Source organism: Pholis gunnellus (assembly GCF_910591455.1).
Source record: "Pholis gunnellus genome assembly, chromosome: 14".
NCBI classification, from domain to species: Eukaryota; Metazoa; Chordata; class Actinopteri; order Perciformes; family Pholidae; genus Pholis; species Pholis gunnellus.
The window spans coordinates 1,289,188-1,417,962 of NC_136541.1; the positions used below are offsets into that span (position 1 = coordinate 1,289,188).

Genomic DNA, 128,775 nt, shown 5'->3' on the forward strand with positions numbered 1-128,775 from the left:
ATAGAAGTCTGTGTTCAGTGCATAATGTGCATGGCATGGGAGAAGATACATTCATCACCAGGTTGACCACAGCTGGCCGCTTCACTCCTATGTGTCGGAGCTGTCTGCTGCGTCGGTGTTGTGGGTCAGCATGTAGTTGTCGATGGAGGGGCAGTTGTGGATGGAGTAACGCAGACGCTCAGCGAGGATGACCTGGCTCGTGTAAGGGGGCAGGCGAAACAGGAAGAAGCAGGTCTGTGCAGTAGGGAGGCCGTTGACGGGCTGTAGGACATGATTGGGGGAAAAAGTTTAGTAGTTTGTACTATTGATATGTTTGCCCTCGTCAACAGGCTCGTTATTTCCGTTAGCGATGACCTCACCCTATCAACCTTGATGATTTGGAACTTCTGCGTGATATCAGCTGGGTTGGAAGGCAACCTGGACCGGCCAGAGACGAAACGGAGGAAAAGCACTCGCTCCTCATTGGTGAACTCCTCCAGGCTACCTAATGTTCATCAGGCCTTATCCCGCCTTTCTGTCCTGCTGTAAAACTGTCACCTTACTCTCCTGATATCAAAGCCTTTTTGTACTACTGCACCTGACCTGCATATAGTTTGATTTATTTTAGGTACTGAAGTTGTAAAAGTTCCTTTTAAAAGAAAATGCCTTTTGTAAATAGTAATTACTGCAATTTAAATATTTTCCTTTATTGTTTTTATATTATGCATATAAGAACATGAAAGTGTATTTTATTACAGACGTATTGTTTTTACCTTGTTTTCATCGGTCAGTTTATGTATTGGATGCTTCTGGACTTCTGTGTGTTCAGTGAATTATGTGCAAATGCAGTAAAGAAAAGAATTTAATGATGAAACCCAATTGTGTTTTTTCAGTTTGTTCTACTGGGGTTAAAGTCGAAAAACAGTCAAAAAAGTCATTCAATCAGGAGAGACTTCATTAGAATTTCACAATAATTTATTACACATTGTACAAATGTGAATAGTGCAACGTCTTTGGCGATTGGACTCCATCCTGAAGGAAGACAATCGATGTTGATGAAGGGAGTTGCTGCGGAGTTATAAACAGCATAGTATAGGATATCGAAAAAAGTCATGAAAAAGTCAGTGTACCATGTCTAAAAGTCATAACTTTACTTAAGTTACTTTATTTTTAAAGTTGCTTTTTTAGTTACTTTACTTTTAAAGTTACTTTTTTAGTTACTTTACTTTTTTAGTTACTTTTAAAGTTACTTTACTTTTAAAGTTACTTTTTTAGTTACTTTACTTTTAAAGTTACTTTTTAGTTACTTTACTTTTAAAGTTACTTTTTTAGTTACTTTACTTTTTTAGTTACTTTTTTAGTTACTTTACTTTTTTAGTTACTTTTATAGTTACTTTACTTTTAAAGTTACTTTTTTAGTTACTTTACTTTTTTAGTTACTTTTTTAGTTACTTTACTTTTTTAGTTACTTTTTTAGTTACTTTACTTTTAAAGTTACTTTTTTAGTTACTTTACTTTTAAAGTTACTTTTTTAGTTACTTTACCTTTAAAGTTATTTTACTTTTAAAGTTACTTTTTTAGTTACTTTGTTTTTATTTGAAATACTCTTATTCCGTATCCCTGTAGTGTTGATTCAGAGTAAGCACTGCATTAATTACAACACCTTGCACATTTGGAAAACCAAAACTACACATATCTTTAATTTCAACCAACATATAAACAGTACAGTACACTGCCTTACAGGTTTGGCGAATAGAAGTCTGTGTTCAGTGCATAATGTGCATGGCATGGGAGATGCCCTCGTCAACAGGCTCGTTATTTCCGTTAGCGATGACCTCACCCTATCAACCTTGATGATTTGGAACTTCTGCGTGATATCAGCTGGGTTGGAAGGCAACCTGGACCGGCCAGAGACGAAACGGAGGAAAAGCACTCGCTCCTCATTGGTGAACTCCTCCAGGCTACCTAATGTTCATCAGGCCTTATCCCGCCTTTCTGTCCTGCTGTAAAACTGTCACCTTACTCTCCTGATATCAAAGCCTTTTTGTACTACTGCACCTGACCTGCATATAGTTTGATTTATTTTAGGTACTGAAGTTGTAAAAGTTCCTTTTAAAAGAAAATGCCTTTTGTAAATAGTAATTACTGCAATTTAAATATTTTCCTTTATTGTTTTTATATTATGCATATAAGAACATGAAAGTGTATTTTATTACAGACGTATTGTTTTTACCTTGTTTTCATCGGTCAGTGTATGTATTGGATGCTTCTGGACTTCTGTGTGTTCAGTGAATTATGTGCAAATGCAGTAAAGAAAAGAATTTAATGATGAAACTCAATTGTGTTTTTTCAGTTTGTTCTACTGGGGTTAAAGTCGAAAAACAGTCGAAAAAGTCATTCAATCAGGAGAGACTTCATTAGAATTTCACAATAATTTATTACACATTGTACAAATGTGAATAGTGCAACGTCTTTGGCGATTGGACTCCATCCTGAAGGAAGACAATCGATGTTGATGAAGGGAGTTGCTGCGGAGTTATAAACAGCATAGTATAGGATGTCGAAAAAAGTCATGAAAAAGTCAGTGTACCATGTCGAAAAGTCATAACTTTACTTAAGTTACTTTATTTTTAAAGTTGCTTCTTTAGTTACTTTACTTTTTTAGTTACTTTTAAAGTTACTTTACTTTTAGAGTTACTTTTTTAGTTACTTTACTTTTAAAATTACTTTACTTTTAAAGTTACTTTTTTAGTTACTTTATTTTTATTTGAAAAACTTTTATTCCGTATCCCTGTAGTGTTGATTCAGAGTAAGCACTGCATTAATTACACCTTCCACATTTGGAAAACCAAAACTACACATATCTTTAATTTCAACCAACATATAAACAGTACAGTACACTGCCTTACAGGTTTGGCGAATAGAAGTCTGTGTTCGGTGCATAATGTGCATGGCATGGGAGATGCCCTCGTCAACAGGCTCGTTATTTCCGTTAGCGATGACCTCACCCTATCAACCTTGATGATTTGGAACTTCTGCGTGATATCAGCTGGGTTGGAAGGCAACCTGGACCGGCCAGAGACGAAACGGAGGAAAAGCACTCGCTCCTCATTGGTGAACTCCTCCAGGCTACCTAATGTTCATCAGGCCTTATCCCGCCTTTCTGTCCTGCTGTAAAACTGTCACCTTACTCTCCTGATATCAAAGCCTTTTTGTACTACTGCACCTGACCTGCATATAGTTTGATTTATTTTAGGTACTGAAGTTGTAAAAGTTCCTTTTAAAAGAAAATGCCTTTTGTAAATAGTAATTACTGCAATTTAAATATTTTCCTTTATTGTTTTTATATTATGCATATAAGAACATGAAAGTGTATTTTATTACAGACGTATTGTTTTTACCTTGTTTTCATCGGTCAGTGTATGTATTGGATGCTTCTGGACTTCTGTGTGTTCAGTGAATTATGTGCAAATGCAGTAAAGAAAAGAATTTAATGATGAAACTCAATTGTGTTTTTTCAGTTTGTTCTACTCGGGTTAAAGTCGAAAAACAGTCGAAAAAGTCATTCAATCAGGAGAGACTTCATTAGAATTTCACAATAATTTATTACACATTGTACAAATGTGAATAGTGCAACGTCTTTGGCGATTGGACTCCATCCTGAAGGAAGACAATCGATGTTGATGAAGGGAGTTGCTGCGGAGTTATAAACAGCATAGTATAGGATGTCGAAAAAAGTCATGAAAAAGTCAGTGTACCATGTCGAAAAGTCATAACTTTACTTAAGTTACTTTATTTTTAAAGTTGCTTCTTTAGTTACTTTACTTTTAAAGTTACTTTTTTAGTTACTTTACTTTTAAAGTTACTTTTTTAGTTACTTTACTTTTAAAGTTACTTTTTTAGTTACTTTACTTTTTTAGTTACTTTTAAAGTTACTTTACTTTTAATGTTACTTTTTTAGTTACTTTACTTTTTTAGTTACTTTTTTAGTTACTTTACTTTTAAAGTTACTTTTTTAGTTACTTTACTTTTTTAGTTACTTTTAAAGTTACTTTACTTTTAAAGTTACTTTTTTAGTTACTTTACTTTTTTAGTTACTTTTTTAGTTACTTTACTTTTAAAGTTACTTTTTTAGTTACTTTACTTTTTTAGTTACTTTTAAAGTTACTTTACTTTTTTAGTTACTTTTTTAGTTACTTTACTTTTAAAGTTACTTTTTTAGTTACTTTACTTTTAAAGTTACTTTTTTAGTTACTTTATTTCTATTTGAAAAACTCTTATTCCGTATCCCTGTAGTGTTGATTCAGAGTAAGCTTTCATCGGTCAGTTTATGTATTGGATGCTTCTGGACTTCTGTGTGTTCAGTGAATTATGTGCAAATGCAGTAAAGAAAAGAATTTAATGATGAAACCCAATTGTGTTTTTTCAGTTTGTTCTACTGGGGTTAAAGTCGAAAAACAGTCAAAAAAGTCATTCAATCAGGAGAGACTTCATTAGAATTTCACAATAATTTATTACACATTGTACAAATGTGAATAGTGCAACGTCTTTGGCGATTGGACTCCATCCTGAAGGAAGACAATCGATGTTGATGAAGGGAGTTGCTGTGGAGTTATAAACAGCATAGTATAGGATGTCGAAAAAAGTCACTTTACTTTTAAAGTTACTCTTTTAGTTACTTTATTTTTATTTGAAAAACTTTTATTCCGTATCCCTGTAGTGTTGATTCAGAGTAAGCACTGCATTAATTACACCTTCCACATTTGGAAAACCAAAACTACACATATCTTTAATTTCAACCAACATATAAACAGTACAGTACACTGCCTTACAGGTTTGGCGAATAGAAGTCTGTGTTCAGTGCATAATGTGCATGGCATGGGAGATGCCCTCGTCAACAGGCTCGTTATTTCCATTAGCGATGACCTCACCCTATCAACCTTGATGATTTGGAACTTCTGCGTGATATCAGCTGGGTTGGAAGGCAACCTGGACCGGCCAGAGACGAAACGGAGGAAAAGCACTCGCTCCTCATTGGTGAACTCCTCCAGGCTACCTAATGTTCATCAGGCCTTATCCCGCCTTTCTGTCCTGCTGTAAAACTGTCACCTTACTCTCCTGATATCAAAGCCTTTTTGTACTACTGCACCTGACCTGCATATAGTTTGATTTATTTTAGGTACTGAAGTTGTAAAAGTTCCTTTTAAAAGAAAATGCCTTTTGTAAATAGTAATTACTGCAATTTAAATATTTTCCTTTATTGTTTTTATATTATGCATATAAGAACATGAAAGTGTATTTTATTACAGACGTATTGTTTTTACCTTGTTTTCATCGGTCAGTTTATGTATTGGATGCTTCTGGACTTCTGTGTGTTCAGTGAATTATGTGCAAATGCAGTAAAGAAAAGAATTTAATGATGAAACCCAATTGTGTTTTTACAGTTTGTTCTACTCGGGTTAAAGTCGAAAAACAGTCGAAAAAGTCATTCAATCAGGAGAGACTTCATTAGAATTTCACAATAATTTATTACACATTGTACAAATGTGAATAGTGCAACGTCTTTGGCGATTGGACTCCATCCTGAAGGAAGACAATCGATGTTGATGAAGGGAGTTGCTGCGGAGTTATAAACAGCATAGTATAGGATGTCGAAAAAAGTCATGAAAAAGTCAGTGTATCATGTCGAAAAGTCATAACTTTACTTAAGTTACTTTATTTTTAAAGTTGCTTCTTTAGTTACTTTACTTTTAAAGTTACTTTTATAGTTACTTTACTTTTAAAGTTACTTTTTTAGTTACTTTACTTTTTTAGTTACTTTTAAAGTTACTTTACTTTTAAAGTTACTTTTTAGTTACTTTACTTTTTTAGTTACTTTTTTAGTTACTTTACTTTTAAAGTTACTTTTTAGTTACTTTACTTTTTTAGTTACTTTTTTAGTTACTTTACTTTTTTAGTTACTTTACTTTTTTAGTTACTTTTTTAGTTACTTTACTTTTTTAGTTACTTTTTTAGTTACTTTACTTTTAAAGTTACTTTTTTAGTTACTTTACTTTTTTAGTTACTTTTAAAGTTACTTTACTTTTTTAGTTACTTTTTTAGTTACTTTACTTTTAAAGTTACTTTTTTAGTTACTTTACTTTTTTAGTTACTTTTAAAGTTACTTTACTTTTTTAGTTACTTTTTTAGTTACTTTACTTTTAAAGTTACTTTTTTAGTTTCTTTACTTTTAAAGTTACTTTTTTAGTTACTTTACTTTTAAAGTTACTTTTTTAGTTACTTCATTTCTATTTGAAAAACTCTTATTCCGTATCCCTGTAGTGTTGATTCAGAGTAAGCTTTCATCGGTCAGTTTATGTATTGGATGCTTCTGGACTTCTGTGTGTTCAGTGAATTATGTGCAAATGCAGTAAAGAAAAGAATTTAATGATGAAACCCAATTGTGTTTTTTCAGTTTGTTCTACTGGGGTTAAAGTCGAAAAACAGTCAAAAAAGTCATTCAATCAGGAGAGACTTCATTAGAATTTCACAATAATTTATTACACATTGTACAAATGTGAATAGTGCAACGTCTTTGGCGATTGGACTCCATCCTGAAGGAAGACAATCGATGTTGATGAAGGGAGTTGCTGCGGAGTTATAAACAGCATAGTATAGGATGTCAAAAAGTCATGAAAAAGTCAGTGTACCATGTCGAAAAGTCATAGCTTTACTTAAGTTACTTTATTTTTAAAGTTGCTTCTTTAGTTACTTTACTTTTAAAGTTACTTTTTTAGTTACTTTACTTTTAAAGTTACTTTTTTAGTTACTTTACTTTTTTAGTTACTTTTAAAGTTACTTTACTTTTAAAGTTACTTTTTTAGTTACTTTACTTTTTTAGTTACTTTACTTTTAAAGTTACTTTTTTAGTTACTTTACTTTTAAAGTTACTTTACGTTTTTAGTTACTTTTTTAGTTACTTTTTTAGTTACTTTACTTTTAAAGTTACTTTACTTTTTTAGTTACTTTTAAAGTTACTTTACTTTTAAAGTTACTTTTTTAGTTACTTTACTTTTAAAGTTACTTTTTTAGTTACTTTACTTTTAAAGTTACTTTTTTAGTTACTTTACTTTTTTAGTTACTTTACTTTTAAAGTTACTTTTTTAGTTACTTTACTTTTTTAGTTACTTTTAAAGTTACTTTACTTTTTTAGTTACTTTTTTAGCTACTTTACTTTTAAAGTTACTTTTTTAGTTACTGTACTTTTAAAGTTACTTTTTTAGTTACTTTACCTTTAAAGTTATTTTACTTTTAACGTTACTTTTTTAGTTACTTTATTTTTATTTGAAAAACTCTTATTCCGTATCCCTGTAGTGTTGATTCAGAGTAAGCACTGCATTAATTACAACACCTTGCATATTTGGAAAACCAAAACTACACATATCTTTAATTTCAACCAACATATAAACAGTACAGTACACTACCTTACAGGTTTGGCGAATAGAAGTCTGTGTTCAGTGCATAATGTGCATGGCATGGGAGATGCCCTCGTCAACAAGCTCGTTATTTCCGTTAGCGATGACCTCACCCTATCAACCTTGATGATTTGGAACTTCTGCGTGATATCAGCTGGGTTGGAAGTCAACCTGGACCGGCCAGAGACGAAACGGAGGAAAAGCACTCGCTCCTCATTGGTGAACTCCTCCAGGCTACCTAATGTTCATCAGGCCTCATCCCGCCTTTCTGTCCTGCTGTAAAACTGTCACCTTACTCTCCTGATATCAAAGCCTTCTTGTACTACTGCACCTGACCTGCATATAGTTTGATTTATTTTAGGTACTGAAGTTGTAAAAGTTCCTTTTAAAAGAAAATGCCTTTTGTAAATAGTAATTACTGCAATTTAAATATTTTCCTTTATTGTTTTTATATTATGCATATAAGAACATGAAAGTGTATTTTATTACAGACGTATTGTTTTTACCTTGTTTTCATCGGTCAGTTTATGTATTGGATGCTTCTGGACTTCCGTGTGTTTAGTGAATTATGTGCAAATGCAGTAAAGAAAAGAATTTAATGATGAAACCCAATTGTGTTTTTTCAGTTTGTTCTACTGGGGTTAAAGTCGAAAAACAGTCAAAAAAGTCATTCAATCAGGAGAGACTTCATTAGAATTTCACAATAATTTATTACACATTGTACAAATGTGAATAGTGCAACGTCTTTGGCGATTGGACTCCATCCTGAAGGAAGACAATCGATGTTGATGAAGGGAGTTGCTGCGGAGTTATAAACAGCATAGTATAGGATGTCAAAAAAAGTCATGAAAAAGTCAGTGTACCATGTCGAAAAGTCATAACTTTACTTAAGTTACTTTATTTTTAAAGTTGCTTCTTTAGTTACTTTACTTTTAAAGTTACTTTTTTAGTTACTTTACTTTTTTAGTTACTTTTAAAGTTACTTTACTTTTAAAGTTACTTTTAAAGTTACTTTACTTTTTTAGTTACTTTTTTAGTTACTTTACTTTTAAAGTAACTTTTTTAGTTACTTTACTTTTTTAGTTACTTTTAAAGTTACTTTACTTTTGTAGTTACTTTTTTGTTACTTTACTTTAAAGTTACTTTTAAAGTTACTTTACTTTTAAAGTTACTTTTTTAGTTACTTTACTTTTAAAGTTACTTTTTTAGTTACTTTTAAAGTTACTTTACTTTTTTAGTTACTTTTTTAGTTACTTTACTTTTAAAGTTACTTTTTAGTTACTTTACTTTTTAGTTACTTTTTTAGTTACTTTACTTTTTTAGTTACTTTTAAAGTTACTTTACTTTTAAAGTTACTTTTTTAGTTACTTTACTTTTTAGTTACTTTTCTTTTTTAGTTACTTTTAAAGTTACTTTACTTTTAAAGTTACTTTTTTAGTTACTTTACTTTTTTAGTTATGTCATGTGTCGTTATGTGACACACTGAATTGGATTTACACGATGTGGTCTATACTTGATATAGAGCAACATAATGCATGTTTGCGCGTGTTCTTTAGCGCCACATAGTGGATACAGGAACTGGTGAAATATTTGCACTACATAATTTCCAGTGTCACACAGTCCAATCATTAAAAATAAGTCTAACTTGTGGGCTCGCTGTCTGATGGTCGCAGATATTTATGGCCACTTCTGCCGGCATCCCGCCAGTACCTCCGACGTGCGGGAGGATACGAGGGCCCGTACATCGCTGCTTCCAGCTTTAATTCTTCTTCTTATTCTCTCCAATGAAAAACCGTTTAAGGGTATCTGACATGTCCCCAACCTCCCCATATTTGGCGAGCATATCAGGACTGCGGAAAATTTTGATATTTTATGGGTCCAATGCTCGAGCATGACAAAATGACTCACTAGCACCCCCTAGATGCTAGAAAGGCAAGCCCCGACAGCATGTATGTCCAAATTACTTACAATTTTACAAACATGAGCAACTGAATGAGTTCTACAAAAAATCCTCTTGGGACCCTAAGCTCCGCCTACCAAAATGTTCCACCATTTTGAATTTTGTAAAAAAATAAATAATATTACTTCTGCTAGACCCTGGGTCTGATTGGTACCAAACGTGCTGTGAATCATTATTGGATATATATCATCAACAGTTATGAAAAGTTTGTTGATATCTTATTGCATTACGAATATATGGACCAATGAATTTCATGAGGAATTGGCCTTTTACAGCAATATATATAACTTCAAAACCATGCGGCTTATCATCACGAAATCTTTAGCATATGTTCACATTGTGTCCTGTAACATACCCTCAAATTTTTATTCCATACAACCTCTAGGGGGCGATGCAGTAATACTCCCATTTTGAGGCATTTTGAAGCATTTTTCATTGTTTTCAGGCATTGTACTTTAACAAACTCCTCCCACAGAATTTATACAATCAACTTCAAATTTGGTCAAGATGATCTAAAGACATTCATGATGAAAAGTTACTGAAATGGTGTACTGACATTGAACGACCTTCGTTTTATGTGGCGCCCATGTCAGGCTTTCAATGGAACTTTCAATGGAACTCATGATATTAGTTTGTGTCTAATAATGCAGGTTATGTTTGCCACTATGACAGTGAGTGTGATATTTCTTGCAGTGGAGCTGGTGGGTTAGGGATCAGTGCACCATGATTTGTTGTGTGTTTGGGGGGGGGGGGGGGGGGGGGGGGGGGGGTTGTTCAGAGGGGGAGGGGTGGGGGAGGGGGGGGGGGGCCGCGCTTCACCCTCCTCTGGGCGTAGAGGTGTGTGTGAAACACGGACCGGGGGTTTGATGCTGCCGGGGCTCGGCTGCACTGTTTACGGGAGGATTCCACGAGCTGGTGAGTTGTGTTTGTTGGATTTCTTTCAAGAGGTCAAAGGGTTAAAAAGAAGAAAGAAGTTAAAGCATGTTAGACAACAGAGTGTGTGATAAACCTCGGGTTCACATGTGTGACAGCCACAACTCATGAATGAGTGAACTCAAGACGTCACGGTTCAGTCCGTGTTGGTGCTCTCTGTGTCGATTGTTGAATTTAATATCTGACTTTGTGTTTACTTCATGATGTCATCGGCTTCCCTTCAGATTTCTATTGGACAACAAATAGTTTTCTTCTTTAAATGTTGATGATTCTGCAGAAACAACACTGAACTGAAACATGAGATGATTTAAAGTCTGTTTATCTTCCAGAACTCGTCTTCTTTCAGACGAGAGGAAGAAAACACGGCTTCATCCGATGCTCTGATTTCTGTTCTGGAAATATATGAAAATATGCACATAATTACCTCATTTGCATATTTAAACATAGATTTCCCAAAAAGTTGTAATAGAAAACGTGTATTGTCTGAATGTCAGAGATCAACTGTGTGATGTCTATTAGTTCATTTCTTAACGTCTCACATTCATCATTTAAATCATTTAAAGACGTTTTTTATTTGGAGGAATTCATTCAGTTGGTTTATTCAACATCTTTTACATGCGAGTCAATTACTGGCGAAGAAAATGTATTTGTTGTTGGTAATTTAACCTCGAGGGTCGGTCTCTGTTTCCAGTTCTGTTGTATACGTGAGTCCACCAGGGAGACCAGGGAGACCAGGGAGACCAGGGAGACCCGGGTCCACTGGTGTGAGCGCTGTGGACTAAAAACCTGATGACGTCATTGTGTAGAGCCCAGAAAAAAAAAATGCTTTTCAAAAACTCAAAACCCTTTTTCACCTGAGACCTGTTCACCTGAGACCTGTTCACCTGAGACCTGTTCACCTGAAACCTGTTCACCTGAGACCTGTTCACCTGAGACCTGTTCACCTGAGACCTGAGGATACGGGGCCACACTGAAGCGGTAGAGTCTTTGATCCGGTCCTGTGGTTCTTGTGGTTCTTGTGGTTCCAGCGGTTCCTCGGCTCGGTCATGGCCGGCTCTCGGAGAACCTCGCAGCATCACCGCCTCTGTCTTCTGATCGGCGTCTCCACCGCTCTACTCCTCGTCCTCTTCAGCCGAGGTAGGTCTGCAGAGCGCCGCGGCTCTACGGGTCACTGCAGGTCTGAGGATTCTGATTTTGTGCTTTTTTAGATGTTTTATTGTAATATTCTCATCGAGATGTTCGGAGAAGTAAAACTATTTGAGTTTAATTAAATCCAATTCAGTTTTCTTCACAACGCTGTGATGCAGCTTCTCATCGTATGAAGGTTACAGCGTTTAAGGATTATTAATTATTAACAGTAATAAAGATAATTACTGGTGTGGTGATACTCCGGCATTAACGACTGATGTTGTGTAAATAATGCGTTGCCTCTTCTATCGTTGTACACAGTTACTACAGACTCTCTCCGTCTAAACTACTCATTTAAATGTGTAATTCATTCCTCAAAAACACATTAAATACATTTAAAAATGAATTTGACGAATGTCTTCATAATTATTATAGTTTTTTATTTTCTAATATCATGAAATCTTTTGGCCATGATAATCATTTTATGAAAATCTGATATTCTGACATCCATAATAATAACAATAATAACATAAAAAACAATAAGAAGAATAATTTAATGAAATCAGAATCATGTTGGTGACTCCTGACTAGATCTGAACTCCACACATGAATTTCATGTTTGTTCATATTTACTTTGAAACAACTTTTCAAACGATGTAACAAAATGCCTTTCAATAACAAAAACGAAGAAAATAAACCATATATATAAAAAATGATACAAATTAGAAGCTAAAAGTGAGACGGCACAGAAAAATAATTCAAAACAGAACAAACTGATGTTAAACCAATAAAGGAGTGAAACATGTCAACGTGTTTCTCTTTGTTCGATTGTTTCACAGCGTTAAGAGACGGACGGCAGGAAGAGAGACACAGAAGAGACGTCGTCCTGAACTCCACAGGTCATCCTCATCATCATCATCCTCATCCTCATCCTCATCATCTTCATCCTCATCATCCTCATCATCATCCTCATCACTCCACTCTGTTTGTCTGCATGCTTTCATGTTATATGTAAAAGAGAGTAAATAATATCAGAAACTAGAACTACATCTGTTCATTTAAATTAAATATTTCAATAAAATAAATGAGTGAGTTTCTTTCTTGCCAGACTCATTTTATTTGTGTTAACCTATAATTACACCCTCATACTCCATAGATTCATCCTGATTTGGATTTTCCTCAAAAAGACGAATAACTGCAAAATTATTGACAGATTTTTCTATTTCATATTTGAAGAAAGTAGAATAGATAATGATAAGAAGTATTAGTTCACCCCAAAATCAAAAATATATATTTTTTCTTACCTGAAGAGCTATTTATCAAGACTGTTTTATTTGCAGAGATATCTGAGAGCAACCTCTGCGCTGCGCCCGGGTTATTTTAATAACCATCACCTCGGGGACTCACTCCTCTGATTGTTTTAGGACATCTTGCAATTATACGGCCACATTTTGCTGATGCGGCTAATTCCATAACAGAGATTAAAACCAGAATAAGCTCCCATTGACTTTGCTGTCTGTCTTTTATTTCCCAGAAATCCCAGCAGAGCACATCGACCCGGCTGCCATCGACCTCACGCCGCTGGTCAATACTTTAGTGAACACGAGCCAATCGGGTACGTCGTCATAATTTCATTCACGTGGAGATCGATTCTGAGCTGTAACTCTCATGTACGTCGTGATTAAACCTTTAAAGCGTCTCTTTTTCCCACAGAGGTCAAGCTGCAGGCAGGACTGCTTCTCTTCTTACGATGTCCGATTTAAAGGACCAGTTCACTCAACTCACACACCTGTCCGTCTCCCTGTTAGAGGAACGGGGTTCATGCTGCTCAAAGCAACGAAACGGGACATTTTAGAAATACTTCAGTGTAAAAAGAAAACATGTAGTTCCAGTAAAACAGAGAATGTAGACTATGACCCACGAGCAGTCGATGGTCTTAAGATGTCGTTGAATACTGAGAGCAGCACGAACTGAATCCAGAGTCTCAGACTGTAAAAACCAGAAGGTGATTTTAGTGAAACATCACAATGTTTTCTGCATGTTGTGGTGACGTTCAGACGATGTTCAGTATAATTTGATGACTCTTAATGGCTGCTTCACGGCTCTATAGATCAACCTGCTGCAGCTCAGTCTGGTTCACATTTATTTCTGTTCTCGTGTCGAGAAATTGACACGAAAAAAACGCACAAAAAAATAGGTTTTTCCTAAGACTTCATACAAACCATTGCTTTGCTGCCTGAACATTGTGCTCAGTGACTTTTAGGCCAATTTCGACCCAAATCGTTTGACTTAAAGAAACGTGTTCATGATTTAAAGTGGGCAATCCTTAAGATGTCCGCCCTGATCATTTGGTGTCACCTTGTTTTCTGGTGGTCCCAGAATGCTGAGGGGCAACAACCTGTTGTCATAAAGAGGTCAGGCAATGATTGGTCCTTTTCTAATACTTCTGTGATCAACATGTGATCTGATTTCATGTCTCTTAAAGGGACAGTAACAAAAGAACAACCGATATCTTGTGTTGTAGATGCATTTATGATAAACGATGGCAACACTTCCTGTGATGCTTCCTAATAAAAAGTATAATATAACTTGTTTCGACCAACTGAATGCTTGTAATGTGCAGCAGGAGATGTTGCGTTTGCTTTCATCAGTGGGTCGTAGGTTCAATCACCGCACTGTGTCGGTAGATTAACATTCATTCATTTCAATAGAAAGCTTCCAGGTTGCCTCTATTAACATGCTCTCATGCATATGCATCATATAACACGACTGTTCCTGTGGTGTGTTGTCCTTCAGGCTCCCGGCAGCTCTTCTCCCTCCTCAGTGTGACGTCCTACAGCTCTCTGGCTCTGCATAAACTCACCCTGCTGGTCTACAACAGTAAATATAAAACTCTCTCTCTACATATACATAACAAGAGATAACTGCTGTATTCTGTGCTGGATCTCAACATGATGTTAGTGACGGTGTAGTGGGAGAAGCATTACTGGGTCCATGATAAATATAACTTAGTCAGTAGAGCCATCTAGTGGTTTGGAGCTGTCTGCTGTGAGCTGTGTAGAATCCAGTGTTAAAGGTCCTCACATGTTTGGATGTTATTTAGATGAGATGTACAGTATGAAAACAGGACAAACATGACGTTGATTTGGATTCATACACACTGCAGTTTCCAATTCATAGACGAGGCTTTAAACCTGAACGAGCTGTTCATGAATGAACGTGTTATTTGCAGTCAGCAGAGTGAATCTAGAGAAGGTCGAGGGAATCACTGGGTGAATTCTGTAACTCTGTTCTTATGTATTCTTACGGAGTCCTTACGGTAGATGTGGGCGTTTGTTATATATACTTTTGCGGGAAATATTTTGAGTGGAAAAAAAGTACATCTGGTGAAAAACGATCGACTATTTATCAGAAGTGGACGTAGTCGTTGGCTTTGAAGCCTTGAGTTTGTCATTTTGTCCGTCGCCATCTTGGATTACGGCCGTCCTCATCTTGTTTTTTTTGCAACCAGTGAACAGGAAGTGACCATATCTGGACTGAGGAGGAGTGACGTAGAGACGCCGTATACGTCTCTGGTAGCGACCTGTCAATCACCGTGTAGTCCCGCCCCTAAAGCATCCCCTGCTTTATGGTCTGTGTGACTCTAAATGGACCATCATTTACTAAATGAACATCATGCTGTATTGAAGACTTGAAACTAGAGATTGAGACCATAAACTCATGTTTACAATGTTTACTGAGGTAATAAATCAAGAGAGAAGTAGAGTCATTTTCTCATAGACTTCTATACAACCAGAGGAGTCGCCCCCTGGTGGACATTAGAGAGAATGCAGCTTTAAGACATGAAGCATCGGCTTCACTCTTCAGAGCTGGAAGGTTTCCGTCTGGATAAAACACAAGGGAGGAATAAAAAGAGCACAAACCAGCGTTAACGCGGGCAGAGATGCTCTATAACGGACCTTGAAGCTACAACTTGAACAGTTTTCCGATCCTGAACCGCCCCGGCTCCCTGCCGGATCAGAAAGCTCTCCGTTGCTGCCGTCACACAGCTTAGAGCCAGCAGGAATATTATGAATCCCGCTGAATAGAAAGCCTAATCAATCTCACTTCTCATGCCTAAACCTAACCAATCCAACTCACGGAGGCAACGAGCACCAGCCAATCAGAGGCAGAGTAGGCGGGACATTCGCTGCAGCAGGAGAACTAAAGGTCTTTAAAGCTGGCGTCCACTCGACTCCAGACCACTGCAGGGTGTCTTTATATTTGATGCCGAAATAAAAAGATCTCAACATATAAATCTGTGAAACCTGTAATCGTCACATCTGTGAACTGCCGTCTGTGTCGTTTCTTCAGTTTCCAGCATTAAAAGTGTAGAAAGCAACAAGTTCAGGAGAAGATTCTGCTACTGTGTCACAAACGAGACCAACGACCTCACAGGTGAGCTGCTTCTTCTTAAATATATTTCATTTGAGTTCTCAGTATTTCAGTCAATGACTCCCCCGTTCACTGTGTTTGTCTTCAGACTTCACGGCCGTCCTGCTGGACGTGATGGGGAACTCCACCACCTATCTTCATGAGCTCTTCAAATCTGCCTCCATCTTATCAGGTGGGTGTGAATTAATAAACCCACAGCACGTGTTTCCTGTTGTCTCTGAGCCGCTCTTCATCATGTGATATATATAATTATATTTATGTGTGTTTGTGTGTCTCAGTAAGCCAGAGGAACAACTCTGACTGTATTTACATCTGTGTGATGGCGGGTAAGACGGGTAAGTAGAGCTCACTGCATCCGTGCTGCTGAGTTCTCTTTAAAACTGTGATTGTGTGTGAACGTGATGTGTGTGTCTGTGTGTGTGTGTGTGTGTGTGTGAACGTGATGTATGTGTGTGTGTGTGTTGTCCAGGCAGAGAGGTGCCGGAGCTGTGGGAGGTCGGCTCCATCACGCCGCTCTTCAACCAGACCATCGTGGAGGGACGACCCCACAGAGGTTTATCTTTACTCTGATGCACCGTCTCTGTTGTTCCCTGACGATGAGCAACACGACCACCAGGCGGCAGCGTCCGCTCAGTATAGAAGCTCAACCTGTTAACTCAGACGTCCTCTCTCATGTTTGAACCCAGGCTGCACCATTTATGGGGATTTCCTCTAAACCAACTGAGCCAGACACTCCTGCAGATAATTGAAATTAAAAACGTAACACGACACAGGAAGTGTATCTTTAAATCACCGCTAACTTAACCTGTTAGAAAGCTTTCCGTGTACTTTGCTGCTCTCGGTCTGCTCTTGCACTTTATCAACACCAGATAAAGTGTAACATATTTAACATATTTATATAATAGAAACACGGACTAGAGACAACGTTACGCTGCATCGTTGGACACTAAACATGAAAGCATGCAGAGTGTAAAGTCTATAAATCAGCCTGACGCAGCAGAACAATAACAGAAATACATGAGTTTACAGCTGCTGCAACACAATCCTGTATTAGAGAATTAGATGTTAACCTTCTTCTTTGAAAAGGTTTCTCTTCGTCCTTCCTCTCTTTTTCCTGAACCTTTCTTCTCTCTTTTGGAGCAGGTAACGTCTCCTCCTTCAGACTGCCTGTCGGTGAGTAACTCGGCGCTTTAAAAAGAAAAAAAGAAAGAAGCCCATTCAAGCATCTGTTGTCCTCTTCAGGACGCTTCAAGAGCCGCTCACATCTTGTTTCCAATCATCTATTTTAAACCCCAGAATGGCACCAACTGCCCATGAATCTGAGTCACGTCTCTCCATCTGGGATGAGCTCGGCGTTAACCAGCAGAGTCCACTCCACCGATCACGGTGAGTCTCCGCAGGAGGCCAGCGCTTCATCTTCAGACTCATTCTGTCAAACCTGCAGACTGGGAATTAGCTTCTAACAGTCCTCAGAATAACTTTTAAAAGCTGTGAACAGGAATAAGCTGCTGGTTTATTCACGCTGCTGAATGTCATAGAAATGTGTATATATATATAATGTCCAGTTATAAACAATGTGAGCTGAGTCACTGCAAAGATCAGGATTCATAAATTATGGGATCTAAAGTTCCATTGTTGACGTTGTTCAGAGAAACGTAGTGAAATCTGTGCTCATCAATCTAGAACGGTGATCATAGATCGAGACAAACTTTTGGTGAAAAAATAAATGCCTGAAAACATCAAAAATAAAGCGACACTGATCCTTTTATTAAAGACAGACTGAAGAAAGCTTAAACCCATAAAGAGTTCCTTTACTCACTCCTCAGCTGAGAACATGTTTGTTTTTCACGTGATTGCAAATGATTCATAGTTTCATAATAATATTAGAGAGTTTTTTGGAAAGTTAACTATGTAATTTGGTAAAAAATAAAAATGTTCTTGCTAAAATAATAATACATTTTCCTTCATTATTGTATTCATTATTTACTTGTTGTAACATTATTCTTCCAATATGTTGAATTGTGTACTTTCCAGGTTTATATGTTTTACAGTTGTGCTGTCTGCTGAAGCTTATTTTAGTTTAGCAATTGATCGTCATTAATTAGAAATGAGAAATTCTATGTTTTTTTTAAATGCATGATTCTTTCCAGGAAAATTCATAAACAATTATTGTGAAATTATTAGGAAATCATGGACATGTTATAAAAATTAAAATTAAACTAAAGATTTCCAAGAATATCTTTAACAAACAATCATTTTTTTGTGTAATTATTATGATTCCCAAAAATTATTTTATTAAAATGCAGAAACATGTTCTGGTATGCGGTGAGATTTCAACTTCTACAACAGCTAAATGTATCCATTTGATTTAATGTTCACTTTATTCCCAAATGAAATTAATTTAAAATGTATAATTCTACTTCTGACACAATGTGTAACTTGTAGAGCTACAGCTAATATCACTAACATTACTCTCTCAATCATATTTTCAATTAACTGTTTATTCCAAAACAAGAAGTGTTCCGAAATAGTAAAAAAATATTCATCATCACAATTTGACTTATCAAATAATTGACACATTGTTTCATTAATTAAATCAGTCAGTGTTGTTGATTTGTCTCTCTGAGTTCTTCTTCTCGTTTGTCTTTGAATCATTAGTTTCACCAGCAGCTATAGATGAACCAGCTGCTACAACAGTGAAGATGACCACTTCCCAGCCACCGGTAACAGCTGGACAACCTGCAACCGTCACACCGCAAAGTCAAACTACAGCGGGCCGACCAGAGACGACACAAAGAGGGACAACACAGAAAGCAACAACACAAGCAGTGATGACAGCTCAGACAACAGCTACAGAAAGAGGAACAAGCTTACAGCCAATCACGTCAACGTCAACGCAACCAACCACCACCCTGAGAGTCACCACTGCCTCTGTCGCAACAGCTGCAGCTCCAACCACAATAAGAGCTCAACAAACCACAGTAGAAGCTCCATCAATAACAGTAGGAGCTCCATCAACCACAATAAGAGCTCTATCAACCACAGTAGGAGTTCTATCATTCACATCAACCACAGTAAGAGCTCCTTCAGCAACAGTAGAAGCTCCATCAACCACAGTAGCAGCTCCATCAATAACAGTAGGAGCTCCATCAACCACAGTAGGAGCTCCATCAACCACATCAACTACAGTAGGAGATCCATCAACAGTAGGAGCTCCATCAACCACTGTAGGAGTTCCATCAACCACATCAACCACAGTAGGAGCTCCATCAACCACATCAACTACAGTAGGAGATCCATCAAGAGTAGGAGCTCCATCAACCACTGTAGGAGTTCCATCAACCACATCAACCACAGTAGGAGCTCCATCAATAACAGTAGGAGCTCCATCAACCACAGTAGGAGCTCCATCAACCACATCAACCACAGCAGGAGATCCACCAATAACAGTAGGAACTTCATCAACCACATCAACCACAGTAAGAGTTCCATCAACCACATTGACCACAGTAGGAGTTCCATCAACCATAGCAGGAGCTCCATCAACTACAATAACATCTCAATCTACCACAGCGGGAGCTCAATCAACCATAGTGGGAGCTCTTTCAACCACATCAACCATAGTAGGAGCGTCATCAACCACATCAGCCACAGTAAGAGCTCCATCAACCATAGTAAGAGCTCCATCTACCACAGTAAGAGCTCCATCAACCACAGTGGGAGCTCAATTAACTACAGTAAGAGATTCGTCAACCACACTGAGAGCTCCATCTACCATATCTACCACAGTAACAGAACCATTAACCTTAGAAGAAGCTCCATCAACCATATCAACAACAGAAGAAGCTCCATCAACCAAAGCACAAGCTCCATCAACCAAAGCACAAGCTCCATCAACCACAAATAGAGCACCATCAATGATAAGAGCTCGACTAACCACAGTAGGAGGTCCATCAATCACAGTAGGAACCCCATCAACCACAGACGCAGCTCCGTTTACCATAAGGGCTCGACCAACCACAGCACACGCTCCATCAACCACAGCACGAGCTCCATCAACCACAATATCAGCTCCATCAACCATAAGAGCTCGACCAACCACAGTACGAGCTCCACCAACCACTGTACGAGCTCCACCAACCACAGTACGAGCTCCACCAACCACAATATCAGCTCCATCAACCATAAGAGCTCAACCAACCACTGTACGAGCTCCACCAACCACAGTACGAGCTCCACCAACCACAATACCAGCTACAGCAACCACAAGAGCTCGACCAACCACAGTACGAGCTCAACTAACCACAAGCACAACCGAACTGACCACAGCTTCAACCAAACTCACAACATTCTTACCAGTTATTAGTCTGACCCGGTTAATCACAGCAACACACCAGCAAAGCACAACGACCCAGCTCACAACTTCTACAGGTCATCCTACGAGACTTTCAACTGTCCGTCCCACAGCAGAATCTACGGTGGATCGAAGGACTACAGGGCCCCAAAGCAGGAGAACTACAACACCCAGCAAGTCTGTGGAAACAGAAAAGCCAGGTAAATCAATATTATTTATTAATTCATTTTTAACTCGAGGATTGACCACAGCAATATCGTTCAGAGAGTTACAGACAGGCTTAGAGAAAATAGTCGCTATAACAAGTCTATCAGCTACTTCAGCACCACGGACAGCGCCTTCATCAACGCACAGCACAGTTACACAAACCAGATGAAGGGTCGATGACTCAGGCAGACCAGATCGAGATATTCAACTAAAGAACTGCTCTCCTCCCTCTGACGGATGTTTAGTGAGGTACACAACTTAAAGGGGAAGTTACCCCAAGATACCAAAACAGGACACGCTACTGTGGTGGTATGAATGTCGGTGTTCCTCTCGGGGATCTTTTCTCCTCTCTTCAGTTTTTATGCAGCAGGTCAGTCTTAGCCGGTGCAACTTGTGTCTCCAAAGCTTGAAATTCCCTTTTAAATATATATATATAACTGTATTTACCGCCAACAGACATTAGATCAATATTCAATGACGCATTTCATTTGTTGTCTTCACGTGCAAATAGCAAAACTCTCCTGAAATTATAACGACATTTCTACCGTTTTCCTTCTGCTAATCTGCTCTAATCAGCACACGGGACCTAAATTACATTTATTTATTTTTTATGACTGTTGGACGGAGACGAGATATGGAGCGACTCTTTGTGCCCAACCGACGCCACGGTGAAGGGCGCCTGAGAGAATATAAAGCACAATGGTCACAAGACTCTTAAGATATATATTTGAAATGCCGTTTGAAAGACATCAAACACAGGCTGAAGGTATTTGTGACAGATAATAACTGGTTTGGCTGCTCTGCTGTTTGACTCTGAGTGCTGAAGCTGCTCTCAGAAAAACATCAGATACATTCACTGTCACTTCTGGACACACCGACGGAAACTGATTCAATTTCAGCCCGGGGAAGTGTGTGTGTGTGTGTGTGTGTGTGTGTGTGTGTGTGTGTGTGTGTGTGTGTGTGTGTGTGTGTGTGTGTGTGTGTGTGTGTTAGAGCATGAGAAGGAGAGAGGGAGCTGTGCAGGAGGCTAAGATAGTCACTATGGTAACGCAGCCCTCCCCCCCCCCCCCCCCTCCTCCTTTTGTGTGAAAGCTTTGATGGTTTTTAGCCGCAAAGGTTAAAAGCAAATTAAGTCCAAAATATTCAGCGTCTGTCCGTCTGCTGCTCCGTCAGTTCGGAGGGAAAAGAGATAAAAAATGGAACCGAGGATAAAAACAAACAATCAATACATGCTGCGTTCACAATCAAGTGAATTATTATGTTATATAACACGTAGAATAAAGAACAGCATGAACCGGAGGACTTCAGAAACACCAAGAGGATATCAGTGACGATGGGGAGTCCAATAAATGCTATTTAGAAACAAGTCAATCAATAATACACAAAAACACAGTTAACATGAATTTATTACATTTATTTAGTTTCTTTATTACAGTTTCTCGGAAATGCTGAGAATCATAATTCACATATGAAAAAAGTAATATTTCAATATTTTTCTTAAATGATATTTCAATATTTTTCATAATTGATTATCAATATTAAGTGGAGAGAGAGAGAGAGAGACGCATGTCTCGGCTACGAAGGAGCTCCGAATGTCTTCCTCATTTAGTCCGACTTGCGTCTCTTTCCGTGGCTCATGACGTCTGCTGGGGATTTATAAAAACATCAAAATGATCTCAAATAAAATCTCATAAAAGAAAAAACAAGTTAACTATGATTTTATTCTAAAATAAACTCTTTATCGTCATCAGAATGATGTATTTAAGATCATGTAGCAGACAGTAAACACTGAGGAAACACTACATTCTGTTAGTTCCCAGCAGAGCCACCAGGTGGCACTAACATCTCACTGCAGAGGCACAAGCTGCTCCCCACTGACTTCTGCCTAGCAACAGACAGAAGGCCGGAGCGCCATTTGTCACAGAGTCGTTAGTGTCGAGTAAAAATGACCGTTTGTGGCCGCGCTCCGTGTGTCCGTGACTCTGTGGCCGTGTCATGGAAGTCAATGTGTCTGTGACACACACACACACACACACACACACACACACACACACACACACACCAGTGATAAGAGGCTTTGGCTCATTGTGGCTGATGTGTGTCGGCTGTGTGACCACTGCAGGATCATCTCATGCCAGCGCTTTGCTGCTTTTGTGTTGTGAAGAATGGAGATGGCTGCAGGGGAAACACAGCCGGTTGCCTCTGGAATAACAGGCCTGCGTTGATCCAGACTGAAATATCTCAACTATGTTGATGGATTGCGATACATTTGAAGTGCAGACATTCATGTTCACCAGAGGATGTATCCTCAGGACTTTGGTCATGCTAACATCGTCCAGATTCACATTCTTATGTTGGTTACGAGTACTTTGCACTCATCCGTTACATTTCTGTGTAATTCCCCTAAAGTTTGATACGTAGTAGCTTTTCAAAAAAAATCCACATTTTCAAATGCTATTTAGGAATCAAAACCGCTAAATCCCGCCCCCCTCATACACAGTCTGGCCAATCACAGCGTAGCATCATCCGGCTACCACCGGCGTCCGACAACCACCCGGCTCTGCTCCATAGACCAATGATCAAAGATCAGTGGTTCCAGATGTTCTTCATGTTGTGTCATCGTGACACTCGTTACCCAGAGAGATATACGTTTCCAAAACGTTACGTTTCTACGAAAAAACTTGTGCAGCTAACATTAGCAGAGTGAGTTAGCATCATGAACTAGCGTTAGCACTTCTTTGTTACGCTAGCTACTGAAGCTACTGACTGTAGTTTAATGATTGTTGTTCCTTCATTTCATTCTCTTCTGTCTCGATCACCAGGTGATGTGGAGGTTCACTTTTACACTTTAGCTTCTATCTTTATCTTTTTAATCCTTCAAACACATATTCTAGACCTGTCTGTCAGTTTCTCTCCAAAATCGCATTTTCCCAAAATTTAGACATTTGTTCAGTTAGTGCAGTGAGTGACAGTGTGGGCTCCATGGAGTAGCAACGGGGGGCGGGGCTTAGGGTTGCACTTTAATCTCTTTTTGTTTCTTCTATGTTGCGTTGCGATGATGCGATATGTCATAAAATGGAGGTTTACCTGTGCGTTCTTGTCGGGGAGAAAACATTTGACTTGTAAATTTAATTTTCATGTAAAATTTTGTGTCTTCACTCGTGAAAAAGAGCCGAGGCGACACTAATGGATGTAGAAAGGGAAGGAATAAACAAATGAGGCATCGAGGATGCAGACTAACTTCTTACAAACCTGATTTGTAAAACATTGCCGCTCTACATATCGCTCTGGATTGCACGATGAGCAAATAACTGCAGAATATGGAGAAGTATCTAATTAACATTCACATTTGAATATGTATGTTTATGGTAATTAGGAGCCTGTGTACCTGCGATGCATTCATTATGGTTCGAACGCATCGCCACCAGTGAGTCCTGTAATGGGAATTTAAGTACTGAAACGGCATTATGCAAAAAAACCAACACAATGAGAGAATGTGAAGGATGGGTGTGAGGATGATTTATTCTGCACATAAAATCTCCAAATCACCACTTTCAGAGGTTAATTATAATGTCTTTGTTTTATTATTTTACGTGACTGTGTGATCGTCTCTTTTCTCTGTAATTAAGTTCCTAATTTTGGTTTGGTTTGGCCGAGCAGACAAAGTCATTAAGCGGCAGGTTTTTCTACGAGCTGGGCTCGGCTTAAAGGAGCTGCTCACTAGCTCGTGACTGACGTGACCTCTGACCTCTCGCTCTGTCTGTTGAGAGGTTGTCCGTGGAGGAGGCCCGAGCTGACCGACGTCTCGCCCTCCGGCGGCAGCGCAACGACCGTTGGCGCTCACAAGCTGCAGCCCTGCGTCCTGGAGCTCTGCAAGTTCTTCTCCCAGTGCCTCTGCAGACCCTCCGGCTACAAGACGCGCATGAAAAGGTTTTTTTCACGCCGTCGACGCCCAGATGACTCCTCCGCAGATCGTTTGTTTTAATTATCTAGATGTTTGAAGAGCCAGAACACTGGAGGAGACGAGAGAGAAAGAAGTAAAAATAGTCATGAAGAGAGAAGCTGATTAACAGATTTACCTCGAATCTTCAGAAGGTTTTGGGAAACAACAGAGCACGACGGAGGAAAATAGAACATTTCTAGAACATCATCTACATGCTGGATGAGGGTGGAGATAGGCAGACAAGCATATTAATCAATAAGTCCCAATAAATGTAAACTAAGTAAACGTTTACTGAGGTGAATCAAAGCGGTTTTGTTCTTCCATGACTCACTTTAAGGAATAATATCGCGTGTCATGGTGGAGACGTTTCATGCCACAAAACCAAACGATCAGGTTCATCAGATCATTGAGGGAAACCATGAAAGACCTCACGGGCAACACGTGTTCACACACATCACTCAGTCGGATGCAATCTGGTCTAAAAGTAAAACTCTTGTTTAAGTCTAACGTGCAGGATCTCCTTTACACTGAAACATTAGACTCCAAATGTCCAAATATCCACGTTGACATATATTAATGTAACAACAATTCTATCTATGTCCCAGAGATATTTAAAGAACTTTATTTAAAATACTTTTGCAACGTTTCTATCATCGTTTTCCAGACTTGAAGAGTTCTTTGCACATATTTAAAGAAATAACACAAAAATCATCCAAAACTAAATGAATCAAGAAGAAACAAACAAACAGAATATTTAGTTTTATGCTCTCTGATTTTAAAGGTTCATTTTTCCTTGTCCAGCTTTAACCATGACGACTTCTTTTGACCCGCAAATTACCAAATAATTGTCATCACTTTGAGACGATAACTGTCGTATATCACCTCTTACCTCTCGGCAGCTGCTGATGAACCCGGGTTGTGTTGGTGTGGAGGTCAGCTGCTAACAGTCGTCTTCTTGTCTCTCAGATACTGTGACGACAGCCACCTCTGGTATGAGCAGCACACGTCTGAGGTGTGTCGGCGGGTCAGGAGAGTCTCCTTCTCCAGAAGTAAGTGGTCCGATCGATCGGCAGCAGCTCCGCCAACTTAGCGGCTCTGAGGTCCCGGTCAGGCTCTTTACACGCCACAGATCACAGAGCGTCAGGTCAGAAGATATATCACGTCCTCTATCCACAGATTTAATCCTGCTTATTTTTAATGCCAAACAATAAGCCAAACGGACTTTGTCTTGTGAAACCAAAAGTTCATGAAACAAAAATACTTATTTTAACACAAATCTTTCCTTAAACCAAACACAATAGTTTAGTTTTCTAAACCTAAAGTTGATTTTGTTTAAATTCACAACGTGGGAGCTGCAGGTTGGCCCGGATTCAGCATTCAGACACTTTCAGTTAGCGGGTAACATTCAAAATGTGTGTTTTTTAGAGATATTCTGCAAACTAACAGACACGTTAATGGGACAGAAGTCCTAACCTCAGGTGAGATACGTACCTGTGGAGCAGGTGATGCGTGAGATGTTCAAACCACAGGCCGAGGTGTTCGATGCTCTAAAAATAGAACTCGGAGTGGCGACAATTTCTGCACGTATAGAAGTCATGATGTGTGTTTTTTAAAACGCAGTTGTGAGTGTGTGAATGAGAAATAATTGGGGCGCACACTTCATGCCTCACCTGTGCTGATGGGCGCGTGTCAGCCGTGTTACCGGGAGTCGGTATCACAGCTCATTAGAGCGACAGCTCTGCAGGAACCGCCAATCCTCCGAGCTGATGGGCTCAAGAGGTCGCGTGGAGAGACGCCTCTCTCACAGCTTCTGACACGCCGATCATCCGGAGCTGATCCCGCCGCCGGGCCAGAGACGGGCCTCACACGGTGTCACGTCGGTCCTCCCTCCGGCTCCAATTAGTCCTCAGTGTGTATTTTTAGACTCGGGTTTTTTACCAGGCTTTGATTTTAAATGCAGCATTGAGTGAGATGAAGTTGAAACAACTTGAAAGCAGTCCGAGGCCACGAACGCATGTGTTGCAGCACTTCATCTGCTTCAGGATGCACAACATACAGACACTCACACCAGAGAAGAACTGGGTTTTGTGTGAAATCTCAAGCAAGTCAGATTCCAACGTTCCAATCCCTAAACGACATTCGTGACTGATGCGGTTGTGAAGCAGTCGCGTGGCGGGAGCTTTAAACGTGTTACCTCTAATAAATGTGATGTTTGGTTGTGTTCCGGACCCTCGGGGGTTCACATGTGAACCGCAGATTAAATACACAGTTTAACCCATAATTGCATCACGGACAGAAAGGTTTCCTTGTATCAGAAAATAAAGGACAAACTGTTTACATTGGAGCTCCTCACACTGGAGGTCATTGTCTGTTCTGTCCGCTGACCAAAGCAACAAAGGCTGTGTGTTAAATCCTCCATGTTTGTAGTCACTTTAGCATCAGTTAACTGCAAACAGAGCCTGAACACCTTCACCGTTCAAGTGGTTCTGCAGGTGCGTCCTTCTGCAGCAGATGTTATACAACTTGAAAATGTGCGTGATTTTGTAATCCTCGGTGGCTGCTGATCTTCTGGGTTCTACTATAAAACCTTTGTCCCACGTATTTCAAAGATGACCTCATTAAAGCGGACAGAAGAAGAGTGTGTCTCCGGTTACCTGCTCGTAACGCTGCTCTCCTCCCCCACAGATCTGAAACAGAGATGCCTGACAAAGATGTGCAACAAACTGTGACCAGAGAGGAAACAAAGAGCTGTTTATCATCACAGGAAGTGACTGAAACTACAAACGTTCAGCTGAGGACACTTCTGGAACATCTGGAGAACGTAGGAAACAGAATCTGGTTTCTGAATCTGGACGGTTTGGAAATTGTTCACCGTGAAAGTTTTCATACGTTTACACGTCACGTCAATATTTTTGACATTTATCACTATAATCTCCACAGTGATGTGATGTTAGTCTTTAGGGCCGAGAGGACTGAATGTACGACTCATAGCGGACACACAACCCTGGAATCCTGAAACTGAAACTCTGCAAACACTCTATTAATACAACTCCTATTTAAAACCAAACTTTTCAAATCAACTGAAGGTGTCTTTTTTCAGTTTAATAAAAGTCTTTCCCAGCTGCTCTCTCTCATGCTGCTTTTCATTGAGATGAAATACATCGACAGTGTTCCAGGTGAACACCATTGGAGAGAAGAATTTAAACATTGCAGCGTTTCTTTGTTAAATTCACAACATTTAAAAGTGCGACCGTTATCCGTGAGAACAGACGTTTCCCTTGAAACGTCTTTAAAGATGCAGTTTAGTTTTATGGGAACGTAACAAATGTCTCAGCACTCGTTGCTTCTTGTTGAAGGCTGTCGAGGGTTCTGATCTGACTCGGCATCGTTCTGTTCTTTTACTTCTTCTCTTTGAAGTTTTGCTGAAGATAATAAACTCTCACCGTTCACTGACTGAGCGGTGAATGAATGCGGCTCAGACGTAGAGCGGGTTTGTTTTACAACCGGAAGGTCGGCGGTTCGAGCCGCGGCTCCTTCGGTACATGTCAGCGTGTCCTCGGGCAAGACACCTGACCTCCCGAAGCACACGTATCACAACGCCGACCTGTTAGAGACGGCGGAGGAAGGAACGGAAGATGGAGGCTGCACGTCAACTGGAATGTTGGTGGAATATTCATTTACCTCATAAACGGTCTGGTAGGAATGTTTCTGTGAGTATTTGGTGCATGTGAACCATAGATTACATATAAGTGGACGTAGTCATGGTGACGTCACTCTGTTAGAGGAGACCTGTCAATCACTGTGTAGCCCCGCCCCTAAAGCATACTCTGCTTTATGGTCTGTGTGACTCTAAATGGACCATCATTTACTAAATGAACATCATGCTGTATTGAAGAAGACTTGAAACTAGAGATTGAGACCATAAACTCATGTTTACAATGTTTACTGAGGTAATAAATCAAGAGAGAAGTAGAGTCATTTTCTCATAGACTTCTATACAACCAGAGGAGTCGCCCCCTGGTGGACACCAGAGAGAAGTAAAGTCATCAAGCGCTTTACAAATGCAGCATTTACCATGAAATGCAGCTCACAAAGCTTAGATTCTCTTCGTCATGTACAGATAACTGCTATTAACCCTTAAAATAAAGCCTATGAAATGTATTTGCATGCTCCTTCACCCTAACGTCTTTCATGTTACGCCCGTCTTCATGCACGTGCACCCTGGTGTGCTGGAGACGTGACAGCTTTAGGAATAATAATAATGATTATCACCAAACTGGTCATAACGTGCGTCTGTGATTTCATCGTCTTCCTGCACGGAACATGACATTTTGACATAAACATCTGTACCACTCTCCCCCACTGATGCACCTGTCTCACACAATGCCCCACTATCAGCCCCCCCCCCCTCCACCTGTTATTAAACCCACAGCCCCCCCCCCCCCTCCTATTCATTGACCTGAACCCCTGGGAGGATCAGATAAGACCAGGTCGAGCCCTGGGTCACAAATCCAGCCCCCATTGCGGCACAAAGACCACTCTGTGGGTCCCTCCGTCAGGACCCCCACCTCCGTCAAAGCCTCAAATACCTGCACAGGAACCAGAACCACGATAAGCTCCTGCTCAGGTGTCACCCGACAGCCAATGAGACTTGAACTGAAGGGGCTCGCCTCCTCGGTTGGACAGTTAGTGGAGCTGAGAGTTCATTCTTTTGGAAAACTAAGACAACAAAAGCACATCTTTACTCAATGAGGAGACCACAACGTCTGCAGCCGCCAACACAAAGATAAGGTGAGGTTTCCTTCACCGCTCATCAGTTCGTTTTGTTCGGCTGACTGTTGTTGATTCATGATCACAGGTCTTAGGTTTGTGGTGGTGTCGCTGTGTAGTTTTTGTATTATACAGTATCTGATTTAAATGAAAGTGGACGGAGCTTTTCAGCTTCTCTTAGCTTTCTAGTTGTGGTTTTTGCAGCTCATTCTCTGTCTGGTTCAGTCTCCATGTTTCCAGCTGCAGCACGCATCAAACCCCACGGTACACGACAGAGACCAGCTGGTGAACACAGCGCAGCTTTTAGCAGCTAAAGAGACTGATATTTTCTTAGGTTTTTAAGAATGATGGAGCTGTTTGAGACCAAAACAGAGCTAAAGTTGGACTTACATTCCTCAGGTGGACACAAACACGTCTGTAACGGGATGGTCATGTTGTTCTCTGTGTGCTGAAGGTGGAATTGGGCAGCTGTTTTCATCTCATTAAGAACTTTGAGGCATTTATAGCGTAAACTTTGTGTCTGGGTGTCACAGTAGCTTGTTGTAGCTGTAAACTAATTAATGCAACTCGACTGAGCTCAAATCCTTAAAGAATCGTAGTTTCCTTTCTTTTACAATAACTTATAACTTCATAACTTACAATTTAAGTAGCTAGAATGCAAATATGTATAAGTGCCTTCTATTGTAGACGTTGTTGTACAACTTGTTGGATAAATTGGAGTCAATCATAGAAATGGTCATGTGAGGTACAAAAGAAGTGACAACACACGTCAGCGGGGCCGTTAAGTGGCTAGTTAGCTAGTTAGCTTTTCCGGAGGCGGAGGAACCATTATAGACACAGACTGTATACGAGAAGTGGACGTAGATGTCATAACATCTCTCATTGGTGTGGGCACTTTGTTTTTTTTAGCCTCAAGTTCGGCATTTTGGCCGTCGCCATCTTGGATTTTTGCAACCAGTGATCAGGAAGTGACCATATGTGGACTGAGGAGGAGTGACGTAGAGACGCCGTATACGTCTCTGGTAGAGACCTGTCAATCACCGTGTAGCCCCGCCCCTAAAGCATCCCCTGCTTTATGGTCTGTGTGACTCTAAATGGACCATCATTTACTAAATGAACATCATGCTGTATTGAAGAAGACTTGAGACTAGAGACTGAGACCATAAACTCATGTTTACAATGTTTACTGAGGTAATAAATCAAGAGAGAAGTAGAGTCATTTTCTCATAGACTTCTATACAACCAGAGGAGTCGCCCCCTGGTGGACACTAGAGAGAATGCAGCTTTACCACATGAGGTTGCCGCCTGCATTAGACCCACCAGCCTTCTGCTCGGCTCATTTTCTGGAACCAGTGTAGCATGGCCGAATTTGCTAGCCAGCTAGCTAACCAGCTGTACGCTAGTTAGCTACCTAGATTACTAACTTTGGCTCATTACTTTGCTAATGAGGGGGGAAAAGTGATAAAACAAAAAGAAAAGAGAAAACTATTAGCTATGACAAACATATATATTATCATTTATTTTTTGTGATAAATTATTTTAGATTAAACACAATGATCAAGGGATGGGTTACGGGTTTGTTAAACCTCCAGAGAAAACAATGCACGTGTTAATCTGAAACGTCCATCATTAACCAAAAGAAAAGTTGCAGCACGTACACAGCAACAATGGATGGCTCCTTCCATTCCTCCTTCACATATTAACCAGATTGTGACTCCACTCTTATAAACAAATACGCAGTTTAATAAAATGGTCTTTTTGCTCTTTAGATGTAAACCTCCAAAGATCTAAACGACTCTTTGTTGTCAGGTGGATGCTTTAACGTGCAGAGTTGATCGCTTCAGCTTTGAGGTGACATTAAAGATGAAATATATGAATATATATATTTATATATATATATATAATTTATATGTATAACTGCATTAAGGAGACAGCTGACCTCCTCTGAGAACTCCAGAAGTGCTGATAACTCTGCTCTTATTGAAATGTGCTCTGGGCCCTGAATAACAACTGTAATGATACACTTCGTCACCTCGCCGACGCGGAGCCACAGGTGGGCCGAGCTGTTTGAAGCCATTAAAGATGCTGAAAACCGGCGAGCGGAGAAGGTCGTCCGTCTCTTCTGGCGCGGCTGTAATCAGCGCTGTAATGAAGGGGGTAATTTATGGAGCCGGGAGATGTCGGGGTGAATTCAGGTCTCTATTACACCGTGAAAAGGAATAAAAGGTGATATTTCTGGCCCACTGTGATGAGCATGTACGTATGATTGGGTATGAGGTCCTCACATCACCTGGGCAGACGGGCAGACACACACACACACACACACACACACACACACACACACACACACACACACACACACACACACACACACACACACACACACACACACACACACACACACACACACACACACACACACACACACACACACACACACAGAGTCTGAGCCGAGGTTTTGAAGTAATAATAACGTGAAGCTCATTCGCACCTTTTGTGCCGTTGGTATTATTTTGCACCTCCTTTGATTTACGGTCACTGCAGCGGTGCTTCATGCTCAGGTGCAGGATCTGCGCTCAGTGCTGCCGCCTGTGGTTGTGCAGAGAATTAACATCAGCGTTCAAAGCTGAAAACAAATCTTTCAAATGGCGCTTCGGCCAATCCTGGGAGAGGGATGCTCGGTTCTTATACTGTGTTTCTCCGAGAGAGTTTCTTTGGGGGAGCTTTTACTTTTGTGATGCGAGGGTCTGTTTGGTAAAAGATGTAAAATAAAACAGGAACGGGATCTTCTGACAGCCGTGAAGCTGTTCCACGTTCTGACTTCCTGTCTGTGTCTCTCAGACCGTTGGTTCAGACTGAAGATGTAAATCTTTAAAAGACACCTCGTGCCTTCTTTTAAAGAATCAGTAATTTCCTTAAACACCTGGTCGCTGTAGTTTTTAATCAAACAAACATTGTGTGCTTCAGTGTGGGATCGAGTCAGAATAAACTACAGTGTGTTCATGATGAGAAAGCTGTGGCTCAGTGATGTTATTTTTATAGTTTTTGGACGAGCTGTCCAGCAAACAAAGCAAATATTTTACTATAAAACAAACTGCAACAAGTTGAAGCTTTGCAGTAATGATGCTCAGAGCACCATTGGTGTCTTTCTGTGGTTATAATGGGAGCTCTGAGATTTTTCCCCCTTTTGCACCTAATTGAAAAGTTCATCATTAAACACAAGATTTCTCCCTCTGAACGCAGGTACGAGTCATGTTTCTGATCTGGATTTTCATTCTATCTGCTGCTCCAAACGGTGAGTTCCTTTAAAAACACGTTCCAGACGCATCTGTACTGAGATAAGAAAATCTCACCAACATCATATTTAGAATAAACAATATACTTTTAGCAGAGGAGAGTGGAACAGTGAGCTGAATATTAGCGTTGTGTAGACGAACATAAAGCAGAGACTGACTGTGTTTTGTGTAATGACGTGTTAAATGTTATTCAAATCACTGTATTTTAATAATGACTCATCTTTCAGCGCTCTCTGCCAGCTCCATCTTCTGCCGGGACCCGGAGGCCGGCGACCAAAACACAGATCACATGACTGGTGAGGATGAAACATCAACATGAGACACATGAGACATGTGGCGCTGCGTAATATCAATCAATGAAGCAGCTCATTTAAAGTTGTTGCTTCACGGAGTTCAAAAAAGATCAGCCACCAGCATTTCATATGAGAAAGAACGGTCAGAGTGCTGATGGGGGTTCAGTGTGTTCACTATATGCTGCTAAAAATATCCAGACCAACCATCAGCTGATATCTTAATTGTCTACTAATCTGACCTTCTTTAAAACATGACGTGGATCAGTCCAACAAACAGGACTTTCAACCTGAAGACACCGTGTTTTATTCTAGTGGTGTTGTTGTCTAAAGCTAACTGTTGGTTTTGTTGTCTAAACCTAACTGTTGGTGTTGTTGTCTAAAGCTAACCGTTGGAGTTGTTGTCTGAACCTAACTGTTGGTGTTGTTGTCTAAAGCTAACTGTTGGTGTTGTTGTCTAAAGCTAACTGTTGGTTTTGTTGTCTAAAGCTAACTGTTGGTTTTGTTGTCTAAAGCTAACTGTTGGTTTTGTTGTCTAAAGCTAACTGTTGGTGTTGTTGTCTAAAGCTAACTGTTGGTGTTGTTGTCTAAACCTAACTGTTGGTGTTGTTGTCTAAAGCTAACTGTTGGTGTTGTTGTCTAAAGCTAACTGTTGGTGTTGTTGTCTAAAGCTAACTGTTGGTGTTGTTGTCTAAAGCTAACTGTTGGTTTTGTTGTCTAAACCTAACTGTTGGTGTTGTTGTCTAAAGCTAACCGTTGGAGTTGTTGTCTGAACCTAACTGTTGGTGTTGTTGTCTAAAGCTAACTGTTGGTGTTGTTGTCTAAAGCTAACTGTTGGTTTTGTTGTCTAAAGCTAACTGTTGGTTTTGTTGTCTAAAGCTAACTGTTGGTTTTGTTGTCTAAAGCTAACTGTTGGTGTTGTTGTCTAAAGCTAACTGTTGGTGTTGTTGTCTAAACCTAACTGTTGGTGTTGTTGTCTAAAGCTAACTGTTGGTGTTGTTGTCTAAAGCTAACTGTTGGTGTTGTTGTCTAAAGCTAACTGTTGGTGTTGTTGTCTAAAGCTAACTGTTGGTGTTGTTGTCTAAAGCTAACTGTTGGTGTTGTTGTCTAAAGCTAACTGTTGGTTTTGTTGTCTAAAGCTAACTGTTGGTGTTGTTGTCTAAAGCTAACTGTTGGTGTTGTTGTCTAAAGCTAACTGTTGGTTTAGTTGCTTGAACTTAACTGTTGGAGTTGTTGGTTTGTCGTCGTCCTGACCGTGTCCTTTGTACACAAAACCAATAGAATGCTTTCGTGAGACTGTTGCGTAATCGCTCTCCATGATGCAGCCGGTTGTCTTTGTTGTCTTCTAGTCTCTAGAGGTGTTTGATAAGAGACGTTGATTCTGGATTTAGCATCTCCTAAAACCTCACAGGTAGAAATGTTTGATTGGTTTTACCAGACGGTTCATCTTCTCTTGGCTTTTGGAGCAACATAACATCCGAGTGTTCAATAAATAAATTGTTGTTTTCTTGCTCAGTGTTTCTCATTCGGCTCAGACGGTAAATGTTCAGACTGACATCTTGTCTCCCCGACAAACGTCCAGCTGCTTCTGCTCCGCCTGTTATTTTTGTGATATCTTCTGATGTTGTTGACATCAAGGTCGACTGACTCACGAGCCGTGAGGTTCTGGGACGCCTGTAGTCCTGATCAGCGCCGTGGGTTCAGCCGGCATGTGCGGAGCATGCGGCCTCAATCATTTTCTGCCCTGCATGCTTCTCTGGACTCCGGTTACCTGCCGACAGGATTATCTATGATTAAATCCTTCTGCTCCCCCCCCCCCTCACATCCTCTGTGATGTCTCTTCCTGTCTCCCGTCTCCTCGTGCAGATTGTCTCGGCCTGCGCTTCACCTGGCTCCACTCGCTCTTCGATAACTTCCCCTCGCTGCTGACGTTTGCTCTGAAGCTGCGCTGTGCGACGGGGCTTTGTCCACGCGACCTGGAGGACTACGGCTGCTCCTGCAGATATGTGGCCTCTGGAAACCCTGTGGATCCTCTGGACATGTGAGTAAGGCCCAATCTCAATGCCCCCCCCCCCCATAAGGCCTTTAAACCCTGAACCGTCAGGGACTTCACTGACTTCACCTGGTCGATGGTTTCAGTGTGAGAGGCTTAAAGGGATTGAAATGCTGTCGATACCAATGTGACAGCACTTTGCTGCGACCATGGCGATTGTGGGTATTTATTTGATATTTCTTTATATATTTGAACGACTTCCTTTTTGTCAAATTCGGCAGTTCATGAATAAACCAGGTGTGTAATAATTACTCTTTTGACATTCCTCTGATTTCATTTGTTCCATCTTTAACCTTTAATGTTTCTGTGTACATTTAATATTTACCCCCATGTTTCACATCACAACACTATGAATTGTGGGTAATTCCCTTCGGCAAAGTCTGCAGAAATGCGGACTTACGGAAAGGGTTCAACAAAGGGCTCAACGCGTCTGAACTCTGTCTGTGACGGCAGGATCTGACAGAATAAACCCTCACAGGCTTTACGGGGAACAAGCCTCAGAGTCCGTGAGTGTGAACAGGGAGGATTTAAACTACGCTGGAGAGTCCGATTGGTTCTGATAAACCAAACCCACCAAGAGGTCTTTCATTCATTTAATGAGGCGAGGGAGCACACGGTTTACCGGTTGTCCCTGTGGACCAACGCCCGATCCCGACCTCCACACTCGCAGACACTCTGAGCCCTTTATGAACACATTACCCACAATTCATAGCAATGAGACATTACACACGGGGTTACCAGTGTCCTGGTATCGTTTTTTACACTATTTCAGCCCCAACAGTCTCTCACACTCAACCATTTAACAGGTGACGTCGGTGAAGTCCCTGAGGGTTCAGGGTTTAAGGCCTTAAGGGGGGGCACTGGGACTGGGTCTGGGCCCCGGCAGTCCTCAAGGGACGGCCCCAGGAGTTGGTCCCCAGATGACCCAGAAGCAGACTTCCATGTCGAAACGTTCACTAAGTTATGAAATATTCCAGATAAATTACAGGATTGGAAAGAACAAAAATCATATTTCTGCCAAATTAAACACTTTTTTTTAGCTTTTCTTATGTCTTCTTGTGAATATCGGATCAAATGAGAAGAACGAACGATCTTTGGGTCACGACCGACAACAATCCCTAAATAATGACGTAACGTTCTGACGCCCCTCTGCTGGCTAGAGGTGAAGGACTTCCGTCTTTTCTTCAGACCTCTGATTCTACAAGTCGTCTCTCGTTTCTTCTTTCTTCAGCTGCTGTGAGGCTCACAGGTGGTGTTATCAGAGCGCTGCCCCCTGCAGGCCGGAGCTGCCTCCTCTTCCCGACAACTTCACCTGTTCAGCTGCAAACACCAGCTGTGGTAAGACGTCCACGTTAAAGGGGACACCGCGGGAGAAGTGGTGCTCGTGTCTTTATGTTTATTACATGACAGACCTGTTCAGGGACATTAACGAACGGTCTTTTCTTGATCTCTGAGATGCTGGTGATTGGTGTCGGCAGAGTCTCTGTGAATGTGACCAGGCCGCCATCGACTGCATGACTCAGAGCTCCTACAACTCGACACTGAGAGGCCTCGCCGAGTCATCCTGCTCCGCCTCAAACCAGACGGGTAACTACGTCACAGCTAACACACTGAACTACACCGTTTATTCCAGCCAGAGGCTGTAAAAACCCGTCATTATCTTCAGATGTTCATCTTTCCGACGGTCTTTGAACATATCAAAGGTGAAGCAGCCAAAACAAAGCTTCAAACTTGTGATTTTATTCTACGTCATTAAAAATGTTGCCTCAAATAAACTGTTTGTAGAAACCAGATTCTGTAAAAAACATTAAATTCTGAGCTCCTCAGCTCAACTAATAGTAAAGTTGGATTTATAGATTCACTTGTTTTCCAATTTTTGTAAAATAAATTATCAAAGAAATACAACTTGAGTTTTCTTTTCTTGTTTTATGATCGATGTCATCATAACTGTGTTATTCTGTACAATCACTAATATCACAATGAATACTGGTCGATTTCTAATCTTAAAATACAATCTCTCGTCTCTAAATGCTCTTTAAACTGAATCTGAGCCATGCGTTTAAGCATTAAAGAGGAACGAACACTCCTCCTGGTGGATCAGAGACCCAGCATCAGCGCGAGTCTCTCATCAGTGCTTCTGTGTTTCAGACGGGCTCAGCGGCAGCGTGGAGACCGGCGGAGCCTCCGGAGGAGCAGGTGAGCCCGAGTGACGTCAGCACACTTCAGCTGATGGAATGACGTGGAGTCAGGGAGCTCACGGAGGACACAGCCTCCCCCCCAAAAAAAAATGTCCGCGTCAGCTCTCTCTCCAGACGGTGCGTCAGTCGGGGCGACGTCAGCTTCCCAGAGCTGGTCGGCCAAATGTGGGATCAGAAGGGAAGCGATTGATTGGGTAGCAGCGCAGATGAGTCACACCTCTGCGGCTCTCAGCCAATTAAAACCAGGATGACCTCTTGGGGTTAAATCCTGCAGCTTCCGGCCCACGCACCGCTGGAGGAGAACATGAATCAAGGCTACAGAGTTCCTTTGATCTGTCTCTCTGTCTTAGAGAACCAGGAGGAGTTTATCATAGAAGACTTCAGAGGAAGACTTGTGTAAAGTCTGCTTCACTCCCGTCACACAGCTCAACGCCACTTTCTCCGTATTTTACAGTTTGAACAGGTGTGACGTTCGTCAGATGTTCTCCAGGACAAATAATCAAAGAGCTGAAGAGAAGCTACTAAGTCCCTTTAATGAACCCTAGTGGACCAGTTAGAGATCTGGATCTCTTATGGGTCAAAGGATCTGCTGCACCGTCTATTAGAAGTACTGTAAAGTACAAATAGTGGGTTTTTCTGAGTGACAGCATCTTTATTTTGCACGTCTCAAGAAAAAACGCTGCTGCACCGTTATTATGTTGGTGAGCTTGTATATATAAGAGTATATATATATATATATTGTATATTTCAGACTTTACAGAAAAGCGTCTGTGACGTCACTGTAGAAAAAGGAGGCGGAGCTTGATTTTGTTCACGTCTTTATCTTTCTGACAGACGGCGTCATAAGAAAGACAGATAAACGCCCGTTTAGTGCTCTTATTGCTGAAGTCGTCCTCGTTGCTCTACGGTGCTCTGGCTCCAACAAGAAGCCAGACAGGCTCAGACCATCAGGCTCATACCAGAGTATTCGCCATCAAAATGTACAGAAAGTACAGAAAGTAAAAGTACAAATTTTGCTAAATTTCAAATGAACAAAAACAATCCTGTGACTGAATTATAATGATTGATGCATTCATGTGTTCTCATGTTATTACTTTATATTCTGCCGGGTAGCGATCTATAATAACACAGCGTCATCTATCTGTTGAGCATAAATAGATGCGTTCATGTGTTTCTGCACGTAAAGGTTAAATAATGTATAACTTTGTAAATGTAATCTGATTACTCTGGTGCAGTTACAGGAATGTTCTTTTAACAAACACCCAAACACAACTACATGCGTCTGCAAAGCTGTCAGATACTTGTAGGAGTTAAAAGTACAGACGAAGTAAAGTGTGACACAGACGTGTTGATCGGACTCTGAACATCTGTGGACCGAGGATCCTGACGTTGTGCTGGTCTCATCCTGTTCTCGTCTTCTTCATCTGCAGACTTCCTCTCTGCAGGAAACCAGTCTGTGAGCCAGCAGCTCTCCAACGCGTCCTTCCTGTCAGCAGGTGAGCAGCGGTGTGTGTGGTGCAGCTCCTCTGCTGAGAGTTTAGAGCGATACGCACACCGTGACCGCGGTCGCTAATCGAGTTCCCATCAGCCTCGGCTGCAGTCTGCACGCTAACGCGCTAGTGAACGAATCTCTACATATTTAAATCACAAGCTGTGTTGTAGAGATGCACAGCCGTCCGTGTGTGTTAAGAGGTGTTTGATGAAGGTGAAGGTGGTGCAGAAGAGGAAGAAGGCTCCTAATGTGTCGCCGCTTCTTACAGATTTGAATGAAGTCGTGACGGAAGAAGCAGAAATAAACGCGCGTCAGACGACCCACAATCCTCCAGCGATCAGCCGCGGTGAGCAGACGCTGCGGTCCGTCTCCGTCAGTTCACAACAGAACTTCATCTACGCTGATGATGTCATAGCGCTCACACTGAGCAGGAGTTCACCTGATGTCCTGTTTGTTTGTTTGTTTGTTTGTCAAACAGGAAGTGATGCTTTTCTATCTTTGCTTTTTTAAATTGTAAAAAAAGTGAGAAAGAAAGAAAAATATGATGAAAAATGAACTTCAGTCATTCTGGTTTTGCGTGATTTTTTAGGGAAAATAAACTTTAATAAAATCAATTTAAAAAACTGAATTTAAAGCGAGACGACAGAAAGAACACAAAGTTCCTACAAACTAAAAACAGTCGTTTGGTCCGTTGTTGGAGGCTAGTTAGCTATAGCACAGTCGATGCTAACGGGTGATATTTTCTCACACACACACACACACACACACACACACACACACACACACACACACACACACACACACACACACACACACACACACACACACACACACACACACACACACACACACACACACTCTCTCATTCAGTACTTCCTCTGATGCAGATTCAGTTCTGTTCGTCGTCGACAGAGAAGCGCTGAGCGAAGCGGAATCAAAGTCGAGCAGTCGGCCTCCACCGAGCGGAGACACAAGGACGACTTCAGCGCCAGCGACTTCCGGTCTGACTACAACTCTCCTCAGGACTACAACTCCCAGAGAGACGCCCGCTGGTCTGGAGGAGGCCTCTGAGGAAGGTGGTTAAACATGACGGCGGTTTGTCTTTTGTTAACTTTTACACCAACTTGTTTAGATTTATTCATTTAGATTATTTAACATTCGACGTCACAAAACAGAAACTAACTAAAAATAATAAAATGATTGGAAAGAATACTATAATATATAATAAATAACATAAAAATCCATTTAGGAAAATGTTAACAAGACTAAAGTAACAATGTACATTAAATGCATCTTTATGTTTAATTATATTTATTTTCTCGTTTCTCTGATGCTCAGTCATCGTCACGACGTCATCGCTGACATCAGCAAAACCACAAATCAGTCCGTCTGAGGAAAAAAGATCATCTGAAGAAGAGGAAGACGATGATGAAGATGATGATGAAGATAAAGGGGAGCAGGAAGCTTCAGATGAGCATGGTGAGGTTAAACTAAGCAAACCACCAGATCTCCATTTTAAAATGATTCAGTTTAGTTTTAGTTCATTTGATCGTTTTATTCCCACAGACTCAGATCTGAGTCCAAACATCAGGACTCGAGACTGAACGAATGAATTTAGTCTTCAAGTCAAGATCAGAGCGAACATACGAGACGCCTGCAGAGAGGTCGATTACCGTCATGATTCAGATCGACATGGACGTATATTATTATATATTATTATATATTATTATCACCGTGTGTTGACCTCGTGCAGCGTGAACTCACAGAAACAAACACTCTTCAGTCGGCGACTGTTTCTGTTTTCAGTTTGTGTTTTTAGTAAAAACAGAAACAATCAGCAGACTTGTTCTTCAAGTGAAAGAAGAGATTTAAAGGTTTATAATTGACTTCATTTAGATTTATGTCAGTTAGTGAGAGCACACACACACACACACACACACACACACACTAAATCATTAGATTAAAGTGTCCCTGCTGTGAAGTAAAGAACATGTAACTGTTTAAAGTGCTTATTTTCCTCTTAATGTAATTACACAGCGAGGCTCCGAGGAGAAACTACATATAAATATTCTATAAGGTCTGATTCTATCAAGAGGAGCGTCTGAGGGACAACCTGTACATTTACACCTTCAGAGGAGGGAGGAGAGGAGGAGAGAGGGAGGAGAGGGAGGAGATCAAGGAGAGGGAGGAGAGGGAGAGGGAGGAGAGCGAGGCGAGCGTGGAGAGTGAGGAGAGGGAGGAGAGGGAGGAGAGTTTGGAGTGTGGAGAGGGAGGAGAGTGTGGAGAGTGAGGAGAGCAGGGAGAGCGAGGAGAGGGAGGAGAGGGAGGAGAGGGAGGAGAGGGAGGAGAGCGAGAGGGAGGAGATCGAGGAGAGGGAGGAGAGTGTAGAGAGGGAGGAGAGGGAGGAGAGCGAGGAGAGGGAGGAGAGGGAGGAGAGCGAGGACAACACAAGTAGTGCTACTGAAGGTCAGACCGCTGGTTTGTTCCAGAAAGTTCTCCTGTGACGGCCTCGTGTGGTACAAACAGTCTAGTTGTGTCACTTTGTTGTTCTCCCCTCACCCAGTCATGTGTGTGTGATTACAGTCGTGTGTGTGTGTGTGATTGCAGTGATGTGTGTGTGTTTGCAGTGATGTGTGTGTGATTACAGTGATGTGTGTGTGTTTGCAGCCTCTCTCTCGGGCCCCACAGTGAGTCTCAGAGAGACCAGAAGACTCTCAGCAACGAGCTCACCGCCAGAAACCAGCCCGGGGAGAAGAGCGGCCGCCTCACCCGCGACTCCCGCTTCATGGGAGGAAGCCTCGAGGCCGCTCACCCTCTCTGCTGCTGCTGCTGTCGCTCTGCGTCCGCTGAGCCGAGGTGAGGCAGCTCGTACAGCAGGAGAAACGTCCTGAAATAAATTAGCGCTTCGTTAACGCGGCGGCTGAGTGGAATCAGTTCAAGTTCAGCACCGTCTTGGAAATTTGCATCTGTTGCAGAAAGTGTCAAGAATCGCTTCAATCTGCACGTTTGCACGAGTTCATCCATCTGCTCGTGTGGCTTTAACGCTTAAAAACACACAAACTGTACAAAAAAGTGAAAAAGTGACTTCTCAGTAGATTTGGATGGTTTGAACATATTGGGAGCGACATACATTTAGGAGAGAGATTCCACTAGAGGGCGCACCAGAGACCTCGACTTCTGTTCCTCTGAACTTTATTCACATTAAATTTGAACTACATTGAAAATAATGTGGCTCAACATTCATCCTCTTGAGCCAGAAGTCACATTGAGCAGAAACGTACAGAAATACAAATGAACGTCGATCCACGACTGAAACTGGATATTTAACTACGAGTGGTTTTCAATAATCTCTGACCTTCCTGCTTCAGCACAGGAAGCTCAACGCTCCACCTCCTCACCGTGGACTTCAGCGAGCAGCGTCTCTCAGGACACACCGAGGTCAGAGGTCAACGCCTCCCCCCGGACCACTACGGTGACCTCGCTCACGGCGACGGCCGAGGTCGGAGCCGAAGAGGAGCCGCACGGAAAGACTGAAACGACAGAGGAAGCTCCTCAAGAGGAGGAGGAGGAGGAGGAAGACGAGGAGGAGGAGGAAGAGGAGGAGGAGGAGGAGGAGGAGCAGCTGGCAGACAGTTCGCAGGAGAAAGACGCTGATGGTTCGCAGTTCAAATATACAAACAAACGCTCGCTGTGTGTCTTTCTTTCCTCTTTTCTTCTAATCGCCCTCCAGCGTCTTCACCGGGTTCAATGAAATCTAAATGAATGAATGAATGAAGCCGGTTCCTCTCGTGGGTTCAATAAAGTCCTTTATATTTAAAAAGGTCACAGACGTTAAAGGAAGTGATCGACTGACAGGTGATCGGCCCGTTATGGGCATTAACAGTGAATGCACATCTTCCCAACAGAGAGGATTAACTGGATGTTTAAGGCACGGCTCTAGTTTCTCCTCTCAGCCAACGAGTGAGGACGTTCATACGTCCTTCAGCTCAGAGCTCAGGTCCTAAAGGAGAGGTTTCAATCAGCCTTCAAACTGTGACGCTAACAGCGTAATGAGAGGTCTCCCCGTGTCGTAGGACCTCCTCCCACGTCGAGCTGGTGTCAGAGTGCGTTTCCCTTCGGTGAATCTAAACCGACCCTTTAGAACGGTCGTCCAGCTCCTCCTGTCCTGAGCGGTATCATCTCTGTTTCTGTGAATGGAGTCTGGAGAGAGCAGAGATAACGGCTTCAGTTCCCAAAACGCTCCGTCTGACAGCAGAGTGAAGAGGTGAAAGTATTCTAAACACGGCGTTCACTTTACCGTCACTCACAAACTAAACCCAGAGATATCTCGGCTGCTTTTACTCAAACCGAAGCGGACGCTCCACCGTTTTCTGAAGAGCCCCCTTCAGGTCTCATTAGCCGACAGCTCTCTCGTCTCTCAGCTGCTTCACAATAAAAGCCCGAGGCTTTGACGAGCACACCGACAGCATTTAACACATCAGAGTTTCTTTCTAACACCATCTAGTCCCTGCAGACGTGCAGCGTTAATGTCCTGTAGCGTCAGAACAGCACACATCTTTAGAGGACCGGTGTGAAGCGTTCAGGGGGATCGACTGTCCGCTGTGGTGAGGTGAAGGATACTCCAACCAGTCTCGTCACTGTACGTCCAATACAATATTTACAAAGAGTCAAAAGCCAACATTTTATCAATAGATCTGTGAACACGTAAACAAAAGTGAAACCTAATTTACACGAGCGCAGCACGAACCATCGTCCGAAACTTTGTTTTTGTAAACTTCTCTCTGCTCGCTGAGACAAAGGAGGGTATTTTTAAAATCATATTCTATATTTAGTTGGTTGCGATCTGCCACAAACCGCTAGACGGCACTAAAACGAACACGCTGCTCCTTTAACCCGATGTGAACTCGAGCTCTGTGAACGTTTTGTTTTGTCCGTTGGCAGACCGGGAGGCGGCTCAGAAGAGGACGGTGCCGTTCTTCGCCTGGTCGCTGCTGGAGTCTGTCGGGTTGAGCGACATACAAGTTCATCCAGACAGCAAAGGTGAGACGCTGTAACTCGATCTATTCGCCTCTTTCATTATTTAGCTTTAAACCACATTTTGAAGGCGTCTGAATCCCGTTTTTGCGTCTCTTTCCTCCAATAGAGTGCAGTCGCTCCTTCACCCTGTACGGCAGCGACGGGCGAGCCCGGCGGGAGATGCCGGCTCTGGGGGAGATGCTCCACTGCCTGACGGGTCGATGCCCCCACGAGTACGAGATGTACGGCTGCTACTGCGGACAGGAGGGCCGGGGTCGACCCCAGGACCAGCTGGACAGGTCAGCGGGAGCGATGACGCGTTAACATGCTGATGCACGTAATGTTAGCGCTGACGTGATAAACAGAACGCTTAAAGCTGCAGTGTGTGGGATTCAGCAGCATCTAGTGGTGAGGTTGCAGATTGCAACCAATCGAAACTTCCCTCCTGTGTGCAACACTTTCACATAAAACATTCACAAAGTTGTTCTTTCACTGACAGAAACAGAGTCTAATAGAATATGTTGAAGTGTTCTTTGAGGGAGCTGCCGGGTTCACGGGCCACCGATGAATGTTTCTCCTCCGTGTCCCGTTAACGTTGAGCCGATTTGTCCACACCGTGAGGCTGACGAGGAACTCTGATTCTCCACCAGGTGCTGCTTCTTCCACCAGTGCTGCCTGAAGCAGATCAGCTCCATGGGCTGCCGGCCGGAGAGGAAGCTCAGCGCTCACGTCTCCTGCGAAAGCGGGAAACCACGATGTGAGTCCACCGGGGGGGTCGGCCGGGAAACACGGTGACGCTAATGTTTGTTACACCGCAGGAGCACAGCGAGGAGAACCCGTTCTGGGGTTCTGAAGGGAGGATGGAGATCTTCTGTAACTGAAGCTGCTGAAGACAATGTGGAAACGCTTTGAGTTCCAGCTGTTTCTATGAATTTATGACTTTATAATCTCAGAATATGAATTATTTAGAGTTTTCTCATTAATATGGTGTCATAATAACGTGCCGTAGTATAAACCAGATCCACCAGATGAACGGTGTGACCTTTAACCCCTCGTTCACCAGGTCAGGGCGTCGCCGTGTGCGATAAGCTGCAGTGCGTGTGCGACAAAGCCACCGCGGAGTGCATGGCAGCGGCCCACTTCAACCACAGCCTGCAGCAGCGGCGGTGCCGTGGCCCCGCGCCCCCCTGCCGCCGGGCCAGCCGGCCCCCCAAACCACCACAGCTCTCCCCTCAGTCCAGCGAGGAGAGCGAGGAGGCGCAGGGAGGAAACTCTGACGTGAACGTGGGGGAGGAGCAGACGCAGACCGACGCACCTCCTCCTCCTCCTCCTCCTCTCCAAGTCCACGACAGGTGAGAGGAGATAATAATATGAGCATTTACACGTCATGTGATCCCACAAACCCTTCATCTTCATCTTCATCTTCACTGGATAATAATCAGGCTCAGAGGAAAGTAACACATCACTACTAACAGATAGTATTTTATATTTTCTACTTTTACTAAAGTAACATTTAGCACATGAGACTTTTACTTGTAACAAAGTATCCGAGTACTTCTTCTCTGCTCGTGATTGAATTAATTAAATTCATTTTATGTCTGTTCAAAACAGACAAATCTGCTTTTAATCTCGTTCCTTTAAGTTTATTTTAAATAATTAGTTTTAGAAGCTTTTTGCACATTTTGACAGAATTGAAGTTCAGTTCAACACAAACACACAAACGTCTGTTCTGCAGTGATGAAAGCTCCGCCCTGAAGGACCACGAGAACTCAAGGGATCCTCCAGCTGGATCGTCTGGCAGCTCCACGCCTCCTCCTCCTCCTCCTCCTCCTCCTCCTCCTCCTCCCTCCAGTGAGGAGGGCAGAGATCCACCGACACACAGCGGGGTTCAAACCCACAACCACAGGCCGAGTGCAGGGCAGAGACCAGCAGAGAGACCAGCAGAGAGACCAGGAGAGAGACCAGGAGAGAGACCAGCAGAGAGACCAGCAGAGAGACCAGGAGAGAGACCAGGAGAGAGACCAGCAGAGAGACCAGGAGAGAGACCAGCAGAGAGACCAGCAGAGAGACCAGGAGGGAGCGGGGTGAAAGAGGAAGAGGAAGAGGAGGAGGAAGGGGGAGGAGAAGAAGAAGAAGAGGAGGAAGAGGAGGGAAACTAGAAGCGAATGAGGCAGCTTTTATTGTCAGATCATTTTGTTCCTGATGAATAAAGTTGTAATTTTAAAGAAATTATCAAATGTTTACTTTGATTTCTTCACACATTTCTTCATCAATCAAACATTCTTCTGAAAGAAGCACTGAAGACGTCACAGCTCAGGACCGATAGAAACATTTGACTTTATTGTGGAACATCGAACACGTTACTGAAGCGCTGAGGTTCCGTCTGAACAGCTGAGCTCACGTGTTGGTTCCACGTTAACGTTTTCTAAGTTTACCCGGACGACTCGTGAAGGATTAAAGGTGAACACGTTCACACGGTCGGTTAATCGATGAGTAAATGTTTTACATAAATACAGATTGAACGTCTTTATAGATTTCTTGGACGTTGAGCTTTAGATTTGTTTCTTATCGTCACATTTTATTGATTAGTTGCAAAAACAAAGTATTAATTGTGACGATATATTATAATATAATGTATAATATAATGTATAATATAGGGCCAGTAAGTGGAGCTTTGGGTTGAGATTAACTGATGAAGCTCATCAATACATTCATCGGTTAGACTTCAGTTTTGGCTCAACTCGTTTGCTGGTTTTGTAATTAACGATTAAAACACGGATGAAATGAAGCGAGTGATTAAAACAAATGAACGTTAAAGTGGAACCGTTGAGAGAACCAGACGTCAACGCAGAACCTCGGCGCTGTCGAGTGGTTAAAGAGCTTCAGCGGTCCGTCTCTGTGGAGGCTGAACAGACAACTCGAATCTCTAAAACTGGCACAAAAATACAAACAGTTGCATCACAAACATAAGAAAACGTCTTCAGAAGCTCTTCCCCCTCTTTTATCCAGAACTCAGCCGGTAAACTGAAGAAAGTCCGTCTTGAACGGTGAAGAAAAGCTTTTTTTTGTGTCCAGCGTTCTGAAGTAAGGCAGGTCAGCACGAGATGACGCCATCCCATAATCTCTGGTCTCAAAGACTCGATGCGGACTCTGATCACCGGGCAGGAGGGACTTTCCACAGTTTCACACAACGTCATTCTTGATCACAACGTTCCACAAACTGAAGATCGGGGAAAAGCTCTGAAGACCGGGTCGTACCGCTAACCTCCGTCGCTATAGTAACGGGTACACAGTGGTCAAAGTGCAAACATTTCATCAACAGCATTTCATTTTAATACATCTGCTGCCACTATTCAAAGGACTGATGGAGATAGATCGGTGAAATGAACTCCATCAGAAGTCAGCGATGGTGATTCAGAGTGATTTCTGATTTAAACGTTACCGGTCGGCTCTGACTCTTGACAGGAAGCTGCAGCTTCAGGTCCAGACTCCCTGAACCAGAACTCTCACACGTCTACAGCACATGAGGATTACCTTCTGATCGGGGGGAGCTGGCCAACGGATAGATTGGGCTTTTTATTAAATTGTCGTTTGCAATAATTAAAAATCTTTCCAAGAGAAAGCGCCTCGCTGTCCGGCAGCTTCACGGAGAGATTAAAGGGGCAACATGATGTCAAAGGGTTCTTATTATTATTATTTATCGTATTTCTATTTAAACTGTACTCTTAGAAATAAGGGTTCTGAACAGGTTCCTCCAACTGGTCTTGGTAGAACCTCCTTGTGGGTTCTAGAGGAGACTCTTGGTATATAAAAGGTTTTCACAGATGGTTCTAGGTACAACCCTTTATGTTGGGTTCAAGCTAGAACCCTCAGACAGGGTTCCTAGTAGAACTTTTATAAAAGGTTCTACCAGGAACCATAAAGGGTTCTCCTATGTGGACCAGCCGTAGCATGTGGTTCTAGTCAGCGCCGTTATTTCTGAGCGTGTACCCTGGCCCTGGTCTCTGGATTGGGACTCGGAGGAGAACCTGTTCCGTGGCTGATTTGTAAAGAACCTGAACTGAATTAAAGGAACATTAAACTGTAAACTGAGTGAATCCGGAGCGTTTGGAAGGATTTTAATCCTGAAACCGAAGCTGCAACTTCCTGAAGGAAGAGTTCAACCTCGATGCTAAAATGATCAGATAAGTTCATCTATGCAAAAATAACTTTAGATATAATAATTCATTTCTCAGCATATTTGAAATGACATAATGGATTCTATAACAAACTAATAATCAAGTAACATTTCCATAAATGAGACCATTCCTCCCGTATTGATAAGAACCGCACGATCCCATTGAAACCCTGAACCGACTTCATCGTAAACAACAAAAGTTTGAAAATGAAAATAAATCAGCGTTTCGTCTTCGTCTCGATAAACGTGATCGACGAGTAATCTCCTAATCTCTACCAGGCAACAATGTATCAACACATGATGCATAAAATGTACAAAAATATATGATATACTGCTATAATGACACATTCATAAAGGAAGTGATCATGTTCTCCAGACAGCTGCTGTTCTAGAATCGTACCGTAGATCAGAGACGCGTTCACTTTCACATCAGACTGAAGACAAATTCAGATTTTGTGAAACATTTTTTGATTCTGAACGTGTTGTTAAGATATCATGCAGTTAGTTCATCTGATGCATGTTTCTAATACAGCTATGATATGAAATCAGAAGAGTTTGCATGTAAAGCTGAGACGTTCACGCAGCGTCGATGTGCACAGAAGATAGAAGCGCTTTCAGTGGAGGACATCGGGCTTTATACGGAGGAACATGTCAAAGGGATCTGTATTTCTTTGAGGCTCAGAGTCAACTAATCAGCCAATCAGGTCGTGTGACGCCGACATTCGCACGCTGCATCGTTGAGACTTGCGACGTGGCCTCTGCGACCTCGTTACCCATAATACCCTTCTTGTCATGGGTTTGCAGAGACGGAGCCGAAATGTCCACGACTTCTGGTTAAAGTCCATCTGCTGAAAACTCCAGAAAAGCTACTAAATGAATCTTGTGATTTGTTGCTAACTCGGCTAACGTTACTTGTACTTTAAGAGGACAGCACCAATGCTAACCAATGCTAACCCTACTGATTACATGACCCCTTGACTCGCATGTTGCTTCAGACCCGAAGCGATGCAAGTGAACGGGCTCCACTTATCTTCCCCTAAACTGTACAGACGTTATTTACAGCGGCTGAGACTCTCCGTCTCCACGCGATCAAACAGAGTTCTGCTGCATCGACGTGCATTCTTTACTGATTCAGGTCCAACCGCCCGACGGTTACAGAACGTGTGATTCAAAGCCGGGAGAGAAAAACGGCTTCTGACGAAGACCAATTAACCAGCCAGATGTACCGGCGCTCACGCTGGTGATTTCAAAAACCAAAGAACACTCGGCCGACCTTCCTCGTTCGGGAACACCAACCTTTAACATACAAAAACCATCTGAAACACAAACATCCCTTCTTCCCCGTCTCTTTCATCCACTTTTCAATCTCATGTCTCCATCGTTCACCATCTGACTCTGCACAGCACGTCGTGAGGACACACTCGCAAACAAACCGATCGTCTGTGAGCGAAAAGGGAAACACCGGCCTTCAACCTGAACCAGCTGCTCAGACCCGACGACGGCAGCAGGCGTCCGCCTCCGACTGCAGGGATGTTTTCTTGCGTCACTGAGCTCTGATCAGAGGACGCACTGATAACCATCTGTTATTACAGATCACAGCTGCAGCTCTGCAGCAGATGTGCGACGCCTCCTCTAACCCCATTTTGAAAACGACTCGCGGTGACTAATAAGCAAAGATGATTCGATCCTCCAAAATGTCTCCGCTTGGTGTCCGAGTGTCTGAAGGCGGATTGGGTGGGGAGGTTTGACTTTGATGAGCTGCTGCTGGTCTCTTTATTTTGCTCTGAAACTCCCCCATAGAGCCGCTCGCCGTGCGGCGTCTCCGATAACGTTCGGTATTTTTAGATTTTGAATTCGTGGAACCGGAGCGGAACAAGGTCAGTTTGTTTGTTTAGAAGCTGCCGACGAAGCCGAGAGGAGCTGAGAGCTGCAGGTGGAAATGGAGACGCACCGCGGCGGACGTACCGACAAAATCTAATCCACAGAAATATATATTGTGTTAACGCTGCTGGTAGAGTTCTGCAGCCAAACAGCTACATTATCATGACATTCAATAGAAGCGCTTAAATACTCGATTTTATCAACACGTATGCTGCTTTTTTCATATACTTTGCTGAGTTTATGTGTACATGGGGAGATTTAAAAGTACATCCACTCTGGGGCAGATCAGACCTGAATCGCTGCTCACGTCTCTGGGGTCTGGCGTAGCGCCCCCCGGTGGTCATTTCAGCCGTTTGTAGACATAATCAACCAATCAGAGGTTAGTTTGGGGGGTTAAGCATGGGGGGGACGTCATCTTCCATCCATGAAAAGTGGTGATGCAAAAAATAGCAACAAGTGCAACACAGATACTGCTTTTTGTTTTTGTGGATTTTTAAATTTCTATACTTTCTCGTTAAAAAACGCAAATACGAATTCTATCTCGACGAGAACACACAGATACGTCCCCCGCTGTCACAGACGTCAGCTAACGCTAAGCTATCAGGAAGTAAATAAGTGCTGTAACATGTTGAGCTCAAAGTGCAACAAACCATAGATTATTATCCCTCGATGGAACTTTTCAGTATATTGCAGTTTAAGTTTTGTGCTCATTTATTTTCACAACACGACGGATTTCTTTTCAAGACATTGGAAGTCAAATATTCTGTCCAATGCAAGAAAGTCTGTCTGAAAACAAACACTAAAAAACATCAGGCTGGTGATGAACATTATCTACAAGTTCCTGACACTATATATGTGCATGTCGTTGATCTCTCCCGTCTGTTGACCGGTTCATTGTGAGGAAGAACTGACGACAGCGCGGCTTAAAACCAACAGACGAGAGCAAGAAATGGAACAGATTGAAGATGCTGGTGAACAGAACTGGACCACGAACCGACCGTACCGTCATGTTCCTGAAGGTCTCACACAGAATGAATATTTGACATTTTCGATTTCTCTGGAACGCAACATTCTGGATCAGAACCAGCGACCACGAGCGAGACGTTTCTACTGAAATGAGTGTTGAGAAGGAAAAACTCTCTTTGGCCGAATAAGCTTTCATTTCCCCACACAGAACGTAGCTGCTCGTTGATCATCGATCATAACGGGACAGAACCGGACTGAACAGGCTGGACCGGCCGTGAAGCAGCGAGCCCCGAATCTACCAGCTGTGACGTGATTCCAGAGTTCCTCTCCGACACCAATATATTCTACATTTCTACATTCTGACACCGACACCTACTGAAGATAAGAGCAGACGCTCGTTAAGAAGAAGAAGCAGCATCGCAACTTAAGACCAGACGCAACTTTTAAGCCTAGAACTGGTTTTAGCCGTTTGCAACCAGAGTTTAATTTCAGACTTGCGGCGTTATGTACACGGTTTGTTCTCGGTGACTCGTGGGTTTAGTTTAGTTCCAGCCGGTTTGAGTCGGGAAATAAAGTGCAGAAAATGAGTTTGTGTAGAGCTGGAGGGGCTGAAGCTCCGCCTCTAAAGAGAAGAGAGAAGAAGAAGTCACGTGTATCGTGGTGAATTACATTTGGGGGATTTAGAAGTACCGGTTTCAGCCCGTGGCCGATGTTTTACGTGAGATTAAGGAAGTTACGTTTTGACATTTCGTCTTCATATCAGATCTCAAATATCTGTTCTGCTGTGTGACGCCTCAGTGCTGGTCTGAATCCAGCACTGACAGGTTGTGAGTGAGTGAGTGGTTGTTTTCTGATCATTGTGAATTGTTTCTGTGGAGGTGGGATCAGTAGACACACAGGTCTGGGAACTTCATCTCGTAGACGGGGACGGACTGGTGCTGAGTGTGACCCGATGAGATGGAGACCACTCCGGACGGGCTGGGTGGAGGCCTGGGGGGGGGGGGGGGGGGGGGGGGAGAACATTAGATGTAGAAACTGATGGATGCTGACTTACGTAGTTTGTGTTATTGTGAGACTTTGGTGAAATAATAACACTGACTGACTAACGAACCGATGGAGGCGGCAGGAAACTGGAAACTTTTGGGGTTTTAGGTTAAATAACGAGTCTGGTGTGTTTGAAGAGAGAAAGAGAACACACACAGTAATACACTATGGAGCAGCGCGTCACACAGCTACACCGACCAAAGGTCAGACTCTATCCTCATCAGGCTGAAGTGGACTGATGAGTGTTCGTTAACGTCATCTCAACACGTTAACTGAAGCTGAATGAAGCTCAAACTCAATACAAGAAGAACACAGTTAACAGATAAACACCAGCTGAAAACACACACGATGATCTTACATGTAGACGATTAGCATATTAGCTTCATTAACATGATGACGTTTAGTACTTCTTAATGTTTGGCCTGTTAGCATGCTATGTTAGCATTCATCACGATGTGTCCCGTGCAGCACAGCAGCCCAATGAAGTAAAGAAAGCTTCACTTCAGTCACAACGAGATATAAACCAGAAGAGGACTCACCGAATCGTAAGCTCGAAGATCTGAGCCAGCCGGTCGTGCAACATGTTCGCCTGCAGAAACAAACAATAATCAGAGTTTATTAAACATGAATAGTGTTATAAACGGAGGGTTTATTGCCTCATTGAGTTGGTTTTTTCTCTACCTTGGACTCGCAGTGAGCAGCGATCTCCTCAAACGGAGCTTTCTGGAACTTCTCCATCACCTGACGCCTCTTCTCCCTCTCCTGCTCCTCCAGACCGGTGGTGTCTGGAACACAGGAGGAGCAAAGCTTTACTCCACCTTCTCATAAAAGAGCATTCGATATGTAATAAAAAGAGTTTTAACTTGAAGTCAGTGGACTTTACTGTCAACGTTCTTGGCTACTAGCTCCTGACAAGAAGCCAACATTTAGTTTGTGTTGACGGAGACTCTTCAGCGAGTCCACAAGAAAAGATGAAGCTGAAAGAAAAGAGTCTCTTGAACTTCTGTCTGATCTCACCGATGGCCTTCTTCAGGGTCTCGAAGGTGATCTCCTCAGCGAGCTGGGACTGAGAACACAAGAGGGATCAAAAAAGAAGACTTAACGACACGTGAAGCTGCTCAACCACCTCCTCTAAATGACACGAGAGACCGAGACCATGAACTCATGTTTACAATGTTTACTGAGGTAATAAATCAAGAGAGAAGTAGAGTCATTTTCTCATAGACTTCTATACAACCAGAGGAGTCGCCCCCTGGTGGTCACTAGAGAGAATGCAGCTTTAACACGTGAAGCTTTGACTTCACTCAGCAGAACCGGAGGTTGCCGCCTGAAGCTAAGCTAACCGAACGAGGACCGAAGGCTGCTCCACTACCCAGCATGCCTCTGGGGATCGATGACCACATTTCTGCTCAGTGTGTGTTTCTGCATAAAACCCACCTTGTCTGGAAGGCTGCTGGACACGATGTCCACCTGAAGGGAGATTGTGTCCACGATGCTCTTCCTCCTAGACAGACGGTCTAGATCTGCAGGACGAGAGACGAGTCAACCAGGGATTCACATCTTATTCATATTTATTATGTGTTTGTACAGTCGACTGCTTCAAGCTGCAGCACTGAGTTAAAATAGAATCCGTGTTTTTATCAAATGTTTTTGGCCCCGCCGGCCGTCTGAGCTTCATGGTGCTGTTGAGTATACATGTGCTGTTAGCTGATGTGTTTTTAATGAAGTCATTATTTGTTCTTGTTCCTGGAAAGCAGCATAGACACAACAAACTCAGAACAACTTGGCGTCCATTTTTGTTTCAAGTGACTCCCGTCACAAGAACAATGACTCCGTGATGAACACATGAACTCTGAAGATACATGAGGAGCTAGAAGGCCACTCAGAGAGCAGAGACCTGTTAGAGGAAGTCAATAATAATGTGTATTCAACGCCCGGTGAGTAATGTGATGTTCCTGTAGGTTTCCCATCGTCCTGCAGTCAGACAGACGAACAGCAAACAGTTCAAACTCAGTTCTGTGTCGGTCAGAACTCAAAAAGTTTGTCCGACAACAAAATCAAGAGACTTCTCCAGCGGACCAGAAGAGCTCACCAGATGTTTTAATCACGACGACAGAACAACATCTGTCCAATCAGAGACGAGACACTGAACGTACATCAGCAGCCGTCACAGAGCAGCATGACGGATCTCCTCAGTCAGCTGCTGCTGTTCTGCATAAATCTGCATAACGTCAACACAGCCTGCTGAGTTCTGATAGTTCTGTTCTAGATTAAAATGACCAGCGAGGATGAAGTGCTGCACTGTGACACCACAGACCTCCGCTCACCTCTCACAGCTTCTTTAAACCATGAAGACGCTCTTTCTTCACCTTTAACCGACTAGTTTGACTAAACTTTGGTCTCCTTGTCCAGTAAAACACAGACGTAGCAGCCGTCCAGTCTGTTAGATACGAGGACTTGTTGATTTGTTAATAACACCAAACTGCATTTTACACATTTGGACTATTTCAATGTGTTAGTGAATGAGGAACACATCCATCTGATCCCGCGGGGCGATGCACTCCTCAGGTAGCTCCTGATTTAACACGTCAGCCTGGAGCGTGGTCTGTATTTACCCACAATGCACCGGTGAAACATGGAGTATAAGGCAGCAGCGTGTAGGTCATCTGATCATCAGGCCAACGAGGTGTGAAACATTAGGACCGTTGTCGGTGAGTCACAGTGAGCCGTGGTGTGAGCTCTGAACAGACGTGACTCGGCCGCCGGCCGGAGGAAACGGATCCGTTTGATCCGTTTTGCATTATGAGAGTTTTAGCTTTAAGCTCACGTTGTTATCTACGATACAGAACCACACGCGGAGCATCTCTAACTCTGAGATCACCGACACGAGAAGGAAGCAGCAGTGAGGATCTCTGCAAAGAGAAGGAAACTCTTCAGGCTTCAGATGAAAGGAGAGTCTGGCATCAACATGCTACGCTGGTTAAACTTTACTCTCAGATGCAGTATTGAAACGATCTGTTCGGAGAGAAAAGCAGCACACGAACGTTTAAACACGCAGTGGAAGTGGAAGAGGTTCCATAGCCCGTTCTTTATTTGTGATGCTTCACAGATTGCTGTTTCTGTAAATGAAATTAAAGTCAATTTTGAGTTATTATCAGCGAGCGTCATCAGAAACACAGCACAGCCGAGCAGAGACTGGTGTTTGGACCCGAGAGTGAAACCGGTTCATCCTCTGAACCTCCATCAACAAACAAACACACAACTACTCTGATGTTTACGGCCTACGGACGCACATCTACACGTAGCTCACGTACTCACCGTGACGTCCCAGATGTGATGCAAAACAAGAGAGTTTTAAAAATGATCAAACCGCTGCGTCTTTGTACAGAGTGATGCTACAGCTACACACAGCTACACAGCTACACACAGCTACACTCAGCTACACACAGCAGCTACACACAGCTACACTCAGCTACACACAGCTACACAGCTACACAGCTACACAGCTACACACAGCAGCTACACTCAGCTACACACAGCAGCTACGACAGGAAACAACTCAGTGAAGTTTTGTGTGAAGTGTATTTTCTCACAGACTTGGGTCGCACTGTTCAACACTGTTCAACAGTGTTCAACAGTGTTTAACAGTGTTTAACAGTGTTAGACCGTTTTAGACTTGTGGTTATTGGTGTAAATTAAGACAAAACTGAAAACCTAACTACTAGGTTGGGTTTAGTAAAGGACGGTTTGTGCTGCTGGTACCACACCGGACCGCCTCCCTGTCCAGACTGTCCTCATAAACATATTACTTCGAGCAGTTTGCATGTCTGTGGTTGTGTCTTTAGGAGACCGGGCTGCAGTAGTTAAGTCCACTGACCAACACGGGACACATTCTATCAGCTGGACGACTACTTGCTGCTGCAGTAGACTCTTTATCTGCTGTAGCAGCAGTTCACCACATCAGGACGTCTCTCGTTCAGCTCACGTTTAAAGGTCTCAGAAACAGGAGAATATGAAGTCCCCTCAGATCAGAAGGGGCTCTGCTTGTCGTTACTTCAGTGTGCAGAGCGCACAAACACTGACGGACAGCAGGAGAGATCTTTAAGCTTTACACGACGTAATAAAACACATCAGACAGAAACTACTCAGAGCAGAGTATATCATGTAGCATGTCTGAAAACACAGTGTGGAGGAGATCTTTAAGTCTACGTCAGGTTTAAAAGCACAGACGGAGGAATGAGGAGAGAACGTGGGCTTTGTTGGGAGATCTGATCTTCTCAGCTGAATCCTTCTTGCTGGTTTATCTCCAGCTGTAGTTGAAACAGCGAGCTGAACTGAAGCTGAACTAAAGCTGAACTAAAGCTGAACTAAAGCTGAACTAAAGCCGGCTCTGGAAGGGACCTGGGGACTCTACAGCTCTACTCTACAAGTCACCTCTGGACGTCTGCTTGCACCTGTGGAGGATCTTTCCTACGGTGTAAAGCACTGATGTGTGATGAGAGCGCAGCAGGAGGGAAGAAAAACAGAAGCACCAGAGACGAGTAAAGAAACAGACATTTCTCAACATTTAACCGGTTTAAAAGAACGTAATAACATCTTAAAGCTAGATTTAGAAAGTGAGTCTTGAAGATGAATCGTTCCAGAGTCGCTCTAATGTCAGATATCCCTTTAAATGACCAGAGAGGACGAGGACGACTGCGACGCTGATCATATAAATGTGTCTTTAACTCTTTAAGCTGTTAAATCCATCAAAGCCGTTTCAGCTAAACCCTCACCAAGAGCGCCAACGAGTTCTGAGGGAACCGGGGAGTTCAGAAAGAAGGGAACTAAACCGGTACAGACTCCAACCTCCAGGATAGCTCCTCTCATCAGACTCTTCTTCAGAACACTCTGGATTAGCGTACACAGGCTGGTATGTTGCTTGGACTCTTTATTAAAAGCTACACGATGCTGAACACCAGATCTCACCGGAGTGAGTTTCCTTTTAAAACTTCTCCTGAACCTTCTCGTGGAGGGCGCTCCTACCTGTGACCTGGGGGATGTACGGGATGGAGAGTCTCTCTGCGTTGTATCCCGGTCCGGCCAGACACTCCGCCATGTCGGCCGTCTGGAAGTACAGCGGCCGGTCCTCCTTGTCCAGAGATTCAGGGAGTCTGGCAGGACGACGGGAGGGAAACGTCGTATTTAGATGATTGTGGTGATGAATTTGGATAAACGTTGTTTGTTTTTTTGAAGGGTGCCCACATAAAGCCGTCTAGAAGCTCTAAAGCACTCTCATGTGTGAAATCCCTGAATCTTCCACAGCAGAGGAAGCAGCAGAGAGGGATTAAAATGGGAAATGGATTCTGGTCCTCATAATCCTTTAATCAGGTTTCATCGGCCGGTGATTTTGGAGCGCAGGGTTACATATACACATATATATACATATACATATATATATATATACATATACATATATATATACACTACCGTTCAAAAGTTTGGGGTCACTTAGAAATGTCCTTATTTCTCAAAGAAAAGCACTGTTTCTTTCAATGAAGATAACATTAAATTAATCAGAAATACACTCTATACATTGTTAATGTGGTTAATGACTATTCTAGGTGGAAACGTCTGGTTTTAATGAAATATCTACATCGGTGTATCTGGAGCATCACATGTGTGGGTTGGATTATACTCTCAACATGGCCAGAAAAAGAGAACTTTCATGTGAAACTCGCCGTCTATTCTTGTTCTTAGAGATGAAGCTATTCCATGAGAGAAATTGCGAAGAAACTGAAAATTGACACGAAATTGTCTGGGTGACCCCAAACTTTTGAACGGTAGTGTATATATATATGTATATGTATATATATGTATGTGTATGTTGTCACGCGTAGCGGTGACTTCCGCGCGCCTTTTGTTTTTAAAATTAAAATTAAAAATTAAAAGTTTTTTTCCTTTTTTAATTAAAAAACGAAAAAACTTTAAATTTTTAATTTTAATTTTTCAAAACAAAAGGCGCGCGGAAGTCACCGCTACGCGTCACAATGTATATACATGTTTTATGAAGTTTAAATCCCTCAAACAAACTGGAGAAGGTGAATACTTTTTTTTTAAACAAAAGCTAAAACAAATATGGATTGAACAGCATTTTGTTGGATAAAAACATGTGAACTTGGAAATGATTACATGTTTCATTACATGTTGACTGACGGGCTTTATAATGCTCTGATTATTGGAGATGTTTTGGATCACACGAGTCAGAAACAATCCTTCTCGGTCACTATTCAGTGACGTGAGATCAAACGTCTACTTTCTGTACTTTACACTCGTTTATTTTTGTACCGTGACAGTATTGAGGTTTGAGAGCCGACTGTTCTTAAAGCTGTAGTTTGTGCGGTTGTTAGATCGGGTTTGGTTATGCGACCGATGAAAGGTAATAATGGTGGTCATGTCCGTTATGGAGCTTTACCTCCACCCATCAGATAGTCTCAGTCCCTTATGACACCAAGCGGTCTGCAGAGCGGTGGGTACTTACGGACACTTGTCTCTGAAGATGTGCTCTGGGAGGAGGAACGGAGCATCCATGGTCCTCAGCTCAATGACCTGGAGAGAGACAAACATTTAACAACTAAAGTCTCCGAGTCTCCTCCAACAGCGAGGTGAGAACGAGCCGATGAGGCACCTTGCTGACGTGCTGACAGAACGGAGGGTTGGCGACCATCTGGCTCAGGAAGTTGAGGTACGCCGCCACCAACGCCATGACGCCACAGCGAATCACCATCGGCATGTTCTCCTCGTTAGCCAGAGCCATGTCCTGCACAAAGCACACACACACACACACACACACACACACACACACACACACACACACACACACACACACACACACACACACACACACACACACACACACACACACACACACACACACGCACACACACACACACACACGCACACATCAGCACACACACACGCACACATCAGCACACACAGGGACAATAAGAAACCACGATATGCTCAGTAAAGACTTCAGTTTATTCATACGCATTCACTACTGATGATGTAGTTGATGAACGTTTATATATATATATATATATATATATATATATATATATATATATATATATATATATAGAGAGACTTCTTTTATAGTACCATTAAGTATTTTTCAGCCTGGACCCTATTTTCCCATGCCTTCATGTCTTCATGTCTTCGTGTCTTCATGTCTTTGTGTGTCTAATGGGGACGATGTGTGACAGCGGTCCAGTATTGAGTGAGAAAGCTGCTGCTGCTGAGCGGCTGCAGTGTAATTCTTCACCGTCCACCTTCGTCCACTATGCGTGCTCGTTTCTACCAGGTTGTTCTCAGAAGCGTCTGACTTTCCTTTGATCCCGTCCGTTCGCTCAAGAAGAAGTCTCGTTCTGAATTCTCGGGCAGCATCCTCAGTGTCATACTCATCAGAGAACACATTCAGATAACACAGAGCAACGCTTTCTGTTCTCCAACACAACAATCTGACAACATCGGCTCTCCAACCCACTCGCCGTCTTACGACAGTTTAAGTCACTTCTACATAGTTCAGAACGAGACTTCTGGAGCGATTGAACAATCAGACGGGGTCGAGCGAAAGGAAAAGAAACAACAATCTGAGCCCGTCAGCGGCAACAAAAAACACTTTTAGTGAACGAACACCGACGGTGAAGGTCTGCCCAGCGACCCTTTAACAACTCGTTATTTACCATCATGACTGTAATGAACAAGTGACTGCAGAAGCACATCACAGACGTGTTCATCATGTTCAGTGCGGGGTGAAGCAGATGCTCCTCCATGAGAGGAAACGTACTCTGTAAACACTCCTACTCGTATCAGCCATCGCTAATTAACACACCTGAAGTTGCTCTCTGGATTGCCGGTTGCTTCGCTCGTCTGCGACGCTGTGACATTTCAGAGCGATGAGACCTCAGCGTGATACACAAACGAGCAGCTGGTGTGTGTGTGTGTGTGTGTGTGTGTGTTCACACCTCTCTTCCGTCTCACATGTCGGAGGTTTTATTGGACCGGTCTGCAGTCTGATGCCGTTAGGACTCTGCTGCCGACGATGACATCGCTGATACTCATCAACCATGAAATGATGACACCTGACTCCATGAACACCTCATCCTCACATCACGGGTACCACTGAAGCACCGGTGAGAGTTTGGAGAGCTGGGAGGCAACTCCACGGATACTTTCCTCAACTACACTTCAGTGGGAACTCTTTTCACTTCACTGCATTGATCCGAGAGCTGCAGCTGACAGATGTACATTCTGCGTTTCAGGTTTCAGTTCGACAGGAAACAGTTTCAGCTGTCAATCACTGTGTAGCCCCGCCCCTAAAGCATCCCCTGCTTTATGGTCTGTGTGACTCTAAATGGACCATCATGTACTAAATGAACATCATGCTGTATTGAAGAAGACTTGAAACTAGAGATTGAGACCATAAACTCATGTTTACAATGTTTACTGAGGTAATAAATCAAGAGAGAAGTAGAGTCATTTTCTCATAGACTTCTATACAACCAGAGGAGTCGCCCCCTGGTGGACATTAGAGAGAATGCAGCTTTAACACGTGAAGCATCGGCTTCACTCTTCAGAACCGGAGGTTAATGCTGTAGACATATTGTACATATTGTACTCTGGTATTGTTGCACGGGGTTATCATTCCTGCTTTTACTGAAGAAATGTTTTGTTTTTGTTTTGTTTGTCTGCATGTAAGAACAGCCGCAGCAACGTTTATAATAAAACACCAACAAATCATACGAACGATATCGGCTGAGAGACGAATAACAAACATTACCTGCAGGGCGATGGAGAGCCGGATGAGGTCGATGACCACCTCCTCATTGGCCAGCTCAATGGTCAGAATAGCCAGAGTGGTGAACAGCAGCTCAAAGTTTTTGTGGACGTTGTCCTCCTCTTTACAGCCCAGATAGATGTGACGGTAGAGCTGCTGGCCGTGCTGGAGATGAGAGAGAAGAAGAAGAGAAGATATTAAGAGATGCTAAGGAAGAAGAAGAGAAGATACATATCAAGAGATGCAAAAGAGATGCAAAGAAAGAAGAAGAAGAGAAAGTGAAATAAGCGCACTCTTTAAAAAGAGTTTGGCTGCTTCTATCCGCGGTCTCGTTCCTTTGGTGAAACACCGGAGCTCATGACTGCTGCAGTCATTGAATTGAACTGAATAGACTTTATTTCCAGTGCGGGAGAGAGAAGACAGAGTGAGACTCTTCTCTTTCTCTCTGTTCGTCATGGAGAATCACTTCACACTTGAAAGCTGGAGTCCTTCTGTCTTCCTTCAGCTCGGTTGCTTCTTTGACCGCTCACCTTCACCATCGGGTGTTTGTGTCGCCCCGACGACAAGCTCCAGTGACCTTCAGACCACCGCTTTGGAGCAAAGGAGGTTTTGAACAGGACCCAGAAAAGAACCTCCCAGGTTTGATCCGGCTCATCACCTCGACTCCTCTCCTCACCTTAATGCTACAGACATGTGGCCTTGTGGGATACCACGGTGAAGTCTGCCAAGAAACACTAATGAGCTGCCTTACACTTCATTCAGGACATCAAATAAATCTCATGTCGAGACTTGAGTGTCTGTCTGACTTCCTGTCTGTGGCTTTCAGCTCACAAATATGTCAAATACAAGTCTTTTTTAAAAGGCTCAGTATTTTCCTTCAAATGGGAGGAAATATGCGTTTGTTGTGAATTCTACCACCACACCAAGTTCTGTTCTCATATTTAACACCTTTTAGTTTCTTTAAATATTCATCAGATACTTTTAAAAGGGGAATACGTCACTTTAACTGTTGGTTGTAGCATTGCTCAAGAAATAACCCGGGACGTTTGGAAGGGATCGGCCTCGGCGAGGTTTGAGCTCAATCTGGTTCACCTGATGACATTTGGTTTGATTTCTTTGTATGTTCATGGCAACACACTTGGGAACAGAAGCACAGAAGTAATTATTCTGGATAAAGCTGCACAGAAAGGTTTCTATGGATGTTTTAGACTGACCATCTTTTAAAGGAGAAATTTAAAAACTTGAAGCAACTTTATGTCTACTAGGAAAGAGTGATGGTTATACTCAAAAGACATATTTGGACGGACCAGTAGTGTTTTTGGTGAGCTGCGTTGGTTGTAGACGGTAATTACAAACCGTTTGAACCATATATTTGGCAGAAACATGAACACAACAAGAAAAAGGGTTTTATTCAGGTAGAAGTTTCTGAGGATGTTTTGATACTGGAATCCATTTTCACTGCTGTGAATCTACTCTGGTGTTTGATACTCTGGTGTTTGATACTCTGGTGTTTTGATACTCTGGTGTTTTCATACTCTGGTGTTTTCATACTCTGGTGTTTTCATACTCTGGTGTTTTCATACTCTGGTGTTTGATACTCTGGTGTTTTCATACTCTGGTGTTTGATACTCTGGTGTTTTCATACTCTGGTGTTTCATACTCTGGTGTTTGATACTCTGGTGTTTTCATACTCTGGTGTTTTCATACTCTGGTGTTTCATACTCTGGTGTTTGATACTCTGGTGTTTTCATACTCTGGTGTTTTCATACTCTGGTGTTTTCATACTCTGGTGTTTGATACTCTGGTGTTTTCATACTCTGGTGTTTTCATACTCTGGTGTTTTCATACTCTGGTGTTTGATACTCTGGTGTTTTCATACTCTGGTGTTTGATACTCTGGTGTTTTCATACTCTGGTGTTTTCATACTCTGGTGTTTTCATACTCTGGTGTTTTCATACTCTGGTGTTTGATACTCGGGTGTTTGATACTCTGGTGTTTCATACTCTGGTGTTTGATACTCTGGTGTTTTCATACTCTGGTGTTTTGTTTCTCCTTTAGGACGTCAGTTGATAAAGAAGTGAGACTTCTGCAGAAAGAACTCAGCAGGATTATAGTAACTCTAGAGTTTCTACCTTCTTCATGAACGCAACATCTTGCTTGGAAATCTTCTCTCTTTTAATCTTCAATGCTGCAACATTAGGAATGACTCTGCAAAGGAGACAGAAACAAACACAGAATTCAGTGGTGGAAAGTACATTTACTCAAGTACTGTACATATTCTAAGCACTTGTACTCTTGAGTATTTGCCTTTTCTGCTACGTTATACTTCTCCACCGCTACATCTCAGAGGTACATATTGTACTTTTTACTGTACTACATCTCAGAGGTACATATTGTACTTTTTACTGTACTACATCTCAGAGGTACATATTGTACTTTTTACTGTACTACATCTCAGAGGTACATATTGTACTTTTTATTCTACTACATCTGTGCCAGAAAAACACCAGCTACCAAAAGGGAAGCCGATTATTGAAACCAGTTTCAGAGCCACTACCTTAAACGCCATTGAGTTTCTGCTCAATGATTACAATCAAACGTGGATCATTTACTCTGCACACGGTTCAGTTCGTGTGTATTTTGTACCTGATGCCGCGCAGCTTGGCGCGGTTGTCATGGCGGTCGATGATGTTGTGCAGGATCTCGTGCACCAGCTGCCTCAGCTCGCTGTCCTCCATCAGTGAGATGGAGAAGAGCGGATCCAGGAAGGGAGGAGGCAACGCAGCTGCCATGGACTTGGACTTAAAGCCAGAGGTTACCTGAGGGGGAGAGGGGGGAGAGAGGGGGAGGAGGAAGGTGTGAGTCGATTTATCACAGCGTGATGCGATTAATCCACGGGGAGTATCGGGGAGAATCAGCACTTAAAGGTTGCGTTCACAAGCAGCTGAAACTGTCCACATGTTGACCTTTCCTCCCGTACGAGGCTGATCTGATGATTTATGATCAGAAGGAGTTCTCAAATGCTCGACTGGAACAGATACAAGTGGAAACCTGAGTGAGAACATAACTTTTATATAAAACTCATATGTCAGCGTGAGTGCTCTGCAAATAAAAAGACCGTCAACGGCCTTCTATTCAAAAATCCATGTGAATGCAGCATCACACACACACACACACTCCTCTCTGCTCGGCCCCATCTGCATTACGTTATAAATATTTTGACCTTTCACCTCCTCCAGCTGCACCATGCTCCATCTGAGAGGCCAGGTGGTGGCGAGGAGGACAGACGAGCGCCGTAATAGATCGCTCTGAGGATGTGCACGGACGACTGCAGCGCACGAAGACGCTGCAGGAATACAAGTGTGTGTGTGGGTGATTGAGTGAGTGTGTGTGTGTCTGTGTGTGTGTGTGTGTGTGTGTGTGTGTGTGTGTGTGTGTGTGCAGCAGTGCTGGGTGTGTTGGTGCCACCTGTGCCTCCTCGTGTCGGTCTCTCACAGAAGAAGGTAATGAGAGAGAAGGAAGCGTTGAAGTGTTAACTCCACAGAGACAGAACTGTTAAATGGTCACATAAATAATAAAGTGTCATTATGACACAAAAGACATTTAAAAAAAGAACATTTTCACAATATAAATGTACCAAAATCAAATAAAAGTGAGCTGCAATAACGCACTTTAATCATTTTTATTACATAATCCATCGGTTCATGATATACTGGACTAACTATCATATCTTGTCCTTTTTTGGCTGTTAATTGTTTGCATGTGGCACCATTCCTTTTGTCCATGAAGCCACAGTGGAGTTTCTTCTTCTTCTGTTTATTACAAGTAAACCAGAACGTTCAAAGCATCACTTCCTGTGATGCTTTGAAACAGTTAACTCAGTGGATTATATTTGTGATATTCTTGACTCACCATGATGAGCGAGCTGAGCAGCATGGTCTGGATCCGCTTGGTGCCGTGATGCCTGAGAGACAGCAGAGGAAGAGGAGGACGTCACGTTATTCTGTCAGAGCCAACACACACTTTCATGGTACTTCTGTGTTACATCATGAAGCTTTGTTCATAACGTCTCAGTGTGGATGAAGCGTAAAGACCCCGTGAGTTCACTATCACACTTCCACTCTGTAACAACGACTAACTGCAGACGCAAACCTCTCTCTCCTCCGGCAAATACCCAGAGAAGGAGGAGAGAGGGAGTGAGTCTGTTGGTCTTTGAGGAGGAGAAGGAGGAGGAGGAGGAGGAGGAGGAGGAGGAGGAGGGGGCTCGTTTGATTTGGGATTATCTGTTCTTGCTCTCCTGAGGCTTGGAGGGATTAGATTGTTTTTCTTGCTTTTGGCCGTCTCAGTGACCCGGCAGCTGAATTCACAGCAGGACATCCAGGAGGTGAGGAGAGGACAGATTAATACACAACTCACTTTGTAAGGGGGAGGAAGAGGAGGAGGAGGAAGAGGAGAAGAAGACGAAGAAGAGAGACAGAAAGAGTTTTTTACAGATTCTAGATATAATAAAATGTGTAATGTTGGCACAAAAATATAAAACATGTCTTTAAACTGGTGGATTGTGGGTTTCAGAGGCTTAAAGAACAGATGAGAGCGCTTTGATTTTAGTGGCAGTGAAATGTTTCTATCACACCATGAAACAGCTCGCTGAGCTCTGTGTGTGTGTGTGTGTGTTGATTGTATGTGTGTGTGTGTGTGTGTGTGTGTGTGTGTGTGTGTGTGTGTGTGTGTGTGTGTGTGTGTGTGTGTGTGTGTGTGTGTGTGTGTGTGTGTGTGTGTGTGCGCGCGCGTCGGGTAACGACGGTCGTGTGACTCACCCGATCTTCACGGTGTCCAAGGTGTGGCAGGGGGTCCCGTAGACGGGCACCCTGCCCATGACGAACATCATGACCTCGGCTCGCTGGTAGTCTGGCAGGTTTCCACCGAAGAAGCCTGTCGAGGGAGACGATGAGTCACATCTCGTGTTGAGGTTAAAACGCATAATATCATTTTACAAACAGCTTCACCTGAAAAAACCCAAAACAACAACAAAAAGCCTCTGAATGAGACAGGAAGCGGAGCGTACCGATGGTCTGGATGATGGCGTTCTGGACGATCCTCTCCTCGCTCTCTTTGCTGCGACCCGACGACACGCTGACGCTGGAGTTCCTCCTGGAGCTCTCGCCCAACTCAAAGTCTACGCTCATCCTCAGGTGTTTGAGCAGAGTGTTGAACACCTCCAGCACGGTGGGGCCTGCACACACACACACACACACACACACACACACACACACACACACACACACACACACACACGTTTAAGTCAAACACTAGTTGTTGGGGAACTTAATTGCAAAAGATTTTCTTTGGCTGACAAGAACACATTTATTTCATTTTTAGGATTTATATATTTTTATGTTTTTGAGTCATTAAACACGCTCACATCTGATTTTCTTCCCCTGAAGCAGCTTCAAGGTTTCCACTCAGTCTGACCGTAGAACAGGAAGTCTGTTACGGCTCGTTATTGAAGCGGTGTGACGTTTACATGAAGACGTACCACCACATGTGTGTTTCAGCGTTGCACAGCGTCTACACGTCTCGTGCATCACTTAGAGATTCATTAGTCCGTTAAATACGGACGTGAACTGCAGGACTACGCGGTGACGGGTTCTTTTTGTATCTGTTTTTTATCTGTTGTTCACACATCTTCTCTGGTTCAGCTCTCTGAATTCACTTTGGCACAAAAAGCAACACCTCAGATTATGACTGACCGACTCAGCCTTTACGCCTCGAGCACATCTGACAAAGAGACTCAAAGAACACAAATGTTTTTAAATTATTTTGAATTAATTTGCCTGTGTTTATTCCAATGTTTTATATAATTCAATTAATATAAGATGAATGTATATTATGAATAATTTAATTAAATTAATATATACTATTAATAATTTATTTTGTATTTGAATTGCTTGAAATTAACTAAGAAGAATACGTATAACAAAAACTAAACATTAGCAGCTACACAAATTAAAATGTAACACTAGTTAAAAATGTGAAACTTTTAAGCATTTAACATTAAAATACAAAAGTAAGTTTTTTTTGTCACTTAGTTTGATGGAGCTAGGCTAACAGTTACCCCCTGCTTCCAGTCTTTGTGCTAAGCTAGGCTAAACACATCTGGGATACGTCTCTATAAAGCGTCACGTGACTAATCTACAGCACCAAACACTCAAAACGGTGGAAACTGCTCTAAACATTCACTTTAAGTGTCATACTGTACCGAGCCACAGATTGGGAGGAGTCGTGATTTCACTTTCAAAGGAGCACACATCGCTTCTTTTGGACTCTTGAATCATTCCTATCCAGAGGAAGGTTGAGTTTTTTGTTTTTTTCCAGGCAGAGGCAGTAAAACACAGGTTGGAGGAATTAAATACAAAAAAACAGCATGATCTAAAGCTAAAGAGTAGTTTCATTCTTTCTGTTTGTTAATGTATTTCTAATCTCCCTTCGAGAACCAACACCTTATGGGTTAATGCGTCCCTGTGACTCATGGGAGCTAAGCTGTCAGAGCTAATAGCTCCTAAGGTAAAGTGGTCCTAGGTGAGGGGCCACACAGAGCATCCAAGAATGTGGCCCCTGGACGGGCAAAGCCTACAAGAAATATATGGACCCGCCACCCTCTGGGCCCACCACCTGTAGGCCCAAAACCAGATTTATCAAATCTGTGTCTAGTGAATAAAAAATAAATAGAGTTGGCACTAAAGACGGAAGCTCGGCTTTTTAGAAAACGGCAGGTTTGTCCAGGATGTCCCGCGCTGCCCTAGTGACAATCAGTGGTCTCCACCTTCTGGTATCGGCCTCATCTCGCTTGGAACATCGACCGAGGTGGTACCAGGTCCACAACCTCTACTGATGGAAAAGTACAGTTGAGTCATGCTGTACCATGCAGTGGAAATGCAGCATTAGAAAAAGGGTAAGGAGCTCCCCGTTGAGTTGGGTTGGGCATCTGATATGGATACCTCCTTGGTGCCTTTCTTTGGAGTTTTGTTTGGAGGAAGCCTCCTTGGTGCCTTTCTTTGGAGTTTTGTTTGGAGGAAGCCTCCTTGGTGCCTTTCTTTGGAGTTTTGTTTGGAGGAAGCCTCCTTGGTGCTTTCCTTTGGAGGTTTATTTGGAGGAAGCCTCCTTGGTGCTTTCCTTTGGAGGTTTTTTTGGAGGAAGCCTCCTTGGTGCCTTTCTTTGGAGGTTTATTTGGAGGAAGCTTCCTTGGTGCTTTCCTTTGGAGGTTTATTTGGAGGAAGCTTCCTTGGTGCTTTCCTTTGGAGGTTTATTTGGAGGAAGCTTCCTTGGTGCCTTTCTTTGGAGTTTTTTTTGGAGGAAGCCTCCTTGGTGCCTTTCTTTGGAGGTTTATTTGGAGGAAGCCTCCTTGGTGCCTTTCTTTGGAGGTTTATTTGGAGGAAGCCTCCTTGGTGCCTTTCTTTGGAGGTTTATTTGGAGGAAGCCTCCTTGGTGCCTTCCTTTGGAGGAAGCCTCCTTGGTGCCCTCCAAAGCCGCTTGGGATATACCCAGAACAAGTTAGAGAGGTTATAGATCTCACCTTGCTTCGCCTGCTGCCACTGCGACTCCGCATGGAAGGATATTTCTACTCTTCTCTTCTCAAATGTGTCAAACTTCCTGCTTATTTAATTATCAGACAATTATCACATCGGCACCTTTTTGAAACACCTAATGTGTGTGCGTTTCCTGTCAGAAATAATCTAATTGAGATACTGATGTAGGCGAGTTGTCGGGGAAAAAAGAAGTCAGTCTCACAGATTTGGGTATCAACCCTGGGGCGTTGTGGTTACTGGGCATTGAGCTGGGACCTGATGTTGTTTCATATCTTAATAAAGAAGGTATTCTGTTATGTTGGACCAAAAATGTGCTGATTACACCTGAACACTGGAATTGTTGGAGATTTGTTTTCAGTAGACAAATCAATTTAAAGTAAGCTAGACGGATGAGTGACTGGTCCAACAGTGGAAACCAGCATCGTCCTGTGAACTCACCCACTGAGCCTTTAGCGGCGATGGCCACCGTCTCCAGGAGGACCTGGACGATGCCGGCTCTGACCCGCGGTGTGTTCTTGTTGTTGGTGTCCAGGTGATTCAGAACCTGCTGGATGACGTGGTGGGAGTGCTGAGCCTGGACGACAAAGAGACAAAGGAGGATTTAAGACGCGTCATGTTTGGACGGAGCTAAATTGTGTTTGTCCACTTTGTCAGCTGAAAGTAAATGTTGTGTTAATTTTATCCAGATATTTAAATTGAAAAGGAACAAACTAATACAACTCAGTTATAGTCATATCATTATCGTCAGTGGACTTTAAAAGCGGAAACTCTTTGGAAAGTTGGACAAACCGTTGCAATCAGTCCATTGGGGGATTCTTTTACATAAAAACAAAAACTAACATATTTCTGTTTTGAATATTTGTAATTCTTTTTTTTTTTAAAGAGCAAAGCATCCTGGGTCCATTTCTTACTCCTGTGAGTGGAAAAGATAGATTTTTTGCTTGAGAAACCAAACCTTGACAGCAAATCCTGACGTGAACAGTTAATGTTTGAGATCAGTGAAAGTCTCCCTGAAGCTGCTGAGACCTCGACATGTGAAGACCATCATCAGCAGCTGCTTTTTTTAAACTTTTTTAAAATGGTCCGAACACCGTTGTTTCCTCCGGACAGCAGAACGTTCGACGGCGTCTCTGCGGGACAAACCCGGGGTCTGGTTGTTTTTTGAAACTCAGATCAAACAGATTCTCTCCGGCAGACAGAACGAACTCCCCCCGGACAGATCAAAGAGACCCAAACTCTGCCAACTCATGTCACACACACAACACGGTGGACACACAAGAATAAACACCTGGACCCCAGAACCATCGATTGTGTTTCATCTGTGGCAGCATCTCAGAGTCACCGGGGCACCAATTAAACACACACACAGAGAGGAGGAAAGAAACTGTTATTGAGAGCAGCAGTAAATGTTCTAGCAGTAAACATACAGCAGCTGCTGCTCTGTGTGTGTGTGTGTGTGTGTGTGTGTGTGTTGCTCAAAGTCGGTGAATGATTTTGAGTATTTTGAGCTTTAATACAGGAAAGTCTCTAAAAACTTGTTTTCACATGATAAGTATTTCTTTATAACATTAACTATACTGTACATGTGCAACAATCTCATTTAAAGTTGAAGGAAACAACGCTAGTTAGAATTAAGAGTTTGATTGACGCTCGGCAGCGTATGTTGTATTTGTAAGTCTTTGCTTGTAACTGGTTTTGATGCCTTGCTGCTGTCTCGGCCAGGGCTCCCTCGGTATAGAAATGTAATCTCAATGCAATTTACCAGGTTTTATAAAGGTTTCATTTAAAAAACTAAACACCAAATCTAACTCAAATGCAAGGACCAGAGACTCTATATTCAAGAAGTGGACGTGGTCGTCGTGACGTCACTCATTGGTTTGTGGATTGAAGTCTTGAAGCCTGAAATTCGGCGATTTTGCCGTCACCATCTTGGATTACGGCCGTCGCCATGTTATTTTTATTTGCATCCAGTGAACAGGAAGTGACCGTATCTGGACCTGTCAATCACTGTGTAGCCCCGCCCCTAAAGCATCCCCTGCTTTATGGTCTGTTCGACTCTTAAAACCAGAACCAGATCAGAGTAACAGTAAGAGTTGAGCAGGAATATAGAGAAGAGAAAGTGATCAGCTGTGTTCTCCATCTGCCTGCAGCGGCTTCAGGGACGCCTGAGGCTGGATGACAGCTCGTTGAGATGATTGACAGGTGCTGGAGCAGGATTTAAGAGATGTGGGGGAGGGGCGGGGCTAATAGTGCACCGTGTGCTCCAGTGTTATAAAAGGAGCACGACATGCCGTTAAAGTCATGCTGGCGTAGTACTTTAAAACAAAGTAGATATCATTAATGAACGTGTGTGTACTGTACCTGGATGGAGTACATGATGATTCTGAAGCAGGAAACTGCAAACTCATTGGGGTCCCACAGGTGGTGGTTGTCCAGGTGACTGAAGACAGAAGAGAAACAACGACGTCATTAATATTCTCACCTGATACGACGTCTACGGACGGATCGAAGCGTGTCAGAGTCTTCGGTTTGGTTTCTTTTAACCAAGTTAAACCTGCAGCCTGGAGGTGGTCGATCATTCAATGAAGAGCACAGCGTGAAGGAGGGCAGGAGACATTAGAATAACTACAAACACCAAAACAAATAAGAAAAATAAAACATATACAAAGATTTAATGTGAGGACATATTCTAAAATGTTAACTTTCGGAGGATTGAATGTGAGAATGGAAGCACGGTGAATACCAGCGTTACATCAGGACCCCTCGGCTCTGCAGCGACCTGCCTGAGGAGAATCAGTCGTCTCTTTTTACACACCGGCTTACATGTAATGTTTTATTTTATTAAATATTATATATATATATATATTGTCATTTTAATTTAATATATTTTATTAGTGTCTTTCAAAGCACTTTGTAAATTATTATTATTATTTTTATTGTTTAGCATTAGTGTTATAAATACTAATAATAATGTAATTATTAAGTGATGATTAATGTGATTTTGATCTGTATTTGGTACTAAGACAAACCAATACTATCAATATACATCTACAGTCAGCTAATATCGGTAAACATGTGTTTGTTCACCAGCAGCATCAGTTCAAATAGAGGTTTGAGGTTTAAATACAAATGAATCTTTGCACCATGACGTCATGAGATCTGATATGAAGTAGAATAATCATGATATCTTTATCTGCTGAACTGTTCACAGAGCTGAGATAAAGATAGAATGAGATGAAGCAGAAAGAGATGATTAACAGGGAAGGCAAAGCCGCGTGTTCTTCCTCTCTGAGGTGAGACACTAAAGGTCAAAGGTCAGATGAAACATCATGTGAGTGTCAAAGACCTGCAGAGGAGTGTGAGTGGCAGATTGAGAACGACGGATTTACTCATCTCTGTGGGAGCCGACCTGCAGCCTCAGGCTACACTCCTCTATTACACACACACACACACACACACACACACACACACACACACACACACACACACACACACACACACACACACACACACACACACACACACACACACACACACACACACACACACACACACACACACACACAGGTTAACTTATTCACCAACCTGCTAACAGCTAGAGGAGCTTCAAAAACATCTTCTCTGATGAGAAAGGAGCTAAGAGAGAGAGAGGCTCAGCATGCTAACATGCTAACATGCTACGTACGTATAATGCTCACCAACAGATCTCAAGGTGTGAGCAACACACACACTGACACACAAACATCTGTTTAAACAAACAGTCACTAACACGTTAGTGAGAGAAAAGAAGAAGGATCGGGGGGGGGGGGGGGGGGGGGAGACAGAGAGAGGAAAGTAAAGTGGAGAGAAGACAGGAACAAGAGGAGAGAAAGGAGGAAGCAGAGCGACTGGGAGGAAGCTGGTTGCGTAAGAATCGTTCACCAACATGACGTCAATCCAAACCCCCAAAACACCCCCCCTCTCCTCCCCCTCTCCTCCCCACTGTTAACCCCAATCCCTGCTATTTATAGTCTGAAGACGCTTCCCCTTTCCTCCTCCTCCTCCTCCTCCTCCTCCTCCTCCTCCTCCTCCTCCCTGTAGGAGGAGAACTGGTTTCACACACAGACGAGAAGCTAAATCTGTTAAATGAGGAGAAAAATAACCAGAGACTGGACTGCAGAGATGAACGTCTGTCTCGTTGCTCTCACGGCTCCAGCTGAGCCGGCATGAAGCCTCATTATTCACTTTCATAATATTCACTTATATAATATTCACTTATAGATCTACGCTGCAGTGACGTCACACCATCATTAATATCTTGTCGCGTATCGCCTCACACTCATGGAACGGAGTAAACAATAGTAATAATCTTTTGCATCTCACTTTGTTAACTGTGTGCTTCACCCTCCAGAGCCCGTCGTCTTCATCACTCGCTGTGGTCTCAACACTCACCGGGTTCACCAAAGACACGAGGACAAGAGAGGTGCCTGCACCGGCTGCTGTGGCCTGCAGGGGGCGCACGGAGCCAGCGAGTCACACTGGTTCACAGCTGGAGGGCGACACTGTGACACACCATGTTGTTCAAAACACACACAAAAAGTGTGACGGTGACAAGCTCAGTACATCTGCAGCTCTTAACGCTTGTTATTGGAGGGCTGGAGGCAGAGGTGTGTGTGTGTGTGTGTGTGTGTGTGTGTGTGTGTGTGTGTCAGATGTCTCATGTGTCAGACCTGAGAAGTGTCTCTGGGTAAAGTCATGGACTGTATATAAGAAGTGGACGTGGTCATCGTGACGTCACTCTTTGGTTTGTGGACGGATGTTTTTGAAGCCTCGAATTTTGCAATCTCGCCGTCGCCATGTTGTTGTTTTTTTCCGCAACCAGTGAACAGGAAGTGACCATATGTGGACTGAGGAGGAGTGACGTAGAGACGCCGTGTACGTCTCTGGTGTTGAGCTGTCAATCACTGTGTAGCCCCGCCCCTAAAGCATCCCCTGCTTTATGGTCTGTTTGACTCTAAATGGACCATCATTTACTAAATGAACATCATGCTGTATTGAAGAAGACTTGAAACTAGAGATTGAGACCATAAACTCATGTTTACAATGTTTACTGAGGTAATAAATCAAGAGAGAAGTAGACAGAAGTATACAACCAGAGGAGTCGCCCCCTGGTGGACACTAGAGAGAATGCAGCTTTAACACATGAAGCATCATGTATAAAATGATTAAATGCAGCTCAGTTCAGACGTCAATCAGTCAGAGTAATGTGATTAATTGTTAATTGTAGCATTAAGAGGCTTCTTGATTAAACTTCAACTCAACTTATACCAACAGTCTGACTCAAAGCAACAGTAAAAACGATGAATCGCAGGAATAATAAAATATTCAGAAAGCTCAAAGGGAATTTAAGAAAGTGTCTTTTGATATAAGGTTGCTGGGAAGCTTCATGTTTCCATTCTGTTAAATGTCACAAAGAAATGTGACGTCAAACTCAGAAGATGACTTTGCAGATTTCCAGCGTTCCCGTCATTCAAAGTGTCCCTTTGGTTTCTGGGAAGAATCTCTGGAGAGAACTAATTAGCGACAGCAATCACAGACAACAGGAGTCTAAATCAGCATCAATTAAAACAGGCGTTACGCTGACATTCACTGCTTCAGTCTCTACGTGGCACTGTCAACACTTCATACACAGCTGTGCTCAGTGCAGACCTGCATGTTTCACTATCTATTCACAAAGCACAGCGCTAGCTCTGTTCGTACCTACGAGAAGCGTTACCCTGTAATCCGTATGTACACCATGAAATCAATTTGTATGTAAACCAAACAATCACACCCCAGGAAGTCTAAAGAGGGAGGAAAGAACACGAGACTTTCACCCAGTAAACCGCTGTTAGTGTCCCGTGTGTTTGTCACGTAACTTCTGTACTTAAGTCACGCCACTTCTGTCGTTATTTCAACCCAAACATTTTCTTATTTGTCTTGTAAATTTGGTTCTTAAATAAAGTAACTTCTGTTGTTAATTCAACCCAAACGTTGACTTATTTGTCAGGTAACATTCGTACTTAAGTAACGACGCTTTCATCGTTATTTAATCAACACATTTCAAGTTACTTCTGTAGTTTTCTTTTAACCAAACCAAGTCGTTTTGTTGCTTTAACTCAACAAATACTAAAAAAGTATGTTTGAATGTAAAGAAGAGAAATTGTTGCTGGACTTTCTTAGTATAAAATGAGAAGATATCCTACGGACCGTTGTGTGAGGATACGCTGCACGTATGTTGACTCAGCTCACAGGTTAAACAATGAGTAACGTGCAAAGTACTGAGCTAACGGAGGTATTTGAGTTAATGCAGGAAACACCTGCTGCAGAGAAACAGCAGCCTGTTACTCTCTCAGAGGACACAGATGTCCAGTGGGATTTATTTCTAATACCTTTATTTTGATTGGATGTTTGATGTATTATTGTCGGAGCCATTTTAACGTCTACCTGCCATCGTGGCTCAACATCCCACGGTGCTTTGACCGTTAGACTTCGGTACTTCTCGTGTACAGGTGGGAATGTCCAACAGTGGTTAAAACACAGCAGAGCTCTAAGTCGTTGTTATAAACTCTTTCTCTGGATCGAGGAAAGCTGCACTGAGCTCGAGCTAAGCCGCTGCATTTTAATCTTTAACAGTTATAATAAAAGAAGACTAAATTATTTAGCTTGGCTGTTCAATGCTTTTGAGTTTCCTGCAGACGATTGACACCGAGTTATCACCAATTAAAGGTGATGTAATGGATCTATTGTTCATACCGACACATTATCCCTTCAGCCGGAGGACTCTCACTATTAATAGCAGCGACACCGACTCGTTACGAACGGGAATAAACAAGAAGGATATGCAATTTCTGAGCAATGGCCCCCAGAGGCAACACCACCCTCTGACTCCTCACACTCAAGTGTTACTGCTGCTGAGAGGAAGATAAGTGATAGAATTACATCTATCTTTAAAAAACAGATCATAATGAATAATAAAGGCACCTCTGCCTCTCTGATATGAACTCACAGCAGCAGCACATGGAGACATCAGGGCTCGTACGCATCGAGTCTCACAGCTTCTAACTGAAAACATGTTATTCTTCTTCTGGAGATGTGAGGTCGCGAACAGCCACAACACTGATAGACATGAGAACAGAGATAGAGCGATGGCTCAACCAAACCCTCAGTGGGTTTGTTGCCTGAACCTAACGTCAACGTGAGAGACGTTGCATTTGTAGCATTTATCATTTTATTTATGTTATTTATTTATCACGTCTTCACAACATTTACACGCGATCGGTCTGATACTTGTTGAGGAGAACCGGACTGTTGGACCAGCACACCGGTGACCTGAGTGACATCACTAATTTAAAACATCTGCATGAAGCAGCCGAGGACGTGAGGAGCGAAGTGAAGCCGCCACTCTCAGCAGAGCGAGGGAGCCTCAGCGGGGGCTCACGCAGTAATCGACCAATTTATGTGGAGTGTGCCGAGTGGGGGGGGCAGAGCGGCCAATAGGAGCAGAGACGAGGATGTTCAAATCCCAGGAGGGAGGGAGAGGGAGGGAGAGGGAGAGGGAGGGAGGGTAAACGACAGCAGCCGCGTGATAAGAGAGCTCATTTAATTTCCTCTCTGTGCACTGAGGAAGGTGTGTGTGTGTGTGTGTGTGTGTGTGTGTGTGTGTGTGTGTGTGTTATGCTGTCCGTGTCATGACTCGTCATAAAGCAGGTTATGAATCTGAACTCTGCACAGTGAGAAGAAGAAGAAGGTAGATCTTTGTGTACATTTTATTCCTGGAATGGTGGATGAATGGTTCTCACAAACACAAGACTTTCACCCAGGAGACCGCTGCTCCAGTCCCGTGTGACGCACTTTGACCTATTCGACCTCAGTTATTGAACGTTTCCTCACACAACAGTTCATATGACATCTGATGAAAAGTCACTCCTCATTTTTTCATGCACTTTCCTACGAAAGTACAACAACATGTGTGAATTTCAGCTTGTTACATGTTTCAAAATAAACTAATTTAAGTTTAGGCAACAAAACGACTTAGTTTGGGTTGAGCATGTATTTTAGTGCATGTGAGCGTGTCTTTTAGTGCATGCGAGCGTGCATGTGAGCATGTCTTTTAGTACATGTGATCGTGCATGTGAGCATGTCTTTTAGTGCATGTGAGCGTGGAAACATAGCAACCCCCGCCCTCTGGCTGCCCCTCAGATAAACGCTGTCACCATGTTGAGAGCCATGTGGAGGCAATCAAAACAAACATGTTGTAGCCTTTAAGTGATTTGGACACAAACACTGTGGTTTCACACGAATGCATCCGAAAGGTCCACTATCACCTAATCTGCTCTCCTGTTGTTACACCTGAGTCACATACATCACATGGACGAGTTTGAAGATGGGCGCGGCCCCGGACAATATCACAATAAATGTCTGTAACTTACTTCACACGGAGCTCTAAAACACCCAAACACAACTTGTTTACGTTGTAAACACACAAGAATCCCTGTTTGACTGAGGAGCTAGTTACCAAAAAGTGAAAACAATAGACTGACGTCCGGGTACTCACACCAGCACGGGTCTCACAGCGTTGTTCATGTTGCCGTAGGCCGCCCGGCCCAGCAGCTCCCTGAAGCAGCTCTCAGCCAGCGCCGCCGGGTTCTCCTCGCCATCCTGACCCGCCACCGAGGGAGTGCTGGGGTGCCCCGCCCTGTCGGACACAGACGGAGAGTGTTTACTAATGAAATAAAATCAGCTTTAGGTAGCTGATACCAGGTAAAGTACAATATCCTTAAATCAAGTTCAGAGGACAGACAGCAGCTCATTGAGTCTAGAACGTGAGACTAGAGTACAAGAATCAATTCTTCATAGGGAGGGAGAGAGGGGGGAGAGGGAGAAAATAAAAAAGCTTCAGGAGAATGAAAGACTAAAGACGGAGCTGAGAGTAAAAGAAATCAATCAGAGCAGCTAAAAAAAAAAGGAGAAATCAAATGAAAGAGTATCGACCAGCCTCAATCAGATAGAGGTGTGTGTGTGTGTGTGTGTGTGTGTGTGTGTGTGTTGTTGCCTGAAACCTGTTTTTCTTGATCAGTGATCAATGACTCAACACAAAAGGTCTAACCGTACACTGGATATCACACACTTGTGTTGTTCTTACTTCCTGCAGAGCAGGAAACAGGAAGCTTTAGTGGGTAACGTCACGCGGTCTCACATGATCGATATGAATCCATCTTTCTAATCAGAGGTGGAAACAGGATTTATTACTCAACAGGATGATTTCTGTAATCAAACACAGAGAAGCAGAGCAGCGTCTTGGTTCCACACCAACACGGTGAAGGTGACGGAGCGGCCGGCACTTCATCCAACACAACAAACGCTGTTTCTGAGGAAACACCAAGAAACGCAGAGGAACTGTGGAATGTAGTCCGACCGTCCGGGCAGGAACACCTGCTCACAGATGTGAAGCAGTTCTCAGAAACAGTGGTTATACAACTAAATATGAGTTCAGTGATTCACAGGAAAGAGACGTCTTCAAGCATTCTTCAGTTTATTCAGTAAATGTTTGAACAGCCTAATATTCCTTTTTCTTCACTCTCTGTGAAGTAAAAACACATTTCAGACATTTTCCTTCATGTTTTGAGTTGGAATAGAATGTGCAGTGTTCCCAATGCATTGCATGGGAATAAAAGCTATGCTGAGGATTGTGGGTATATATGAATGATCGTTCGTCTGTCTGAAGGAGTTCTACGACGCTGGAACAAATCAACACCAGTTCTACCTTCTGCTGCTGAAAGAGGACGGACTCGTCTGATTTGAATAAACGTCCCACTGATCCTGCAGCTCTACATGAAAGATAAAAACCTCGTTTGTGAACAAGTGAAAAGTGTCCTACAGAAGTCAGGAATCCACCGTCCTGGCAGGAGAGCGAGCAGCAGGTTCTATGTTCTATGTTCTACGTTCTACTGATAAAACAATACAACGGTGAACGACTTCCACAGCCGGGACTCCAGAGACAAACAATGCAATTACTGCCGGCCCACACGGGCGCTTCAGGGGAAACGAAACGCTTGTTGCTGGTTAGATCTGTGCTGTAACAGCACGGAAAGTCTCCTTAATGACGACAGAACGAGGATCCACCGCTTCATCTACTACATGTTCTAATGAATCAAAGGAGATACTACCTGATGGAATGTTGATGAAATATTAATAATAGTGACCTTCATTGTTCTAGAAGTTGTTTCTAAACTTAATTAAAAAGTGCTTCACCGTCAGAATAATACAAGAGGAGTACTTTGAGCTTTAACCGATAAAAATGGACCAAATTTAAAAACACATTTACTGCAGAAACGTACGTTCTTTAATATTACATTTACAGTTTCCGTCGACACAGGATGCGTTCAGGGTCAGAAATACATGTGGGTGATCTGCATTATGAGCCCAAAACACAATCTCTGCAGTCTGGATGAGAAATACATATATATATATGTGATGAGCTGAGAGATGTGAGCTTCTCTCTGAGGTTAATTTGTGACGTTGTATCGATATACGGACGCCAAGTATCCATCTTATGGTTCTTATTGTACGATTAGATTATATAAACTATTAGTTCCTTTCAGTATCAATATGCTTTTTCCCTCCACCAGAGTGTTTTCTGGTGCGGTGCAGAGGTAAAGTCAGCAGGCTGGAATAAAAACACCTGTTTTCAGGTGCACGATGCAACATTTATGTTATTGCAATAATCAGCATTACATAAAAAGATTAAAATCGGAATATCGTATCGTTGACTTATGTATCGTGCTGCTTCTGGTGAGTCTCACTCCTAACGACCACGAGCCTAAACATCCCGGTTCACCTTTGCACCCCTCTCTATCTATTATATTATATTATATTATATTATATATTTAGAGGATGTGTTGCGTATTCCTAAAATAAGTGTATTTAATCATCAGGCAGTCAGCTGTGAAGAGGTTGAGATATGTGACGTCACTGATGAAGGGAATTAAGAAAACTAAAGAGGTCGAAGTCGTCTTCAAGGTGGCTGCCTTCAAAACACAACAGTGTGTGTGTGTGTGTGTGTGTGTGTGTTGAACATCACAAGCAAGCCTTTAATTGTGGAACAAGGAGAGCTTTCCTTCACCTCTGGTTTTCTGCACGCCGCCCACGTCCGCCCTCCCCGAGTAGTAATTAACGGAATCAGACGTCCTTGACCGCGGCTCCCCGCCGGGTTCCGTCGAGGCGTTCCATCAGGAAGCCCACAACACGCCGCCGCGGGGCCGACTGACCACGACTGTGTCTGAGATCGACTTTATCCAGAGTGTGTTGTTTGTAGCGTTTAACAACAGCGAAACACTATTTGTTCCTCCCTCAGAGTGCCGACGTCTGACTGTGTCTCACGCTATTAAAGCGACAGACCCACGGCTCCGCTGACGGACACTGTGTTTGACAGGATGCTGCTGAGCGGCTGGAAGGAGGGAGCGCAGCTCAAAACAAAGGCAGCATCTGAGCAAATGACCACCTGCCGTCCACAGGATGCTTCTATTCACAGAGATGAAGAGCTGAGCAGCACGTCGGGGGAAAGATTCTCCAGAAATCATTTGCACAAACTCATTCTTTGCTCTATTCTTCCTCCTCGGTTTGGTTTTATTTTTAGAAGTAAGTTGAATTTACATAATATCAAGTGTCGGTGTTTCCATCCCACAGAAACCCACGTTAAACATTAGGGAATGCAAACATACTCAGTTAAATGTTGGGCATGTTAACAATAAATGTTAATCATCAAAAAATCTATGCAAGCGGACAAATACTCGCAATGCAACACAAAGTACACGTATCTCCACAGAACAGTGTTTTTGTGATTATTTTACATTTTGCCCCCTAGTGGCCAAAAAGAACCAATACAGCTTTAAGTAGTTCATTTAGTTACTAGTCAACTACTCTCAAGTTACTTCTAACTAGATTGTGCTCTACTGTCTCTTTAAGGTTTCCTGGAGTGCATCGTTTTGACCTAATTTCATTGTTAGAGTAAATACAGAGAGGGTCAGCAGACATATAAGATGTGTGACTTCACATTCCCCGTCAATCCTTCTACCAGCCGCGTTTCTGACAAACCAAAGCTGTTGGATCTGAAACATCACCAGCTAAATGTTGTGACTCGCTTCCTTCAGAATAAAAAAAAGAGCGGCTCGCTTCCTTCTCAACAGTCATTTGGGCCTGAATTCATTGACGGAGAGAAAGCTAATGACGCCGTGCTGTGTTTTGGTTCTGACTGCGTGATTGCACAGAGTTGTACCGTACGTGATTGCGGACGTGTGAACCGGGGCGACATGACGACGTGTGTGTACGCTGCATGATTACAGACGACGATCAGCATGATTACGCTGCCGTTTGGACTCCGATGACTGGGAGGTGATGCATTTCTTCAACAGGCTTTCTGCTCCTTTTCCTTCAAGGATATTGAGCTGGAATGACACTCAGGATCACACAGCAGCCTTCGATTCCCTTAAAGACATCATTAGAACTCGGTGCTGATTGTCTCCAGAACAACAATGACAGAGGTCATTTATTCAAACGCACAACACAATGTTTACCTGCTACCTCTACGGGTAAATATTCAACCCACACGAGCTACGGACACAGCGTTGTCTTTATAAAGCTGTAAAAGGCTCATCCATCCCTCCATTGTCTTTAACATCTTTGTAGAGTTATGTTGTTTTGGTTACCAATCAGAAGAGACTCGTCGAAGAAATATCTGGATTTAATAGTTGGATTCCTGTAGAGCTGCTTCTCATTTTTCCGTGCATGTCGTCACCATTTTGGATGGAAGTCTTATCAGCTCATTGGTAAGATGACGTCTCTCTTTGTTTAGAGTTCTCTAACCCTCTGACAGGGTTCCAAATGGAAAAGGTTCTACCACCGAAAAGGGGTTCTCCTATGAGGATAAGCAAAAGAACCCTATGTGGTTCTAGTTGGCACCTTTATTACCAATAGTCACATAGCACCAGAGGTACGTGAGCAAATGTGATGCGGTTGTAAAAGACTCAAATTCAGCAACAAATGTCTTTAACCCCCCTCGTTCAAACCAGAGACTCCCAGCTTCGGCTGATTGAAGTATCGGCTCATTAAGTTGGAGGAAGACCATGAGAACCGGTCGGGACGCTGCTGTTAATGCAGAGATGGTCCCCGAGGTGGTGGACGCACCGCAGCTGAAGGAATATGTGCACCACAATTATATATGGATTATGACAGGGCTGCACACATTTAAATCAAGGGAAGATTAGACGAGCTGATTGGACTGTTGGATACAACTCTCTGTGCATACAAAGAGGTCGGAGTGGAGAACCACAGGGACTCTCAGGGATCCTGGTGGTCCACATTACTGGAGCAAATGTGAATAAAAGGTCCAACAAGACCTGTTTTTATTTCATAAGGACAGAAGTATCTTTATCAAGCCTCAGCATCCCATAATAACAAAACATTTCAGTGATCATTTTCAACTCATGGAGTTGTCAAATGTGACCATTCATACACATGCTAGGATCTCTAACCTTAAACCTCTAGATGAGTCATTACTGACGAGCCATGAGGCACCTTAAACTTAAAACACCCGTTCTCAGGACTTGCGTACTCTTTTGCTTCCTGCAGTAAATACTGCATAATAGAGAAAGCCTTCAGATAGTTTTGCCCCATTTAATATCAAGCTACAGCATCCTCTATGGTTCCTCAAACACAGTCCTTCATAAACCCCATGAATGTAAAGATATGAGTTCATCTAGAGAGAGAATGAAACCAACCTGCCTGTTAGCTCGTAGCTCGCTAGCAGCAGATAAACGGTTCTTTAACCCCATAATAGTTAAACAGTGGACCTGTGTCCACCCGACTGACAGAGAGTCTTTACTAAAACACTGTCGACAGGTTCTTTTGTAACCTATATTTGGATAAACTGACCACATATATAGAATCTAAATAGTCACTTTTGTCGGCTGAAAACTGATTTACTGCTTTAAAGCTTTATAACTTCTTGTTTTTTGTCAAGTTAAGGATGTTGCCAAATAAAAACAGCTAAGCAAAATAATCGCACTTCAGGAAGTAAGATTACAATATGAAGCACCTTAGTTACATTTATAGTTTATTTATCATTTCAGGTCAACTCTGCAACACTTTGATAACACTTGTTTTAAACGATTCCTGATTTGTTTGTTTATCATATGTTCTGTATATTGTTTATTGTCACACATGGTTCCTGGTATGTGTGACGTACTCTGAGTTCTTCTGAGGGACACGGCCCCGCTGGACTCTCACACATCTGAAGTCAAACTTATTTGAACTCACTCGGTTCAAGCGGAGTACAAAGGAGAGCTGGCAGGCAGCTCTGGCAACGTTCAAAAGAAGAAAATCCCCTTTTTCATGTGCTGATAGCGTCCACAGCCGGGGAGCTTGTGCTCAAGGTGACTTCTCTGATGCGGAGCGAGACGCTCCACCAAAGAGGGATCAGCCGAGAGGAACACACAGTTTAAAAAGGAGAAAAGAGATTTGTTTTTTGTGAATATTTATGTATATATTACCCTTCAGACCGTTAACTCCTCTGGATCATTACAGAGACCCGGTGGAGGACTCGAGGACCCGTTTGGTGTGTTTCTCCTGCATCACAGACACCAACACGCCTCCTACAGCGAGCGGCTGTGACTGCGTCCCATCGCAAGATGTAAACAAAGACGTATTTGGGTTTTGAAACACGAACCTTCCACAAATCTAATCCATCATATACTGTATATACATATGTAATATAACACATGTATATATATATACGTTTCATTTATTGTCGTATGTTGTATTAGAAAGCAAAATGATCCACCCGCGTTTACAATGGTCACACATGTTAGTACAGATGTTTTGATGTATTTAACCTTTAATTATTATTGTCAAATACATTATTTAGAATGTACTTTGTCTTTTAAATGATTAAACTTCTCATCACAAGTTTTGACTGACCAACAAAACACAAAGATATTTAGTTTACAGTGAAAAAACGGAGAAAAGCTGTAAATCCTCAATAAATGATTTAAACAAAAGCTTAAATCACGACTGTTGTTGTTGATGAACGTGATTCACACCAAGAGGAAATGTGCAAACAGCTGCTTCTATTGACGGAAGAATTATGTCAAAATATTGTCTCATCATGAAGAACGAAGCTGCTTAAAGTCGGATTTAGTCGTTAAATAAATGAGGAAGTGAGCGAGACGCGTCGACGTTACGATAAATAATATCACGATGTTTCAACGTGTGGAGAGGAAGCTGATGCTTCTGAAGTTCATCGACACAATCTAACTCAGTCTGCATGAGCAAATAAAGACCTCCTTACCTCCTTCACTTGTGATGAAGAGGAGGTTTCTGAAGGGAGCAGGAGAAGAAGGAGAAAAACACACACACAAGGAGGGATACAAGAAAAAGACGGGGTCCAAAAATAGATTTTTGTTCACATGGAAACCACCGGAATGAGACGGAGAGGAGAGGAGGAGAGGAGAGAGGAGAGAGGAGAGGAGGAGAGAGAAGAGGAGGAGAGGAGCAGAGGAGAGAGGAGAGGAGGAGAGGAGGAGAGAGGCCTGAGGAGTGAGGAGGCGTGAGGAGTAAGGAGACCTGAGGAGTGAGGAGGCATGAGGGAAGAGCGGAGGACTTAAATCCCGGCCCGAGTTCAGGAGGAGGTTTATATTCTTACAGCTGATCCACAGCAGGATCACTCTAGATCCTCACCACAGGATGTTACAGAGAGACCACAAAACACACAAAGACTACAACCGTCTGTAGTCACATGACAGCAGCACGGATGTGTCAGAGGGAACCAACAGGAAGCTAATAAAGGTCACGTTCACATTTTAATTGTGTTTACACTTTACAGGTTTAATCCTTTAAATGTGCCGTCAACGTTTGGCAATGATGCTTATAACACCTTTGTTTTTAGTGCGTACTATGTTCGTGTGCGTGTGTGTGTGTGTGCATGTGTGTGTGTGTGTGTGTGTGTGTGTGTGTGTATGTTCGTGTGTGTGTGTGTGTGTATGTTCGTGTGTGTGTGTGTGTGTGTGTGTGTGTGAGTGGTACCTGTCCAGGTCTTCGCTGTCCTGCATGTTGAACAGCATGGAGGGGATCAGCTTGTCCATGTGCTGGGGCTCCCAGATGATGGCCTGCAGCTCATCGTTCACCGTCTTCCTCACGACGCCCTGCAGGCCTTTGATCCCGGCCACGCGGATCCTGACACGGACACACGGGGTCACTGTTAGTCATCAGGAGACCGCTACGAGGTCTCTAGCTTTAGCATGTAGCAGGCTGTGTTAGCATGAACCTCCACGTTCCACTGATGCAGGTGTTCAGCTGGTAGTTGTAGAGTCTTTAGGTTTCATCCTCTGGTGACCTTTGATGTCTGAGGTCCAGATACTAGATCACTGGGTTAAGGTTTGGTGATCAAGCAGCTTTCGGGGTGCTATACCTGCACATAACCACGGCTCCATTAAACTCACCTTTAACGGTGCTGCTGAGCACACTGGGGCTCCGTGGTACTCATTGCAAAAACAGTCCATTTCACCAACGCAGAGACACGACGAGTCGTTTATAACCTCGATATACACTCACACCATATTTCTCTGTGACGTTTACGTTCCTTCATGAGTCTGTAAAACTGTAAAATCAACATTCATACTTTGCCACTCAGCAGCAGAACTTATGGGCCGTGTTAGCGTTGTAAATATCTTTCTGTGTGTGTCTCTCAAATCACTCATCTTAACAACACGTTCATCTGCACATCTGCACACACTAACATCTGCAGAGGATCAGGGTTCACCGGTTACTGTTCCCGAGTCTCTTCTTTGTTTCTGACACAAACGTCTTCATGAGGAATCACATGAACAGCATTGTGGGCGAATTTAAATGAAGTAACATGAAGACATTTGTTCCCTTTCTTTGTAAATGAGCCTCGTTGTAAAACACATTGATTAACATTGATGTGGGCGGAGCCACATTTGAGCCACATTTCACCAACAGTGGTTTCTCAGTGGACAGATCCAAACACTATGAGATGAATATGGAGATTATCCATGAACAGAAGAGGCTGTTTCTGAGAGTGGACGTTGGAACGTCTTCATAATAATAATAATAATATTAATAATAGTCACAGCTCAGTTTGGCCCCATGAGGAGAGCCAGTCAGAGAAACTCTTTGCAGCATCAATGATCAATCACATGTTTGTCACATGAATGTGAACGAGCGCTCCGGGAGGTAAAGACTGAATTAAAGTGTTCATCGTGGTGCCGCTTCACTTCAGGGACATTATTAAGCTTCTTCTTTCTTTTAAAACGAAGATAATGAAAGAATCTACACCTGTTTGTTATGAGCGATGCAGCCGCTCTCTAGATGTGATCAGTAATAAATGAGCCGTCTTGTTTTCCACGATGGGGATTTTTTTTAATTAGTGGAATTAAAGTGGTTCAGACCCAAACCTCCATCAAAGATAAGCTGTGATTCACTATAAAGACACTGGACTCAGTGAGAGGAGGCGCTGTGGTCTTCATCTTAGTTTAAGGTCCATTTAACGTTTTTAACCACCTCAACGTTCAGCAGGAACTGGACAAAAGCAACACATACATATAAAGACTGTGGTCGTCAAGTCAGGAGGATAATAGTCCAAGAAACAACTTCCTTTAACTTAGAGGGCAGAACGTCTCTCATCATGAATATCATTCTAAGTTAGGAAATGTTGGAGCCTGAGCGACAACACCTCTAGATGGTGGAGCTCTAAATATTAAAACAGTTCTTATTATGTACATTTAAAGTCCTGAAGATATGAAACCAGTGTGGTCTGCTTAGTTTAGATACTTTATATCGTGACATATATTCAAACGTTGACTACGCTGCACTAACAACCCATCATGTGAACGCAGAGGGGGCCCACAACGGAACCCTGAGGGATCCCAAGATGATGAAACACCTCCAGTATGAACAAAGACGAGCAGGAATATACACAGCAGAGCAACCCTTAAAGGAGCAGTGTGTGAGATCTATCTTCTATTATACGCCGGTTATAAATATTATATTCTATTTATGCCCATAAATCTCCATGAACCCGACGCAATGTTCCTCTATAACTTACCAATAAGAGTCTCAGTGCTGAATAACGGTCTAAAGAGTCTTCACCAGCTCAGAAGACCCCTTGTCCCTGTGAGAGTCCCCGTCTTCTTACCTGGTTCTGGTCTCGGGGTCTTCGTGGGTGGAGTGGCACATGGCGCTGAACTGGGACACGAAGAAGTCGTAGCGGCGGTGGTAAGACGGCGTGTCCTCCTCAATGTTGGCGAACTTCACAAACTAGAGAGGAAGGAGGAGGAAGAAGACGTCCGTTAGTGTCATCAGTTCTGTCCTCAGACCACAACTCTCTGACTCTTCACCTCGACCACGGAGAGAACCAGAACTCAAGGCCACCAAGAACACAATTCCAGCCTATAATTTCCTCGTAGAGAGGCCTCCACTCCTCCTCCTCCTCTCCTCCTCCTCTCTCTCCACAGTCAGCTGAGCTGCCCTATCATTGTCCACTGCAACAAATTGCCTCTGTAACGCTTTAGAGAACAGCGACCGAAGCGCAGCCGTTCCACCTGCTGGTTTCCTCCCATTCTGTGCCGAACCTTTGTGACTCAGGTGGTGAGCAGGAGAGCAGCTTCTCTCTGCCGTTAACCCAACGTGTTGCTGCGTCACTGCAGCAGAGGACGCGTGTATTTAACACAGAGAGCAGAGATTATACATCCTCCTTTATTTCAGCCATGGTGGCTCTTTGTGGAGATCACCGCGGTCGCTCCATCGCTTCGGTCCGGAAGGAAACATTTTTAAAATAAAATAAAATAAAATGTAAGTAAATTTAATTAATGAAGCAAAACAAAGCCAATACATTTGGGAGGGGTTGTATTATAGGTTACTTTTGAAAGAAAAGTAAGTGTGTAAGCGTAGCGTAATGTGAAATAACATTAACCCTTCGACTGCCGTGTGGAAACGTTGCACCGTGGCTACAAGTGTAAAAAAGGTCTGTTTCTGTATCTGCATCAGTCTCAGCGTTTACGCTTGTGGCAGTTTGAACACATCTCTGAACTGATTTCACTTGAAGAGGTGACTGAAGAGAGGGCGAGTGCTTTAAGAGGCTGGTAATTACGTCTGAGCCGAGGTTTCATCACGACGAATCAGAGAGCGACGGGCTTCACGCCTCACCGGCGCCTCGCGGCAGAGCAGTTAGGATGTTCTATGAGAGGCTGAGACAAACACCATCGGGACAGTTTAAAACATGCTACAAACACAGCGGCTTAGAAAGTCCCGTTTTGAATAATCTATGCATACTGATTACATAACAAGTGGTAAAGAGTCAAATCCATTCACACAGACATGTTGATCATCACCCAGCAGTCTCTTCCAAAAGACGAGGTTTAAGACGAGGTTTACTCCACAGTGGAAACGCTTCTCTTTTACTCGTTTCCTGGAGGTTTGAATGTCGAAGCTCCACCGAGCAGAGTTCAGACTTTCTGAAAATACAATTCGATGTCATGTTTCCTTTGAACATACATCTGTGACGTTTCAACTAAAACGTATTCTACACGTCTCACTTGAAATCTCGCCCCAAATAATCTCTTCACTCTAAACTGATTGTGTAAAAAACATTAACTGTGCTGCTCACCATGACTAGGACGCCATGATGGATTCTTTAAGACCAACAGTCATGTGACAACAATTCTACAAAACCTGGACTGAACACAGAGCGGAGAGAGAGAGAGGAGGAGAGGAGAGGAGAGGAGGAGAGGAGAGGAGAGAGGAGAGAGGAGAGGAGGAGAGAGGAGAGGAGAGAGGAGGAGAGAGGAGGAGAGAGGAGGAGAGAGGAGAGGAGAGGAGATGAGGAGAGAGGAGAGAGGAGGAGAGCGGAGAGAGAGGAGAGGAGAGGAGATGAGGAGAGAGGAGAGGAGATGAGGAGAGAGGAGAGAAGAGGAGAGGAGAGGAGATGAGGAGAGAGGAGAGGAGAGAGGAGAGAGAGGAGAGGAGAGAGAGGAGAGGAGAGTCTGGAAGTAGAGGTTGTAAAAATGTAAATAATTCAATCTATTTATAGCACATAAAGCCTTTATTTCCAACATTGTAAGGCTCGTCTTTTTTATGATATATCATTGTAACTGTGTTATTGTGCAGTGAAGACATGTTCTAGTTCTAGGAGCAGCACTTTAAGGAGTTAAAGACACTAAAAATGTCCAAGAACTTTTCCACAATAATCTGAGCAGGGAACAAAAAGAAGAAGAAGAAGAAGATGGAACAGACGAAATGTTTCTGAGCTATAAATAAACTCCCCTGTGTTTGTGACTCAGTGGCTTCATAAGTGAGGACTGATGAGTCTCTGCTGTTGAGACGAGAGGAGACACACTTCTAGTCTGCCAAGTCCTCCAGATAAAGTTAACTTGCAGATAAATGTGGAACACACACACACACACACACACTATCGATAAGAGTAGAACCATTAAAGTCCTGAAGGTACCCATCCTTACTACATCAGTCTGACCTCCTCACAAAGAGCTTCACATCATCTGATGAACCGATGGAGGCTCTGATTCCTCTGTGAGCGGCTCTGCAGCAGCAGAGTTCTCCACAGAAACCCAAACGTGTGATGTTTGTAACTAATTAGTCTCTTTCTAACGGCCTTCTTTAAACCAAACCTCAGTAACGTGTGCAGCTCAAACAAACTCATTAAACGGAGCATCACGACAGAACAAACACAAAGCCGCTTCCTTCCTTCCTCCTCAGTGTTAAAACCAAACGGCGACATGAAGCGGAGCATCTCGGCCGGCTCTGTGAGGGAAATTTAATTAACCCCCCCCACGACCTGTCCCTGCAGCCTCTAAACACCACACATACATAATGCAAACCCTCGAGGCTCAGAATAAACCCTCTGGGTTCACCCTCAGAGGACATGGAGGAGGAGACGGGGCTGATGTTTGCTGGCGGCTAGTCTGTGACAGGATGTGGTAAACAGACACCGCCAAAGTAAGAGTTAAATGAGGTATTTAACCTCAGCTCTGGGCTGCAGCACGGTGACGAGTTGTATCGTGGCTTTATGGTAATTTGGTTTTCGTAAACAACCTGCACAAACACAGAAACTGCTTTTTAATAATAATACGTATGTAAATTCAAGTAGAAGAGGCTGTTAGGGAGCGCGTTTCTCCACAACAACAAGACTTTCTGATAAACAGAAGAAAACATAAAGACCATAATAATGTCAGGAACGTTGAGAATGATGTGAAAGAAGTTCAGACTTCAGGGTTCCAGCAGATTATAGATCTACTTAAAATGTAAAATCAACCCTCCTCTAACTTTCTACATGAAAAAAACACAATCTGTTCTAATATAAATATCTAGCATCAACTGAAGTTTGGAAAGTTTATTTTTTATTTATTTTATTCATTATTATGTATTAATTTATTATATAAATAAAAGTATTTAATATTTTTTTATTTAAATGTATTTATTTACTTATATGTTATCATTGTAGAATTCCTTGTTGTCTTGTTGTTTTCTCTTATTTACGATATAGATTATATATATAAATATTAAACGGGGATGAGAAATGTTCACCTGTACTTTCTCATGTATTTATCGTGTATACAGTAACAGCTGGTGTTCTGCACTGATGCTCCTGAAGGTCTCTATTCTCACCGAGTTGGTCCCGAGGACCTGCAGGTCTGGCTCTCTGGACTCCAGCAGCTTGGCCACCATCTGCAGGAAACTCTCCACGAAGGGTTTGATGCTCTGAGAGTGACAGGCCATCAGCAGCTGGTCCAGAGCCTCCATGGCTATCACCACGTTACTGAGGAGGAGGAGGAAGAGGGTGAGGATGAGGAGGAGGAGGAGGAAGAGAAAGAGGAGGTCCGGTGTAATGAGGGACTCACCCGTAGCGGTGTCGCACCACATCTCTGCTCAGCCTCTCGGCGAGGTACGCTCCGATCCGGTCCAGCTTCTCTGGAGCCGACACGGCGTAGAAGGTCAGCTTCTCCATGTCCGACTTACTGAGGCCATCCTGGAGGAACAACACACAGAAGGTGGTCCGGGGTTCATGCTGCTGTAGGACTCTAACTGGAGCACCAAATGTGGATTAATCCGCCGCTGAAAGTAGTACCCAAAACAAATGGCACCGACCATCAATCTGGATCTTATTTTGATCTTCTCTATTCTTGTTGTTTTGTCTAAATATCTAAAGTCTAAATATAAAGATCTCCAAGACCGACTTTACACAGTAAGTAAAGTTCATTATATTCCTTCTTCATTTCACTAAAACTCTTCAAACGAGCAGTGATGTTAACAGTCCTGTGAATGTGTTTGATCGCTGCTCAGAAGAACTCTCAAAGGGACAGTTCACCCCAAAAAAGCACATCTGTCCTCTAACCCGGAGTGCTCTTTATCAGTGTGGACTGTGAGTTGCATAGTCTCGGAGATATCTGCCATAAAGATGTCGGACTCCTGAGCTGATTGTTGAGCTGGATGTATTTTAAGGATTTTGGAACTTCTTGTATTGCTGCTCGAGAAACATTATTTGTTTATAGACAAGAATAATAAAGAAATGTGTTTTTCTCTCACAAAATAATGAAAAAGAGCCAATGAGAGTACCGATAACATCCTGAGGATACCCGTCCCTACTGTTGAGTTGTTCTAGCACCACATTATCTTCAACATCTCTGCAGCAGATGCCTCCAAACCTGTGTCGATGATGAGCAGCACTACGGGTAAGAGGATGAATACGGATTCTTCATTGTGTCCCCTTTACCATCGTCCTCGTTCTCTCAGAATCATAAAACAAAAGTTCTCTGTGGATGAATTGCCTCTTTGTAAACTTATTAAGGACTCAGCATATATAAATGCATTACCAGCAGGTGTCACGCATAAAGAGGAGGGAGTTAATTGGAGAGCGTCGGTCCCCCGAGTGCTTTTAGCTCCTCAGGCTCTCGGCAAGTGATAATTAAATTGACAAGGTCTCGACCATTGAAGCATTTCCATTTCCCACTGCACCCGTTTGCTTACACTAAAACCCCTTGAGAAGATATGGGGGGGGGGGGGGGGGCGCTCCCTTGAGTACACGAGAACAAACCGCGAACACGTTTAGCGTATTAATTAACAGAGGAATGAAACGGATTAAATTACTCGTCAAAGCTACGTCACGTCGGACGAACACTGAAGCTTTTCTTTCTGAGTTTATCTGTAAAGACCGTCACCATCGTCAGACTTTCATCTTTCCGACGGTCATTGAACACATGCTGGTGCTAATAAAAGAAGAACAATTTAAATAAAAGAACAGTTAGAGAACTATTAGTCTCAGAAATGGTAGATTACATCTGTGTAGTTTTAAGTTGATTGAGGATGCAGTGACTTACTTTGGGGTCCTCGGGGAAGATGTTGTCCACCAGGCGTTTGTACCTCGGCCTCAGGGGCCCACAGCAGCCACACACTCCTGCAACAGACCACAGAGACACGGCCGTTAGGATACGAACACACTGACCTCCTGACTTCCTGTCATGAACCACCACCATCAGGTCTGACTGAAGCAAAGGTGCACCTAAAGACTGATAGACTTCAAGGTGTCGTCTTTACTCACAGACCGCTCTGGAAGCTTGATAGTGAAGTAATCAACAAATAAGGACCTTTTAAACCTTTATTTACCTCCTTTTAAACCTTTATTTACCTCCTTTTAAACCTTTATTTACCTCCTTTTAAACCTTTATTTACCTCCCAAACTCAACATCACCACTTTCATCTGATGAATGATTTAAATCGTCTTCTCCTTCCTCTGACTCACGTCGAGCTCCGAGACAAATCCGAGCTCGCCGTGGATTCAGAGGGAGTCTCCTATTGACCGGCATCAATTAGCATTCAGCAGCAGTCAATAAGAAGTGACGAGTCATCACCGTGGAGGCTCGGGCCGGCGTGAGGCCAATAAGTTAAGAGTCGCAGTGGGAACGATTACAGAGCGGCCGACCGGTCGAACATCAGGACACCGCAGACTGCCCTGAGGAGAGTCTGACCGCGGTGCGTTCACTGACACTTGATTAAACATGCTTTTGTGAAAAAGCAAGGTGAGAAAAAAAAAAAAAAACAGTCAGTGGTTTTAACTAGTGAATACTATCAAGTCATCCTAAAGTGTTCATTGCAACGGTAGTTCTTTGTTCGGTAGTTGTGTGAAAACGTGATGGGATCTTTGTGTACTCAATGACCACGACATACAAGCTCACAAAAAGTACACATTTCACTTTAAAGACATTTAAAAAATATATAAATAATGAAATCTCAGCTGTGGGGAGAGAGCTGCATTTCTTCCTGACCACCACAGACAGAGGACGAATTCATAGCACCAGGGTTACAAATGTAACTTCTCGCTTGGAGCAGAATTCTTTGAGAACACGAGTAAACCAGTAAAAAAGCTCAGATCCTTTCCTGCCTCAGACTCAGAAAACCTAACTTTAGGGACTTCATTTCCCAGGAGCCCCTGCTCAGATAGCTTATATAAGGTGAAAGGTACCCTGGGAGCTCTGTAAAGACCTCCAACGCCATAAAAACGTTACCTTAACACCTCCAAAGTTTATTTCCCGGCTAACAGTCCTAAGGCAGTTCCCCACCTGGGGGGGGGGGGGGGGGTCTGGAGAATAATCAGCCTCATTACGCCTCGTATCAACGGCCTGTCGCCATTATGGATCCTGCAATTAGCCGCCGCGTTCGGGTGCGGAGCGGCCAGGCAGGTTTAATGGACCTCAGCCCAGAGTGTGAAGAAGTCTGTGGACCTTCTTCTTCATGGGTGGTTTTGCAGCAATAAAATAAAGCTAAAGATGAACGGCAGGAAGTGGTTAACTTCAAGGCTGCCTTTCCAAAACTTCATCATCGTTTAACACGACTGGGCTTTAAAGCGACTTAGCAGTGTTAAAAAAAGAAGATAACTAGCAGCTATTGGCTGATTTTATAGATTATTAAGATTACCGTATGGGGGCTTTGTAACATGCCACAGGTTATGCACATTTTTTGTGAAAGTGTGCTTTTGTCTTTTGTAAGCCTTATTAGTTTTTAATAGAAAATATTAAAATCGTATATATCTGGTGCAGCATATTTTATTCATGTATTCATATATGTTCAGGTCATGTATAAATCATCTAATGAACTACTCTTGTTCCTCTTTCAACAACTAGATCCATGTAAATGAATGGGAATGTATATAACACACCACTGATCAACCCTCCAGAGTCCGTTTCATTTATTTATTCTCCATCGTTCTCTCACAGCGACGCGTGATGTAAACGATCACAAGATTACAACCGTCCGCTGGAAAAATCCTCAAGAGCTCTTCCACATGAATGGAGACTAATGTTTCATGTAATGATGGTGGTTCTGGGTTTCAGGGTTCAAAGTGTTCTGGAGTCGGTCCAGAGAGTCCGTATGAAGCCACGTGGCTGATTGGAGGAGGGGAAAGTGAACAGGAAGTGAGTGAAATATGAGCGGAGATGCAATCTGACAATATGGTGTCGCTTTACGTGATGCCAACAAAGACACAGAGTCAGTGACGTGAAGGAACTGAAACCGGGTTCGGCCACAATCGTTCAGCTCTTTGTGTCCACTAACAAAGAACAACCAGGCTCAAAGTCATCCAGCCAGAATCACAAACATGCAAGTATATGCCTGGTAGAGGAGCTGCCACCATGAGAACCGTCTCATGCGAGTTCTGCGTGAGAGTATTAAAACCATATTCTGTATATAAGAAGTAGGCGTAGTCGCCGGGACGTCACTCATTGATTTTGAAGCCTCGAGGTTGGCTTTTTAGGTAGTCACCATCTTGTTTTTGTGACCATATCTGGACTGAGGAGGAGTGACGTAGAGATGCCGTACACGTCTCTGGTAGAGACCTGTCAATCACTGTGTAGCCCCGCCCCTAAAGCATCCCCTGCTTTATGGTCTGTTTGACTCTAAATGGACCATCATTTACTAAATGAACATCATGCTGTATTGAAGAAGACTTGAAACTAGAGATTGAGACCATAAACTCATGTTTACAATGTTTACTGAGGTAATAAATCAAGAGAGAAGTAGAGTCATTTTCTCATAGACTTCTATACAACCAGAGGAGTCGCCCCCTGGTGGACACTAGAGAGAATGCAGCTTTAACACATGAAGCTTTGGATTCACTTTTCAGAACCAGAGGTTGCCGCCTGTTTTTTTTGGTGCAAATTCTACATGTGGATTTTTGTGCTGTTGGTTTGATAAAACAAACTAATCCGGAGACGTTACTTTGAGCTGTTTTGACTTCTGATGCTCCGTCATCCGTCTGACACGGACCAAACATGTCTCCTGAACGCGTTCATTCCCGCGGTCAACTTGTTTGTTTGTGCAGAGAAAAAAAATAAATGAATGACAGCAGCTCCAAATTACATTAAAACCCATTGTGGCTCAGAGCGCCGTGGCTTCAACACCGTAATAGAGGCGATGCATCAATTTGAGCGTCCGCCTATAGATCCTGCAGAGAGAGGCTGCATAATCGCGCTGCAGAGAGAGGCTTCAGATGGAGAGATTGTGGTGGTCACACGGACTGATGAATTACACCTCGGCGAAAACTAACTCAGCCGGCTGAGGAGAGGCCATTACGGAGCGTGAGATCCATCATCCCGCTGCGAACACAAACACAGAGGCAGAGAGGAATGAATAAAATGTAAAACGCTTACACAACCGGCCGCCGTCACGCGTACCGAAGACGCCGTTAGAAATACGATCACGACAGCAGACTCACAGACCTGGATCGTGTTTGTTCAGACAATAAGACCGAATGTTTAAAGTCTGTAGTCCGTAGTGGCTCTGAAACCGCTTGTTAACACATGCTTTCATCAGAGTTGCATGTTGGGTAAAGATTTTTTTCATCATGGAGCACATGAGCAGAGTACTAAGATGATCTTTAATTCTTCATTGATTCCCTCAGAGGAGACTCGGACGGCCACAGAAACACACAAAAACACTGAATAAACAGGCAGAGTGGAAAAATACTGAGAAACCAACACACACACCCTGAAACAGAAGATCAGGTTAAATAACTATCATAACAAAGTTTATATTAAACTGCAGGAGGACAGTAATCACTGTTGTCCATAGGGGTCGTCTTTAAAGCTTAAATCCTAAATAAATGATAGAACAATCTTCAAACGGCCCAATGAGGAACAACACATGTTAACAACTAGAAGGACACTTCAAGGTCGTTTCCATCAGAGAGGACTAATGCGTGCGTCCGCTCCGTGACTCGGATCCGCTTCAAAATATAAAGAGTTCTTCCTCCGCCCACGCTTCACCTTTCCACCAAGTTTCATCAAAATCTGGTTTGTAGTTTTCCCCGTAATCCGGCTGAGAAACCGACGAACCGAAACAAAGACGTGACCTCGTCGGCAGAGGTCATGAAAGGTCACACACTGGACTCAATGGAGACCCAGAATATTGGAATATTTATTAAATCTTTTGATTCTGCTGAAAATAATGCCAACAACAATTATTCAAAAACGGTACAGAAATGGTAAAAACTAAATGGTAAGTCGTTGGTACAGTTTGTTTAAATACTTTACATTTTGATAAAATAAACATGTTGTGTTGTATTTAACAAAAGAAACCAAAGCTCTTATTGTTGTATATTGTTCAAACACAACACTATAAGTCTGACCAGACGTTCAACAAGTTTCAGGACAAATATCAAAGCAATACTTTGATATGTGTTGAATATTAACCCGTTCTTTAACAAAACACTACTTTCTGTTCAACACAGCAGCCTAAAGACGGCGACACGAAGCAGACGAGAACATTTTAACGTGGGAATTCTTAAGATCTCAGAGATTGATTTAGAATTTCTATTTGAGTGAAAACGAGACGATTGTGTTCAGAGTTCATCAGTCTGGAGTCTTGGGCTTCGTACTAACATCACTTATATATATATATATATATATAAGTATATATAAGTGCACAATGGAGGAATACTGTAAGACAGGAAATATCAACACAGACCTCCAGTGCAAATATATAAATATATTATATTGCAATACTTTGATCAGTCGGCCTTATTGCTCAATCAGTCAGCATTGTGTTTCCTCGTCCAGTGATAAATAAAGACCTGAAAGAGGTTTATTTAAATGATAAGTCTTTATGTTTGCCACTTTAAGTCTAAATTATGACGTGAATGAATAAAGAAGTAAAAAGCAAAACACACGTGTACATCCTGAGGTTATATAGGTTATATAGTGAGAGGATTTCTACAGTAACGCCAATAATTGTGGACACATAATAGAACTGAAAACTATATTATTGTCTTGATGTAGCACAAAATTATGCATTTCAAATATAGCTCAATTTAAAATGTTTTAATACACATCGTATCCCCTCCCTGCTCTAACGGTGCTACACAAAAGGAAAAACCTGCACACTAGTATTACATTGGGCTCAAGTAAAGCTGTGAATGTGATCTGATTGAGGGTTTTGGGTTTTGGGTTAGTCCGACCTACCGGAGCTCAGCAGGTCTCTCCTGTTTGAGGCTCGGCTGTAGCTGAAGGCTCCGTCGGCCTCGGCCGGAGGAACCTGCCTGTACCTCCTCAGGACGCCCCGTCTCAGGGGGACACAACCCGACGGCATGACCGGGAGACACGTCAGTCTAAACCGTGGACTTCACAGGAAAACGACAAAACAGGTTCCGAGTCGGGGTTTAAGCTTCCAATTCACCTCACCAACGACAACAACATTCCAGCGTCACCTCTCTACGGATTCTCCCCGCCACAGGAGACATCGCCTATCCGACGGGCAACGAGTTCGGCCAATGGGACATCAGCTCGAGCGGCGTGTCTGTCATCGGCCGGGATCACGCTTCATTCTGACGGAGAAGACGAGAAGCCGCCGGGTCTGAATGTGGGCCTGTCTGCAGCGGCTCGGGTTACCGGCCTCTTGTGTTCCAGAGGGAAGAAAAAAAACGTGATCCAACACACAGATGGAGACAAAAAACCCTGCAGCCAGAAAAGCCTCCCAAGTCTCTGTGACTTCACACAACAATGAGCTCAAAAGACACAAAATAATGACCCGTCACCGTCGGGCCCGCTGCAGGAACCGGACCCGTTTGACCATCAACGTCAACAAGAAAGCCGAGTTTCCTTCATCCAGTGAGCAGAAACAGAGAAACCTGGCTAACTGCACGAGGGACGATGTGCAAAATGAAGACTTCACACTGGAAACGCATTGCAGCGAGAGAGGATTAAAGAAAACATCGTCACTGGACCGTCACCATCACTACTTTAGTTTAGTAACTTATTGTCCCAGAAATAGTTGAAATAAACGATATAAGTGTGAATTTAAGATACTTATATGACACTGATATGATGATTAGTTAATAGTTTCAAAGAGGAATGAACTTCTAAACAATATTCAGACATTGGAATGTGAACAAATATTAAAATCTCAAATAAATAAAAATATCGTCCGTGAATTTTACGATAAGTCATGAATGTAAAATTAGAAGTCATGTCCAAATATCCTACAATAGATATAATAATAATAAAATGGGTGAGGTCATCTCTACAAACTGAGATAAAACAGTAACGTCATAAAACAAGGTCATGCCCATAAATGGTACATTGAGTCGATAACGTAAAAACAAAGTAATGTCCACACATCGTACGTTAAATCGGTCACGTAAAAACATACAAGTTCATGTCCTTATATCGTACGTCAAGTCGTTAACGTAACAATTAGAGGTACAAATTGTACAATAAGTCAAAGTAAAAACAGTCAAGGTCCTGTCCATAAACTGTCCGATAATTCAATAACGTAGAAATATTCAAGGTCCATATTTAATAAAATAAGTCGATAACGTTAAAAAAAACAAAGTAGAATTGAAAATACAAATTTAGAGTGATAATAAGAAGTGAGCTTGTGTGAGGTGGGAGCAAAGCAATGTGCTGCTGTGGTCGTATTATAGACACCTAAAAGCATCAATGTCAGTGACTAAACTGAATATTATCTCGACTGTTGTTACAGCTTTTCCCCGTCAGAGAGAGCCGTCTGACATCAAGGTAACGCAGCGACAACTTCAAAACATCCAGCCTGTCCCTTTAAGTCGCCTCTAAAACCCGCTCTGACAAACATGATGTTTTCTGTCTCTAGAACTACGTCCCGTCTTTCTTCATCCATCCACACAAACAGTAAATCTCTGTGTACTTCAATCTGCACCTGAACCGCCTGTGAGGAGCGTAATCTAGCAGATTAAAGAGCCCCTCAGCCCTCCTGATGAATACTCCGTCCCTTTGACAAGCAGATGAAAGCCGTAACGGCATCCCATCAACAAACAGCGCTCACGGCCGCCCCGGTTCAGATTGCGGGGTGACGCGCCGCGTCGTCCTTGGAGAGGAGAAGCATAAATAAATAAAGTCGAGTCTGTGAAGATAGAAGTTTGATTTAAAGGCATGAAGGAGGAAATGTTTCCCGCCTCTGAAGGACTACAGAAGATGACGCTGGTCCACGAAAAATACATTTTTTAACAGTTTCGCTTCTTCCGCGACTTAATTGATATAAAAATCATCGGCAATTATTGTTGCCGTCAATGGGCTGATAGATTAAGAGATGAATCATTTGAGCTCAATGCTGGGTACCGTTATGGCTCCACCGCTACGCTTCAGTAGGCAGGTGTTTCATCTGTGAAGCAAAAGAAACTGTAAATGATATTTAGTCTATAAATACGCCCGACCCAGACTAAACCCACACAGGAGCATAAAAACACTTTAACATCCATCTCAAAGATGATCACTGTGACAGTCAGAGTCACAGAGGAGCGATAAATATGAAGAAATATGGAGTTATAAAAAAATTAAGTCTGACTTCCACACTATTAAAGTGATGGCTGACAAACAGAGAGCTTCCTCATCGAGATCAACGTCTCTATAAACGTTAAATATCTGTTAAAAAAAAGGCTGCTTATTTGTGCGATTTGCAAATGTACAAAGTGTTTGTCTGCTTTGAAAAGCACGGCTGTGAACGGCTGCCGGGGCTCATTGACTTGCATCATCACGTCCTGCTTTTTGAACCTTGAAGGGCGCACGCACCGAAAAACAGATGATGACCCATAAATTTACCGCCTCCCCCGTCGCTCGGCTGCGCTCCCCGGCCAGACGGACGTCTTAACGTTATACTGCTTAAAAAAGAACAATATCTGCTTTTGTTCTCTCTCTCTGTGGCCTGGAGGTCTGGAGCGGGTCCAGCAGTCAGCAGGATCATCTGACGGGACACGAGATTCATCAGCAAGGAAACAAAAAACAAGGCTTGTTTATCGTCTTGTATTCATCATCAGAAGGTTCTTTTTTACTTTCTTTATGATTAATTCGGACCAAAACATCCATTTAATCATGAGTCGTGCTTTTTATGGTGGACTTAAAAACACCTTTAACACCTTAAAATCATCTTTTGTGTTTCTTTGGTCGTTGCTTTCGGAGGCTTTTATTTGGTGTAAACTTCTAAATCTCTTTCGGTGTTTTCAAGGCAGATTTATTTCGGGTGTTCTTTGACACTTTGGAGCTGTACTGGACAGTAAAGTAAGACATGCATCACTGCATTTTTTTTCAAGATTCAACATGTGGTATGAGCTTCCCACAGCAAACCGAGGAAACTCTTAACCGAACATTCACTGACTCCGTTTGAAGGTGAATCCAAAATCTCCTTGAAAACATCTGCTTCCATCTGATCCCGTTTACACGAGCCGGTGAGGTGTCGGGCTGCTTTACATTCATACTTTGAGCATCAAGCAGCTGCGTCTCCTCAGGCAGCCTCCTCAAGGAGTCGACCCCCTTCACACATACACAAGATACATGATGTCAGGGTGTCATCAAGCATATTATAGGGGGGGGGGGGCGCCAGATTTTTATGCTCTGAGGTTGTCAGAATTAAATTAAATCTTTGCACATGTATAACTACAAACTATAAAAACAAACTAATTTGTACAAAAGTCTTCATATAAAACTATTTAAAAAGATCTATTTCAACAGGAGGAGAGCTAGTAACGTTAGCAGCACCGCTAACGGCTAACCAATGGAGGTTCGCTTCAGTGACATCATGATGCCTTCAGGGAACCATGCAAAACTATTCCCTGAAGTTGGCTTGTATGTTGTGCTGGTAAACATGTTGTGTGACTGCTGTCTGGATTTAGTGGACTCTCTTGTTCTGGGGGTGAATAATGTGGGATTCCCTTTGAGCCTCGCACAGAGGTTATTCATTGACGCGTCCCATTATTCATACAGTAGAGAGGCTTCAGATGCATTGGAGGGCATCAGATAGCAGAAGTCTTGAGCACAGTCACCTTCCCTGTGGCGCCGCCTTGTAAACGTCCAACCAGTGACCAGAAAGCACTCTGCACCTCATGATGGATGTGTTTCAAGTGGAATTATGATCCAACTGTAGATAGTGGATTCGTTGCAGAGGCGGCGGAAGCTCAGTATTTTCTCATTTAAATATTCATGCTGGGTAGACAAAGCGAGGAAATGGAAACCAAGTCGGATGAAATCCCAGGGTTCAAGTTTCCGAGGCGGAGGAGGAAGAAGAAGAAGAGGAGGAGGAAGAGGAGGAGGTGGAAGACGTCACAAGAAACTCGAGCTCTCTGGAAACGCTCAGGTGGGAAGGTACGACACACATCTGAAAATCTCTTCACGGCAAACAGACAAAAGGATTGTTTCTTCTCCTCGATGTCTTCACTCAACTCCACAATAAAACAAAATACCTGCACACAGACCAACAATAATGTAAAGTAATATTCTCATTAAGATTGTGTGAAATCTGGACAATTCTGAGAAAGAAAGGATAGAAAATGCAAAAAAGTAGAGACCTGTCAATCACTGTGTAGCCCCGCCCTAAAGCATCCCCTGCTTTATGGTCTGTGTGACTCTAAATGGACCATCATGTACTAAATGAACATCATGCTGTATTGAAGAAGACTTGAAACTAGAGATTGAGACCATAAACTCATGTTTACAATGTTTACTGAGGTAATAAATCAAGAGAGAAGTAGAGTCATTTTCTCATAGACTTCTATACAACCAGAGGAGTCGCCCCCTGGTGGACACTAGAGAGAATGCAGCTTTAACACGTGAAGCATCGGCTTCACTTTTCAGAAATAGAGGTTGGTGCCTGGACATAACTTTTAAAAGGATGCTTTCAGCAGGATTAAGGTCCTTAAATCCATAATCATCTGAACACAGTTCCTCAAACAAACATCAGTTTACTCGAATGACCACCATGACCTCCAGATCTCCAAAACCTACAGGAATTGCAGAAGTATGACTCCGACAGGGAGCAGAAGTTTAAATTTTGCAGCACTGGAGGCTCCCGGGGGTGGTGGTGGTCTGAAGTCTAGCTTCATAGTGACGGCCCTGAGAGAGCATCCAGTGACATTTGGGCCTTTAGAAACACATTAAAACAGAAGCTCCCTCCGTTTCATCAGCCAGCCACCGAGGGGGGAGCCAACGCCGAAGAATGACTCCAACCACCGAGATCCATCAAACACAGCAGGGGGGGGGGGGGATTGCAGCGCCGGTCCATCCATCTCTGAGCGAATTACAGCCACAGCGAGGAAGAAATCCACCGCAGAAGGATGGAGAAAGAGGGAGGTAGAGGAGGAAAGAAGAAAAGGGAGGATAGGAGGCATGGAAGTAGAGAGGGAAATGGAAAAAAAGAGGATAGGATGGTAGAAAATGTATGGAAATGGAAGGGCATTAATGGAGAGCTGGAAGGGAGAATAGGGGACAGACGAAACGTGGGAGGTAGAGAAGAAAGTGGGGGAGGAAAGATGAGAGTAAAGCAGGAGGGAAAAGAAATGAGATCGGCAAGAAAAAGGGAGAAGAAGAAAAGAGGAAAGGGAGGTAGGAGAGACCCAGAGGGAGTCAGGATAGGAAGAAGGAAAGGAGGGATGGATGGATGGATGGATGGAGGGGGGAGGAAGTTAGTCGGTTGGCGAGAGGAGGCTGGTCATCCAGACGAGGACATCGATCACCGATCCGGGGTCCTAAACAAACCCAGAGTCCGACTATGAACACAATGTGCTCTCTTATTTATCGACGAGTATTTGTCTGAAGTGAGACGGTTTCAAGAGGATCATGAAAACTTTCCAACCCTGGAAGAGGATTTAAAAAGCTCAGAGCTTAGAAGCTGGTGGGCGTCCAGGGGGGGAGAGAAGAAGGGGGGGAGGCGTTGAGACACAATTACCTGTCTAAGCCTTTTTATCAACGGGGGGGGATTTAGCTGAAGATTCCTCTTCATAAATCCTCCAACAGCTCAGGGACCTTCAGCAGTTTAAGGTTCGTATCTCAGGACTTCCTTTCACTCTCGGTGAAATGACGATACAGAAGATAAAGAGACACGCCCACAAACACGTGTGCTAAAGCTGCATCCTCTCTAATGTCCACCAGGGGGCGACTCCTCTGGTTGTATAGAAGTCTATGAGAAACTGACTCTACTTCTCTCTTGATTTATTACCTCAGTAAACATTGTAAACATGAGTTTATGGTCTCAATCTCTAGTTTCAAGTCTTCTTCAATACAGCATGATGTTCATTTAGTAAATGATGGTCCATTTAGAGTCAAACAGACCATAAAGCAGGGGATGCTTTAGGGGCGGGGCTACACAGTGATTGACAAAAAATAAGAAAAAAAAACATGGCGACGGCCGTAATCCAAGATGGCGACGGCAAAATCACCAAACAGTGAGTGACGTCACGATGACCACGTCCATTTCTTATATGCAGCCTGTGGTAGAAGTACATACCGGTACCTCAAACTGCAGAAGTACTATAGAGTAAAAGCACTTTCTGAAGGAAGCTGGTGGGGGTAAATGGTGTCGATGTGTATGTGATGATGTCAGGAGGAGGGAGACGTGTTTCAGGCTCTCTGCTGTGGTTCAGACCTCACTCTGGGAACAACTGAACACAGTGCAAGATGCCACCGGAAGGTTTGTCTGCCGGACACTAGAGAGATCGCAGCTTTAAGACATGAAGCTTTGTCTTCATCTACAGTACGAACACAGTAAATAAAGGAGTCTGAGTGTGAAGCCTCTCACGCGGCTGACAGTGTCGTCCTCTGGCTGTGATGAGAGGTGTCAGTGTGATAATGAAGCTGCTCTCAAGTGGAAGCTGAGGGGGGGGGGATCCTAAACTCATAACTCATCTTCTGGACTGCAGCTGGTGACAAATCTGAAGGTATTTCACAAGAAGGAAACACACCTTTCTGTAGTAGCAGAGCGATCTTAGTCGGACGTGTTTCTTTAGTTTGAAAAGAGCTTCTGCCGTACTGCTTAAAGTTAGTGTGGGGAACTCCTATCTGGTCCTGAACCAGTCTCAGTGTAGTCCTGATCCTCTATATGAACCAGTCTCAGCGTAGTCCTGATCCTCTATCAGACCTCCATCAGTAAAGAGACCATCAGAGAGAAGATGGTCTGTTTCTATAGAGTTATTCTTGATGCTCGTCATCGGAGCCACCGGGTCGGATTCTGGTGAAACCAGATGAACTCATGCAGGTTCACCAGAACCTCCTTCAGCTCAGACTCCAGCAGAGACCGGTCCACCGTGGACAGACCCAGATCCTCCAGCAGAGACCGGTCCACCGTGGACAGACCCAGATCCTCCAGCAGAGACCGGTTCACCGTGGAGAGAACCAGATCCTCCAGCAGAGACCGGTCCACCGTGGACAGACCCAGATCCTCCAGCAGAGACCGGTCCACCGTGGACAGACCCAGATCCTCCAGCAGAGACCGGTCCACCGTGGACAGGGGGCGCCAAAACCAACACAATATGTTCCTTGTAGTAACTTTAAATTGTGTTAACTATTCCTTTCATACCCCTGGGTGTACTAGAGCATTGTGGGAAATGCCGCCATGGCTTTTAGCATGGCTACAATGAATGAGAATCTTCTTTTGGCTGCATATTTAACAATCTCTCTCTACACACTGACTCTTCTCTCAATCTGGTGACCTTTATTTGTATTCATTCCTTCAATTTTAGATTCCACCTCCTTCAACCTATGAATTAATAAAAATAGCTCTCTGTCCCTGTATCACCATGTACCAGGTTTGTCTCGCCAGCATTTCAAAACAAAAGCATTTTATTTGCATCTCTGCAGCACGAGTCAACAGGGACGACCCCGCTGCTTCACTGATGGCGGTAAAAAAAAAAACGTCTCTTCCATTTTCCACCCATCAAGCCTTCCATTCCATGTCAGCTCCCGATGGGCGTTCAGGCTGAAAGGCTGTGATCATCAAAAAAAACTAAAGACGGAGAAGGGATAAAAGCCCTCCTCCGTCTGTACGCGTTCGCTCCATTAAGTTTGATTTTTGAACCCGGAGAGTGAAAATATCACCAATAAAAAAGAAACTTTCTCACAAGCTGGATGTGGTGAACAGAGTTTACGGTAACAGCAGGAAAAGTGAGACGGAGCAGAGTACGGGAAGAGGAGCAAAGAATCCAATCCTAATCCTTTCAGTGGCCGATTCCTCGCTCTGATCAAATTGCTGAATAACTGAACGGGGCTATTTCAGTTTTTCTGGTACGTTGAATTCCATTGTGGATTTCAGGAATATGTGAGAGTGTGATAACAGATACTTTGGGATGGATTCATACCGGTTCTAAAGCCAGAGTCACAGAGACGGAAATGTTATTTGTGAGAGCGTTTCACCCTCTGAACGCGAAGCCTCGTTTTTCACTTCAAAATAAAAGTCCTGCTCCTCTATGGAAACAGAACCATGATGACTAGAAGTAGAGAGAACTAGAACACGTCTTTACTGCAGAATGACACAGTTATGTTGACATCAATCATCAAAAAGAAAAATAAAGCATGTTGAATTTCTTTGATAATATATTTTACAAAGATTGGCCAACAGTGAAATCTATATATCCAACCTGTTTCCAAGTGTCTAAAAGTGTTTTCAATATTAGAAAACAATGGAGGCTCTACGTGTTGTATATATTTAACTATTTACATTTTTACAACCTCTGCTGTCATCTCTTATACGCTCGGTTCAGCAGCAGTTCAGTCCAATATTCACTGCTTTGTTGTCACATGACTGTTGGTCTCAGATAAATCAATCATGGCTTCATAGCTGCGCTTCAGAGCTCAGAATTTAATGTTTGTTACAGAATCGGGTTAAAACAAACCGTTTATCTGTGGCGAAATTTCAAATGAGACGTGTAGAATACCTTTACTTTTTATGAAACATCACAATTTTAAGCTTAATTTCGGATATTTTTGAAATGTCAAGATTTTAAAGCTTCGATTTGGTTTGTGTGTGTTCGTGATGTGTTCAAGGACCGTTGGAAATAGCTTCTGGCTCTGCTAAAGGGTTTCATTCTGTCGTTTTCTTTTGAATAAAAGGTTCAGAGGGTTAAACCATTAAGGAATTAATTTAATATTTTTGCTTAATTTATCAAACTATCATTCAAGAAGACTAAGAATGGACTTCTACAATGAGAGCTTCCCGTTATGACTTCTACAATCCAGCCACCGGAGGAATCAGACTTTAAGTTCCCCAAAAGACACGTCAGCAGTTAAATAAATCCAGGAACTCTCAACACTCCAGTGTACAGATCTTCCTCTTTTTTCACAGACTCCGTGTCTCAATGTCTCGACTTCCTGAAGAGATCTACAGCCTTCACAGGCGTTTGGTGCCGTTTAGTACTCTTATCGATGCTGCTTATCTTTACTACGTTACTTCTTTTTTTTGTGAAAAAAAGGGTTAATTAATTGTGAAAATAATCAAAATGTCTTTCTTATTCTTGTATTCAAATCGTGTTTCTTAAGCAGCAATACAAGAAGTTCCACAATCTTTAAAATACATTCTCAGCTAAATAATAATCTACGTGATTATCTTTCATCGATGATCCTGTTCTTCTGATCAAACTCCTGTTACTGATAATATCTGATGACATCCATATTAAACACAACAGATCTGTATTAAAAGCTACATGTTGTTGGTGGAGACTCAGCGTCCCGGAGGACAGAGAGGGACATACGACGGACGTCACGACGTCCATCACGTGACCTCAGCTCGGAGGAGTGATGGCGGGCGTCCAGCACTAGACTGAGGCGGTGGACCGTGTAATTACCATAAACCATAGAATTTATGGAGCTCCGCCACGCAGCTTCACTGAGCGCAGTGAAGAGGCCTTCAGGTCAGAGAGACTCCGATCTCTGCTTCACTTCTGTGATTGTAATCCGGGCTAATGTGGCCGTTGCTTACCTCTCGTTTAACGCTTCTTAGGTTTATAGCTACGTTTACAGAAGGCTGTTCGTCTCTGAGGGACGGAAGATTTAAACGGATGATTTAAACACGTCGAAACTAAGTGAATCAGTGTTTGTAGTTGTGTTTTCTGCATTATGAATGATGTCTGAAAGCAACGTACCCCAACACAAATATTCAAGATCTTATTCCTTCATTTTTCTTGCCTTGCTTAGTTAGGTTTAGGCAACAAAAATACTTAGTTAGGTTTAAGAAAAGATGGTGAAATACTTAGTTAGGTTTAAGAAAAGATGGTGAAAAACTCGGTTAAGTTTAGATAAAGATCGTGAGTTTAAATTAATACAGAAGTGTTAAAGAGGTTGGCGTAACACAAAAATTTCCAGAAAAGAAGAACAATAAAATGAAGACTGTATTAAGTGTTCATTACCCAAATAACGTTAAAGTTCTTTAAAGTGGGAGAAGACTATATAAATGTCTCAGTGTGTCACTGTATTCTAACCTGAGGGCTTCACTCTACATTTGCATGGTTTAATACACCAACCAGTAGAGTTAAACTGGGATTTTCAAACAGAAAAATAAATCCTCCAAGTCTCCAACATGTGAAGTCAAAGAGAGTGAAGTTGTGGAGCGGATGACCGTGTATGGAAACAAGAGCTGGTGGAAACTGTGGCTCTGCTGTGGATGACTGACCAGAGACAAGACGCTCATTTACTGCCTCCAGACCGTCCATCAGGAACACGAACAAAAGACATTCAAATGAACAGAAACAGCACATTCACAGGCCTGAAACCATTTACCCTCTGATTAATATGCAACAACGAGATTTACAGGAGAATGAAAAACTCTTCACATAGTTCATCCTGTTTGAGGAATTAAAGAAATAAATACGTATATAGATTATGAAAAGCAAAACAAAGAACCCTAACACAGCAGGTTGTACTACTATTGTAATATTATTATTATTCCGTCATCACAATTTCCTTTTACAGTTATGTGGAACAAAGAAAACCTGATAATTGTGCTCATTGTGAAACCAGCAGGTTTGGCTGAAGATACATCTGTAATTGATTACAGATGATTTACATAATCATAGTAATCTGTTTTTATCAATAAATCAATTGCTCGTTTAGTCTTTTAGAAAGAAAAAATTCCCAAAGCCCAACAATCAGAAACCCAAAGATTTAGAACAAAATTGTCCCATTTATTTAGCTGTTTTCTGCAACAATGTATCGCTTAATTGTTCAATCTGTAACTATAAAATTAATCTGCAACTATTTTGATAGGCAATTCATCTGTTTCAGTAAAAATTCTCAGATTACAGCTTCTTGAATGTGAATATTTTCAGTTAAAGGTCAATCCACAATGCAGCAAAGCAAAACGAATCTGGTTGGACAACTAAAAACAGGCCGTAAAACAATTCATAGTTTTTGATTTTTCAAAGTAATAACCACATTTGAATCTAATAAAAACCAAAAGTACAAAAACAGTCACTAAATACCGCAAACTAAACAAGTATCATGAATCATAAAACATCCAATCGATATTTCATGGAATGAACCCGATTGTTTGTCATGGCGTTGCTGGATATCTTGGCCTGCTCGATCAATAGCTGATCAATACCTCGTTACGTTTAATCGGGTGTGTTTGTGCGGGAATTTAACTATTATGAGAAGCAGATGTGAGGCCTTGAAGGGATCTAATAATAAGTAGTCTAGTCCGTCATTCTCAGGATTGTATTTTTACACAACATACAGTATGTCCTGACATAACTTCTACATGTTTGAATACAGTGTATCTGCTGCATCAGTGAGCTTTATGAGGACTCAGAACCAGCCTTTTAAAAAAGGAGTTGTGTGTCTTTTAAACCGGAGCAAATCCAATTAACCGGGATTTGCCTCTGAATGAATCTCCATCAGCAATCAAATCTTCTCAATCTGCCAGAGACTGAATTGAACTGATCGCGTTATGACTATCAATTAATTCCCGCAGCAGAGAGCGACAGACTCCAGGAACTCGGTAGTCTGGGAAACACGGCGGGTTCAATTTACCCGGATTATATTGGGAAACGAGAGATCAGGACTCCGGCTTTAAACCTTTAAACATCAAAGTTTCATCAGTTAACTTCCTGCTTTATTGTACACACAGATGAATGTAACCGTTGTCTAGGATTCCTTCTAAACCTGGATTCTACCTGTTGAACTATAACCTGACTTTAACTTTCTACTTTGATTCATTCCGCTCTAAACCTAGATTAGAGTGAGCTAAACTGTGCACCAAACGGTTTGGGGAAATAAACGAGCCCAGTATGATGAAAGTTTGTGAAAAGGGTACAAAATAAAATCTATTCGCTTTCATGTACAAAGTCCCACAGCATGAAAACAATGCCAAAGTAAAGTCAATGGTTAGTTTTGTTGCCTAAACCCAACTGTTGGTTTTGTTGTCTAAACCCAACTGTTGGTGTTGTTGTCTAAAGCTAACTGTTGGTTTTGTTGTCTAAAGCTAACTGTTGGTGTTGTTGTCTAAACCCAACTGTTGGTTTTGTTGTCTAAACCTAACTGTTGGTTTTGTTGTCTAAACCCAACTGTTGGTTTTGTTGTCTAAACCTAACTGTTGGTTTTGTTGTCTAAAGCTAACTGTTGGTTTTGTTGTCTAAAGCTAACTGTTGGTTTTGTTGTCTAAAGCTAACTGTTGGTGTTGTTGTCTAAAGCTAACTGTTGGTTTTGTTGTCTAAAGCTAACTGTTGGTGTTGTTGTCTAAACCCAACTGTTGGTGTTGTTGTCTAAAGCTAACTGTTGGTTTTGTTGTCTAAAGCTAACTGTTGGTGTTGTTGTCTAAAGCTAACTGTTGGTGTTGTTGTCTAAACCTAACTGTTGGTGTTGTTGTCTAAACCTAACTGTTGGTGTTGTTGTCTAAAGCTAACTGTTGGTTTTGTTGTCTAAAGCTAACTGTTGGTGTTGTTGTCTAAAGCTAACTGTTGGTTTAGTTGTCTAAAGCTAACTGTTGGTGTTGTTGTCTAAACCTAACTGTTGGTTTTGTTGTCTAAACCTAACTGTTGGTGTTGTTGTCTAAACCTAACTGTTGGTTTTGTTGTCTAAACCTAACTGTTGGTGTTATTGTCTAAAGCTAACTGTTGGTGTTGTTGTCTAAAGCTAACTGTTGGTGTTGTCTAAAGCTAACTGTTGGTGTTGTTGTCTAAAGCTAACTGTTGGTGTTGTTGTCTAAAGCTAACTGTTGGTGTTGTTGTCTAAAGCTAACTGTTGGTGTTGTTGTCTAAAGCTAACTGTTGGTGTTGTTGTCTAAAGCTAACTGTTGGTGTTGTTGTCTAAACCTAACTGTTGGTGTTGTTGTCTAAAGCTAACTGTTGGTGTTGTTGTCTAAACCCAACTGTTGGTGTTGTTGTCTAAACCTAACTGTTGGTTTTGTTGTAAGAGAACTCCTGCTGTGACCTTCCTCAGTGTCAGTCAGTTGAGACAGAAACCTACAAATCAAAGCTCACGGTCAGCTTAACGTCTGCAGATGCAAGTGAAATGTCAGCAAAATGTTAATGTATAATATAGGTCAGGAAGAAAAAAGTAAAGTAGAAGACGGACGGGAGACGTAATGTCTGGCTGAGAGGTTTCAGGCTGAAAGATGCAGAGACCGGTTACGTTACATCCACCTGTCGGTCAAAATATCTGATTTGGATTTGTTGCAACTTCAACACAACACGTGTGTTTATCCACTCAGATGTTAGTGAAGTCCTGGCAGCAGGATTCAATGTTGTCACCACATTTTGGAGGAAGGAAAACGAGGGAAGTAATTTAACGCTGAGCCCCATTTGGACCGTTTATCCATGCAAAGTAGGTTAATTGTAATTATAACTTCGGCTACTTGTTCATTCTGATCCCATCGCCACCGACCAAACTGCTGATTTCCCCCCTTGAGCTCTGCTTTCATTTAATTCTAGAGTCATCGGGAAGGAAACTTTTTGTTGGAAAACTTTAGCGGATAAGTTGCAGTCGCACTACTTCACAACTACTCCAGCACAAAATAAGAATATCACACGTTAGCCGAGGGTCAAATCCTCAAACACATCCGAGTCGGTCTTCAGGCAAAGCAACGAAGTGGCGGCAAAATCCAACCAATCAATGACGTACAAGGAGATAAACGGACCGACGGAAAGAACAGATTTGATCCATAATCCCTCAAATAAATTCAGTATTAATGAACTCAAATGGCTTTCTGAGGAACAACTGGAATAAAAACTACAAGGGTAAGACAGAAGCTGAGGATCATTTCACTGACAGATGTATCGACTCCACGGACGATATTTGCATTCTAAAAGCATTAATAACTCAACAGTTATTAATGAATGTGTATTTGAATCAACACTCTGACCATCAGGTACCTACAGAGGTGATGGCTTCTCAGTTATTCATTGTCACATCGTCAAACTCACCGATTTAAACCTGCTTTTAACCTGTGATTCATTGTTATGGATATTAATGTTTACTGTAATAATGTCATTTATTAGCTTTTTGTGTTCTTGCTTTTTTATATGCACAATAATAAAAAGAAGCAGTTGTTTGCAAAGCCGATCATAGATCTCAAACTAATGACGCAAATAATGCAGATGTTGAAATTTAGGATAGTAAATATCTTAAAGGGCCAGCCACCCCCCCCCAAAAAGAAACAGGTGAAATGTTTGCTGTTATACTTATTTCGGCAAACAAACATAAAAACAAAAGCATTAAATGCCACCCGTCAGTAACTTAGAAAAATGATTCTGGCTCGACTTTATCTTTGTGGAATTCAGAGCTTCAAATGTACAGAACTATTTGTTTATTTAAATAATAAATGTTCAGTACTTTGTGTGTGTGTGTGTGTGTGTGTGTGTGTGTGTGTGTGTGTGTGTGTGTGTGTGTGTGTGTGTGTGTGTGTGTGAGAAAATGAATGCATGTCACTGTCGCCATATGTAAAGATCTCCTCCTGCTCCGTCAGCTGATTGTTGCAGTCAGCTACAGTGTGTGTGTGTGTGTGTGTGTGTGTGTGTGTGTGTGTGTGTGTGTGTGTGTGTGTGTGTGTGTACAGGTCTGTATATTTTACAGTCAGCTATTCTGACGTGCGCGTGTTCTTCCTGTGTGTACTTGTCTTTGCATCATACATGAATGAATTTAAATTGTACACAGTGAGGACATTTCTTTTGTGTGTGTCTGTGTGCGTGCGTGCGTGCGTGTGGGTGTGTGTGTGTGAGATTGACTTAATTGAGCGTGAAAGGCAACAGATGACCTCTGGTGCTTCAGCGCTGCCGCCAATCAAAACATCTGCCGGCCTGAGGCTCAAGGACGAACGCCCAAAACACCCCAAACCACCGCGAGCCCTCCTCCATGCTGAGACTCACCTGTGGACTCCGTCTGACACTCTAATGGTTACCGGTCTGAGGAGCGTTACGGTCCCGTCACTCTCAGCCCAAAGCGGCTCAGAGTGAGCGACAGAAAGAGGAGAAACCTCCAGAACACAGATTCATACCAAAAGAAACACTTCTGAGTTTACTGGATGTAGTTTGTGTTCAGATGAAGGTCGTCTGACTGAGGCCGATGACGTCCTCCAGCTTTGTTTACACAGCCTCAGCTGATGATGTGAGAGACGAGCACGAACGGAGGCGTTTATACTCAACGTCCTGTTCACTGCATGATTAAGAGGACGGACAAACAAAACGAACTGTGACGAAGCAAGAAGACGACGAGTGAAACCGGGAAAACGCCTTTAAACTAACCTCCACTATGATGAAGAGGAGGGACTGATTATCTCTAACTCATATCTCATATCCATGGACTACTTTATTACCTTTATACGACTCAAGTATTACATGTATCATAAAGAAACAAAGGCTGAATATGCTGCTAACTACTTGATTTGGGTCTTTAATATTCACTTAAATGTAGATTTTTCTGATCTTCTGTTTCTAAAGCCTCTAAAAATGAATTGGCATTTGTTGTAATGCCAAGTTACAGAAATTCAGAGGTGAACGACAAAGTGGAGCGACCACTTGTAGTCGCCGTGACGTCACTCATTGGTTTGTGGACGTTTTGAAGCCTCAAGTTTGGCGATTTCGCTGTCGCCATCTTGGTTTTTTTGCAACCAGTGAACAGGAAGTGACTATAGAGACTTCTATACAACCAGAGGAGTCGCCCCCTGATGGACAGTAGAGAGAATGCAGCTTTAACACATGAAGCTTTGACTTCTCTCTTCAGAACCGGAGGTTGTTAGCCCCGATGTTAGCAGCGTTGGCTAATTTAAAAAAAATCATCTTCTTCAAACAGCTTCGCCCCAAACAAATTTTCCCTGAGTAGAGCCTGAAGGCATCATAATGTAACTGAAGTGAACCTCCGTTGGTTAGCCGTTAGCGGTGCTGCTAACGTTACTAGCTCGCCTCTGATTGGTTGTTTACAATGAAACATGATCAGAGATCAGAGACTAGAAACATGTTCTACTGAATGTTGGAGAACCATCGTCAGTAAAACTTTATTGACACTGTGATGGTTAACGTTAAAGTGTGGAATTAAACCGTGAGGAGGATCGGTACGGATCGACAATGGTCTGCACAAAAACAAACTCCTCCAATAATATCCATGCGACACATCCTGAAGACACAAATGCATCAAATAAAAGCTAAATAATTAGCTTACAGTATAAGTGAGTGCAGACACTGCATGAGCTGAAATTCATAAAAACAACAGGAGCGACGAGTCATCGGTTATGACGGCGTGATAATCTGTGCCGTCGCACCGTTTTGGTTCTCGAGGTGCGTCAGTCAAGAGGGGAACCAAGCAGGCAGCTGATTGGACGGTCGGGACGACGACGGTTCAGACGGAGAGCGGATCAATGGCCGGTCGGCTCATTTAACCGAGACGCAGACCTGGACTCTGTTAGCCACGGTCACACACACACTCATGGTCACACACTCACTCTCTCACACTCACACACAGGAGAGTAAGAACTTAAAAAGCAGCCCCCCTACCCGACTCGTTGTTCTCTGAATCCATCTTGTCGGAGGCGAAAGCTGAGGACGGCCTGCCAGGTGGACCTCGACTCCTCTCCCTCTCTCTCTCTCTCTCTCTGTGTGTGTTTCCACCCTCTCTCTCTCTCCCCCCCCCCGCCTCACACACCGACTGTCATCTCTGACCTTGCAGTGTTTGTGTTTCCCCTCGCCAGCAGCAGCAACAGCAGATCTGCTGGAGGCTGCAGAAGAAGCTGCAGCATCGAGTCCAAACGGCTAAAAACACTCAAAACCTCCTCGATACGATGTTAAACACCCTGCACACACACAAATAAAGACATACGCATACGCATACGCATGCGCATGCACGCGCACAGACACACACACACACACATAAGACAGATGACATGAATGTTTTGTGTGTGTGTTGGGTTGAAGGTGTTTTAATCATCCTGATTGGAATGCAATTGTGCAGATTGACTGAGAGCTGTTGAAGGAATTTAGGATTTTTTTTTAATGTGCGCATGTGTGTGTGCGTGCACAGTGGCTATTTGCATACGTGGAAGTGTGTGTGGGCCTCTGCTGTTGTGTAACTGTGTGTGTGTGTTCGTGCTTGAGCTTCTATCTCTGCGAGGACCAGTTTTTGGGTTTTAGACCTTTGGCGTGAGGACATATTTAGAACGTGAGGACAATATCTAGACAAAAGAGGACACTTAGAGGACATTAGGACATTTTTTCAGAGACGTTTTAGGACGGAGGATTATTGTTCCATGATGAATTGGGGTTCAGCGCTCCAGTTATCTGTCATGTGCCACTAAAGATCTTAATTAAACATCAGAACCCGAACAACATACCGGTGAATGAAAAAGAAGAGATCTACAATAAATGTGATTAGAAATCCTCCTCCTCTTCCTCCTCTTCTTCCTCCTCTTCCTCCTCTTCCTCCGACCTCACGAACAGCATCTCACATGCATAAAAACAGAGCGTCTGGACCACTACGGTGTCTCTACAAACAAAAAACTCCACACAGAGCTGAAGAAGATGGACGGACATCTACAGCTTAGACACGATGGGAGCTCTGATGGAGACGGTGACGAGATGATTCTGTCCTCAGGTGAAGCTCTGCAGCTCACACCGACACGTCAGGAGGAAATTATAATAAATGTCCAATATATCGGCAAGTAAACTTCCCCCGCCTCCTGAAGTCTACGCATAAAGAGCAGAACGAACAAGAAAGAACTTCTGTTCTGTAAAGCTTTCTGCATTCTGTTCATGAAAGGTGTGTAAATAAAGTTCATCCAGAATACTAGTGATCAAACTTCCCAAAGTGAATTTAAATATTTCAGCATTGCTAATGTTTTTATTCATCTTGAAACACTGAATTTATTCCTCTAAAAGTCTTTTCATTTAGTTTGTTTCAACATCAAAGTTTGATTGCGTAAATGTGAATTTGCATACAAACACTGTGTTTAATCTGCACATGAAGGCGTGTTTTAATTCCAGCGTGCGGGAGAGAAAAAGCCTTTTAGTGGTGTTGACAGAATAAACCTGTTATTTCACATGCTGCTGGTGTTCTGCTGCACCGACGCCCGTCTGATGTCCACAGAGACACGAGAAGAAACACCCGAGCCGTAAGCCGAGCGTCACACAGCAGCGAGATAAAAGCCTCGTCTCCTCTGCAGACGGGACCGGCGGAGGAAACAGACGGAGGCGCGCCTCCTTTGAAGTTATATTTAGGACAAATCCTCCTTTTGCAGAACAAACCTCGTCTTCCACCATGAATACCAAATCACAGCAGCAGCGGAGGGAGGAGCAGCGACACGACGCAGGCCGGCCGGTGAAGAAGACTTAAACCAGAGACTGAGACCATAAACTCAGGTTTACAATGTTTACTGAGGTAATAAATCAAGAGAGAAGTAGAGTCATTTTCTCATAGACTTCTATACAACCAGAGGAGTCGCCCCCTGGTGGACACTAGAGAGAATGCAGCTTTAACACATGAAGCGTCGGCTTCACTCTGGAGGTTGACTCCTGTTAGAACCAGAGAGGCTGGGTGAAGAGAGAAGCAGAGTGCCACCGGGGGAGACAGAGACAGTTCCAGGATGGAAATAAAGAGGAAAACAATAACGGGGGGGGGGGTTAGAGTATTTCCCAGCAGGCATCCCTTCCGTCCCGTTTATCTGTGCTCATCAGACTGTTCATAGAGTCTGAAGAAGAGCAGCAGCAGCAGAGCCAGAGTGACGGCGGCGGGTTTGTCTCCATAATGACTTAATTGAGGTGGTTAACACTTTGAAGATAATGAGCGCCTCCAGACCACAACAGACCCAGGAGTGAGGGCCCCCCCCCCCCCCCACACACACACACACACACACACAGAGACAGGCAAGGCTACACAAAATGAAATAAAGACATTTACGAAGCAATACGTTATAATTGGATGGATCATCGAGTCAATGAGACACCGAAGAAAAAGGAAAGCGCAGATTTGCATTTCACAGCATTTTGCGTTCTTTTCTTAAAAATGTATCGGTTAGTTAACAGTTAATAGCTGTCGGGCTATCGAGAGCAAAATCAACCGAAACTGACATTGACTGTACCGTGCATGATTTTGCATATGGTGGTGTTGCTTCGCACTGCTTCGCACTACGTTGCTGCGTTATTATTTGAACATAATGTTCCTCAGAAGGAACTAATCAAAGAGATTTTTTTCAGACTTGTTTCTCTAACTTACACCAACTGTAGCTCAAATATCTCAGAGTGTTTGTCCACGACACACACACACACACACACACACACACACACACACGTTGTGATGCATTGGCCCATCAGGGATCGATGTTGAGGGTGTCACATTACCACTAATGTAATCAGCAGTTCACCACTGGGAGTAATTACAGAGCAGACACGAGGCCCGCCGGGCTGCACAGTCCTTGAAGCTTCCTGCAGCCAAAACGCCGTCCCCCCCCACCTCCTCCTCAACCCCCCCACCTCCTCCTCCTCAACCCCCCCACCTCCTCCTCCTCAACCCCCCCACACCGCCAGTGACTGCTCCAAACGCACCGAGCCCGTCGGTAAAGGGAGCCTTTCCTGATCCTGCTTCGTCAGTAAACAGCAGCTGGTTAACCTGCCAGAGCAGCTGCTGGAGGAGCAGAAAGGCGAGGGCACCCAAAGTACAACTTTCCCCGAAATAGAAACACTGACGCACATGACGGCACACACACACACACACACACACTTTTTGAAGCCTTGTATCTTGTGTATTCACGCTGCGCTCCACTGGCCGTGCGTTCCAGAATAAAATGTTTAAACCTCTGAACCCCAAAACCCGCCGGCGGGATGGAAAAGCATGTTTTCTTTGAACAATCACCAAAACTACACCGTTTATCACAGCCAGACACTGTGAAAACTGTCATAATACTCTGATTTTCATCTTTCCGACGGTCCTCGAACGCATCATGTGTGATGAACACTTCCGCCACAAAGAAATCCAAAACGAAGCTTAAAATCATATTTAATCTAAAACATTTTATTCTTCATGTTCTCATTATAAATGTCTCCTCTAATAACGCGTTCACGTCAACCAGATTGTGTAAAAACATTAAATTGTGAAACTATGAAGTCAGACCAACAGTCATGTGACCACAAGAGAAGAGGAGAGAGGAGAGGAGAGGAGAGGAGAGGAGGAGAGGAGAGGAGGAGAGAGGAGAGGAGAGGAGAGGAGAGGAGGAGAGAGGAGAGGAGAGGAGAGGAGAGGCTGGAACATGTTAATCACTGTAATGTAAATAGACATGTAGAGCCTCCATAGAGGAGCAGAACTTCATGTTCCAGAGAACATCAGGACCACAGAGAGGAACAAACTGCCTCACAGTAGGAAGTAGGATCAGAGTGACGGAGGTGGAAGGAGGAGCGATGGATCGGAGGACTAAGGAGATGTTTGATAACCACAACGCGTCTATGATGCTTTATATGAAGACGATTGGTGGTACAGAGAATACAACACGATGTGGGAAATTACAAAATGTTGTCGTGAAGTCCATATTAACTGCTTTGTAGTAAAAATGTAATTCATATAAGATTTTAAAACATTTGAACGATAGATATTGCTGCTGATTGACAGCAATCATTCACACGAAAAGCATAAACTAGTTTTACTGTTACTTTGTGAAGTTTATCTTTTAAAGGCAGATAGTCTTCAAATATTACTCATCAAACGGGCAGCATTATTATTATGACTTTTTAATTATTAAAGTCATAATAAATAAATAAATGTTACTATCTACTACATGTAGCTAAAGTATCAGCAGTAAAAGTACACAAGTATTATTGATTAGCACGCGCGCACGCACACACACACGCACACGCACACACACACACCATAAACCAGGTGAGACACCTTCACCTTTGAGCTCAGACAGATCGTACCAAACATCCGGTCTGAGTGACCTCTGACCTGTGACATCACAGGAGAAAGAACTGACCTCTAGTTCAAGATGTACATCATTTATATACACACACACACACACACACACACAGTGTCTCTCTCTCACACACAGACAGACACACACACTGTCTGTGTGTGTCTCTCTCTCTCTCACACACACACACACACACACACAAACACATTCTCACACACATAAACACATTCTCACACACACTGTCTCTCACACACACACACACACACACACAAACACATTCTCACACACATAAACACATTCTCACACACACTGTCTCTCACACTCACACACAGTCTCACACACACAGACAGACACACACAGACTCACACACACACACAGACAGACACACAGCTTACCGGCTGGCATCCTGGTGCTAATGTACCGCAGTTCCTCCTGAATGCTGATTGGTCCTGGTGTTTAGGTTTAGTTAGCCTCCATGTAGCTTCTTCTTCCTGCCGCTCTCACGTTACCTGGCATCGGAATGACGACCCGTTAAAACACTTCAAAATCACCCGTTTACGACACATTCAAACCGCCGCTTTACGTCAGAACAGAGAGACTTGAAGCCTCGTTAACGGGCTAAAGCTGTCTGCGGTGTGTGTGCGTGTGTGTGTATGTGTGTATGTGTGTGCGAAAAGAAGCTAACGGCTGCTAAACAAAAACCCCAAAATAAAAGTCCGAACACCGCGCTGCCGTTCGGAGGAGACGGCCGTTAGAGTGAGACATTCTCGGGGACAAACCGGCTGGACATACCTGTAGGTAAACAGCAGCAGGACAGATTAACTGCTGCACATTACTACAGTGCTTCCTGCTTTACGGTGACAGACAACACGGAAGTGTGAGTGTGAGAGTGTGTGTGCGCGTGTGTGTGTGTGCGCGCGCGCGCGCTGCGGCGGCGGTGCGTTCAGGGACCGCGGAGGAGCCAAGAGAGGGCTAATTATAGCCGCTGCAGTGAGGAGTGCAGTCCAGCACGATGAGGCTCATTATGCTGTGAATCAGTATATTTATTTATATATGATATATAAATATATATATATATATAAATGTTTTACCTGTGTATGATTGTATACAGTGATTACCTTCTCAAAGCAGAGGCGGATGTATCACAGGTTAAAGATGAATAATAGGATATGTATTGAAGGTTAAACAATAGGCTAAATAGACACAAATGAATAAATAATAATAATGAAGTGGAAGGATGCCTCCAAACAGCTTCAATGAAAAAACAAAGTTTAAACAGTTGAGATGTGTTGTTGTAATAAAACTGTGACGTAGCATTATTGTCTGTTAGTCTGTTTCTTTCATTATTTGTATTTATTTTATTCTATTTTACTTTTTGTATTTAATATATATTTATATGTATATTACCTGTGAGATGTAGTTGAGTATAAGTATAAAAGTAGCATAAAATGCAAATAAGTGAGGTAAAAGTATTTCAAATTTTAAGTACAGTACTTGAGTAAATGTACTTCAGCAATTATGATTAAGCAGTTATACTTCGTGTTGTCAGTATTGATATAAAGTATGATACATTATGTAACAAAACAGTATGCATATGTTCAAATTTGACAGTTTAAATTCTATTGAGCATTATTATTGATGTTATTATTATATTGATTATTATTTAAATTATAATCATTGTTATGAGCTTTATTACCATTATTATTATCATTCTTATTATTATTGATTATTGTGTTTTTCCTTCTGTTCAGACGTCCACACACACCTCGTGTGGTTCACCGGGTTGACGGCCATGTTGAGGCCACTCGTGCTACATCTGTTCTCATGTGGTATTTAATCTGGTGACGGCCGCTGGATTGTAGCACATAGTTAGTTTAATGAAGAAAACAAATGGGCCTGCAACACCGCTAATGAAGGCACCAGGGAACATGTTGTCATTTAGAACCTTAATGACTTAAAAACAAACTAAAACTGCATCTCTCAGAGCCGAGGAGTGAATGTGTGTGAAAGTGTGCCGGTTGTGCTTTTTAAGCTCTTAAGGACCTTTGCTGCTCCGTCCAGAGCTGATTAAAGGCTTTGGCCCCACAGATGGCACGCCAAGCGTCCGCTAAAACCTAATGACCGACGGCCGCCAGCGGCACCGCCTGAGTCCAAATAAATAAATAAAGAACAAAAGATCCTGTTTGTGTGATTACTCTCATGCAGCGACGCCCACGTGTCATACGTGGACAGTGTGGCAGAGGTGGAAGCAAAGCTTCAGAACCATCAGACAGGAACATCGAAGTTACAGTGAGGGACCTTTATCTGGTCCTGAACCAGTCTCAGTGTAGTCCTGATCCTCTATCAGACCTCCATCAGTAAAGAGACCATCAGAGAGAAGATGGTCTGTTTCTATAGAGTTATTCTTGATGCTCGTCATCGGAGCCACCGGGTCGGATTCTGGTGAAACCAGATGAACTCATGCAGGTTCACCAAACTCCTTCAGCTCAGACTCCAGCAGAGACCGGTCCACCGTGGACAGACCCAGATCCTCCAGCAGAGACCGGTCCACCGTGGACAGACCCAGATCCTCCAGCAGAGACCGGTCCACCGCGGACAGACCCAGAACCAGGAGCTCCGTAGGGAGGAGGAGAGCTCAGCTCCCGGCAGCAGCAGCAGCGTCTCCTCCTCCTCCTCCTCCTCCAGGAGCAGAGCTTCTCCTCTCTGCTGGAGACCCAGGACGTATTGCTGGACCCGCTGGAGGGAAGGGAGGCCCGGGAGAACCAGGACTGAGAGGAGCAGACTGTCTGCAGTAACATGAGAGGTTTTCTAAAGAGACTCTGGTGCTTTCGTACACAGGGAGCACCAAAATAAACACAAATCAAAAGTCCTTTTAGGAACTTTACATAACATTAATACCATTGAACCAGGGAGGTGTTTAACTGATTCATTTACTGTTGAAACAGGAAGTAGCACCAGTTACAGATCACTCCACCATTGGGATATCAGTTCGGCAGCTTTATCTTTATTTGATTCTAACATGTGGCTACTACCGGTCCATGTTCTCCCCGACACTCACAGCACATGAAGTGGTAAATGTGGATTTAATAAAGTCTTTTGGTCAGAGGGTGACTCCCAGCTTGCGCACATTGGCCTGCATAGCTAAGCCTCGAGGAAATGCCGAAGCTAAGACGCAACTCCTCAAAAATGTAGCTGTAATCCTACACGGAGACCACCGGGATTGTGGTTTAAAAAAAGGCTCGGTGATCGACTCCTTTTTAGTGAAAAGACATATATTCATATAGAATACATTAATGCAGGCCGTGTGTTACTGCGGGGCAGGCTTTATAATTAAAGCCTGCTAATGCACAACACATCATGTAAACAGTTGGTGCTTTCAATCACATCCCACGACCAAGTCGACTAAACTGGGAACGCCGTTCACCGTGACGTTGAACTCTTAAGTCCATCTTAAAGGAACAGCGCCACATTCTGCAGGAGATCAACACCACGTGCATGTCCGCGCACTGACGCCGATGCTTAGCTTAGCTTTGCATGAAAAAGAGAACGGAAACAGTTAAGATATGCCAACTCCTCTGAAGCTCACTGACTAACATGTTGCATCTCACATGTTTAATCCACACACACACACACACACATACACACACACACACACACACACACACACACACACACACACACACACGTAAAGATGACTATGTAGTTGTTTACAAAAAGTATTGTTGCCAACATGAAGTTGCTAGATTCTGATCACTGATTCTGGTACTGAGACTCAAACATTTCTTTAATCTTAGAAAAGTTCAGGACACTTTCTGAGAGATTAGCTTTGTATCTTTCAATACTGTGAATTGTGTGATACTTTACTCTTATAATCCTTGAACATCGTATTATCAATCCACTGTAGTCATGAGTCAGAGGGCAGGCGAGGGAAATGAATAGCTGTTGTGACTCTATGAGCAGCTGTTCACTCTTTTATTCAAACACTTCTATAGAGAAAAAACACTTCGCTGCACAAACAGTCAAAATCGATGCACGCATATTTGCTTTGAATGTTTACCTGTGAGTCCTTTGCATAAAAGAGAATAGATTTTTACAGCAAACACACACAAGATGTAATCAATCTGTCTCTCTTTCACACACACACACACACACACACACACACACACACTCCTCTGGAGAGGTGGAGGGGAAATTGCTGTCGAAAGCCTCGGTTTGCACTTCAAAGGGTTGTGTGGGTGTGAGGACGAACGCCCGCTGTGAACTGAAGCACAGTATTAAAAAAAAAAGGAGCTACCGCTAAGAGTTTAACCTCGTCTGAAACGTCCGACAAACACCAGATCAACTCCGGATGGACAGCTTCATGATCCCAGCGTTACCATCGGTGTGTTTTATAACCTTTATGTGTTTTAAGTAGGACTGTGCAGGTGAATTTAACAGCTGACGGCCACTGAACGTGTCGTTAGTGAAGAACCTCCGGTGCTGAAAAATGAAGCTGATGTGTTATTAAGTGTCAAAAACTGCAGTTCCTCAAATGGCCACTTGGAAAGCAAGTCATCACCGTCACCATCTTGTTTCTTGACTGTCGCCCTCTTTGGTTTTTGGTCGTCGCCATTTTTTTGTTTTACAACCAAACGCTGAATAAGACATTTTTACACACACAGACAATTAAAAAAAAAAAAGAAGATTGTATGCATGTAACGAGTGGACATTGACTCGTGTCGCTTGATCTCTGTAGTAAAACAAGCGAAAAATCAGGAGTACATTTTGTAATGTTTCCAATCAAAAAGTGTGGGGACACAAGGAAAAAAAATCATAATTTCAAAAAGTCTAACTCTGGAGACGTTGATTAAAATATGGGGAAGATGGTTCACAATGACAATGTTTGTGAATGTCAATACATTTTTGACAAACAAGTTACAAATGTCAAATTTAATCATTTGGATAACGTTAATTTTTGTGATCAGATTTGATTGACACCACAGTAAAGCTGCATGTGTTCCAGCTACAGGATTGTGTGGGAGTGAACGGGCCGCTCCGTGACGGTAGTTTGACAGCGTTTCCTTTGTCCGGATGCTCTACGTTAACGTTTCAAGATGACACCTTCAGTCTCTAACCTCCTCTTCTTTTATATCCCTGTAGGTTTGTTTTATGCATTTTTAAAAGACGTCACACGTCACTACAGAGTGATGTCTGGACTTGACCTGGAAAACCGGTAGATCAGCTTTGATCAATCCTCATTTCAGCACTTTAAGGAGTGTAGTTGCACCCAGTGATGAACAGACAGAAGAGACCGTGGGTGTGAAGAGCAGAGGAGGGTTGGGTGGATTTTCTTTCAACAGACATAATTGTGTCGACACAATCGTCCACAAACGTGTGATATGAGACTGACCGTAGTATCACATGACTAACAAGTGTTGTAGTGTACATTTACATCCGGGCCATTGCAACTAACTGCATTTATTATTATTTCGTTATTGATTTATCATTTTTTTCTGATTCATTAGATCATCTATTAAATAACAAAATGTTCAGAAAAATGCCCGTCTCAACTTCAAGAGCCCAGATGTCTTGATTTGTTCAGCTAAAATATATAATTAATTATGACAATGAGAAGCTGCAACAAATAATATTTGGATTTTTATATATTACTGACAACTAACACAAGTAGTATTTCCTGTTTCTAAAACCCAAAATAATTTACCCACAAAGGTTTTTCCCCCAAAGGCACAATAGAATAATTGGAGACAGTAAACTACACTTGAATTGGTCTTAAGAAAATATCAATTGACTCTGTTGTTGAAGGTAGAATTTGGTGTTTTTTCCATTAACTTTTATGCAATAAGGTTTTTTTTCATATCAGTTTTTGGTGGCTGTTTGAGAAGCTATGGAAGCCCATTCCTGCAAAAAAAAAAAAAAAAAGAAATCCACCCAAAAAAAAAAGAAGATTTCTATTTTTTTTTTGCTGGTTGAAAATAAATAAAAAATAAAAACTGATTATTTTTTGGCAGCAAAAAAAAAGAATTGTGAGATAGAAAGTTACGACATACTTTAACACAACAGTCGTAGAAGCTCCTCATAGGTTACATATGACATATAAATGGTGAATATAAACAGGTGAAATGCTTCAGTTGCTTGATGTTTCACATGTACTGAGCAAACGCAGCCTTGAATAGAATTTGAAGCAAGAAGCAGCTCTGGAGTATAAAGAATGAAACCAATGTGGCCGAGGTCGCGACCTTCAAGAAACAGCAACTGGAAACATCTGGTTTTATTGCTGGCAGAACAAAAGTAAAAAAAAATAATAATAATAATCTATTTATTTATTTTTGTTCTTCTTTTCCACCAGCCCCCCAAAAAAAATTGAAATATTTATTTTTACATTTTTTTTTTTTTTTTAGCAGCGGGAATGGGCTTCCATAAGGAACCACCTTAGAGCTGCGTTAATCAATATTTTGCCACTCGTCCAATATTCATCTGCTCTTAGCTCTGTGTTTGGTCTCCACCAACTCCTGTCCAGCTTCTAGATGTTCCACTTTCTATCGCTGTTTGCTGCTAAGCAGGTAGTGTTTCATCAGGTTATTTGATGAAAACAACTGCCTGCTGCCGCTGAAAACACTGAGACTAAACCAGAAAGTAGGAGCTAGAAATAGGCTGAAAAAGCTCCATAGAGCTGCAGAGTTGGCGACAATTTATTGTATTTTTCATTTCTGCACAACGAGCACAGTGAATTTAAAAACTCATCTATAGAGAGATAACTTTTCTATCAAAAGGTGTACTTTTTACTGCTCAAGCGAGAAGTTTCAGCTTGCAAATGAATGACAAGAGAAGAAAAGTGTTGAGCGTCTCGGTTGTTGGAGCTGTCGTTCTTTATTTCTATCAGATGTGAAAGGTGTAGCATCACCCGTCTCTCTGCCGTGGTTCCTGTTCTTCATCAGACGGCTAAGAATAGCGGATCAAGAGTGCAGCGGGAGGTTCGGATAGAAAAAGTGCGACTGTACCTTTAATTGTGAGATCAGAGTTTCAGAAGAAACAGTGAAATGTCTGTTGAGGAAATGACAGAAGATTCAATGACAGCGCTGTGAATTTAACTTCAGCGCGGTGATGTGGAAGAGAGGCTGTCAACATCGTACCCGAAGGAAGCGAGACACAACAAAACACTGATCTAGTGGAGCTGCAACCAGAATCCTCATTATTCCAGAGGTCTCCAGGTTGGTAAATATATGCACCCTTCCCCCGCCGTAGCCTGTAGGTCCTTCTGTCGCTGCCGCCATTTGATTACAACTCAGCCGTCTCTGTCTGCAGCTGAACCTCCCCGCCCCATTCCAAATTACATTATCATACGAATAAACTGCTCTCGCTTAAGTTTCATGGGGGAAATATTTTCTACCGGAACCAAACTGCTTCAATTACGAACAAAACAAAACAAAGAAACGCTACAAAACTACCTCGTTAAGTTTAGTAAAAACATAACGGTTTAGCTTCAAATTACTACGAATTGAAACAAATTAAAAATGCAAAGACAAAAGTACTTCATTTAACGGCAGTCTTCTGGTAACACCACCATTCAGAGCTCCACCCAGCGCAGACTTCCACGGAGTCGTTCAAGAAGGAATTGTGATACGTTAAAAGCAAACACGATCCACGACAAAATATGTTTCCCTCAAAATCGTAAATTTCCAACACGGTTACATCGTATGAGAACGTAACGGTTCAGGAGACGGAGCTGAAGTCAGGAACAAACTTTCAACTGATTCATAGTCGTGTTTAGACCGGTGAAACCTACATTATGAGACCAAGTCGTGCATTACCGATCTATCTCAAGTGAACGTCTTTTACATATTTCATTCACTTTTGTGATAAACAGGTATGAAATGAAGGAGGAAATACAAGCAGCCCAAAGTGAACAACGACTTGCACGAGGTCGGACTTTCATGTTGATCTAACAGCAAATATTTCACATTAACAGAGTTTACTAAGTATTGCTATATTAAAAAAACTTCAAATGCTTCAGCTTCTCTCTGCACGAGCTCTGCTTTTAGACTGTTGGAGGATCGGTGACGTTACAGCTGATGAGTCAAGGAAACTCTAGAAACCCAATGAGTCACCCTCCACAGAGGGAGGAGACGGAAGAGAGACGAGTTAGTCCTGAGACGAGCCAGGTGGAGAGACGGCGGGTGTTTGATTACCTGCAGACTCACACAGCTACACGCCCACACTGAGCTCAGAAGGACGATGTGGTGAAATGAATAGAATACGATCAGACATCTTCAGGTGACTGGACAGATAGACGGACAGTGACCATATCTCCCACCTTAGAGGGCAGAGCTGAGCTACTGTCCTGCTGGGACACCAGAGCACTGCGATCACGGCAGAAGTCTCTGCTGTGGTGTGATTTGACTGAAAGTAGAGCAGGAAGGGCCGGTTGTAGTGGGCGGAGAGGAAGTCTATGAGAAAGTGACTCTACTTCTCTCTACTGACCACCAGGGGGCGACTCCTCTGGTTGTATAGAAGTCTATGAGAAAATGACTCTACTTCTCTCTTGATTTATTACCTCAGTAAACATTGTAAACATGAGTTTATGGTCTCAATCTCTAGTTTCAAGTCTTCTTCAATACAGCATGATGTTCATGTAGTAAATGATGGTCCATTTAGAGTCACACAGACCATAAAGCAGGGGATGCTTACTGTGATTGACAGGTCTCCACTAGACCTACGTCGCCTCAGTCCAGGTATGGTCACTTCCTGTTTATCGGTTACAATAAAACCAACTAAACCGTCAAACTTGAGGCTTGAAAACATCAGTCCACAGCTTATATATCACGTCTACTTCTTATATACAGTCTGTGGTTGGAAAGTTGAAATACTAGTGACTGAAAACAATGTATTCATTAATATAAAAGCTCAAGATTGTCCGTCTTTAAAGGTATAAATGGAGCCATTCTGTGGCTTCCCCCACAGAGCTGAGTCTCGGATCTACGGACTTCACGAGAGCGAAGCCGTCAGTCCGTCAACACCAGAGATTCTCCTCCAGCTGCTTCCCATAGACTCCTCACCGCGGAGTTGGGGCAACAGAAATCAATGAGATATGTTTTTCCTCCTTCTTTAGAGTTCTCAGTGGTGCGTCTGATTTCTCGTGGTGTCGGGCTGCAGCCGGGGCGCTAAGGAGCTCCTTTTGATTCCTCTTCCCTGAGCGAGTTGACATTTATTTCACAAACACTTGACATTTGGAAATGGGCTCCCTGTGTGAGCGCTGTGTGTGTGCACAAGTTACCCCTTCCTGTCCTCATTCACACACACACACACACACACACACACACACACAGGACTGTGCCATTAGCAGCCTTTGTGCAGAGCAGCTGTATGGTCGGACTGTCTGCTGGTTTTTAGAACAAGGAGTCGAATCGAAGGAGGTTTGAGTTACTTTGTGTCGGTCTGAAGCTTTCAGTTTGCCAATAAAATCAACACATTCTGATCAATTCTGAACAAGAGACCTCTTATCCACTTTAAGGGAGTTTAGTTTTCTTTCAGTGATTTTATATAATTATAAATACGTATTTCTAACAGTAATTAAGAGTAAATTCATGATGTACACCCTTGTGCCTAATGTGCTGAGCCGATAATTAGCTGAAAACTGACGTTGCAGTGCGGTTGTCCGATCAATAACATACGATACGGGACGAGACGTCAAAAAAAAGATATTCTTTCCACGTTTTCCTACAAAAGTCAAGCAACAGCTTCCGCTCAGTACAAGAGAACCGTCTTTTCAAGATAAACCTCCGTCTTCACAGGAAGCAACTTAGTCAGACTTCGGAAAAGATGGTGAAATACTTCGTAAAGGCTTCGGAAACAAGTATTTTACGGTCTTCACACTTCCTTCATCCTGACATGGACTACATAGAAAAGGAATCCGTGGGATATCTGTCATGACGAAGCTTAAGAGAACCAGGAGAAGTGATTTCGGGCAGATACGTCTGCTGCAGCACGCTCCATACGTCACTCCTGCGTTTCGACCTTCATCTGTCTTCCTCCTGCTGCAGAGCTCTGAAATGAAGTGTGAAAAAGTAAAACTCAGCAGAGGATTCAGTTTGATCAGATTGTCAAAAGCATGACTCACCTTCTGTTCACCGTGCTGCCTAGAGGAAGCAAGGAAAGGTGACGCAGAGGACAGACACGCTGCCGTGTAAATAAAAGGCCTCAGTAAGCAGCAGTGGTCATACAAATAAAGTATTATACAAATATCTGCCCCGTGATTACATGTGATTCACACACAAAGGACATGAATGTGCTGCTCTAACAGCTTCATTCAGACACTCTTCATCCACAACAACACATTTACATTTTAGAATAAATAAATCTCTGTACACAAAGATATGTAAAGAACAAAAGTCATGAGATATATTTTTAAACATCTGGTAAATATGAAAGAAATATAAAAGATGTATTCAAAATATCCAGAAATCCAAAAATATGTGAAAAAAGTCTCAAAAATATGTGAAAAAAGTCTCAAAAATATCTGTTTAATGTCAGATTATTTTTTTTTAACATATCCAAAAAATACAATTGTGTGAAAAATGTGAAAGAGTCAGAAAAATACGTGACAAATCTCAGAAAGAAAGTGAAAAAAAATATATTGCTAAAACGTCTGTAGGGCACCAGGCGGGCTCTGCTGTGCTGTAACATCTGGATGCTCTTGTAGACGTCAGGCCTGCTCTACTCAGAGACTCTGAACACTTTACTGCAGTTTGGTGAGAAAACAAACGTGCAGCGTGTTCTCCTCTGACGAGAACGTCGACGTTTCTCTTCTTAGATACCATCTGATCACCAGAGGAACCAAAGAGGAGAACCCCCATTAGCCCCAGTGGTACGGCTGCATGATTACATCATCACTTTGATATCATAACTCCTCCTCGAGTGCCGTGAAGGTTCCTCTCCCACCAGAGCTTCAATCAGTCGGTGACACCGATCAGTACAGGTCGCCGACATCCAGCCCGCCGTCTCCAACCTGGAACCGCTTCCTGTTTTCATTTACTTTTTATTCTAACCGCTGTGGCGTGCGCTCCCGAGGCCCTCAGAGCTCTGATCTTCTGATTCAAGGAGAAAG

At 42.8% G+C, this 128,775-nt stretch overlaps 1 protein-coding gene across 1 annotated transcript; it reads right to left on the reverse strand.

Annotated features, from left to right (window-relative positions):
* Window positions 1-45,824: 45,824 nt before the first annotated feature.
* efr3a (EFR3 homolog A) lies at window positions 45,825-118,556 on the reverse strand. Its single transcript, XM_079173611.1, has 24 exons — window positions 118,467-118,556; window positions 118,070-118,183; window positions 91,403-91,479; window positions 89,927-90,054; window positions 89,694-89,844; window positions 86,209-86,330; window positions 84,078-84,227; window positions 76,555-76,695; window positions 70,341-70,419; window positions 68,418-68,553; window positions 65,459-65,626; window positions 65,211-65,325; window positions 64,306-64,357; window positions 63,040-63,212; window positions 62,526-62,601; window positions 60,397-60,558; window positions 58,243-58,374; window positions 58,096-58,163; window positions 56,601-56,728; window positions 53,013-53,098; window positions 52,593-52,641; window positions 52,257-52,360; window positions 52,115-52,164; window positions 45,825-51,521 (listed from the first exon to the last, which is right to left on the reverse strand). Exons 2-24 carry the CDS (start codon window positions 118,077-118,079, stop codon window positions 51,416-51,418), a joined length of 2,463 nt encoding a protein of 820 aa, XP_079029737.1. The 5' UTR covers window positions 118,080-118,183; window positions 118,467-118,556; the 3' UTR covers window positions 45,825-51,415.
* Window positions 118,557-128,775: the final 10,219 nt, after the last annotated feature.

Bases quoted from the DNA above. Each gene is read 5' to 3' on its own strand.
- efr3a (XM_079173611.1), bottom strand. The intron at 65,627-68,417 runs GTGAGTTCACAG...GTGTGTGTGCAG, and splicing joins CGCCGCTAAAGGCTCAGTGG to GCCCCACCGTGCTGGAGGTG. The intron at 65,326-65,458 runs GTACGCTCCGCT...CTCCCTCGACAG, and splicing joins CGCCATCATCCAGACCATCG to GCTTCTTCGGTGGAAACCTG.